This window comes from Pogoniulus pusillus, chromosome 11 (assembly GCF_015220805.1).
Source record: "Pogoniulus pusillus isolate bPogPus1 chromosome 11, bPogPus1.pri, whole genome shotgun sequence".
In the NCBI taxonomy this organism is placed as follows: Eukaryota; Metazoa; Chordata; class Aves; order Piciformes; family Lybiidae; genus Pogoniulus; species Pogoniulus pusillus.
The window spans coordinates 27041454-27183486 of record NC_087274.1 but is presented as its reverse complement, the minus strand read 5'-3'; the positions used below and the strand labels follow the sequence as shown (position 1 = coordinate 27183486).

Sequence of the window (142033 nt, the reverse complement as noted above, 5' to 3'; positions counted from 1 at the left end):
CAGACAACCAGCAACAGAACAAGGGGACACAGTCTCAAGTTGTGCTAGGGGAAGTATAGGCTGGGTGTTAGGAAGAAGTTCTTGATAGAGAGAGTGATTGGCATTGGAATGGGCTGCCCAGGGAGGTGGTGGAGTCACCATCCCTGGAAGTGTTCAGGAAAAGATTAGATGAGGCACTTAGTGCCATGGTCTAATTGGTTGGACAGGGCTGGGTGATAGGTTAGATTGGAGGTGTCTTCCAACCTGGTCGACTCTATGATTCTATGAAAGCTACATCATATAGAAACAGAAATATTCTTCAAGTCATCAAACAGACTTTCCACAATTAGAGTGATCTTCCTTCCAGACAGCATTCATGGCATGATGCTCATTTTACTGAGCACAATGTTTACTGAACATTATTAGTCAGGCTTCCATGAGACAGAAAACTTGGACTCTGCCCTATGCAATGAAAATAGTGTGAAGCATCACACTATGTTTGGATAATAAATGTACACAGACTCTGTGGTAAGATTCTGTGGCTGAACACCAAATCTCAACGAGATTCAGACACAGAGCTTTCAGGGACCTTTGTGCTGCAGCTCTCCTGCCTGTACAGGGCAGGCACCGTGCCTCTGCGGTTGAGAAGCACCAGGGCTGCACGATTGCTACAACATCATTCTTGCAAAACCAATCCCACAAACCAGATTGTCAGATACCAGCTGAGAAATTCATACTAGACCACACCCAGATAAACTCTGAAAGCATAAAAGTGCAATGAGAAGACAGCCCACAGCATGCCTTTAACTGCAAAAAGTCTTCAGTTGGCTCAATGGAAAACACAAAAGAACTGATGGCAGCAGCTCTACGTCACCTAAACTGAGATGTATGAGAATCATCACAGAATCCTAGAATAGTTTGGGTTAGAAGGGAGCTTAAAGATTGTCTACTTCCAACTCCCTGCCACAGGCAGGGACACCTCCTGCTAGCCCAGGTTACTCAAGGTCCTGTCTAGCCTGGCTTTGAACGCTGCCAGGGCTGGAGCCTGCACAGCTCAAGTACAGGCACTGTCTTACACTGTTCCCACAGCTCAGAAACTTGCACACAATGTTCCTAACACATTTTAAGCTCAGATGAATTCAAATCTCCTACTGACAGACACCTTTTCCTTCAAACCACTCAGGATAAGGATTAATCCACAAAGCACTGCAGAATTAACACCTCAAGTCCTCAGATCAGAATAACACAGAACTACAAATAATTTTGGACTAGGAGACAAACTCACAGGTACCATCATTTGAGGAAGGCTACCATGCTTCCAGTTCTAGACAGCTCACACAGTTGTGCTCTGTGGGGTCTCCAAGACATTGTGCATTGACATCTGATTGGCCTTACACACCAATCCTGGTGACAGCATAACAAGGCCCAAGAGAGTGCCATGTCTTGCACACAGAGCACATGTGGGGGTTTTCCAGAAGTATGATGGATATGACTTGGCTGGCTCTCAGCAAGTTTACCAGAATCACCTACCTGTAAAAGCAGGTTTCAGCTCAAAGTAGTCACTTCTCTTTCAGCATTAGTCAGACCAATGCACTTCCGAACACAAGCAGTTCAAGAAACATCCCACCTGGAATACTGTGCCCAGCTCTGGAGCTCCCAACACAAGAAGGGCATAGAATTGTTAGAGAAGGTCCAAAGAGGCCACGAAGATGATCGGAGGGCTTGAGAACCTCTGCTGTGAAGACAGGCTGAGAGAGTTGGGGTTGTTCAGCCTGGAGAAGAGAAGGCTCCAGAGAGACCTTAGAGCAGCCTTCCAGAATTTGAAGGGGGCTGCAAGAGAGCTGGAGAGGGACTTTGTACAAAGGCATGGAGTGACACGGCGAGGGGTAATGACTTCAAAACAAAAGAAGCACAATACAGATTAGACATCAAGAGAAAAAAATCTTCCCCGGGAGGGTGGCAAGGCACTGGAACAGGTTGCCCAGAGAAGCTGGGGAGGCTCCAAACCTGGTAGTGTTCAAAGCTAGGTTGGATGGGGCCTTGAGCAAGCTGCTCTAGTAGGTGCCCCTGTATATGGCAGGGTGGTTGGAACTAGATGATCTTTGAGGTCCCTCCCAACCCAAACCTTACTAGGATTCTATGACATAAAGACAAAACCAATAGCTATAGATTAGAGTGTTATGGCATTTTAAATATTAGAGTCCTTACACTCATGGAATTCAAGTGAGTAGAGCTGCACTTGGGTCCTCTTGCTCATCTGACTACAGAGCAGTAACAGTGTAAGCAGTTAAAACCCCAGGTACCCATATGAACACCTGTGCAGCTTGTTTATATGCACAAACATTTATTGTCCCCACCACCATAACCACTTGAACAACTGGTTCCTCTCACTAGCTCTAGATCCAATTCCAGTCATCATGTGCCATTAGGAATGCTCCTCTGTGCAAGCTGAACTGCTTCTGCACTTCTTCAGTGATTAGCTAGGCAAGTCTTGTATCAACTCAAATAACTATAACTAATCTGAACCAGAATTTATCCATCTAATCTTGCAGACAAACATCTTTGTATATACTTCATTTTGCTATGTCTCTAACAGGGTTTACTAAAGGAGAAAACCCACCAGCAAAACCAAACAGGAAGAAAACTCCAGTTTTACAGATGAATCCTTGACAAAGTTTTGGTTTTTTTTTTTTTATCATGATGGTACATCAGGACTGCTGCAACAGATAAAAAATGAGTCAAATTCCTTTAGATTGTGAAACCTCTAGTCCTAGTTGCCACGTCTGAAACAACCAAAGCAGCAGCGTGTATCAATAACTACAGCTCTCACATTGTGTTTATTTAGTAAATGTAATTATTTAGATTCCAACTTGCCCACATGGCTTCTCCTTAGAGTTCATGAAGTAAAGGACAAAAAGGCAGACATTGTGCATAATTCTGTACAAACACAGGAAGACATGTTTCCTGCCACAATGGGTTTACAGCGATTTAAAGCACAATGCAATAAGGGAGTGCAATAGGACATAGGAGGCTAATAAGGGAAGGACAGACAAAAATAACAGCACTTGCAAAATCTCACAGCACTCTCATGTTAATGCTCCTACTTGGGGCTGGTGAATGGGCTCTCTGGTACAAGTGTGCCTGGGTTCTTGCCCATGCTCCTTAAAGAAGTAAAGATTGGAGTTCAGATCGATAGCTGAAGTGGGTAATCTCCTTAGTGATGAGTACACACAGTATAGGCTACCTGCCTATCTATCATCACCAACACCATACTAAATTATTATCTTATGCTACAAGCAAAGGGAGGATGCATTTTGCCTGCAGCATTGTTTCATTTGGTTTTAAACTTAAACAGATAAACCCCACAATTTCAGTGGGCTAAAACACTTCCAGTTGTGAAACAAGAAGCTTTCAAGATTTGCTTTTGCCAAGCTGTGATCACATTCTGTTACTGCAAGGTTCCTGCTAACTTAATCCTTGGGCTGCACCCAATAATTATCAAATCTGTAGGAGCCTGTTGATCCCTCTGAAAACTAATTTGAGGAAGAAAATCCCAACCCCAAAACACCCGAGAGCAGAGGAAAAAAACCCCAAACATAACAACCCACACACCCTAGATCGGTTCATGGATCCAACTGGTAACTATCTTACCAATTCTGCAACCACAGGCCAGAACTAACACAAGCAAGAGTTTGGGGGAAGGTTTGCTTGAGGCATGATCTTATTTTAACCTAAATCAATCATGGCATAGAGGATGTTGCAGGCTTAACTGCAGACCAAACTTGTCATTCACAAACTGATCCTTCCAGAGCAGCAGAAACAAATTTTCAAGGGCATGCAAATACACCAGGTATGTATAGACTCTTGGCATATCTATGGCAATTTACTCCAACTGGAGTAAATTGCCACTGACTTCAAAGGAATTACAGATCTACCCTTTGGACATGTTTTTGGAGACTATTACTTCAGGCAACAAAAAAAAACCAAAAGCTCCTAAGCAGTTTAAAACATACAGCAATTAATTTCTCTCCTTCAAAACATCACAGACTATGTGTGGGATGCTGAAGTGAATTTGGATCTTACATATAATCAGAAGACCTATTGAGAGTGATTGAAGTAACTATGAAAAACATGAGGATGCAAATATAAATAAAGAGAAAAAGGAATATAAAAAAAGAAATACATTTTGGTGAACTTTCAGGGGTTTTTCAGTTGATATTTATGCTCTGTCCTCATTCATGGAATACATTCTTCAAGAGATACTAATTACAAAGATATTTCTGCTGGGAAAAAAAAACTAGTTTGTTAATTCCTCTGATTTCATATAAAAACAGAAGTCCTGTTGCTGCACATGATTGTTTCAGACATAAAAATGCCTGTCAGTGAAAATCTGAGCAAGGAGATCACAGCATTGCAAGCTTTGGCACTCTTCACCCCCCCAGCTCACAAATCAATATCACTTAACTTACCTGGTGTTCTATCTCATTTGCTGCACTTCACTGCTCATGAGATCAACCCTGCTTTATAATCTCGTTTTCCTACTGAGTCACTTGTGCTCATTTCACCATCGGGTTCACCTTAAGAGGAAGTTTTCCTTTTTGTCCTTTATCACATACAGATTTCCCTCAAAAAGTAATGTACACACAAGAGGAAAAGAGCTGCATTGGCATGGAAGGTCACTTATCCCAGGAAACTGGGACGGGGAATCCCAGAACACTTTGCACTACAGTTTTCACCTGGAGGCAAATCCCTCCATGGACAGGTTAGTTCTCAGCACAAGCAGGTCAGCTGGAAAATCAGATCAGGAAAGAAAAAGACCAATATAGCTCCTGACTCCTTAATCTTTCATGCATAAAGTACCTTTTTTTGGTCATCACAGTATTTTCTACTAATAAGTGCATACTAGAGTCATGCATTATGAGACATCACTTAATACCCATGTGTGCAAAGAGCCAGCATTTGATTATTTACAGTCTCATCAGATAAGAAATCCTCCGTTTTCCTTCTTCACATAAAGGGGTATTGTAGTTGCTGCAGACATATTACAAGTCCTTACTGGAAAAGGCAGGCTGCTACTAAAGCCATCTGGTTTATGAAAATAACATCATAGAGAGAAATTTAAATTTTGGAGGTTAGGGTGAAGCCAAAGTTTGCTCTGGCTTGAAAAGTAGTAAAGTCTCATAAACCAACGTGATCATCATGCAAATCAATGTAGAAGATTCACACCTCTAATGAAATAAATTAACAGCAAGACTATTGGCGAGAAGGTAGAGAGCAGTACCACTTTGGGTTTACTTGGTAGAAGAAAGCAGCAGTAAGAGATGAATGTTTTTCTAGTCATACTAGTTAGTTCCTGCCTCTCTAATTACATAGATCAAATTTACTTTCTACATATCACAGAATTCTACAATGGTTCAAGTTGGAAGAGACCTCAAAGACCATCCTAGTTGCAAACCCCCTGCCATCAGCAGGGGCACCTCCCACTAGACCTGCCTGCAGTTGAACACTGCCAGGCTTGGAGCCTCCACAACTTCTCTGGGCAACCTGTCCCAGTGCCTCACTACCATCACGAGGAAGAACTTCTTCCACATGTCTCATCTCAATCCAGCTTCTCCCAGTTTGAAGCCATTACTCCTCACCCTGTCACTCCTTGACCTTTGTATAAAATTCCTCTCCAGCTCTCCTGTAGCCCACTTCAAACACTGGGAAGCTGCTCTAAGGTCTCCCTGAAGCCTTCTCTTCTCCAGGCTTGCAAAACCCCCTGACTTTGGTATCAACACAGGTTCAAACAGTAGACACAAACCTAGCTGTTCAAGGTGTGCTAATTCTGCACACCTACAACAGTAAACCCCAAGTGATGTTCACATCCTAACGAGACTCAAATCCACAAGTAACAGAGTACCTAAAACTGGAGGAAACTGGTTAGCACTGATCTGGGACCCTAATTTTGACCTAGGTTTACGTGACCAGCCATGATCTCTTTACATTTGATGTTACTCATCAAGTATTTCTAATCTTTCATTCAACCCCTGCCATACCCTTTCACCAGATGAGGACAAGCACGCAGCACTTTTAATTCCAAATGCAGATGACACGTCTCTAGGGTTACAAGACTTTGTAAGATGCTTTCAAGAGCAACTTTTTCCTGCTTTCATCTCCATCATGAAGGAATCTGAAGTTAGACTGAGACTAATCCATGCAAGCCATAATTAAGCCCATATTGATTTCTTTCAGCATGACATGGAAAATAAAAGCACAGTGGTTTGTATCTTGTTTCTTCAGCTTTTACAACTGAAATTGTTATACAGGTCAACACCTTCTCTTACCCAATCCAGCACACCGAGGAACTGGAAAAGGATTACTGATGCAGCTCAAGCCTATGTAACAAAGTGAGTGAAGCTGCTATTTGACATTACCTTAGTATTTCAATTTCTTCTACAAGAAACAGTAATTTTGTACTTTTCCATACCACCTCACCTCTCCATATATACTGTACAATAAGATAACTGGAATGAGGGAAGGAGAAGATCAGTTGGAAGTCTGCCCTTCAGTCCCAGTTCTGAGGCCCTTTTAACAAAGAACATACCTCAGTAAAATACCTACTTCAAATACTAACTTTGCAAATGCCACTCTCTTGGAGTCTACTGGACACGTAAGGATAGAGCTGGGACAAGGATTCTATGGAATGATCCTGACAGAGTAAATCAGGTGTTCCCAGATAGCCAAAGCATGTGACAGAAAAAATGTGAAAACTACCCTATGCAGCACAGGAACTCAGACCTGGAAAAATAAGAGACTTTCTACTCATTCATCTGTGCAGTTTTATACTTTCAAAGCCAGGAATCACATTTTTCTGCATGCTTACACTGGCCCTGGCCAGCTGAAGGTAAAAAAAGGTAACGGTGTATTACCATTACTTTTGTAAGCTTCACATCAGGTAGAAATGATCTTCTTCACATTAACTACTGTGAAGACTTTCATTTAGTTCATTAAAATATCTTGTTTGGTCAGTTCTACCACTGTAATTTATTTTAAACATAGCGAAACCTTAACTAAAGAGGCAACCTGACATTAAGCAGCCACTTAAAAGCCTTTCCAGATTACCACTCTACTCTTTGTGGTCTGGGTTTGGGCACAGTAAAGTTTAGAGCCAGATTCCACTTTCCCTTAATTTCTCAAATCACTTTAATGCAAACTCCAAATTCAGGCAGCACCACCACAGACATGTTACCGTCAGTGAAACCAGCCAAAACATGTCCTCCAGTTTGAGGTGGTCTTTTCAGCTCAGGTTGGGAAACAGCCCAAAATTGTGCTCACTCTTCTGTTGGTTTGGGGTTTTTTTTGTTGGGATTTTTTTGGTTGTTTTGTTTGGTTGGTTTTTTTTAACTTCAAAGTCAAAAAGTTGATTTTCCTCTCTTGCTGCTTAAGGCAAATTTAACTGGATACACAAATGGCGCAAGTGCCAAACCCATTTAAGAGTTGGAGGAACTTGCAAAACATTCAGCGGCAGATTCTGTTGTTCTTACTCACTTTAAACAGCTCCAGCTAAACTAATGGGGACTTCTCAACACAATTAAGAAACGCAGGACCCAATCCAAAAAGAATAGGCACATTTCATAGCTGAAAAACATACTCTGCGCCGAGTAGAGTGGCAAGCTGGGGAGACCTTCAAGTGGCCATTTAATTCACAGTTACATGCATGAAAAAGCAAGAGGATCATCTCATTTCAGGACGTTTCTTAAACAGCAACCATGTGCTAACCTATACTTCATTATCTGTCCCAACTGTTTGCTAGTTGAAGAAGGAAATTTTAAGTGAAAGATGCTCTGGGGGAATCAAAAGGTTAAATCTCAATCTAATGGAAAATGGCACTTTTTAATACCAGGTGACTACAAAGTATCAGACTGCAAAATAGAGGTAGCGTTCAGCAGCTATGTTTATTCACAGACAGGAATTCCAGGCAGAGTGCAAGGTTCTTCCCGAGAAGGTGTATGTCACGTCGTCCTTTATGCCCATGTGCATATTTACTTATAATTAAACGGGGCACTAGTGATTAACGCTTTTCTTCACACATCCGGCACAAACACCGTCGGAATCGAGAGCCCCGAGGAGGAAAGGCTGTTGGTTGGTTTGTTTTTTTCAAGGGTTAAGCCACAAGGCAGTAACTCCGAATTCATCCCGCGGGAGCTGGGCAGGTGCCTGAGGGCACGGCCCGGGACTCACCGCCCGCCCCAGTGCTGCGGGGAGCGCTCCCGCCACCAGCCGCCAAGGGGTCGGTACCCCGGCCGGCCCCCCGTGCCCGGCAGCGTCTCTCCCCTCCCCTCCTCCATCACTTCCTCTCTCCCCTCCTCGCTGGCCCCTTTCCCCCTCAACTCGGACCCTTTTCCTGCCCACTCGGTACGTCCCCTGCACGTCTCGCCCTCTCGCTTCTCCTCCCCCCTCGTCTCTCTCCCCGCCTCGCCCCGCGGCTCTCACCCTCTCGGGCTTTCAGCAGCACCGTGTTGGCCACGATGTTCTCGATTTCCATGGTCGGGGGCTCCTTCCCCTCAGGGCAGCCGGAGTGGAGGCCGCCCCTACTGCCTCCTTCGCCCCCTCCTCCAGCCCCGCCACCGCCGCGACGCCAATCCTCGGCTCATCCGGCCCCGCAGGACCTCAGCGCTGCGCTCGCCTCTTCCCCATCACCCGCTGCTCGCCCCGGCACCGGCCTCCCCCTCCCCGAGGGCGGAGGCAAGCAGCAGGCAGCGGCTGCCCGCCCCGACCATGGCTTTACTCCGCCCGCCCCAACTAGCTCCGCCTCTGCTCTCCCGTGCCACCTCCCCCGTCCCCCTTCCCCGGAACGACAACTCCCGGCAGGAGCAGGGCGGCGTGCCCGGGGGAACGCTGGCGCTGCCGCGCTGTGCCCGCTGGGTTCCGTAGTGCGCTGGGGCCTCTCCCGGCTGCCTCCCGGCCCGGCCCGTAACGAGAGCAGAGAGCAGCTGCAAATCGCGCGATGGTTGGGTGAAGCTCTCGCGAGAGGTGCGGGGCAGCCGCTCCGCTCCGTGCCCTGCTCCGCTCCGCGCGTTTGGGGCCGGAGGGGCTCTGTGGCGCCTCGGTACCGGCCACAGGGGTAACTGGGAAGATTTTGCCCGTTTTGTTCGCCCTGTTTGCACCTCCAGGCCTGGTCCCACACGCTGAGTGAGTACTGATCCTCTCCTTCCCCACACGCACACACGCAGGCTGCCAGACCGAAAATGGGGAAGGCATCAAAGCGGAAGCGAAAGGTCTCAGCCGCCGCGACGGCTAAGGGCCCCGTGAAGTCGGCTATGGCTATGGTCAAGAGCAACCCCTTCGAGGTGAAAGTCAACAGGCAGAAGTTTGACATCTTGGGGAGGAAGACCAAGAATGACGTGGGGCTGCCTGGTGTCTCACGGTCCAAGGCTATCAAGAAGGTAAGAGGACCTGAAAAGCTGGGAGGAGGGATGGCATCTGCAGACGTACCCGTGGTGGTGATGAGGCCTGAGCCATCTCAGGCGAGCCGAGACCGAACCTGCCTTGTGCACAGGAGGAGCGGCTGGGCACCTCGTGTTGTGATGATGAAGAGATTGCTGAGTGTGTTTCCTTCCAGTGCCATTCACAGGGCTCAATAGTGCAGGTTTCCCTTATCCCGTGCGTGGGAATAGTTTATCTTCGAATTACCCGCGTCCAGAATACAAAGGAACATATTGTCGAGCAAATACTCGACCAGAGTGCAGGTAGTTGTGTTGGTCAGGTTTAGTTACGGGATGCTAAACTTCTTGATGGTGATGCAGGATTGCTGTAATAGTGAAGCTTGGAAGGGCTTTGAGATCGGAATGCAGTGAGAAATGTGTAGATACAAAGAAATTGTCGTTAGCATGGAAAACATGCAGATGATTTCTTGTGCACTGGGGAAATAGTTGGGTTGTAGAAGAGAGCTGGGGTGCAAAATAATGATCTATCCTCATTACCCTTGTATGAATGACCATATAACTTAAAAAGAGTGAATCTTTATATTCTATCTTTACTCTGGTTTAAAATTACCTCTTTTTCTCTCTCTGCTGACATCACCAGCTAAGCTACCTGACCAAAATCCATACTGCATAAGGGAGGATGTCGTGTCATATTGTGCATCTGGGATTCCAGCAACCTACTCTGTCCTTGGCTGAAGGACTGTCATTTTTTTGTGATCTGTCTCTTCAAACAAACAAGGAAAGAAATTAAAACCTCTGCAGATTCTGTTAACACTGAAAAAGCATGATTTGAAAGTTTGCCCTTGAGATTCTGACATATCACAGTCTATGGTCAAACAGAATTTGAAGCACTTACTGGAAGGAGAGGTTCTTAAAAACAGTGCAACAAAAAGGGATAATTTGAAGTATTGCAGGGGTTGTGAAGGGGATATGCATTAAATAAGTTTTTGTCAATAAAACTAGTCAAGGAGAGAGGACATCAGATAGTTGATTTAAAAAGTGCTTTTCCATATTCAAGGTGTTAAGAGATATTGAGGTTCATGCACAGTGTTTAAGCTTCATGGTAATCTGCATACTCTGTGCAAGAATTGTTTTATGTCCTAGATGACAACACCAAAAGAGGTTCAGAACTTAATGACTCCGATATGTTGTATGAGTTTCCCACCTCTTTTCTCCTGAGTTTTTCCTTCTCTCACATTGCATTCTGATACATTATGTTGCCAGGGTACCACGGAGCTTTTAATTTCCCTTGTATTTGAAGGTAGCTATTCTCTTTGGGTTGTAATTTGTTTTTTAATTCCTTCTAGCGTACCCAAACATTACTGAAAGAATATAAAGAAAGAGAAAAGGCAAATGTGTTTAAAGATAAACGTTTTGGTGAATATGACACCAAGATCAGTCCAGAGGAGAAGATGATGAGACGATTCACTTTGGAAAGACAGGTAAAATACAAGAATTTGAAAGAACAACCCACAAAACACAAAGAAAAATCCAGACCCAAAACATTTAAATTTGGGGCTTTCCCACTTAACAGAAGTGTTTGGATGGTAATGCTTTCTTTTTTCATTTATTTTATGTTTAGAACTTCATGAAAAAGCAGTGGTTTGTCAGAATCCAACAGTTTGGATGAGAACTCTTCTGTTTTTTCAAGACAGGTTTTTGAAGCAGAAATTTCTTTGCGTACTAATGTGCAAGAAAGCCAGTTTTAAGCAGATGGTTTTCTTGGTTTTCTTTGACTGCTCTGTTTTGGGAATTGAATTAGGAAAAGGCAATCACCATCAAGTATACTTTGATAGTCCAGTACAGCTATTGAACAGCAGCTGTTCTATTTGCTGCCCAGAGGCACTCTGTAGCTTGCTGTCACTCTGTAATGTGAAGTGTATGCGCAGTACAGTTCTTTCTGCCTCATTGTACTCAGTCTCCAGAACTGACTAGTGTAATAACATTTGCTTCTGTGAGTAGATTAAAGGCTGTTTCATTAGGCTTGAAATGTAGTAAAGAATTGATATAACTGATAAAACTTAACCTTCCTTGAGTTTTTGAAGTTGCTCTATTTGGACATAAATAGAAGAATAAGAGAGACATCATACTCCCTCACTTAAGATTTAATACAGTTGAATGCAAGTATTAGTCCAGTTGTGCTCTTACTACAGTTCTGACAGAACACTGGAATAATAGTCTCCTCAGCCAGCATTTAAAACACAGGGTTTAGCAATTTGTTGCCTGGGAAATGAAAAATCATCTGTTAATTGCTGTATTTCACTATTCTTAGCAAAATTATGGAAAGAAGAATATCTACAATCTCAACGAAGAGGAGGAATTGACACATTATGGCCAATCTTTGGCAGAAATTGAAAAGCTAAATGATATTGTTGATAGTGACAGTGACACAGAAGAAAGAGGAACACTGTCAGGTAAGACATGTCAGCTGGCATCCCACTGCTAGTTTTGTTGTTGGTGCATGTACATCACTTTTGCAGTACTGTCTTTCAGTCAGAAAAAAAAAACTATTATGGACTTGGTGGGATGTTAAGCCACATTTGATTACCTCTTAACCACACAAAAAGCAGCCCTCTGGATTTTAGCAGATGTTGAGATGGAACCACCTACCCGGCAAGCTTCTTTAATTTGTGGATTTTCAGCCTACCTGTGTTTTGGCAGGAATATGAGGTGTGAGTTTTCCAGTTGCTTTCTTGCACCTCTGCAAGCACTGGTTAAAAGACTGAAAAACCCTCCTGCCTCATACAAAATACTTGCCAGTGTAAATTATGTGTCTAGCACCAGTCTCTTTTGGTATTCCATATGGGACTAACTGCTCCCATTCTCACTGGCTGTCCCAGCCAGCAGCAGCACTCCAGCACTCACATATGGGTTTGAAAAGGATTCACAGTCTAGTTATTTGTTGTTTGTTTTTCTTCTAGCTGAATTAACTGCTACTCACTTTGGAGGGGGTGGAGGCCTCCTTCGTAAAAAAGTATCAAGTGTGCAGCAAGATGAAGAGGAGGAAAAACCTAAATCCAGGAAGGAACTCATAGAAGAGATGATAGCCAAATCTAAACAAGAAAAGGTAAGTTTTTAGCCCTGAAGTATTGATGAGTATGACTAAGAATTCCTGACAGCACAATAAAAAATAGTAGTGGCATAGAAAGCAAAAGAGATAGTTGTCTTAAGAGACGTGTCCAGACTCCTTGAATGAAGTCCATCTGGCTTTGTAGGCACTTCAGGATATACATTGAATATCTATCTGCTATTGTTGTGTATCCTCAAATCTCCCCTTCTGCTGACTCATAACTTGTTTTCTGTATGCTACAAACCCTTCTGCCACTCAGTGTAACTCTGTTCTTCTGCAAAGAATGTTTACACCTTTAAAATACTAGGTACTGAAGTTTATGCACTCTGGTTTTGTGCTGTAAATGCTGTCTCACAGTCATCTGAACCTAACTGCTGTGTTTGTTTCATTTTGTTGATTCACTTGTTAGCAAGAGAGGCAAAGTCGGAGAGAGAGTGCGTTAGAGCTCACGGAAAAGCTAGACAAGGACTGGAAGGAAATCCAAACCCTTATGGCCCGCAAACCCCCCAAGTCAGAGAGAAAGGACAAAGAAGTAGAAAAACCCAAGGTAAGATTTTGGTTAGATTTCTTTATTCTGATAACTCACGGTTTCGACCCACAGTGCCTAAAGTATTCATCACTTAACAAAATATGGTGTTGCCTGCTGTTCACATGGAAGGAATGCTACAGATTTAGGAGAGTTTGGTTAGTTGGAGGAATGTAGGAGTTTATATGATCTATCTGATTTTAATTGCCTGTTGCTTTTCATTACTCATCAAACGTGAGGGAGGTTGCAGGTTGAACAACGCTGTTTGGTACAGCTTATTTTTATGCTGAATAGATTTTCTTGAAGAACTAAAATTGCTGAGAATGTTGACTGATGTCTACAGCTACCTGAAGGGAGGCTGTAGCCAGGTGGGGTTTGTCTCTTCTGCCAGGCAACCAGCAAAAGAACAAGGGGACACAGTCTCAAGTTGTGCTGGGGGAGGTCTAGGCTGGATGTTAGGAGGAATTTCTTCACAGAGACAATGATTTGCCATTGGAATGGGCTGCCCAGGGAGGTGGTGGAGTTGCTGTCCCTGGAGGTGTTCAAGAAAAGACTGCATGAGGCACTTAGTGTTATGGTCTGGTTGATTGGACAGGGCTGGGTGCTAGGTTGAACTGGATGATCTTGGAAGTCTTTTTTAACCTGGTTGATTCTATGATTCTGTGACTTGGTTTGAATGCCTTTGCAGTGTTCCTTGGGTGAAACAGCTCTTTCCAACAAAGTGTTTGCCAGAATCACAGAATTGTGGGGGGTTGGAAGGGGCCTCTGGAGATCATCTAATCCAACTCCCCAGCTACAACAGGTTCTCCTAGATCAGGTTGCACAGCATTGTGTCCAAGGTGTTTTGGAATCTCTCCAGAGAAGAAAACTCCACAATCTCCCTAGGCAGCTTGCTCCAGGGTTCCAGCACCTCACAGGAAGGAATTTCCTATGTTCTAGTTTGTGCCTGTTGCTTCTTGTTCTGTCACTACCCACCACTGAAAAAAGTCTGGCCCCATCAGCTATTGATCAGGATTGAGAAGCAGTCTTTTCTTCTCCAAATTAAAGAGCCTCAGGTCTTTCAGGTTTCTTTGCTGTGAATTGGGTACAGTCTCTAGAAGAATAATCAAAATACTTACCTTTTGCATAAAACCCTTGTGGTCTCAAAGCCTTTTCTGTCAATTGGTATTTTATACCAAGGGAAAGAAACTTCTGAATCTGAGAATAGATACTGTGATGATTTACACTGTTTCTTCTCCTGTAGGAAGTTTGTATTATGTTGCAGAACACGGTGAATTTTCATTTATTCCTTGGCAGTGGAGCTCAGTTTTTGAAACACTGGGATAAAGAACTGAGCTTGGGTTAAATCTGCTCTCAGTTAATGAACACAATATACTGGGCCAAAAATTCGTATTTAGACGTATTGATTCTTCTTAGCTGTTAGTCTGGCAAAGGGGTGGCTGCAAAGCAGAGTAATAACACTTAAGATAATAAACAATTACATAAATATTTCTTTAGCCTGATGAATATGATATAATTGTTCGAGAACTTGGATTCGAGATGAAAGCAAAACCTTCAGAAAGGATGAAGACAGAAGAAGAATTGGCAAAAGAGGAGCAGGCACGACTCCAGAAGCTGGAGGTACACCATTTGTGGATTCAGATTGTTTTGTGGCTGTCTTTTGGGAGTGACCATTTATATTCATTGCTCAACGTTAAATTGAATGTGATGTTGCTAAACTGCAGTTAGTCAGGGGTGGAGGGGATTCAGGAAGTCTTCTGTTTGTGTTTTGTTTGCAGTCTGGTATTAGAGAGTGGCCAGCCTTAGTATGTGACTGTTGAACTTTAGGAAAAAGAGCTCGTGTTTCCTCAACAAATATGTGATATCCCTTCAAATTGCCATTAAATGTTTTCAATTATTCAGAGTTCAGAGGTGCTTCAAAGTCAGTAAGGGGAGCATCATGGCACAGCAATTGAATTAACACCCTGGCAAGTCTCTTACTGTTTTCTTCTAGTGCTGCAAGAGTCTTCCAGCGGCAGCATGTGTATGCCTTTGCTTTGCAGAGGAGTAGAATTCTCCTGGGAAATGTTGCATGCTCTGTTACATTGAGCTTACAGAAAACTTGAATAGTGTAGTAAATGTTTCTCTCCTCTTTTTGGTATATTGGGGGACATATTTAGGACCACAGGGATTTGGTACCTTCAGGTAACCTCAGAACAGCTCTGTAGCCAATAACAGAACAGAAAGAAGGATTGAATTTTTTTTTCTACTTCTCTCATCTTGTTTGGTGCACAGTCTTACCTGGTTGCCCAGGTAGAAATTCTTTTATAAATGGTTGATTCAGCTGTTGCACATTGGGCCTGTTTACAAACTTACTATGTCGTAACAGTGCTGTGGTACAGTTGTGTTTGCCAGAGACTTGTTACATGTATGGAAAGCACAAGCTCTGCAGAATCATAAAGCAATACAGAAGCTTGTATTTCCTGGGGATGATGCATTTTCTCATAGGCAAAGCAGAGACATTTTAAAAGGAGAGAACAAACCAATTCTGGCAAACCCAGTGTGCAAGCCTTGGAGACAAGCTCATGCAGCTGCCTATGTGCTCTTACCAGATGCACTCCCTACAAGAAATAAGGTGTCACCAGCTTTTGCCCAGAAGTTCTTGTGTCTCTGGCTTTTCTTCTCTACAATTTGAGTAATTCTAGTTAAGTTTATTGCCCTTTGCATTTTTGTTTGGTTGGGTTTGAGGTTTTTTTCTTAGCTACAGCTTCCACTCTGGTGTAGTTACCCAGCTGATCTAGATGACTCCAAGCTCTGTGTGGTGTTCCTTCTAAACCACAGGCAGATCGACTCCGTCGCATGCGTGGGATAGATGAGCAGGCGAATAAAAAGAAGCCCAACCACATCTCAGCTGATGATCTAGCTGATGGCTTTATCCTGGATAAAGATGACAGACATTTATTGTCTTACAAGGTAAGTTTTAACATTTCCACATTTTCAGAGTTGTGAAAAGAGGATAGGAAAATTAGTTTGGAAGTGAGCTCTGTGGAGACTTCTAATCCAGACTCCTGCTCTAAGCAGGGCCAGCTATGAAATCACCACTTTGCTCGAGGCTTTATCCAGTCTGTCCTTGGAAAATCTCCAAGAATAGAGGCTGCACCTCTCTGGGCAGCCTGTTCCACTGACTCTGCTTACCATGCAAAAGTTTCTCCTTATATCCAGTCTGAACACCTCTTGATTCTACTTGGGCCTGTTGCTTTTCATTCTCATGTCTCTGCTAGCAGGATGGAAAAATAAATATTGAAAATGATGAAGAAGAGGAAGAAAAAGATGAGGAGGAAGAAGAAGAAGAAGATGGGAAGGAAGATGAGAATGAAGGAGAAAGTGACGAAGAATCTGCTAATGAAGATGAGGAGGAGATTGATGCAGATAGCCACTCTGATCTTGAATCTGATCTTGAGAGTGAGGAAGAAGCTGCAGGAAATAAAGAGCAGAACAAACACAATACAAATGAAAATGAAGCACAGAATGTGAAGAAACTGGATCCAAAAATGAAAGCTGCCAAATCAGAGCTTCCCTATACATTTGCTGGTAAGCAAAGAACTTATCTAGAGATCCCTGATGTCTTCAGGGACAACCAGTCTCTTTCTTTGCCCTGTAGAATCTTGTGTATTCCTGTTCATACATGAAGTATGACTTCATAATTGTCTTCTACATTTTCAAGAGTAACCAGTAATTGCTGTTCTTGGTAATTTGCCCTAGTCATGCTCTGAGCAGTTGGAAGCAGATCTGTTTCAGCCCAGAGCTGTTTCTAGTCCTTAAGCAGACTTAGAATTGAAAGATCGACACTGGCCCACTGCTGAGGGCCACCAACATAATCCAGAGTGCTAATAATTTGCATAAGAGAAGCCAGAATAGTATAACTAACTGTACTTAAGGAGAAAAAGTTACTGTCTCTAGTTTTGGGGCTGACATTTTTGTCAGAGAAGGTGCCTGGAGACGCAGGATTCTGAGATTCAGTCCCTATGAGGTAACATTACAGGACTGCTAAATAGATGGTCCAAGTTTGGCTTCTTTTGTGTCCTTGCCTGGGAGGAAGGAGGAAGCACATTTCCATTAGTACACAAAGCATTCATTAATATTAAGTGTGTAATGCATCTAGCTGTTGTCCTGGTGTAGATTTCTCTAACAAAAGCATCTCTTGCAAGATTAAACAACCTTTCAAACAACTTCCTTAAGTGCTTGTGTTTTCCCATCAAAAGGAGATAACTTATTACCCAAAGACTTTTAAATTGCATTCAGGTTTTGCTTTGACCAGAAAGAACTTGTGTTAAAATAAACCCCCAAAAGCTCCCCAGTTAGAATGTTTTCTAGCATGTGAACCTTGCAAAATACCTTGCAAGTTTGAGGGGGGTTAATTTTTTGTTAGTGGCAAATTCTTTTCTTAACATCCTTCATATAAAGCTGGCTGTGTGTGAACTAAATGTGGAGCTGATTGTATCATGGTAAATTTATGGTCAAAGGTGTGCTTAAGTTTAATTCTGCTTTGTGTGTGTGTGTGTGAGCATGGTTTTGCTGAGCAAAATGAGGAGGAGTTGAATGTGAATAATTCCAAACCATTATGTTCTGACTTGTTCATGTGTATAATGTTCTGTATGAGCTGATACATCATTAGGGGTTAAAAGGTGATGATTTAGAAGCCGTGTGGACTTTTTTTTTCCTGAATGATTAAAACCTGCATATTGAAAATTTGTTAAATGTTCACTTGAACTAAACACATTGAGAATTTTGCCTGGATCCTTTCTGTTTTTACCTTGTAGTTCCTGAGTCCTATGAGACATTTAAGTCTTTATTGGCTGGAAGAACAATAGAGCAACAGCTTCTTATACTGGAGAGAATTCAGAAGTGCAATCATCCAAGCCTTGCAGTGGGAAACAAGGAAAAGTTGGAAGTATGGGGCTTTTGTTTTGGCTTGGTTTCAGTTTAAAATTAATTGGAATTCCAGAGTAAGTTTTATTAAGTACTCAGGAAGCAGTATAAAACATACATGCTTCTGCCTTGTGAGTAGAATTAATGTACCACTCTTCCTAACTATATCGATGTTATTTTCTGCTTTTTCTGTGCAATGAAGAAAAAAAAAACAAGTTTTAACATATTATGCTTCTTGCAGAAACTGTTTGGCTTCATTTTGGAGTATATTGGGAACTTAGCAACTCTGGATTTGCCAGAGCTCAGAACAATTGACAGACTGGTCGTGTAAGTAAGAAATCCTATGGACTTCTGCACCTTTATGATATAAAGAGAAAAGCTGCCTAGGATGAAGCATTTAGTTTGTTAGTTGTTTCAAACAGTTCCACAGGGATAGAAGGCAGATGGTAACTCTCCAGCTCTAGTGTTTTAACAGCTTCATAGAATGTTTGAACTACTAATAGTACCAAGACATTTTCAAAACCTCAATGTGTAATTTTTTATCTGCAAAAAGCTTTTCATGTGCAGTGGGTAAATAATATGCATCCAGACTTCTTTGTATGAAGTTATTTAGATTGCTGATTAAGCATTTTAAGCTTTGTAATGAGTGTAAAGTTCCTCTTATGGTCTTTGTGTTTTCCATGGGTTTCAGTTTTGTGAATTCATTCAGAGAACTAGCAGAAAATGAAATTTAAGAGGGTTCTAAATAAACACTTCATAGGAAGTTGTTGATTTGGCCTTGTAGTCTTCAAATGGTAGCCAGGTGGGGGGTGGCCTCTTCTCCCAGGCAACCAGCAATAGAACAAGGGGACACAGTCTCAAGTTGTGCCAGGGTAGGTATAGGCTGGATATTAGGAAGAAGTTCTTCACAGAGAGAGTGATTTCCCATTGGAATGGGCTGCCCAGGGAGGTGGTGGAGGCACCGTCCCTGGGAGTCTTCAAGAATAGACTGGATGAGGCACTTAGTGCCATGGTCTGGTTGACTGGTTAGGGCTGGGTGCTAGGTTGGACTGGATGATCTTGGAGGTCTCTTCCAACCTGGTTGATTCTATGATTCTATGAAATTTTGTTTGCTCACAGTGTCAGGATACCTTTGTTCCACCAAGAAGAAAAGGCACCATGAGGATTGCCCCCGTGGGCTCCTTTGCCAGTTGGATGGACAGACCCAGGGGGCTTCCTGTCTCCAGGAGCTCCAACATGGTTGTTTTGGGTTAATGGTTGGACTTGATGATCTTGGAGGTCTTTTCCAACCAAAACAATGCTATGATTCTGTGATTCTATGATTCTGTAAATACCTGTCATGCAGTTGTAGTGAGGAGAGAGCCAGATTTGCCTGAGCTATCTAGTGAAGGACAGGAGGCAGTAGCCACAGGCTGCTACAGGGGAAATTCCAATTAGATGTAAAACAAATCTTGACAGCAAAAGTGCCAAACAGTAAAACAAGTTTCCCAGAGAGGCTGTGGAATCTCTACCCCTGAAGACAGACAAAACTCAGTAAAGCCACAAGCAGCCTGATCCAGCTTTGAAATTTTGCATCAGATCTCCAGAGGTTCCTCCAAACAGCATTAGTTTGTGATTCCTGTCTTGACTTTACAGGTTAGACAGCTTTCTTTCAGCAAGTTATTTTCTGTCATTTTCAGCATATGTATTTGTCAAATGCTAAAGTACCTAAGTTACTTAAAAATCTGATGTGCAGCTTTAGCTTCCATTGCTGTATTGTGTTCATTGGCAAGAGCACTGACTTATTACCCATTCCTGCTTTGGCACATGCTCTGTGAAAAAGTAACAGCACGTTTTGATTGTTTTCTAAAGCTAGGATTTATCAGTATCACTGCAGAGATTTTTAACTGAAAATGCTAGAAGAACTCAGACTAAACAGATGCAGACTCCTGACTGCCTCTCCCTGTGCACAGACAGGAGGCTGACCTAACTTTGTGGATATTTTTTTTCCCTTGTTTAATGTAATAATTTTGCTCACCACACTGCTGCCTCATAAGTTGTTTAATGTTGTCCAAGAGTATGTGTATTAGTGGGCTGCCTAGCATGTACCAACATACCTCAGTAGAGTTAAGGAGGTTCAGAAGGATGTGTTTTAACCATAGCAGGTGGTTTGGGAGTGTATTTTTAAGGTTTCTATTGTTTTTCATTTAGAATTTAAAACCCACCAACTCAAAGATGATTTCACAAGCAAAACCCAGTGAAAAAGGCATGTCTCTAAAGTGTAATGTTACAAATGCTGGGTGGCTGGCTCTAAAAAAGAGTAATTTGTTTGGGGAAATTTGTTAATGCTGTGGTGTAGACAGAAGGCAGGAAATCTTCCTACAGCTGCTTAAAAATAAAGTTTTACTAATATCAGTGGTGCAATTTGATTATGACTTAACATTTCTTGTTAACAGGCCATTGTGCAATCTCTGCCAGATGTTTCCAGAGGCAGCCAGTGACCGTATGAGGTTCATCCTGCGAGATGCAGCTCATGATATGGAAGAAGTTGTTGAAGTCAAAGGCCGTGCAGCATTCCCAGGTTTAGACACGGTAACGAGAGCCTCCTGCTAGGACAGTCCCTTCTTTCCACTAGGACACAAAAGCCAGTAAATAAGAGATGACAGGAATTTTATATTTCATGGAATCTAGGGAATTATTAGCATCTAGGACTTGGTAGGTTTCTCAGTATTTAAATTGCCTCTCTGGAGGTAAGTTGTAACAAGATCCCTCACAACAAAAACAATACTGAGAAACAAATGATTCCCCCTAAGCAACGATACTCCCCTCAAGCAAACAATAGCCACCCACAAACAGCGACCCCCCCCAAGCAAACAGTAGCCACCTCCAGGCAAACAGTGCCCTCCCCCAAACAACTAACTGGCCCCAGGCACACCCCTTCTTCAAAATAGAAGAGTTAGTCTGTAATACCAATATGGAGAAAATATCTTTAAATTGCCACTTCAGTTTTCCTAGCAGAGAACTCTTTTGTTTCCTGGTGGAACTTAAATGGGTGCTTCTAGGAAGTGATACTGACAATTATGTTCTGAGTTTGTGTTAAGTGCAGATGTTTAAAAAGTGTTCCATGGAAGTGAACTATCTCCTAAGTTAACAAAATAACAATGAAATACTGTTACAACATTACAGCATTTCTTAGTACCTTATAATTGCTATATCACTAATAGAAATGCAAAATAAATAGTATTAATATGTAAAGAAACTTTATATTAGTAGTATTTCAAACTGTCACTGGCCATGCTAAATGTGAACAGAATCCACTTTCAGAGTGTAGACAGTTGGATGTTAGGGTCTTCAAGAATGGAGCACAGAGACAATGAGTATTTGGTTATTGTAGTAGAAAGACAAACCACGAGACAGTGATCCATGGGGAGCTACCTGTTTTCTCTCTCCAGGTTTGGTGAAGCTGTGCTGCCTAATGGAATAATTAGACCACTGAAAGAAAATAGACTGAAGGACTTGCTTAGAAAGCTTGGTTCTTACAGCTTGCAAAATATTTATGTTGAGTTCTTTTGAAGAGTCTTTATTCAGGATGTTTTGGATTTTGCAGGAAGTTAGAGCTTTTAACTTCTGTTTTTATTTTGTCATTGTCACTCATGACACCGATCACACTTCTGACTTTCATTCCTTCCAGTACACTTTTCCAGGTTTTCAGCCATCATTATTGTGTAGGGTGGAATTATATCACCTTCCTATTCCTGCAACACTTGTTTGAGCTGTATTTGTAGATCTGACTGTGCCTATGGTTAATCTAACCTGAAATTTGGACTGGGGTATTTAGTAACCAAAACAGTTCAGGAGAATCTTTGTTTACAGGAGAAACTTCATAGAGAGAAACAGGACTGAAGCAATAAAATTTCACTTCTGAACACAAGCAGTTCTATAAATGCCCCTGCTGGAGTCCTGCATCCAGCTCTGCAATCCCCATACAAGAAGGATATGGAACTGTTAGAGCAGGTTCAGAGGAGGCCACAAAAGTGATCCAAGAGCTAGAGCACCTCTGCTGTGAAGACAGCTGAGAGAGTTGGAGTTGTTCAGTGTGGAGAAGAGAAGGCTCTGGGGAGACCTCAGAGCAACCTTCCAGTCCCTTTCCCAAAGAGGGTCACAGGACAGTTGGAGAGGAACTTTTGACAAAAGGCATGGAGTGACAGGATATGGGGTGATGGCTTCAAAATGGAAGAAGCTAGGTGGAGATGAAACATGATAAAAAATCTTCCCTGTGACGGTAGTGAGGCCCAGAGAAACTCTGGAGGCTCCAGGCCTGGCAGTGTACAAAGCCAGGTTGCATGAGGCCTTGATCAAGCTGTTGTAGTAGGAGGTGTCCCTGCCCATGGAAGGGGCTTAGAACTCGATGATCTTTTGAAGTTCTTTCCAACCCAATCCATTCTAGGATTCCACATTTCTGTTTTTATATTACTACATGACAGTTGCTCATTCATCAGTTGCACATGTGCAAAGTCAAGATCCTGGGTATGTTGTCTTAACTCCCTTACTTTGCTCTGTTGTGTTTTTTCAGCTTATTTATTTGAAAATTATATCTTTGTTGTTTCCAACTTCTGACTTCTGGCATCCAGTTGTAACACCTGCTTTTATCTACATGAGTCAGCTACTTACTAAGGTATGTGTGCTGTTGTATTTCATCCTGGGACTTCAAATAGTTATGTTAGCATTAATGTGTATATTGGGAATGTACTGAGAAAGCAGCTTTGTGTTTGTGTATGGTCACAGGTTGGAAGAAAAAGCAAAGAGGAAAAAAAAGCTTTGCAGGGTACAGTCCAACTCACAAAACCAAATCCAATCTTTTTTTTCAGGCTGCACACAATATGGCCAATTACATAGGACTAATAGCACAGATGGAATACAGTCTGAAACCATTCATTACTGATTTCTCTTCCATGCATTGCATTTGTTCCTACTTCAGAAAGATACTTAATTAAAAGTTGGCAGTATTCGTTCTCCTTTAAATTGTGCCTACTGCAGTGCAGTTTGAATACCTCCTTATTTTTCTATCCAAATGCTCTCTTTATATATCTCTAAAGTCTGGAGCTAAGTTGTTATATTGTTGGCTGATGTCCAGATTCTTCTGAGGCTTAGGTTTCCCTGGTTCGTTTCTGCAGAACTTATTGTTTGTAACTTAGCACCTTCTAGTGGCTAAACCAGTTCTTACAGACTTCGTCTCAATTCCGCATCTACTCCTTAGAGAGGGCAAGGGAAAGCTGGTGTGGTTTTCATTTAAGCCCAGTGGGTGTCATTTTACAGACTTTAAATGTATACAACTTAGAGGACCTCTTAAAAAGCAGAAATATTAAGTCCTTGTGACATGCAGTCTTTTAATTCTGTATGTATTGTGCCTTTTCCTTTCAGTGTCGCATTACAACACTGCAAGACGTTATTAAAGGGTTATTTATATGCTGTTTGTTCCTGGAATATGTGTCTCTCTCCAAAAGATTTGTACCAGAACTCATCAATTTTCTTCTTGGAGTACTTCATATATCTTTACCCAAGAAACAAGCCCAGGGTGAGTTTGCTTATACTAAATGAGTAATAAATTTTGGTATGAGAATTTATCTTTTACCTTTCAATAAAAATCTTTTACACTGAATGTGTTGTTTTGAACAAAAGCCCCAAATCATACACAAGCCTCAAAGCCATACACAACCTTGATTTGAGGCATCTTGTTATGAACTAAGTCCTCTGGTGCTGTTGGCAGGAAGGAAAGAACTAAAGTTATTAAAGGAAATGAAGTCATGCTGCTTACATGACTTCAGTATTTTTGCAGTATTGTTCTAAACAGACTCTGTGACTGGACTGTGCTCTGAATTTCAGTTACTAGTGGATTCCCAGTGGGTTCTCTGTACCTTTACAGTGAAGCAGCAGCTGATGCTGCAAATACTATCTCTCTTCAGCTAACAACTGTCACTCAGATAAGTGAGAGAATTGTATCACAAAGTTGCTATTTTCTCTTTTTGTTTATTTGACATGAATTTGGTAGGCCAGATTAATGGGTGCTGTAATGTAACTCTGTAGATTTAGCAACTTGCACAGACAGCAGGGAGAACAAAAATGTCATTTCAATTCGATCTATATACTAGAAAATAATCTTATTTATCATAAAATCCTACAGTAGTTTGTGTTAGATTGGTCCTTCAATGTCTAGTAGCAACCCTCTCCCATGGGAAGGGACACCTACTAGACCAAGGCTTGTCCAACCTGCCTTTGCACACTTGCCAGTCTTGGAGCCTCCACAGCTTCTCTAGGCAACCTGTTCAGTGCCTCACCACCCTCTTGGGGAATAATTTATTCCTCATTTTCATCTAAATCAAGTTTGAAGCCATTGCCCCATGTGCTGTCACTTCATGCCTTTCTACAAAGCCCCTCTTCAGATCTTCTGTAGCTCACTTCAAATACTGGAGAGCTGTTCTTAGGTGTCCCTGGAGCCTTCTCTTAGCCAGTATGAACAACCCCAACTCTCAGCCTGGCTTCATAGGAGAGATGTTTCATTCTTCCTTTCTCTTTGGGATCTATTTCTAATTTTAAAGTTATTCTAGATCTGGGGCTTTTCAGTTGACAAGTTTAGTGACAAAACTTAGGAGGAGCTTTGTTAGAGTACAATAACTAATTCATGTGTTAGTATCTCTGTTAGGGTCACTCAGTGTCACTTAGCATGTGTGAGGAGACTTTTTGCAAGAAGCCTGTTCTCAAGAAAAAATATCCATGATTTGTTGGCAAACTCAGAGGACATCTGGGAATTTAGGAGCTACAAGCTACATGATAATATGCTCATCACCCTCAATAGTCTCTAGGTAGCCATTCTGGTGAGGAGAGTTCAGCTTCTGTTGCTGCAGTACCTCTTCAGTAGTACTGAGTGGTTGTCTTGTAGCTCCCCTTTTTTTTTTCCTCTAGGATTTTTATTCCTTTCCATGCTGTTTTTTTTTTCCTTTCCTTTTGAATTCTCAAGCTATTACTGATGCTTTCCTCAACACGCTCAGCACTGCAGTTTCACCTTTATTATATTGTGTGCCTGTACCCCACAGACTTTCTCCCAGCTGCCTCTCACAGCTTAGCAGTTCCCTCTGAAGTGTGAGCCAAGGTTACACAGCTGGGCTGCATCAGAGCAGAACACCAACAGCTGAACTCTTAGAAGGAGTTGGGAAGAGGTTACAGAGTGGGTGGGTTACATAGCTCTTAAAGTATTTTCTCTTTTGTGTACTCTTAGGAATGTTTGATCTACAGAGGTACAGTTAAAATCTGGGGTTCTGAAAAATCAGAAACTATTTAAAAATATTTAGTGTTAATCCACAATCAAGCCTTAATTTCCCCCTTCATTTTCTTTGTATTTATGTTTGCTTTTGCACCAGTTAGATTTGCACAGTGTTGGTTTCTTTTAGCAGCGAGGAAAAAGGCTCAGTAAAAGGCACATTAGAGCCACAGTCTTCTCTGAGATTTTTTCAGTCAATATTGATGTTCCAAAGTTCTCAAACTATCCAATCATGCTTTTAAATATTCCTGATAGAAGTATTGCTGATAAATGTGATGATTAGATTGTCAACACAGGATGTTTTAAAAACAGGCACACTTCCAGTTCTCTGGAATGTTGATATACAGTCACCAAAAAAATTCAAAATCAGCAAATAGAGCTCTTACTCATTTCATTTTATGATCTTGATCCATGAATTCCTGGCATGGAGATATTACATTGAGTACAACAAAAGGCTGAACTACAGTTAAAAAAGTTCTTTTGCATTACAAGGAGAAAGCTGAAGGTGGAGAAAGTGGGAAGGAGTTGTCACTGCTGACAAAAATAATGCATAAAAAGAGTTGGTGTTTTTTCTTCTGAATACTTGGAGCTGATCTCATTTAATGATTATTGTTCTTGTTTTACAGGCTATACTGTAGTGCATCCATTTACACCAGTGGGGAAGAATTTAGAACTGCTTTTGGTGTGTGACAAGAAGGATCTGGATAGTTGGCAGAAGCAAAATCTGCCATTGAGTATTGTGACTAAGTTAAAGGAAATGAGCAGAACAGAGACTAATCACATCAGGTACGTAGGAGATGTGAACAGGAGAAATACCAGATCATCTTTTGGGTCACCTCAGTGCCAGTGTACTTTAAGAGTAAAAATAAGAGCAATGAGTTGTTCTGCTTTATTTTCATGGTGCTTCTCTGTAGAGTAGCTCCATAATGGCTCTACTGTGACTAATCTTACCGAAAGGTTAGGGCAGGACCCTAGTTGAAGTGCTCAGCTCTCCCATTCCCTTTCCATACAGCTGTGAACTGAGGAGGAGGATGTAGAAACAGAGGAGGCGCTCAGTGCTAGGGACTGCCAAGCTCTTCAGAGGCGAATAACTCTATTTACTTGCAAAGACTGTGTTAGACAGTGTCACTTAAATAATAAAACACTGAAGTTGGGGATGACTCCCAATTAAACAAGTTCATTAACCATGTTCAGCCCCATTTTTCACCTTGCACATTTCACTGAAGTTTTAAAACTTCAGAACCAGGAAAGTTTTAGAATCAGTGTGAAAACTCCCTTTTCCACAAGAGTGGCAAAGACACAATAGTGGCTCATGCTCTGTGCTAACATAAAGATTTGTTGCTGATAGATTTCTTGGGTCTTTGCTGTGGAGAATGAAACTTTTAGTCTGATTTAACAAGTAGTAACAGTCTTGCAACTGGTTCTGTCAAGCAGTCTTAATAATACAGGCAGGTACTGCTCCCAAATTGACTTGACTAATTTGATTTGAAAAACCCCAGCAGTTTTTGCAAGTGAAATGGTTAATTCTTTTGTGCATTAACAGGTTATCATGTCTTGCCCTGTGCTTTGACCTGATTAAAAAGTGTGCAGTTCTGTATGAGTCTTTACCATCATTCCATGAAATAATGCATCCTGTCAGAATTCTCCTTACACAACATCTGCCAGCAAATGACTATCCTGAAAAAATGCAGGTATGTGTTTCTCAATCATGAAATAATTTATATGTTTCATCAATAAATTATGTGATCCTCACCTGTGCTTGAATGAAAAACAAATGGAAGCATCAGTGAGGTTTGTTTTTTTCAAGGTTCAGGCATTTACCTTCAAAAGTTATAGGGATGTTTCTGTGGCAAAACCCAAGAAGAGCAGAGAATGTATAGGAAAAGTACTTTTTCATTGTGTCTCTTTTCTTGCCCCTCTAATTGAAGAAGATAGCACTTGACTTGTAATAATGTGACATTCCATCACTGACTTAAATTATAAGTAGTCTGGTCACCTAGTTGCTCTTTTACTTTTGTAATGAATCTGTGAAACCTTGGTAAACAAATAAAGTACCTTACTTAAAACAGGGCAATTGTTTATTTTCTAGCAGTGAGGTTCAAATTTGTAATCTGTCTCTTCTAAAGCAGCAGAATTGTCCTCTCCTCAAAAATGCACCATGAAATATCCGTAGAAAACAGTATTTTGTAACAGGAATTGTGCAAAATAGCCAATATCTTTTGCATCAAAATGAACAATTGCTCTTGAAACTGCACTGAAAAGAGAGTTAAAAATGCTTTAGTCTTGCTTCTTCCTCTGTTAAGTGATACTATCTGCACACCTTTCTTAGTGTTCATGATACCACCTTAAAAGGCTTCCAGAAGTGTTTACAAATCACCCAGCCTGGAAGGCTCCCAGTGTTAGTAGTGTCCTAATAAACAGCAGGACATTGCTAATCCATTGCTATTTACCCAGGAAAAAGAACATCTGAGGAAAACATTACTGGGGGCTCAGTTGACAGTAGTTTGTGGATTGTGGTGTCTTTGATATGCTTTTGAAATTGTACTTTGATTGCATTTCCAGGAATGGTATCAGGGTGCTCTGAAAGAGATAGAGAACAAAGACAAACGCTATACCCCACTGATCTGTGAGAAAAAGAAGCCAGTGCCATTGAAACAGTATACACCTAGAATTGTGAAAGTGTAAGTAAAAGTAACACCTGAGGCAAAGGAAAAGTGTTTAAACACTGAGATTTTCAGCAAGCTGGAAGGATTTGGAAAACAGGATATCAGCTGTTTTTCTGCTAGATTTTTGTGCCCAAATCACAAGAAAGGAGCTACTTGGGTGGTAAGAATGGATGTTAGGAAGTTGTTCAGCATGAGGGTGGTGAGAGCCTGGAATGGGTTGCCCAGGGAGGAGGTGTTTCAGGACAGGCTGGATGAGGCTCTGAGCAACCTGATCTAGTGTAAAGTGTTCCTGCCCGTGGCAGGGAGGTTAGAACTGAATGATCCTTGTGATCCCTTCAATCTCTGACAGTTCTGTGATTCTATGACTCAGCACTTAACATTTTTTGTAGTTATTCCTTTGGAAATTCAAGTCATAAACCTCTGAATCTTATGGGGTGCATAAGAGTGCTGAGAAACAGCCTATGGACTATGACCTGTGCACTGTCCTTAGACCTTTATCCACCTGAAAACAAATCCATGTCTTTTCAAACCAACCCACAGAGCATCTGAAGAACTGCAGCTTGCAGCCACGATGGTGTGAAGTGAGCTTGCTTAGTCCATGTGTAAATGAGGACAGTTTGAAGCAGAAGCACTCAAGCTTTGAGATAACAATTTGTAAAAGCCTCTCTGTCAGGCAGCTTAACTGAGTAAAACCCTGAGTTGCATCACAGTCATATGCTGCCTGGACCTGGCTTCCCAGTCAGGATCTCACCTGGTACTGAACAAAGTCAGTTCTAGATTAATTACAGAGCAAGGCAGAATTTTAGCCACTCTGACACAAAAGAGTGCCAACGAGATTGGAGTTTTGTCCCACTTTCCTTGTCAGGGACTCACAAACATTACCTCCATGCTCGTTCAGTGCTTCTCAAAACGCTTCACAGATTGAGTCCTGCCCTTTTTACACACTGACAAGCGAGCAGAAAGCAGCAGTTAAGCACAGAGGAGCTCAGCCAGCACCCTTGGGTAATGTTAGAGCAATCATCAAGCCTAGTCCTACATAGCCGGGGGGCCACCAGGCCCCCCGGCCTTTTTGATCCCCTCCACCACTCACCCAGTGCACTCACCAGGGTGGGAGACTCACCGGTGGTGATGGGAGGAGGATCCTCTGCCCAGCTGGGCAAACTTGGAGCTACTGCTTCTTCTGGGGCCGATTATAAAGGGGAGTGAGCAGGGAGGGCAAAGTGGTCACACCTGGGGTGGGAGGAGACTGCAACAGCACCCAGGTGTTGTGAGTTTGGGAGAGAAAAGGGGGAAATGTGAGGTGGGAAAGGAGCAAAGATTATATTCTTCACAGCAAGAGTGATTGGCATTGGAATGGGCTGCCCAGGGAGGTGGTGGAGTGCCCCATCCCTGGAGGTGTTTAAGAGGAGGCTGGATGAGGCATTTAGTGCCATGGGTTAGTTAATTAGAAGGGTTGGACTCGATGATCCTAGAGGTCTTTTCCAACCTGGTTCATTCTGTGATTCTGTGAAATGAAAAAGGAGGAGAAATTCCAAGTAATAAAGCAAAGTTTATCTTGGAGAAAAAATAGCACTGGGAATCCACTTTTGCCCATATAATCAGTTGTAAATTAATAAATTTCAAGATGACAAGAGATTGTTGCTACTATCCTTTAAGCATAGTACTTGACCCATTCCTTTCTTTTCCCCCAACCAAGCAGCTTTCTACATCCTGACAGCAGCAATGACAAAACCCTTGAGGGATTTTTCCCTTTTTACAAAGTCTGCAATGAATTAAGTTCTAATAACACTGGTTTGGTTTTGTAGATAATAGACCAGTACTCTGATTCAGGAACAAAGCTGTCTGTTGGCTGCTGAGTTATTTGGCCATGTTGGTTATCTACAGGGGCAGAAATTGTCTACCTTCTTTATTGCAGTATTTGAAGAGGACAGATTTACTCTGCCACACACAGACTTTTTCTGTAAATTCATCTACAGAGGTCTGCAAAAATTTAAAGTACATCAGGAGATTCCATTTTTCTGCAGATACCTTTCTTTCTTCCTCTCCAGCCTTTTCAGTCAATTCCAAATGCAGGCTACATGTGGATGAATAAAATGTAAATATAGTCTGCTTGTCCTTTGCATGATCCTGACACACAGTTAGAGGCTCTGGTGAGTGGACTCCCTGTATACTCACTGGGCAGCTCCTTATTTTCCAAGGCAACCATAGAAATATGCAGGAATGAAAATACTGTGTTAGTGTTCATATAAAATAAACCCCCCAAAAGGTGATTTCTTAAGCTGTTCCGTGCTCACCCATTCTCATTTCAGTTTAGAGTTTGGGAGAATTCAGGGAAGCAGCAAGAAGGAGCAAGAAAGAAAGCAGCTGATTCGGAAGCATAAACGTGAACTTAAAGGAGCCATCCGTGAGATTCGGAAAGACAACCAGTTCCTGGCTAGAACACAGCTCGCAGAAGTCTTGGAAAGGTAACGTAGCCTCTGCTTCAGCACCACCTGGGGACTTGTCCTGCTCTGTGTTCCTTATTCCTAGTGGTCGTGGAGGTGTTGGGCAGAAGGTTGGATGAGCTTAGCAGTCTTTTCCAACCTTAAAGATTGTATTTGCTTCATGTTCCAACCTGGTTGATTCTATGATTCTATGATAAGACTGACAATAATGATAAACCATACAAAGCTTAAATAAGTAAAACTGGACAATTTAGGGGAACATCAAATGTATTCAATAGAGATGATTTCAAGTGTCTTCACAAAATCCTGGAATGCCAGGTTGGAAGGGACCCCATGGATCATCTGATCCCACCTTTCTAGGTGATAGTATAGTTGAAATGAGCTGGCCTAGCACCCTGTCAAGCTGAGTCTTGAAACTCTCCATTGTAGGGGAATCCACTGCTTTCCCTGGGAGATGATTCCAGTGTCCAGTTGTTCTCATTGCTTTCAGCTTAGCAGTTTAAATTTCTCAGGTTCAAGAATATGCAAAATGTTTTTATCTGAAGTATGTGTTGGTGAAATGTAAGAGTTGGAGGATTTTTACAAGTTAATAGCTATTGTTTAAATATACTTTCATGTTTTCCCTAATAGAATCTTTCTGATATGTTTCATTTGCTGATTATTTGCTTTACAGAGATGCAGCCAGAAAAAGAAAAGTGAAAGAGCTTCTTGGTAGCCTTGCTACACAGGAAGGCGAATGGAAAGCAATGAAGAGGAAAAAAAGGGAATAATTAATTGGGACTGCCTACAGCAGGAAACTTTGGTTTTAGTGCATTGTGAAGTTTCTTAATCACACAACTTTTGGAGAACTTTAATTGCATTCTTTGGATGCATTCCTTTGAAGGAGACAACATCAGCAGATCTACCTGGAAAAAGTCAACCTGCTTATTGGAAAAACCCAAGGGTTTTCATAAGGAAAATAAACCCAACACTTTTGTATGTGGTATACTTCTGTTTATTTTAAGAATCGAGAATATTTGGATCAACAATCAGAATTCTTAGCTGTATATGACTAGGTTTTAGTCTAACTTGAACTACAAACACACCCAAATGTACAGCAGAAGCCTTTTGGTGCCTCCTTATTGACATTGAATAGTTGCAAGTAGCTCTCATAGTGGCGATATATTTACAACTTAAGCAGTAGCATCTGTGGGTGTTGATTGACAGATGGCTGGGTATGAGCCAACAGCATCGTGGCCTGGATCAGCAATACTGTGACCAGCAGGACCAGGGAAGGGATTGTCCCCCTGTGTTCAGCACTTGTGAGGTCACACCTTGGGTACTAGTTTCAGCTCCACCGAAGCTGATTTATTGACTGAAGTTCCCTTATCTTGCTCTTCAGGTGCTGTCTCCACAGCCTGCTGTCCAGCTTCAAGCCCAGGGTGCTTGTTAGGGTTATTGACTTTGATGTGGGATGGATTCATCACCCCTTCCCTCAGCAAGAGTAGTTTAAAACTCTCCTTACCAGATTGGAAAGCTTCTGTCCAAAGATGTTCTTCCCCTTTTCTGAAAGGTGGACACCATCAGCCTCCAGCAGACCAGATTTCTGGAAGTAAGTTTTGTGGCCTAGGTAGCCAAAGCCCTGCCCATGACACCACTCCCTCAACCATTTATTTTCTTTATTGTGTCAGCCCTTTTAAACCCCTTCCCCTTAACCAGCAGGACTGATGAGCAGAAAACCTCTGCTCTTGTGTCCTTTACTGCTGCTTCCAGTGCCTGATAGTCCTTCTTTATGGTCTTCAGGTTGCTCCTTGCTATGTCCTTGCTGTCCACATGAAACGGCATCAGTGGATAATGGTGAGTGGGACACACAAGGTCAGGCAACCTCTCAATGTAACAGAAAGAGGCCCTGGTAAGCAGCACCCCTCTAGCTTGCTTGTTGGGACAGCAAAGGGATGCCTCTGTGCCACCCAGCATAGAGTTGCCCACTATCATCTGCCACTTAGTGGCTGCAGCAGTTACAGGACAGGGAGCAGATCTGGTTGCCTTGCTTTGTGGACCTGCCAGATGCAGGCTTCTTGTCCTCTGCCATCTACAGACCCATGAATGAGTTCCTCAGGGTCACATTGGGCTTTGATGGAAGTTTCTTCCTCTTGATAGCCCTAGTCCTTGCAGTTTGTCCTCACCCTTGCTGGCTCTCAATGTCTCTGGCTGTGCTGGTGGAGGAGTTGGGGCTGTTTGGCCACAGGCTGTGGGTTCAGTGCAGAGAACTAACTCAGACATGGTGTTGCTCACCTACTGTTCATGAAGAAAAGTGCTGTCAGTGAATCTGATTTAACAGCTGGACCTGATAGTTTGAAATCGGCTTGCAGTGTGTGGAATGTTTTGGTTGTCCTGTTTGGGATTTTAGCTGGCACATTAATCCTGATTAACAGTACATTTAGATAAGCTCCTCCAAATCTAATCAACTGGGGAATCCGTCACAGAGATGCCAGGGTTGACTGAAAGGACATCATCTGAGTACTAATAACTATAACTCCACACCATCAATGGGACAGCATTATCTTGAAGGGAGGCAGAAGCCCTTTCAACATCTGTATTAATTCTCTTTAAACGCTGTTGGCAGATCCTTACCTATTTAAGATCTGAAGATCTGTGCTTAGTCCACTTGTCTTGTAACTACAGAGTCAAATTTGGCAGCTTGGTCACCAGACAGGGCTGGACAAGAGCAACACTAGACAGTTCTATCCATATCAACTCTATTCATGTTCTCTGTGCTAAAAAAACTAGAGTATTTAAAGGGAGAAGTTTGGTTTAGGGACAGTTACATCTTTTGCAACTACCTTTGCCAGATACCAGGAAATACCCGTTTATCAAAGCCACCGCTAACTGCTGCTGTAACCTTGCTCGGTAGCAAGGACTAAAAGCACATCCCTCTCTTAATTGCAGCACGTGTGTTTTCCTGCAACGGTCTTGCGACACGAGAGGAGCGGCTGCGGTGTGAGGTGCGAGGTGCCCAGCCGGATCGTTAACGCTGTTCATTTGCGGGGGCCGAGGCTGCCTTCACAAAGCGCTTCCCTCAGCCTGGGGTTGCAGTCCCTCTCGGCCGCCGGCCTGGCCACTTTGCTCCTTGAGTCCTGCAGCGGAACGCTTGCTGGGCCGCTGCCATCCCCCCGCACAGGCGGGCGGGATCCCGCCTCGGCGGTGCCCGGTGCAGAGCCGCTGGAGCAGCCTCGTTGCCGGCCGGAAGAGGAAGGCCGCCGGGGCGCAGCGAAGGGCCGGGGAGGAGCCGCCGCCGCTCTCCCGCGGCATCCCCAAGGGAGGGATCTTGGCAGGCGGAGTGGACTCTCCCGCACACGCTGCGGGCCCGGCGCCCTGCGGGAGCGGTAAGTGGCGCGGAGCGGGGCAGGATCTGGCGGCGGGAGGGCGCCGGAGGAGCGGCGCGGAGCGGGGCCGGGCACGGCTCGCGTCGCCTCAGCGGGCTGGGGCCCTCGCGGGTCTGCCCGCGCGGCAGCGGCACGGAGGGGCCCGGCGGGACGGAGGGGCCCGGGGGGACGGAGGGGCCCGGCGGCACGGAGGGGCCCTGCCGCCGGCACCGCACCTCTGCGGGCCTGCCTCTGCCCGCTCGTCCGCCCCTCGGAAATCTGGCTGCGCTGGGGAGCGGAGTCGTTTTATTGCCCTCCCCACTGCAACTTCTGCTCTCGACCTGAATCGGGACTTTGCTAAGGGAGTCGGAGGAGGAGTCTCCAGGCTTACCAGGTAAAGCTGGGCCTGGGACGTTTCAGAAGGGAGAAGGAATGGTAAGAAAAGCCCAGAAGGATGCGATTCGTCCTGCTGGCCGACGGCAAATCTCGTGTTTGTGCGTGAGGGCAGGGCAAGCTTTGGGGCTGATCCCTTGCAGAAGCGCAGCACCGACCCCCAGCCTTGCCAGCCGGAGGTAGAGGGCAGAGGTGAGGAAAGACGGACGGGCATGGCTGGGGAGAGCCAAGGCCGAGCCGAGAGAGTGTCAGGGACACACAGGAATGTCCGGAGAAACAACTTCCCTAAACTGAAAATCTCCCCCCACCCCCCTTCTCAGCGTGTCTCAGAAATCGCATGCCGTGGTAGAGATGAGTGTTTTGGTTTTCTCTGAAGGGATGCCAGGCCCTGTGAAATGTTTGGTGGTTTCCTGCCTGGCAAGAAAAATATGGAGAGGTCTGAACAACAAAAGTGGATCACAAAGGCAGAACCTGGGATGTTGCGTAAGGGAAATGGCAGCCACATAGCCAAGAGTGGAGCTGAATGAAGGGTCAGTGCTGGCATCAGTAGGTTCAAGCCACACGCTGGCTGAACTGGCCATGAGGATGAGGCATCAAGGATATTACCCTGTGTAAATAACCCTGAACTCAAGTTCAGCTTGGCCATACAATTCAGTGGATGAATAAACAAAATGTGAGATAAAACGGGACAGAATCTGCCACAATGAACCCATCCCTCAACTGCTGGCTGGATAGACCTAGAGCCAGGGAGGGTTTGTCTAAAGGAATGGTTGTTTTGGCTCCAGATGCTCTTAAATTATTTGGGTAAACAAATAACTAAATCATTCTAGTGATGGTGACTAACCGTTTTAAATAAAAGGGTCTTGAACATTACCAAACAGCTCTCTTCACTTGCAGACTTAAGAGCATTATACCAACTTAATAAATGGCTTGCTGGTCCTCCCTTTTCTTGTTCAGCTTGTGGAAATAAACTGAATCCACAGGTAAAGAAATTTCACAATCATTTTTATTGCTGAGCATAACCAAGTGTTATGATCTTCCGTTAATGCAATATGGTGTTGCATGCACAAGTGCCTGTGTGTGTCATATGGATTAAGAATTGCTCAGTGGTTTCAATCCTGACTCACCAAAGTCAATGGATATTTTGATCTTGATTGTCTTTGGATCAAGTTCTGTCTCTTTGTTACTCTTCTAGAGCAGCAAACATGCAGGGATTTTTGCAGTAGAAGGGACTGCAAACTGGGTTGTGGCAGAGATATGCTGTCCAGAAAAGGGCGATGAAGCTGTTGAGAGGCCTGGAGCACAGCCCTGTGAGGAGAGGCTGAGGGAGCTGGGGTTGTTTAGCCTGCAGAAGAGGAGGCTCAAGGGTGATCCCATTGCTGATCCAAACTACCTGAAGGGAGGCTGTAGCCAGGTGGGGGTCAGTCTCTTCTCCCAGGCAACCAGCAACAGAACAAGGGGACACAGTCTCAAGTTGTGCCAGGGGAGGTCTAGTCTGGATGTTAGGAGGAAGTTCTTCACAGAGAGAGTGATTGGCATTGGAATGGGCTGCCCAGGGAGGTGGTGGAGGCACCGTCCCTGGAGGTCTTCAAGAAAAGCCTGGATGAGGCACTTGGTACCATGGTCTAGTTGATTGGACAGGGCTGGGTGCTAGGTTGGACTGAATGATCTTGGAGGTCTCTTCCAACCTGGTTGATTCTATGATACTAATGTTTTACAGAGCTGAAGTTTTCAGTATTGTGGCTTGTGTGTTACTCCTTGCACTGACTATCTGTTAGTGTTTTTTACAGGATATGGATTAACTTCTTTATTTATTAGATACTGGATGGCAGATGGCTTGCATCCTTGTTTAAGTCTTTAAGGCATATAATCAAAGTTGCTAGTTCTGATATTCTGACAAACTAAGACACTGCCTTAATCACTTGATGCCCAAACTCATAATCTGTCAATGGCTGTGGTCAACACTTGAAAGTCAAAATGATTTTTTAATTTTGTTTCTTGAGTTGCTTGGTTTGTCTTAAAGATAGAATTCCTGCAACAGTTAAGAATCTCTCTTTTTTTTCCCAGTTGTAATTACTTCAGTCATTTCTGGCATACATTGAAGGCACAAATAATCTTGAAGGCATAAATAATTTGTGGGTTACTTGTTTGTGGATATTCCAAACAAGTGTGCCCTTTCTTCTCTGTTTTACTGTAATGCTGAGTTGAAAACATTTGGGAAAGTTTTATCAGCATTGCTCACATGTTAACAAACCTTAAATACTTCTTAGTTCTGTGTTCTCTTTGGAATGCTCCTATTACCTTTGTAGCCTGTATTTGATGCAGGCAAACTTGATGCTGAGCCAAGACCAGAGAGTTGTGATTCTTGTTCATTCAAAAAACAGGTAGCTTAATATAGTCATAGTTTATAGTTATTTTGGGGAAAGCAAGAATGAATCTTACAATGAAATCCTAGAGTGGACTGGGAGGGCACTTCAAGATCATCTATTCCAACCCCCCTGACATGGGCAAGGACACTGGACTAGCTTGCTGAAGGCCCCACCCAGCCTGCCTTTGAACACTGCCAGTCTTGGAGCCTGCACGACTTCTCTGGGCAACCTGCTCCAGTGCCTCACCACCCTTACGGGGATGAATTTCTTCCTCATGTCTCATCTCAATCTGGCTTCTTCCAGTTTGAAGCCATCGCTCCTTCTTCTATCACTTATGTTCTTTCACTGTCTTTCATAAGGTACTGTTGTGAAAGGCCAGCAAAATGCTTCCTGCTGACTGTATCTAATTGTAACTTTTAGAAGGAGAGCAGCTGGGAAGATGGCCCAGCAAGTGAGAGACATCGGCAGCAGCTCCCTCAGTGGCACAGAAGAGCAGAACTGTGGCCGTGTTATCACCATTGTTTTCCTGGCACTCTTCATTGACTTGTTGGGGTTCGCTCTCATCTTGCCACTCTTTCCTTCCATCCTTGATTATTACAGCCAGACTGAGGTGAGTAGTGGAGAAAACTCAGCCTGCTGAAAATTGTAGGTGGAGACCTTGGGCAAGCAAATAGCTGTAGACAGAGTAATAATAATAGTAGCATCCAGCACATTTAAATGGGACATGGACTGAGCTTGCTTGTGAACCTGCAAGAGATTCTTTCCTCTTGCTTTTTCATTAAAATGATGGATCTATTCTGAGGCAAATTCAGGTGTCTCTTAGAGGCTAGTCCTTGTATTTAACAGTGTGTTTGTGCCTTCACTGGTGATACATAGTCCCCTTCCCACTGCACTCCAGCTGCAGCTGTAGGCTTTGTCTTTTTTACAGCCCTGTCTTTAACCATAACCATGGACTGATCTCCAGGAGTTTCTCCCACTTCCATTGTATTTCCTACAGCAAAGATCTTCCTCTTCTTTTCAAGGCCTTTTTCTTTTTCACAAGTTGTCCTTCTGTTTTCAGGAACCCACCACCTCTTCTTTCTAGACCTACAGACCCTGGTTATCCCAGTCTGAATAGTGTATGTGTCCCATGTTGCCTTCCTAGTTGAAGAATCCAAGACACACCACTGTTGTTTAATTCAAGTTTTAGCAAGTAGTAGGCCTGATGGTTTAAAAAGTTCAAATTCAGATATTCCTCCACCCTAATACATACACCAAATTGTCCTGCCTTGTCACCATTCACAGCTTGAGCTGGTTTTAGCCTATGACAGCTGATCGGCAAGGAAATTTTCCATTGGGGGGTGGAGGAGAGAAGGAATTATCTAACATTATCTCTAGTTCACTCAACTCTGGTGCTGTCTTTGAAAATGAACCAGAGATCCTGTCTTCCTGCTTTTATTTCTCATCTCTCTGTTTTGCAGGATGGATTCTATTTGTCCTTGCAACGTGGTGTGGACTGGTTTGCAGTGATGGTTGGAGTGCCTCCAGAGAGGAAATACAACAGTGTCTTGTTTGGAGGTATGAAAGCCAAACAACAAAAAAAAAGTGTTATATTCAAGTTATTTGCAGTGTTGATGTGAGGAATGATGAGAAAAATTACAAGAAATACAAAAAAGCATACTGGATTTGAATTAAAAACATACTAGATTTAAATAACACAGAGAATGTCTCTTACAGTAGGCTGCAAGTGATTTTGTTTTGCTTACACTGCTAGCATTACACTGCCTCATCTCTGTCGCTTGGAGACACCTAGACAGGCAGGAGGAAATGGCCAACAGGAATCTTGTGAAATCCTGTCCCTAGGAAGGAACAGTCCTTTTTTGCAGTGATGCAGACTGGCCACTGGCTGGTGGGGAGCAGCTCTGCTATGAAAGCCCTGGGGATCCTGCTGAGCAGCAAGATGAGCATGAGCCAGCCCTGGCAGCAAGGGTGCCAGCAGCACCTGGCTTGTGTGAACAGGAGCAGAGCTAGCAGGTTGAGGGAAGCAATTGTCTTACTCTACTCAGCACTTGTTAGACCACATCTAGAACACTGACATACAGTTTTGTACCCACCCACCCCTAGTATTCATACGTATCCATACATATCTGTAAACTGCAACAAGTTCAGCAGAGAAGCAGTGGAACAAGCTGCCCAGAGAGGTTTTGTGGTCTCTATCCTCAGAGCCTGTCAGACCCTAACTGAATGAAACCCTGAACAACCTGGTCTGACTTTAAACTGGCCCTATGAGCAGGCAGTTGGAGTAGGTGACCTCCAGAGGTCCCTTTTAACCTGAATTATCCTATGATCTTGCCCAATTTGTTCTACAGCTTGCTACAGAAATAGAGGCCTGCTGTTCCTTGTTGTCAGACTGTCACCTGAGGGTCAGGAGCCTGCTGTGTCAGACCCTGCACAGTCACAGAAATTACTGTCCCCTAACAATGGATCTGCACGTGATTGGAGACCAGTCAGTAGGAACCACTGGAATTAGAAGCTTGAGAGTTCAAGTCTTACCTCCCTGCTGGGCAGCTGTAGTGCAGCACTGCTTCTAAATCTCATTAGTCCTATTAAAAGCAGGAGAGCTGCTGACTTGCAGGGTCCAGAAGCATTTGCTGTCACTAAGACTCTGTGGTGAGTGAGCAGCACAGGGAGTAGTGCAGGAAATCCAGCAGCATGTATGTCACGTTGCACATCAGAGGCTCTTTTGGCCTCTTGTGCTTTAAGGAGTTGGGAGGAAACTGGGATTTCAGAGTGTGAAGCTGTGAGGGTATCTGGGTTAATTTCAGTTGGAAATGTCTAGACTCCCTCCTTCTGGTGAGCTGAGGCCTCCTCCAAAATAGGCAAGAGGCTTTGAAACGAGAAAAGGAGCAAAACATTAACATAATCTGCCAGTGTACAGATCTGTAAGATTTTTAGACAGTTTTTGAGTTCTCACAATCAGCTGTCCTCTGAAAGGTGTTAAGTATCAATATTCTGCCTCCTCAGAGCTGATGGAGGCAGAACATTTGGTCTCTCCTCTGCCTTTTAAAGCTTTGAAGGCTGAATGATCTGAGACACATAACCCAGTTTTTCCTTTGGAGAAAAACTGCGACAGCAAGGCCTTTTATTGTCTGCTTGTTGAGGGTGTAGAGCAAATTAATAAGTGTGTGAAGCTAGAAATGGCAGGAGAAAAGAGGAATTAAAGATCACAGAAGCTGGAGGCAGATCTCAAAAGTCTCTTGGAGTCTGTTAGATGACTCCTGCCTCTTAGGGTGCCTCACTAACAGCAGTGCTTATGTCCTTCTTTCCATGATAAGAGGGAAAGGAAAGCTAATTAAGTGTGACAGAACCAGGTTCAAACCATCAAAAAAATCTTAAAAGGGTTGTGACTATTAAAGACTGCATTATCTCTGCTTCAAAACCAGACAATGGATGTAGTCAGCTGGGGAAGCATTGGAGAACCAGCATGCCATTATAACCAGTGAGTTTCACCCCCTTCTCAGTAGTGAAGTGATCCAGTTTATTCCTGTGACTCTGGGCTGTGTATCTGGGCTGTATTTGCAGTCTCACTTAAAGAACAATGCTTGGAAGGTGGCTTAGTTTGAGAGATAAAGCTGTTGGTTACAGATGCTGTTTAACATATGATTGCATGCTTTTAAAGGACTTAAGAGAATGACAGGTCTGGGTCAGGTTGAGTGTCTTTGTGTGTAAGGTGAAGGCAGCAAAGTGTACTGATACATGTATTTGGTTGGGTTTTTTTTAGGTCTGATTGGCTCAATCTTTTCCATCCTCCAGTTTTTCTCCTCTCCCCTCACTGGTGCTGTGTCAGACCACTTGGGCAGAAGGCCTGTCATCTTGATGACAGTGGTATGTGTCTCCTACTGGTTTTAGTCAGCACATCCCAATACACACTGTGTATCACAGTGAAGGCACTGTGATCTTGTGATTAGCACAAACGGTTGGGGAACTGAACATTGTAGGTCTGCTTCATGTCAAGTCACTTGGCTGCACTTCCAAAAGCAAATGCTTAAGCTGAACTTCCCAGATCCAGAACTGTACAAGAAAGGCACGAAAATAGCTGTATTTTTCTGGGATTTTCCAAAATCCCTTTGCCTGTGTGCAGGAGTCTGACTTCAGATGCTTTGTTTACGAATGTTAAACATAATCCCTGTACAAGTTAGTTCCCCAAGCGTCTTATGAGTGCTGATCACTTCATGACCCATTTCACAGAGCCTGGGGGTTGTCAGGAGGTGCTGTATAGCACTGTGGGCTGTATTTCTTGTTAGCATGGATGTTCTCCAGAATGTTCTTTCTGTTGCTGGTGTGAGGCTCTAATTACAGAAGCTGTGCAGAGCAGCTGTGGAGGAACTCAGCTGCAAATGATAGACAGATACCTTGTCCTGTAGGCTTGTAGAGACTGGATTAAACAAACAAATGTGATGATTATTGTGATGGTGAAATGTAAGGGCTACAGGTGTGAAGTCTTCCAAGTGCAGTGGACTGCAGATGGGGTGGGCTTGCAAGAGGGGAATATGCAGAGCTAATACCAACTTTGTTTTGCTTTATCAGAAACTCTTTCTTGTTTCTACAGGTGGGTTTGATAACATCATATGCACTATGGGCTGTCTCTAGGACCTTTGGTGTTTTCCTCCTCTCCAGGATCGTGGGTGGAATAAGCAAAGGGAATGTCAGCCTCTGCACAGCTATAATTGCTGACCTGCACTCTCCAAAAGCACGGAGCAAGGGCATGGTGAGTTACACATGTGAGGGATATTTGGGGTTGCAGGGTAACCTTTAATTGATTCCAGGTGCTCAGAATATATTCCTCAGGTTTGCATTCACTGATCAGTTGAACACTTGAGTTTGTCCACTGCCTCCCTGCTGAGGAGATGCCAGGTAATTTTGTTGATGGGCTCTCGGGCTAGTCTTGTCAACGAGTTCCACCTGCCACAAAAAGCAGGTGGCCTAGTTGTTGAAAAACTACCTGTGTGCAAGTGTTAGACCTTACTCCTTCTACAAACTATAATCCTCATTACAACTGCTGAGAAATTCAAAGGTCTTATGGCCTAGCTTTGCATCTGGCAGCCAGTTAGAGGATAACCTGTCCTGCTCACCCTCCTTAACTTGGAAGCACAGCAGCACAGTACAGTCTGACTCCTGACTTCTGCAGTGCTGCATTGCCTTCAGTATCTTACCTCAGCAGGTAAAGGATGTGGCATGTGTCTGCCTGAGCAGCAACATGAACAGCTGCCTTGTCTTCTTCCAGAAGACACTGAGCCAGATGGAAGCATCCTGCAGGTTGAACTTTGCCTGTGGATTACCAGTTATAGCTTTTATCTTACAAAAAGCTCGAGGGCCCAAACTTCTCTCAACAGATTGTTATAAGCCACTATGTGGGACAGCTCCTTCTTGTGGGGGGAGAAGCTTTAGATTTCACAGTGGTAGCTAATGAATTTTCAAAGCAATTTGTTACAGTCCTGGTGAGCCAAAAGGTATTTTTATTTATGGAAAGTCATAGCCATACAGCACCAGTAGATAAACTGGGTCAGGGCCTAATTTTAGAGACTGAGAGCAAGTCCCTCGGTACAGCATGGTTCATATCCATATGGCTTATACTCTCTTCTTTTCCACACCAGAGCAGGCATTCTGCTTCCTGGCAAGAGTATAGCATAGAATCATAGAATCAGCCAGGTTGGAAGAGACCTCCAAGATCATCCAGTCCAACCTAGCACCCAGCCCTATCCAATCAACTAGACCATGGCACTAAGTGCCTCATCCAGTCTTTTCTTGAAGACCCCCAGGGACGGTGCCTCCAGCACCTCCCTGGGCAGCCCATTCCAATGGGAAATCACTCTCTCTGTGAAGAACTTCTTCCTAATATCCAGCCTATACCTCCCCTGGCACAACTTGAGACTGTGTCCCCTTGTTCTATTGCTGGTTACCTGGGAGAAGAGGCCACCCCCTACCTGGCTACAATGCCCCTTCAGGTAGTTGTAGACAGTAATAAGATCACCCCTGAGCCTCCTCTTCTCCAGGCTGCACACCCTCAGCTCCCTCAACCTCTCCTCATAGCATTTGTGCTCTAGGCCCCTCACCAGCTTTGTTGCCCTTCTCTGGACATGTTCCAGCACCTCAACATCTTTCTTGAATTGAGGGGCCCAGAACTGGACACAGTACTCAAGGTGTGGTCAGCATCTGGCTGATACTACCTCCAACCTGGGAGCCATTGCCTGGGAGAGTGCTAGCTGGGCAGGCTGAAACAGAACTGGAGGCTGTGAAGTGGTCTTTTTAGTTTAGTACTACAGATATAGTTAAATAGACTCAGGAAAGCAGAAAGATCAAGTCCTGGGATGACAGGGGTTTGGATCCAGCATGTGTGAATGTGTATCTTTCAATGTTTCAAAATCATTGAGAGGATGCTTTTAAGAAGGACATGAAAGGAGCCAGAGTAAAATGAGCCAGGTCCTGGTCTGGTTTATTCTTAAGCAGTCTCACTGAGATGTTGAGTCAGCTAGGGGCCCTTGTAAGCTTCCATCTGGTGTGTGCAGATTCTACCCCTTTTCCAATGTGCTGGTTTCATACTGAGATAATAAATCCCTTTTAGTGCCTGCACTAAATTCAGGTTCTTCTGGGAAGTCTCTCAGCCTATTTGCTCTGTAAGCCATAAATTCCTAAACAGAGGAAGCCATAGACACCATCCTGAATTCCTACTACACTGCTGTCCTCCTTGCTCCAGTTTTATACAACCAAAGTTTATTACGTGGCTGAAAGAGCTGCTGGCTGGGCAGTCCCTGAGGTGAGAATTGTTATTTATCTTCCCAGACTCCTTTCTCTCACAACCATATTGCAGTTTGTTCCTGCTCCTTTCCTACTGGACAGAACATCAGTTATTTGGAAGTAACAGGGCTCTAATTCTTAGTGCTTAATGATTAGGGTCTGTTTCTGGTTGCGTTCCTTTAGGGCAAATACCAGGAAATCCAAACTAGTTTATTGTTGAGCTACCTGTGCAAACAGGTGTCTAAACTACATGTCTGTGTTCCTTGTATCACTACAGGCAATGATTGGTGTAGCCTTCTCCCTTGGCTTCACCCTGGGTCCCATGATTGGAGCTTACCTAGCCATGGAGGCAGAGAAAGGAGAGGTCTTCTACCTCCGTTCAGCACTGTTAGCGCTCGTGTTTGCTGTGGCAGACTTGATTTTCATCTTCTTCCTCCTTCCAGAGACCCTTCCCAAAGAAAAACGGGTAAGTGGACTGTGCCTGTGAAGGAACAGCTCTGCTCCTTGCAAAAACAGGCTGTGAGAACTGATGGAACACTGGAAACAAGGGGCTGAGGCAGTTTCTCAGGAATTCAGCTTATTCCTGGGACTGGAGTTTGATTCATTCAAGCTGGTGTCAAGGGAGTTATGTGATGGTCCCACCTTCTAGCCTAGTGTAACATGAGAAAATCTTTGTAGTTGCTTTTGGTGTGCTAGGTGTGCATGTCTCAAAACCTAAGGGCGACCTGGGAGGATGAGGGTGATTTTTAAACTATGATCACAATAGGTCCCTAGGGAGGAATTTCAGCTAAGGGTAAGAGTACATGCACCAGAGGTGCCAGCGTCTGTTGGAAATGTTCTGAACCATTATCTTGTCTTTGATAATTTTGAAAACTTGAGAAGCTAATGGTTCTTCTTTCTGAGCTGTGCTGTCTTCACAAAATGCCTACAGTGATTGGATTCGTGGGGCCAGACATTTATGAGCAGTATGAGTTGTGTAATTGGACATGGTCCAAGGTCTGATTAAAAACCTCTTGGAACAGCCTCCTTCATGGTGTAGGAGAGACTGAATTCAGCCCAAGGTGCCTGGATGAAGCAAGTGAGGCTTTCAGCTGGATTGGATCCTTCCTGTCCCTTATCTCTAGGCAGTACTCAGCCGTTGGAGCATGCTTGGTCTCTGGATAGCCAAACCCTGTCTCTGCTGCAGGGAATTTTTCAGGAAACTTCTGTCTGCAGGGCAAAACTTTGGACCTTTGCAGAGTGTTTCCCAGCAGGTTGTGTCCTGTGTGAAATGGGTGGTTCATGTTGTTTTCCCAAGCACTGCAGCTATGTTGTTTTGTTTTTGACAGCTCTTCCATGTGTCATCTGTTCCCCTTTCCCTGTTTGGCTGTTTCTAATCATTCCAGATAAAATCCTGCCCTTGGCTGGAGCTGCATGCTGTGGTGTGGGGACAACATGATGTAGGGAAGTGCTGCAGAGCAAATCTGTGTTCTCTCAACAGCTCCACCATTGCTGTGGGGAGATGAATGGTTTCAGTGCCTTCTTGAACGTAAATGACTGAATACCTCCCTCTCCTTTATTATCCTTTTGAGACTTCTTCTGATAAGATGCTCTGTGTTAGCCAGACAGGACTGAGTTTTGATAAGAGATTGAGAGCACTGTTCCTGCTTTGTGGGGCTGTGTCTGTGCAGCAGCAGCAGATGTTGTGTGATGTGCATTAAGAGATGTCTCTGGGAGTCAGGTCTCAGCCATGCAAAATACAGAGGGTGTTTGGTTTGTCTGGTGTTGGAGCCTTCTGTGATGGGCGTCAGTGTTGGTGCTTTGTGCTGTCTCTTTTAAGCCTACATCTGGGCAGTGGCCCTGTGTGATTTGTGTGTTGTAGAGAATTTGCAGTTTCACTTTTTAGGTTGCTTTGCTCTTTTCTTGGGTAATTCCTTCCATTTTCTGAGTGGGAGAGGAGCAGTTTTCTTGGCCCATGCGTGGTAGAGGAGAGGCAGGTACGTTGGCTGGGACTTGGCTGGGCCAAGCTGGAGCAGGTGCTCCCAGAGTGCAGCAGTGGATGTGCCAGGAGGTCAAAGCTGTGAGAAGAGGGGAAATGATAACGATAGGCGGTAGCAGAATGTGCCAGTGGGATCAGACATCTGTTTCCTTGAAATACACTGTGTTCTCATCACATCCTGGTTTCTCTGTCAATCCTCTTCACAGGAGAGTTCAGGTGTTTCACATTCATTCATGTTGGAACTAACTTGTAGGAAGAGGAGTGGAACAGGGGGAACAAGGATCAGTTGGAAACTGGGTTAGAAGCCAAGTTGGATGGAACTTTGAGCTGCCTGGTCTAGTAGGAGATGTCCCTGATCATGGCAGGGAGTTGAACCTAAATGATCTTTAAGGTCCCTTCCAACCCAAACCATTCTAGGATTCTATGAGTTTTCATCCAAATAGAACTGAATTTTCACTATTCTTCCCTTTTTTTTCTTAGCTATTGCACAAGTTTATTTAGTGAAGATAATGTAGTGTTCACCTGTTGGAAGCCAAGACAGCTCCTGCTGTGACCTACTTAGGAGAAGGAAGTAACAGAAACCTCTCTAGTGGAATCTATCTGCTTTAAGAGCTTCTGAGTTAATTTTTAACCAAGCTAGTCATGGGCAAAGCTGCCTAGCTGGAGGGAGGATCTTAGCACATTTTTTCTGGTGTCCAGCTAATAAAGGAAATCTTCAGTGAGGGTGGGGAGACACTGGAAAAGGTTGCTCAGGGAGGTTGTGGATGCCCCTTCCCTGCAAGTGTCCATGGCCAGGTTGGATGTGGCCTTGGGCAGCCTGGTCTAGTGGAAAGTGTCCCTGTCCATGGCAGTGGGGTTGGAACTAGATGATCTTGAAGGTCCCTTCCAACCCAAACCATTCTCTGAGTGTCTGATGTAAGGACTGTAGGTAGGACTTTGCAGCATCAGTAGAAGATTTATGGAAAGAGCAAGGTTTGTGCTCTGTGCATTTTAAACAATGTCTGATTTGAAGGGTAAGGCTGCAGGTTGGAGGGCCCAGGCTGCATTCCTGAGTTGGACTTCAAGACATTTTACTTATTCTTAACAGAGACACCGTGAAAAATGTCTGCTCTTCAAGGTGACTTTTGCTGTGATTATGAAATAGAATTGAGCAGCTTTGGAATAATAAACCATAAGCATGGAAATTAAATACAAGTTAGAGGTTGCAGATTTTGAATCTGGGAAGAGTCTAAACTCTACACAGCTGGTGACGTGGAAATTGTCAGCTTATACTTTGAGTTTTGGAGGCAGTGAAACACCTTTGTCAGTTTTAGAACAAGGTTTTCATTCTAGATCAGTGGATGAAGACCCTTATGGTCACTTCTAGTCTCTTATTTCTAGGGTAAAGGTAAGATAAATTAGAGGGTAGTTATAGATAAAAATAAAGTAGAGGATATTTACATACACCTGGCTGTAGTCAGGTGGGGGTTGGTCTCTTCCCCCAGGAAAGACCCCCCAGGGGACAAAGTCTCAAGTTGTGCCAGGGGAAGTATAGGCTGGATGTTAGGAGGAAGTTCTTCACAGAGAGAGTGATTGGCATTGGAATGGGCTGCCCAGGGAGGTGGTGGAGTCACCATCCCTGGAGGTGTTCAGAAAAAGCCTGGATGAGGCACTTAGTGCCATGGCCTAGTTGATTGGACAGGGCTGGGTGCTAGGTTGGACTGGATGATGTTGGAGGTCTTTTCCAACCTGGTTGATTCTATGATTCTACATGCACACACCCCTATTTACTAAAAAAAATAAATGCATATATATATCATACACCAAGATTTTAAACATATAATCTATGTCCTTTAGACTAAGCTAAAATCAGCATTTTAGTCTAAGTAGCTTAGCACTCTGTCCGATGTGGATAATCATTCAAACCAGGTACATACTAGAGGGTTTTTTGTTACTGACACACATGCCTGCAGATAGTTGCTTGTTAGCAGTCTGTGCTGTAGTACAAACACCATCATGCCAAGAAATGCAGGAACTGAGGATCGCTACAAGCCAGCTTCAGGAAATCCTCTTAGAGACCTTTTAAAAGCGTGAGGAAACTTCTTGGGAGTGTGTTTACTCTCTGCAATGCGTGCAATGGAGAGGGAAAGAAATATCCCAGTTTATACCATGTGGGTCAGCAGTTTTATGGCTTCATAGAGAACCAGCCTGGTATATTGAACTGGGTGCTGCTGTGAGACTAACAGGCTCTAGGGCTCTGCTGTGGGATACTCTGACTGGCAAAACAAGACAGGAGTCATCTTAATGCCACGTTAAAGGTTGATTTGTTTACAGCTTTGTTAAATCCTCAGGTCATGTACTGAGATTAAATTCCACTGATAATCTGACCTTCAATCTCTGCCCTCAAGGAGGTAATATCTCCCCTCCTTCCCTCCCTCCCTTACTGGGAAGAAAAGGAAGCTCATCAGATAAAGCCTGTGCAGTGCTTTGAAGATGGGAAGTACTAAGTGTGATTATTCAGGATTCTTGAGTCTGTCTTATATCTTCCTGTGACTGTCATGTAAAGTGACAGCCTAAATTCTCCTCTTAAGGAATTGCTTCCTTAAGAATTCAGACATTGTTTCTTCTTCTGTATTTTCTTTGCTCTTCCATACCTTAGGCTAAAAAATAAACAAACTAAAATATTTAATTCTGTGTAGATGAAAGAACAAACATCTCCTCAGTGCCTCTTGATAAGGAGCAGGGAGAGTGCAACTAGCATGTTTGAGTACAAGGACCAGGACTGCTACCAAACAAATTTACCTCTTTCAAAAACCATGAAATGTGGCTGGGCCTAAGAACCTCTCTAAAAATGATTTTTTCCATTCCTTCCCCAGGAGATGTCAGTGGCTGGCTAAAAGAACACCAAGTGCCAAAACAGGCTGCTGTTTGATGTGCTGCACAAACTGTTCTCAGGCTTGTAGCATTCAAGCAAGTCCCCAGCTTCCCATGAGCTCGCAGGCAGATGTGCCATTGTCTTCCCTGTAAATGCTCACTGCACAGGAGGGGTGGTGCAAAAAGTGAACCAAATAAGACCAGCTTCAAGGCTGTGGAGAATGAAGCTTTTCTGCTTTTTGGGAACCCAAGGGAGAGTCTGTTTTCTGTCTTCAGTGAAAGGTGCTGTCAGTGCCCTACCTCCTAGTTACCATCTGGAGCCAGTTCTGTGTTCATAAAGTCTGGGGCTGTTCATGGGGGTCAGTCAAACCCCAGTGCCAGGTGCCTTGTTTTATCTCAGCTCATTTGCCTAGGTGTAGATGCACATTTGGCTGTTACTGACAATTCCTGGCAGTAGTTAATGACATCAGGTGTTTAACTAACTTCTTCCTTTCTCCAGGTCTCTTCTGTAGCGTCTGGATTTCAGGCAGCAGTTGACTTGCTCAGTCCTTTGGCTTTATTTCGGTTCTCTGCAGTCACCCGCGGAGAGGAATCCCCCTCAGAAGAGAGTAAGTGTTGGCTGGCTTTACATGGATACTGTGTGGCCTTTGTAGGTGGCTGTGGTTTCCACATGAAAACCCTACTCAAACCAGTTCAGAAGCAGCACTGTTCACTCAAACCCCTCCCTATTATCTTCTGAACAACTTAGGCAAGCTCCCTTGGGCGCTGGTCTTGCTATTCCCAAAAGAAGGTTTTAGAGGTTCTTGTTTTGAAGATTTCTGACCTGCTACTTGCTCTTTGCTTCAGGCTCAGGCTGCAGCATGGGGTAGTGAAATGATTTAAAGAGATTGATCAAGGCACAATGAGTAAGAGAGATGTGAGTTTGCTTATTGAAGCTGCAAATCAGGAAACTTCAGACTAGAATTTTATTTCTCAGATCAGATAGTGGAGCTCTAGGATTAAATAATGAAATTATTTAAGCCTTAGAATTTAAACTAGTGTGTGCTAGATGGACCAGCTTAGCCTTCAGTCCTCCTTGCTGCTGCTGCAGGAACAGAGGCACTTTGGAGAAAACCTGTTATTTTTCTGCAAAGGCAGGGTTTAGGTAAGGTCAATCCCATGTGTAGCTTAGAGAAGCAGATGCTGTGCTTTAGCCAGTATCATCCTGAGAGCAGTGTCAGGGTGTGAGACAGAATATAGGTATTGATTGAAATACATAAATCAATCAATCCCTGTGCAGTTGGAGGAGAGAGTGTGAGGCAGAAGGGCTGGATTGGATGAATGACAGCGGAGTGACCCACAGAGAAATTAGTCTTTTTGGCTCTCTTCCTGTCAGAAGGAAGATAGCAGGCAGAAGCAATTTGATCCATGTCTTGTATGGGCATTTAAAATGAGCATCTGAGCTGAGAACTTTTCCCTGTACAGGTGATAAATGTTGCTCTACTGTTACGTTCTCAAGCCCTGCTTTGAAAAACACCACAGCATTTCACTTGTTTTTTTGCTTAGATCTTCAGAATCTCAAAGTCTTGGGCCTGGTTTATTTCCTGTACCTTTTCCTCTTTTCTGGCTTGGAGTACACCCTGAGTTTTCTGACTCACCAGAGGCTACACTTCAGCAGGTATGGCACACCTAGAAAACAAATGTTATATGTTCTGTCTAGGGTATTTCCCAAACTCTTGATCTAAAGTGTGTTTGTTTGTTTTCAAGAGAGACTTTTTGGGGTTGTTGAAAACACTCAGAAAGCAACCACCACATTCAGTGGCGCCTGGGCTTTGAGGGAGCAGTGTAAGAAAATCTAGGGACACTGTTTATCATGAAAGGAATTGATCTGCAACTCCTCGTGGCTAGAGAAAAATCAATGCACAAGACGAAATGAAAGCTCCTCAGATACGTGTAACTGGGCTAGTTGTATTCATTAGAATAAAGCCTCTTCTTGCCCAGAAGAGTTCTTCAGTATCAGGACCAAGCTTGGAGCTCAGAATAGGCAGGGGATGGAGGTGTAGCTATGTGACTGCATTTGCTCGTTTCTGCATTGCATGTGGTGTACATCGTGGAGTTTGATCTCCTGTAGGCAAACACTGGAGAAGAAAGAGAGCAGAGCCCACTAGCAGCAGCTCAGCTGGAAATACTTTTCCTGCCAGCTCACAGGAAGATTTCCAGCCAGGAACGTGATCTTGCAGCTTGATTCCTTATGTGTATCCTTCCCCTTGAGTAATTCTCAGGGGTTTGTCTCTTCTTTCCTTGCCTGTCTTTCATTACAGTTTATGGCTTAACTGTGTCAAGGAGAGGTTTTCTGCAGTAAGAAGAGTATCCTCTCCCTTCTGCCAGGGAGATGAGGTGCATGACTTCATGCCAGCAGTGCAGGCTAGGTCACAAACAAGCTTTTAGATGAGAACATGGAAGTGTTAAAAAAAAGATTGGAGGAGGCACTTAGTGCCATGGTCTAATTGATTAGATAGGGCTGGGTGCTAAGTTGGACCTGGAAGTCTCTTCCAACCTGGTTGTTTCTATGATTCTAACATCCACATAACTTAGTAGATAAGAGAGGTGAAGGGAAATATGAAGAACTATAAAGGCTGAAGGGAGAGATGCTGCAAGCTTCCTGCTGTGGTACATGGTCACTACCATGTCAGTGCCCATGTTGTGCCTTGGTGACCTTAAATTCTGCATGAGCAGTGCTGGCAATGGTTTTGAGAAAGGAGAACCTTGGAAACCAGTAACTTGTGCATATGGCACAGGATAATTAACATGCTGACTTCTTGTGGGCCACCCAGGAAACAACTAAACTACATCACAGCAGTCTACAGATGACTGCAGCATTTGCCAGCAGCCTTCCCATCTCCATTCAGGACCTCAGAGGTTTCTCTCTCTTCTTGCTGGCTGCCTGCTCTGGAGGCTAATGGCAGCATGTTCAGAACTTTGCATTGCTCATAGGGACACCAAAAAGCATTTTCTGTCCCTTGTTTGAGGAAAGGCTCTGCACTGTGACTCCCAGGGTGGAATGCTCTGCGTGACTCCACGCTCTGTGTTTTTGCCTCCTTCTAGCATGCAGCAAGGCAAGATGTTTTTCTTTATTGGAATAACAATGGCTGTGATCCAGGGAGGCTATGCTCGACGAATCAAGCCAGGAAATGAAATCAGAACTGTAAAAAGGGTAAAAAAATACAAACTCTATTTTTCTTCCTCCCCCCCCAGATCTGAGATGATAATTTTCAGACTGCAGTGTGAGGCTTTAACTGTACTTTTCAAATTAAAAGGGATTTGTGTCTCATTAATCCAGACAGATGACTTCTCAAGACCAAGGTTGTTGGGCACTTGTGGGTCTAACTAAAGTTTGGAACATATGAGCCCTTTCTTAGCAGATCAGCTGCCATAGTATTGGAACTTTGGAGTTCTTCATGCATAGCTGTAGTAGGGAATGAGAACAGAGTGTCCATCTAGGTATAGTGCTGTGAACATTATGCTTTGTTTCAGTGATTTCTCTTGCAGTGCAGACATAAGACTGCTAAAGCTTCTTCAGAGCTTCTCTCTGACTCTGGCAAATTACCTTCAGGAGCATCATCAGTCTGGCCATGTCTGTGCTTGGCAGGCTTTCCATGGAGTATATTTCAGTTGTGGGCAGGGTGAAATTGATTCTTCCTCCAGTTTTGCACTATGCAGAAACCTGCTGGCCCTGGAGCACTCTTTGTGGGGATACATGTGGCTGGAGTGGCTTTTGTGGAAATTCCCCCTTTTTGCTGGAGTTATTCTGGCAATTTATGAATCTGGATCATATGGCAAATGTGGCCTCTCTTAGCACTGCGACTGCAGTAGCTCATTTACCACTGCATCTTCAACGTGAGGCATTTGGTGGGAGTGGATAAGCTCTTTTATGGAACAGCAGGTCTTCACTGCTCCAGCTTTTCTGCCAAAACTCTGTGCCAGGGACACATCACAGGGGACCTGAAGTCCAGGCTCTTGGAGGAGGTGAAGAGTGGTTTTTTTTCCTTTTTGCATTTTAGTTCCACCCCCATCTTCTCATCTTGGCTTCAGAAGTGTGGACTCCAAAAGCTAAAGATAAAAATCAGTCAATACCACTGAGAAACAGCAGATGAGCTGTATTCCTGTTGCATACAAGCTTTTTGGTCTCCTGTGCCAGCTCAGGATATAGAGTTAAAGCTAAATTTCTGTCCAGTTAACACGGAGCAAGATTAAAAAACATCACAAATAACTAGGGCATCATGTGAGAGAGAGAACTCTGCAGGAGAGAGCTTTTCCTCAGCTGTGGGAGTGGGAGGTGGGATGACTACAGCCTGCCTTACAGGTGACTCCGTGTGCTCTGTAATTATGTGCTGCTGGGAGCACAGAGAAGCAAACTGAGCCCATCCAGGTGAATTTGAGCTGTCTGGAGAGGAAAAAGGGGCTTGCAAGGAAATGGCAGGGCAGCTCCAGTGGGGCTTTACCAAGCAGGGCTTGGATGCGACCGTGTGACCGTGTGACTCTTTCCGTTCTGCAGGCCATTGTGTTGCTGATTCCAGCCTTCTTCCTGATTGGATGGGCTGCAAATGTGACCGTGCTGAGTGCTGGGCTGCTGCTGTACTCCTTTGGTGAGCTATCCCACATGCACTGCAAGCCAGGCACAAAGAAGTTTGCTTTATGTTTAATCACCTCCTTAAAAAAGATGCATTTGAATTTTAAACTTTAATGGAAAAATGATATTTCTGTTTGCAAAATGTGGAACAGTGTCTGGGGTTGTTTTTAGTGATACTGTTTGTATCACGGGATTGTGCCATGGTGATATTTGGGAACATCTCCAGTCCTTCTGTTGCTCTGTCTCACTGGGAAGCTCTCAAAGGTGTTTCAGTCACCTCTTAGTAGACCTAGAAGCAAAATCATCACTAAAGAGCTCAGGAGAAGAAGGCAGAGAGCATGTCTGTGCTTCACTGTGGCTGTGTTCTAAGGCCAAGAAGTTGAAGGCCAGACTGAGGGTGAATCCGGGCTGCCCCGAGCATTGTGGCATGCAGCTGAGCTGCTAGCACAGGGAGGGAGTACCACCCCCATCTCTTGTTCCTGATAGGTGCATTTGAAAGGTATTCCAAGTGTCTGTATAAATAATCTTCTGCCAACCTGTTACTCAGGGAAACAGTCATGAGTGAAGCTGGAGCCATCTGTAGTGCCTGTCTGAAAAGAGGTTTCAGCTATCCCCATGAAGAAGCTTCAGTTACTGCTAATTACAGAAGTCGAAGCCTTGGCGTTTGTGTGCTAGAGCTGAAGAGCAGACTCTAACCACCAAACACAGCTCTTCAGCAGCTGGCTTGCTGAGGGACACCTCTGTTCAACAGCTTTGAGAAGCTGCATCTTAGCTAAAGCTGACCTCACTTTGTAAGCTCACTGGGTGAGGAGCAGGGACTCCTTTGGTCTAACTGGGCTTCTAAGCAAGGAGGCTTACCTTCCTAAGCTCCACGTCTGGGTAGAGTATCCCAGCTCCTCCCCAGTTAAGCCCAGCAGAAACACCTCTGGAGGGGTCTTTTTCCCTCCTCATCTCTTCCTCTCTGCCCTGTGAGTTAAGGTGCCTGCAGTTAAGGCAACATCTATTGTTCCTGCTCTCCAGTAGTCCTCTCCTTCCCAGAAAACATTCTGCTCTGTCTGCTTAAAGCTCTTCCTTCCTGGCAGACCAGGCCTTTCTTTCAGTAAGAGGGCAGTGATTGCTGAACAGCTCTTGTCTTTTGTGTCCAAACATTCTATAACCTCCTCTTTTTGGACGTGGTTGCCTTACTTCCCAAGGCAGAGCATCACTGCCTCTCAGCCACGCGAAGCTATGGGGACAGAATGATGCTGTGTACAGGCACCTCATCTGTTGGACATCTGGGTGGTTCCCTTTCCCTGCTCCACCTGACAAGAGCACAGAGATTTGGAAAGCTCCCAGTTAGCTGATCTGACCTAGCCCCGCCTTTCCCGTGGGCTGCCTGATGTGAAACATCTGCTGCAGGCACTCCTGGCTCTGGGCTCTCGGTGCAGGTTGGCTTTGAGGGGGTGTTTACATTACTGAGCCGGACCAAACCTGATGATTCATTTCTGGTACAGTGCCCCAGAGCTCTGCCTGTTTCTCTGCAGCAGTTACAACCACTGCCACATTGTCTGCTCTCTTGTAACAGTTACGAGCTCCTTGCTGTTCACTGACAGGCCCTTTTGTGTGTTTTTCCAGCTGCAGCCATTGTGATCCCATGTTTGTCAGCAGTGGTGTCAGGCTATGGTGAGTCTCTTTCCTGCTTTGAGCAGCCCCTGGCCATGCAACTGACCTCTGTGTAGACTTGGCTCAAGTAAAGACCTGCCCTCAAGCTGAGTGATGCAGCAGCGGGAATGCTGGTAGCGTGTATCTGCCTTGGAGCTGAGTGGTGGAGCAGTGGCTCTGGCTGCTGCTTGGCTTTACAGAAAGCCTCTTTCCACTCTAATGCAGAACTGCCAAGTGCTCAAGGATCTGCTGCTGTATAGGTGTAGCCCTGAAGCTGTAACCACCCCTCCAGGATTGAGGCTAGAAAAGAGCCATTCCCAGGCCCTTGCTTGCTGCCAGAGATGCAGGGCTGCAGTCACCCTCTGAGGGCACCGTGCCTGGCTGTGGGGAGACAGACCAGCTGTGTTACACTGGAGGGGCTGCATCTTTAGCCCCTCCCGTTCTCTGAATGTCCTGCACAGAGGGGAAGCTGGGTGGGGCTGATGTGGAATTGGAATGCAAGATCCTGACTCTGGAATAGTCAGAAACATTCTGAACGGGAGCACAGGAGAACCCCAAACTGCTTCTGCAAACAGCACTCCATAATGGGTCACTGCAGGGCTAATCAGTGGCAGTGACCTGTTCAGAAGGACCAGCAGCCTCACACCCGAGTTTTGTTCTGTGCAGCACAGCTGGGTCCAGTGGCATGGGGAAACTCGGAGCAACCTTATTGCTGGTTATGAGGAAGAGTAGGCAAAGAATATCACTGGTGAAGGCCATAGCCAATACTGAGCAAGAAATGGCCTGGTTCCTTTGAAAGAGACACCAGCCATAGCTGCCAGCAGTCACATCATTCCTTCCTCATTAGGAGAGACCTTCTAGCAGGCCTTCTGAACCCTGCCAGGTTTGTGGCACTGGTTGCTCTGTAATGCAGGCATAGTTGTGTTGCCAGCTGAGGATAACACAGTTGGTGCTACAGCACTGCTTGAGTTGGCTCTCAGCACTGCAGTGCTGAGGCCCAGAAGCAAGTTTTGTCTCCTTAATGCCCCTCTACTATTGCTCTGCTTGAAGTTACCTTGTGTGCTAAACTCTTCACTCTGCTATGTCATGTGGCTCTCTGCCCGGACAGGCTCTGCCAGCCAGAAAGGACGTGTGATGGGCATCCTGCGGAGCCTGGGCGCCCTGGCCAGAGCCCTGGGACCCATCCTGTCAGCTACAGGTCGGTGCAGCCTCCTCTTCCTCCCTCTGCCACCACAGCATCACTCTGGGCCCTACAGGCCAGGGGAGAAGGCAGTCAGAAAACTGTCTTTATGGAGGTAGGGACCCCTGAGAGCTGCAGCAGGGGCAGGACATGATCCTGCATAGCACCAGCAAAAGCCTCATGGTGAGTTAAAAAAAATTCCTAGACTCAGAGGTGAACAAGACAGCAGCTGCTGCCTGATGCCAGCCCCACCTGTAGCTGTGCAGGTAGAGGAGCACCACAGAGGCTCTGTCCCCAGCATGCAGAGGGAGCCATTGCTGAGCTTGTTTCAGCTGTTTTAGCCAGTGACTCCCTGCTGAGGGCCAGCTGGCATAGGGTAGCAGCAGTCAGGGAAATCAGGTTTCCTGTGCTGTTGCCACATCTCAGGAAGCAGCATCCCAATGATACAGATGCAGCAGGCCCAGGCCATCACGTGCACTGACAAACTTTCCAGCATTAAAAGCACTGTAAGCTACAGGCTAAAGCGTCCACACTGCTCCTGCCCCAGTACTGAGGGCAAGGCAGTGCCTCGTGGCTCAGGCAAGGCCTTGGCTATGCCTCAGGAGCACAGGTATGCCCTGTACCCAGTTCAGTCCCCCAAGGTCACTGCAGGATAAGGGGGCAGAATTGTGAGAAGCAGCCACTTACGTTAGGGTTGAACAAAGCCAGGATCTGGCTCGCCCCACGCAGCCATGTGCCAAGGGCAGTCCTGGAGGAGGTGCTGGGACAGAGAGTTAAGCAGTTGCTTGTACGGCTGGAGGAGAGAACGGGGCCTTCCTCATTGCTGTACTGGTAGGAATGAAAATACTCCATTACAAACCACAACTCCTCACCTGCTCTTTGCTTGCAGAGACCCAGCACTGCCCTTAGCCACCTCCTTTGTGTGACTCATGTGCCAGCAGAAAGGTTCTCCACCTGAAGCAGGCAGCTGTTCAGCACCGGAGCTTTGAAGGCCAGGTCAGAGGGGCAGGCAGCTACTAACCAGCACAAACTTTCCTTTGCAGTTTACTGGCTGGCAGGAGCAGAGGTTTGCTTCACACTCTGTGGCACTTTGTTCCTCATCCCCTTGGTTTTGCTTCGCTCTATCAAGCAGCCAACAAAGGAGGAGTAAGCAGCGACCATGGCATCAATCACCAGTTTCCAGGGACCTCTACAAGACCCAACTCTGCTGATAAAACAGGAAGACAAGGAAGGGGACATGCAACCATCTGCAGCGACAATCCCCGTGGGTTCCTTGCAGCCCTCCACGAGCAGGTCTGTTAAAATAACCGCCCAGCCAGCCTGGCTAGCACTGCAGACAGAAGAAACTCATGGAACAGGTGAGTGAAGCACTGAGGTCATGAGCCAAGCAGAGACTGGTGTGACAGCAGCACAGTGAGATCGCAGTGCACCCTGCACCACAGAGCTCTTCTCTGCTCCTTTCTATCCATCACCAGCACAAGCAAGACCAAAGCCTCTGCCCCAACCCCTGCCCAGGGACTTGTGTGTCTGGGTTTGGCCAGCAGAGAACAAACCCACAGCTGTCAGATCTTCACAAAGCTCTGGGCCTGCTAAAAGCTGTACCAACCACCTGCCTTAAAACAAACAGCAAAATCAGAAGCCAGGAGCAAGGGTCCAGACTTGGAGTGGTTCTGATGCCTGGTTGGGTGTGGGACTGGGTGATGGTTTCTGATGCCCAAGCCCTGCTCTTCTGACCTTACAAATAAACGGCTACTGTACACTGCTCCAGCCTCTCCCCATCTCACCCCAACAGCCCCTGTCTGGCTAAGCCAAAGGGGGGTCCAGAGCTCCAGCCAAGGTGCTAAAGGCCTCTTCCAAGGACCCTCAGTGGGCCAGGAACCCATCAGTGCTGACTCCCAGGCCGGGCTGCTGTAGGTGAAGGGGTGAATGGGAGAAGGATTCCTCCAACAGGATCTGCCCACTGCTCTGCTGGGGTACTCTTGGAAGGCCACCCCACAGTTGCCCATTTGAGTGGTGCCTGAGAATACATTAAAGCCATCATTAATCAGCACATTAATCATTAAAGGAAAGTGAAGCTAATTAAATTCAGCAGCCTCCAGCTGCAGAATAAAACAGTCTGAGTTTTGAAGGCAGAGCATGAGCTCTTTTTTTAAAGAGTTTTATTTGTGAGTAGAACTTAATGATACAAGAAAGAAAGAACCCCCCAGGACGTTCCCGTGCCCCGGAGCGCGTAACCATAGGTGACTACATTTGATACTGTGTGATACAAAGGGTTAAAAGAACAAACTACAAAATTAGAAATCAAAGAGTCGTTGCATATGCGGCCAGGAGAAATGAGGGACTCCAGGAAAGAACTGAAACAGAGCAATTAAGTCGTTGCATTACGACCCTGCGATAAACACGAGTGAGCGAAACGAGTATGGTAAGTTCCTAGTGTGCAGAGGACACGAAGGTTAAAGTAGAAGCCGAAAGCCGTCGGTGCCATGCAGCCCTGGCGCAGCATCGCTGGCGAGGGGCTCCTGCTGCTGCTGCACCTACAGCAGCTGGCCCTCCACTCCTCACCACAGCGGTCGCCACCTCAAAACCTCACAGCTCCAGTTCTCCTTCAGCTGTCTCCCCTTCGCCGCCTGAAACCAGCCTGAGGTCTCAGCACCTCCCAGCCTAACGCAGGCCTTCTTCATCCATAGCCGTGTCCAACCACCCAGCCTGCCTCTCCTGCGATGCTCTCTGCTGCATGAATGTAAGGCATTAGTAGTTTCCTGCTATTTTACCAACTGCAATGTTTAATGTTGTCCTAAAAGGTTACATCCAGACCCTGTTTTGTTACAGACATTGGGAGTGAAGGTGCTTCCCCCTCCCACACAGGGGTGTCAAGGTTTGCTGCTGCTAAACCCAGAAACAGTTACCAATTCCCTGCCCTTGGCCAGGGGCATTGCCCAGCATCTGGAGGATTCCTGCAAGCTTCACCTAGCTGACCTTGAGCTACTTAGACAATTAGTGACAGACAGAAGCATGGCAAGAACTGGGAAACAGTGAATTTGGGGGGAAAGTGATTTTCTTTACCATGCTACATATTAAACACTTAGAGCAAACTGTGAGAGTACACCTGGGAGGCTCCTGGGGGGTCGGTACATTGCTGCTGGCAACCACACCAAAGGGTTAAAGAACTGCCAGCTTTTTAAGTGAAAGCAATGAACAGAACCCCAGGTTAATGCTCAGTGTAATGCACTTACATTTTCATCCTGGGAAGGAACAAAGCCAAAAGGCTGCAGAGCTGGTTCATGGGCAGCAGGTTGGCACCTGCACTCCAGGGCCCTTTAAAAGGATGAAAACCCCTCTTGCTAAGGTCCAAGATACAGCTGCCCCTGCTCCCCACCTCCAGCTGCACAGCTTCTGGAGGACGTTCAAGGGTCCCTTGTTAACCTTTTCTAACAGCCTGGCTCTTCTAACCTGCCTGGCTCTTGGGGACTCAAGGCTAGAAGGCAGACTTCCTTCAAGCTGTACTCACTAGGAAAAAGAAAAGATTGGGCTCTGCAACACACACCATGAGCGGACACACCACAGCCACTTCAGTCCCAGACAGCAAAGATGATTTCATGAGCCAGTTAGGAAATCAAAAGTGAAAACACCTCCACTTTGTTACCACAGTCAGAGGGGAGGAGGAGGGGAAGGAGCAGGTAGCCTCAAAGCTTGACCAGCACACCATCTGTGACCACAAGCTTGTGGAACCCTACGCTCCAGTTCAGGAATACCTCCCCCCTGAGAACACCACTGCCAAAACATCCTCTCCAGAAATCAAGAGTTAAGAAGGAATTTACTTGGGACCTGGAACGGCGTTGGCAAACCCTTCCTGTGGGAAGCAAGCTGTGGTTGGTTCTGAACTGTGACATTAACTCTTTAGTAAAGCAGTGCAGGCTTGAAATTAAAAAACAGTGATTCCAGGCCTTGCCTGTGGAAGCCACTGACACTGGATCACAACTGAGGGATCGGATCTGTGGCAGCTGCTGGACACACAGGATTAGCACCTCTTTGGACATTAGTTTCTGGTTATACCCTTAAACAATCAAGCCATGAGCTGAGGGGCTGGTTGGATTACTTGTTGCATTCATTTACATGGTAAGACAAGACACTCAGTACGACCTGGTACATTCTAGTGGTTAATGGGTTTGAAAACATGACAGTGTTTCTGCTGTGTGTTTGGCCTTTAGGAGTCACTCTTCTTTTTGCTCTTCTTCAGGAAGGAAGGAGTGCGAAACTTCTTTTTCTTTTTGGATGGGGACTTCCCTGGAGATTCATCACTACCTGCATCAGCTGCTGTCCCCTCCTCAGCTGTCGGGGTTGCTGGCTCCTCAGCAGGGTGAGGCTGGGGTTCCTTGTTTTCCACTGCAGGTGCTTCTGTTTGGCTTTTGGACACATCTTCATCACATCTCCCTTCCTCTTTTCCTAAGGGAGGGAAGCTGAGTGCTTCTGAAGGCTCATCAGGGGTGAGATCTGGGAGGGTTTGCTTGAAAGTTGCAGCATCACTGTCATCTTTGTAGGTCTGGTCCTGCTGTGTCTCTGGTGGGCAGGAGACAATGACATAGTTAGTTCAGGTAAGTGTCCCTGCATAGAGCAAAGGCAGTGGATGGAGAGCACTCTAGAAAAGCTAAAACGTTGCCTGCGCAGGGAAGCCTTTGTTATAGGCTGTGCTCTGGCTCTGGGCACGGAAATAGAAGTAGCACATCCCAAAGTCAGGGTTGTTTTCAATTCCAGCTCCTTCCCACAGAAGAGATAAAGCTGAATTCCACCATGTGGGTGTAACCAAGCAAGGAGGGAACTGCTCAGACTTCCCCCATGTTTTAGAACGTTTACAAGCATCAGGAGGTTTTAGTACAGGAATTAAACCCACGGCTTTTCACTGCCATGGAAGAGAGTAAAACAAAATTCCTTCTCTTGGTTCTTTTTCCTTTTGGAGAGACAAAGCTGCTGCTTTGCAGTGATCCACTGCAGGCACATTTGGTAATTTCTGACCTGTGGGCATGCCCTTTTCTCCAATCATCACGCTGCGTGGGCTGCCATCATCCCTCCATGAGATGTAACAGATGATCTCCTATCACAAAGGCTTCGCTTCTTTTGCAAGGTATGAGTATCTAGTATGGATTCCCAGAAGTCAAATCCACATAGTCCATCACATCCCATGAGCTCAGCAGGTTATCTGACCCAGCCTTCGGGTTTCAAATGTATGTGATGTCTAAGAGGAAAACTCACCTGTGTCAAGGAGCATCCAAAATCTAGTGACAGCTCTATGGCCAAGGATGCTCCCTCAGCTCGAACCCCTCCCTCACCCACCACTGTGCTTTACAGCTGTTCCGTTTATAGCTCCTCTTTGTCTGTGCTTAACAACCAGCATTTTTAAAGCTCCCTGCAGCGTCCAGCCCTGCAGAGCAGCAGAGAAGTTTTTTCCCCGTTGATGTTACATAAGGAGGAACCCAGAACAAAATCCAGGCCAGGCAGGCACAAAAGAACAGTGACTTTTTTTCCCTCCCTTATAAAATCTTGTTCATCTTAATTTAAAAAGACTGAAGGCTTCCACAAGAATTTACAGAGTAGTGGACCCTGGCCCACCTGGCCCATGGCAATGACAGTAGGTGCTCTTGGTGTCTGCCAGATGGGATGAATAATCCTCTATACCTTTCAGAGGGCTCTGCTCTGTGGATACCTGCTAGCAAAGCAGCACACGTTGCCTAGAGCACCATAAGCTTCTAATAGGTTAAAGAAACAAACCCAACTAGTATTCAGTGCCAAACACTCAGAAAGCAGGAGTTAGCAGTTTAAAAGTTATAATGCAGGCAGGATTTCAAACAGAGGCAAAGAGAGAAAGCAGTTCTGCCCCTTCAAAGTGGCCTCCTGAAGCTCTGCTGCAACCTGGTTGTGTATGAGACAGATCATGACAGGTCCACCTACAGCACTACCACCACATTCTGTACGGATTTGGTTTCCCTTCTCAGGAATTCACTGAAAGCTTTGCTGAGCTCTTTTCTCCCTGCTTCCCAGTGATAGGACATGAGGGAATGGTTCTGAGCTGCACTGGGAGAGCTCTAGAGCGGACATCAGGAGACGTTTCCTTCCTGAGAGGGTGGTCAAACACGAACAGGCTTCCCAGAGAGGCAGCTGACATCTCAAACGTGTCAGTGTTTAAGAGGCATCTGGACAATGCCTTTCACAATGTGCTCTCACTTCTGGTCAGCTCAGGCAGCTGGAGAGATGGTCACTGTGTCCCTCCCATCTGGAATGGTCTGTTCATCAGAGGCCCAGTTGTGAGCCCAGGCACCTTGCTGGGTTGCCAGTCAGGGCTGTTGGTTTAAACACTGGGGAAGTATAACCAGGTCTGCTTGCTTATTCATCCATCCAGGACTGCCACTCCCCAGTGTGCCTTTCCCATCATCTTCACTGAAGAGAGTAGCATGATGCTGGGATCAGACATCTCCACACCTAGCCTGCTAAGGGCAACATTTTAACCAGAATTAAGGACACTTAGAGGTTCCACACTCAATAAAGCAAGAAGAGGATATAAACTCCTCCTCTTCTACTTGATGGATTTCAGTTACCTAACCAGGAATGTTTAAAAATACATCTTGCAGCAGAGCACTTTTGCAGTGCAAGAACTCAGCAGTGTCTGCAGCTTTGCTGCTCTTTCATACCCACAGTGGCACAGGAGTTTGAGAACATTAACCCTTGGTGAGAGGCTGCAGCTCACATGATTTATGAAAAGAAAGGTTTATGGTGGTTGATTGTTTTTTTTTCCAACAGAAACGTGGACAAACATACAACCTAGGCTGTAAATGAGACTAACACAAAATCCTTTTCTGACTTCAGCTACACTTACATAGAAACAAGAAGGAGGAAAGGTTGAGCAGCAGCTGCAGAGAGAACGTTGCCGTTCAACATTCCACTGCTGCCAGCCCAAGGCATACTGCTGTGAACTTCCAGGTACTCTCTGAAATAAACTTGGTGTGTTTGTGCTGCAAAGCCTACACAGCTAGCAGAGTTTGAGGAACACAGTTCTCAGCTGTAAAGAATTTTAGAGCTTTACCAGTTAGGGTCTGTGTTGTAATTGGACTTCCAGACCTATGACACAGACACGCTGACTTCAGGATAGAACAGGACATACAAACGGAAGGGGCCAAAAGTCCTTACTGAAGTATAATCTGATGTAGCCCTGCAGATCTAGCTGGGACAGTTGTGGAAGTTGCTGCCACCAAGTACGTGCTGTCATTCCTTGGCTGAGGATTGGATTTCCCCACAGCTCCTGTGTAACATTAGTAGTTCCACTTCACTCCTGTGCAGAAGTCTGCTGGGTAAGTTTAAATCAATACCAGTGGTGAAGACTTTTGCACTGGAATAGACTGGGAACTTGCATCATTTAAAGCAGTGAACTGTTGGGGCAGGAACTTCCAGATCTGTTTCAGCTGTATCTGAAAGGCAACCTCAGACTATTCCCTTTTCAAGTGAGGGGTCAGACACATGGATATGGAAACACAGAACGTCACTGTCACAGTGTCTTTCCAAAGGGGAGTGCGTTTTAACACAAGGTCTGCAACTGCCTGGAGTTTAATGAAATCAAGAACCAAAGAAAATCAGCATCTCAACTGAAGAAGCTGGCTTGAAAAAAAGGGGGTAAAAGCAAACCCAGCAGAAACACCTTAGTAAACAAAGATGCAAAAGTGAAGCAAAGCACATAAGCAGGTCAGAGTATGGAATGATACTTACTATGGCAACAGGTACTCTTTAGCATATCCATCTCCTGTTTGTAACGCAGCCACAAGAAGAAAAAAGCACAAGTAGAGAATCTATGCATTCATCACAGCCATTGTGTTACGTTAGAAGAATGGTTGCAGCCATTCTTGTAGAGAACAGAATGAGATGTAGTGAATGGAGACTAACAGACGAGTGATATATCCAAGGGACAGGGGCAGGGAAACGAGACAAAAATTGGATTACACCTCTTCGAGGTCAGCATCTTCTTTCAATGAGGCAATGGTAGACTTTGCCAGCCCTGCTCTTGTTGTAGTTAAAGCTGCTCCAGAGAGTGAGCAAATGATGATACTTAGATTCAAATGATCTGGCAAAATATTTACTGGGGTGTAATCCAAGGACAATAATGTGCAAGAAATGTGCAGTGGGTGAGCGTGATTTACCAGAGCATGTACATCTGTGCCTGCTTCGCCACCAGACACCAGTGCAGAAGGGCAAAAAAATGTACAGAAGGGTAAATCAGCTGAGAAACACCGGGAGATGAGAGGGCAGGTCTGAGGAGATGGGTGTTGGCCATTACATAAATGCACACTTCTTCATTATTGTCAATACGACTCCTCTTGCACTCATAGGTCAGTGAAGTATATTTTAGGTAGTATGAAAAGAAAGTACAAGAAGTAAGTTACCTTTCTTAGCCACTAGCTCATACACTGGATGTGTCAGTCACTAATGATGTGGTTACTGCTTGCCCCTGGCCCCCACGCCCCAAGAACATACCTTCCTCTAGCTTAATCGGCGTGCTGGGAGGAGTGCGAGCTGCAGCAGGGTCGAGGGGACTTCTCTCTTTCTGTTGCCTGCCATCTTCTGAAGGTTCTGCAGGTGCAGACAAATTACAATTAAAAAAAGCAGACAAAACCTTTCAGCCTGTGAGAAAACACAGAGAGAGTCTCTTCTGCTGCATGCCCAGGAGATACAAACCCATTTTCCTGAATCAAAACTCTGCCAGGATATTAAATCCCAAAACAAGCAAAAGAAAATTAAGTAATAGTTTGATGATAAAGCTGTGCAGGTCACAGTTGTGACACCTTTGGTGCATGCTTGGTTGGTTTTGTTTGGTTTGTTTTTTCCCCCAAGACAGCAGGAATAGTGTAATTGTTTATTAATTGGTTTAATCGCACTGGTTTTAAACGCACTTGTGAGGAAGTACCCCGAGGAGACTACAAACAAGCATGGGGCAGGGAGGAAATGTTACGAGGCTACCCAAGATAAAGCTCTTTTGCTTGCTTTGTGCTGCTGGAACTCAAGAGTACACAAAATTGCATCCCAAAAGAAGAGAAAACTGCACAGATAATCAGAGGAACATGCAGCAATTAAATGATTCCAAACAGATTTCACAGTGGTTGGTGTGTTTGTTATTAGTAGGGAGAGTCTCCCCTTGCTTCCAGGGTGAAACAGCCCTCGATCCAAGGAAAACATGGATGCAGTACAGCCCTGATCAGGAGCAGTGTCACAGCCTTGTTCTGAACACAATTACAGGTGAAATCAGTCCCAGAGATGAGAGTCAATGGTAAGAATCTCCAAATGGTGCAGATCAAGAGGCTGCTCCTTAGATCACAAGCCCAGCTGTACCATGTTAGCAATACCTGAGGCCTCAGCCAAAAGGTCTGGATTGGACCTCAAAGCTTTGACCACTGCAGTGTGAAATTCCTTATGGAAGGACTTCTGCCCATCTGGCTCTTCTTGGTTAAGGTGGGTGATGACTTGCTGCGTGGTCTGACAAACCCGTGCAGCAGCAAACTGCGTGTTAACTAAAGATACAGACAGTGAGGAGACGTCACCAGCCTGTACAGTCTGTGGCTGCTCCTTGGAAGGGTTTTGAGCTGCCTTTCAAATCCAGAAACTTATCTGAGGTGTTTTGCTGACTGGAGGTCTGATTCCTAGGCAGTGCACTTTGCTGCCCAGCTGCTGTCTGGCTTGGTAAGGCAGCCTTTCAGACACAGTTACACAGCCCACTGCTGCCTAACTGGACACAGGCAGTCCACAGGGGCTGCTGCTCTGACCAAAAAGCAGGAGCAGGGAGCACACACATCCCCCACAGCCCACTGCTGCCTAACTGGACACAGGCAGTCAGGGGCTGCCGCTCTGTCTGAGCAGGGAGCACATACACCACAACAGCAGCAGCGCTTCCGCACACCGAATCACTCAGATTCAAAGCCCAACAACTGGTGAGTGTCATAAACATCACCCCCACAAACTGCACAGCAGGGTAAGCATTTCAGGTGCAGCAACATGCCTTTATACACCACCATTCTCTCATGCTTCCATGACAACTTAGAAGGTCTGCTTTGAGGCATGTCCCCAAGCTGTGCCATTTCTAAGTAGCAATCTTCCCCTTTCAATGGATTTCTCAAATCCACCAATTACCCCAAGTTCAATACCTGCACTTTTTCTGCTACAAGCAACACCACTTTCTTACCCTGGTATCTCCAGCACCAAGGGAAAGGTAAGCAGAACAAGCTGCAATACTTTGCAGTACCGACAATCTTTCTGACTGAAGTTTCAAGCTTTCAGCTGTCTAGCAGGAGCAGCAAGTGGCCATGCCCAGCACCCCAGGCTGCCTACTAGGCATATTTTCACAGTGAGAGCCAGGCCTTCTACAGAATGCTCCATTCACACTTAGATCTCTCTCTGTCCATCTCCAATGTGCTTTTAAAGTTCCTAATTCACACTGATAAAACTGAAACACAGAAAAGCTGAATCGTTTATCTGTGGCCTTTGCAGGTAGCCCACCTTCCAGTTCCCAATAAACCTGCCCTCTGAGGAGCAGCCACCCAGAGAAACCAACCTTCTGGTCCCTTCTGCTTTCTTTCTACCTCCTTGCGGTACTCTTCCAGCTCTCGGTCGGTGAGCTTGTTGAAGGGGTTTGGCCCCGTGGTGCTGACGATGACTTTTGGTTGATATTCCTTCTCAATGATTGCCTTGGACGCAGTCACCAGCTCTCCCTGACAAGGGAAAAGACAACACATCTGCAATTGAGCAGTAACTGCAGAACCTAACTGCTGCAGAGGCTACAAAGCAACCAAAAACAGAACAGGAAAATAACCTGGGAAATGCTCCATGGCTTTACTTTTACATCAAAAAAAAAAAGGATCTAGTAGAGGTTTCTTTTCTTTTTAATACAAAACCAGTTTAAATCAGCAGCAGGTGAACAGAAAGGAGAAAGCAGGGCTCATTAATTACTCTTAGAGACACATCAGTGTTTCCACCAGGGAATATCCACCATGAAGCAGTAAATCAAACAGCAGGCAAGTGCTCCAAGCTGTGTCAGATGGGCAGGCACAGAGGTATTCAGTTTCTCTTTCTCCCCACAAAAGAAACAGGATACCAGGCTCAACTGCAGGGCACCCTGGAACAAGGAGCTGTACAAGTTCACAGGGCATTTTAGCTTGTGGTTTGTTTTGGGGTTGTTTCATTTCTAACAAGTTCTAGCAGCTACTACATGTAACAGATGTTATAATAAGAGGTTATCTTGTGTTCTCTGTACAGCAGAGTAAGATCATCAGAAGCAGTTTAACCTTAACTGAAGGTGCACTCCATTTCTCTACAAGTTGGCACATGGACAGCTCTAACATTTGCCACACGCACACAACTGAGCCCCAAAACCCAGCAATTGTAAATAGAGAAAGTTCCAGTGCAAAAGCAGCTGCATTAGAGATTCTCTAACACTAGGGTTTTGATTTTGTCTTCCTTAATCATGCAGCACAGACTGAAGTCACCTTGTGTGGTCTTGGACACAGAAGATGCCTGCCTGGGCAGCTGCCCTGCCTTTCAAGTTGTTTAACTATTTGTTTTCTTCACTGGATGCAGAGAACTCCACTGACACTAGTTTGGAAATGACCTGTGTGTGGTCTGTGCCTTGGGTTATTGACTGACCCAAGCCACCATCACGTTCAAATGTTACTTGTACTAGTTTGGATGCTAAGAGCTCCCTTGGAATAGCTGCCAGCACCAAAAAGGCCAAGAGCAGTTCAGGTATTCCTGAAAGCCTCATGAGAGATCTCCAAAAGTCTGTTCTAGAGCAAGCCAGAGAGGTAGGAGGTTGTCTAGAGCCATCCTAGGAGGGTGGTTTGTTAGAATCTATGCTGCTCTTCAGAAAGCAAAGCCCAGACAGAAGTACTGAGGAGCAGCAAAAGCAAGTCTCCACTGTGAGATCCTGGAAGGAACTTCAGGAGAGAAGCTTCTCTAAACATTCTAGATCACCTGCATTTCCCTATAAGCTGAGAGGAACTCTTGTCTCAGATGCAGAATGTCCACTGAATGTCAAAAGCCTTTTCTCAACCATTTCCACAAAGCACCAGAACTAATACCAGAAAAGCCTTCATGTGGTAGCCAGAGCTCTTCTTACAGGGCCGTGCAGCAAAACCCCTCACAGAAACACCAACATCTGTACAAATACGTAGTGCTCTGTAGAAAATGTAGGACACAGCCAGAACTGCAGGTCCCAGCTGTAACTGACTTCTCAGAACATGGGCAAAGCAAGTGACAAGGCAAAATGGAGCACCACCTGCTGCAGCCACAGGCACAGATGACTCAAAGCATCTCATGCATACTGTACACAAACAGGAGTCGCTTCACCCAGAAGCGTGCATTAGTGTTTGATGTAGACCTCAAAGTGCACTGAAAACAGAAGACATCTGCAGTGCTTCTGCAGTCAGATAGAACCATTTAACTGCAACTGAGTGCCAAGGAATTTGTCAGCTGAGACCTTGTCATTATCTGGTACCTACAAGTCTTGAAGCCCATGATGTATAGATCTTCTGAGAGTTTCACGTGAGGTTTACATGGGCATCATAAAAAGGACACAGAACTGTTGGAGTGAGTCCAGAAGAGAGCTACAAGGATGATCACAAGGAGCACCTCTGCTATGAAGATAAGCTGAGGGAGCTGGGGTTGTTCAGCCTGGAGAAGAGAAGACTCGAGGGGCACCTTAGAGCTGCCTTCCAATACCTGAAGAACTACAGGAACACTGCAGAAGAACTTTTCATAAAGGTGTCTAGAGACAGGACAAGGGGGAATGGTTTGAAGCTGAGAGATAGCAGGGCCAGACTGGATCTTAGGAAGTTCTTCAGTATGAAGGTGGTGAGACTCTGGAATAGGCTGCCCAGGGAGGTTGTGGCTGCTTCCTCCCTGGGGGTGTTCATAGAATCATAGAATCATAGAATCAACCAGGTTAGAAGAGACCTCCAAGATCATCCAGTCCAACCTATCACCCAGCCCTAACCAATCAACTAGACCATGGCACCAAGTGCCTCATCCAGTCTTTTCTTGAAGACCCCCAAGGACGGTGCCTTCACCACCTCCCTGGGCAGCCCATTCCAATGCCAATCATTCTCTCTGTGAAGAACTTCTTCCTAATATCCAGCCTATACCTACCCTGGCACAACTTGAGACTGTGTCCCCTTGTTCTATTGCTGGTTGCCTGGGAGAAGAGGCCACCCCCCACCTGGCTACAATGCCCCTTCAGGCAGTTGTTCATTGCCAGGTTGGATGAGACCTTGAGCAGTTGAGCCATGCCCATGGAGTGGAGGTTGCAGTAGATGATCTCTGAGGCTCCTTCCTACCTGAGCCACGCTATGATTCTATGGTAAGATCCCTTGGTTCCACAATACAAGAATGATTATTGTCATTATCTTGCTAGAAAATCTCTGGTGGTTTTTGTTGTTGTTTAGTTCGTTTTGGGTTTTGTGGGAGTTTAGTTGTTGTTTGGGAGGGGAGATTTGTTGTGGATTTGGTTGGCTGTTTTTTTTCCCTCCCAGCAGGAAATTCCGAAGCATTCAGGTCACAACTGACACCAGGACAATAAAGACTCAGAAAGAAGCCATTAATACTGTGATCTAATTTCACACAGGACTTTGAGAGGGAAGCACTTTCATGAAATTACAAAAAGGAAACGTTTGGACAACTAAACCCTAACATCACACTGCAATGCAAAAATGATATAACCAACAGACCTCCTGCTGGCTTCTTGCCACCTACAAAAACACATGCAAAATATTTCACTGGCTCTACAGAAAGATGATGCCATCATTCAGAAACCACACCTGAGAGAGATCTTGCACATCACTGATGAAAGAAACTGCCTGTGTTGTGATAACCAAGGCTGACATCTCATTTTTCACTTTGAAGGTATTCAGCAGAGAATTAAAGGCATGCAGTGGCTAAAAGAAATCTGTTTTCTTTTTCATCTCAAATCTGGAAATAGTACTTTGTTCTATTTTTCTTTTCAGAATATGCATAAACCCAACTGCAATCTGCAAAGCATCACTATCAAATTCCCAGTATGATACAACTACCTGTAATACAGACTGGCTCACTGCACTACAAAGTGTTGTAAAGTCACGAGATGTGCAACAATGATGTCATTTGAACCAGATGATTCTTGAGGTCACTTCCAACCTGGCATTCTCTGATTCAGAGTATTTTGGTTCTTGATTCAAGAGCTGTTCTGATCGTGAGATGTTAGGCACAGCAAAGATCTTTTAGGTTGACCCCGGGAGCAGAAGAGACAGTGATGCTTCTTCACACACTGTGCTCCCATGTCAGATCACTTCTAAGAACCTCCTTCAACACTTCGGAGAGGAAGGCAACTGAGGACAGATTTGCCTACAGTGTGCAAACTGCTCCTGGTCACTCAGCCTCGGGACTGCTCACCCCAAGCAGACACACACCTCTGGAACTGAGCCTGCATTTAAAGGGTATTTTGTAAGCACAAGCATGGGGACATAGTTGAAAGCAAATAGATGCTGGGAGCGTGAGGACTGCTCAGCAACCCTTGGAGACAACCAGGGGAAATTTAAAGGACACGAGCCACCTAGCAAGGCAGGATCAAAAGGTGACAGTGTTTGTCAGCACGACACACTGAGCATGTGGATATCTTCGGAATTACACTGATGTTACCAGGCTAAGATTACCTCTGCATGGATCTCAAATTAAGAGTGTTTGGCGCTAGCAGCATGCCAAAGAAACCCACTATACGCAGAACCTGATCAGCACCTTAACACTACAGGTGTCTCCTCACCAGCTTCTACAGAAAACACAAAGATTAAAATCCTTCAAAGACACCTTAAAAGCTAACAGATAAAATAAAAGCTGGCAGGGTGAAGCAGCTGCTGGCACAGTTGCACATAGGTAATTTGGAGATCCATCTATTTTTTTTTCTTTTCTTAGCTAACAGAGGGAAAAGGTGAGGGTAAGGAAGAGGCAAAAGGCAGGGTGAACAACAGTATTGAGAGCAGTAGGACAGGGCAGTACCTTTCTAACAGAGAGAGATTTAGCTGGACTAAAGGCCTGCTCTGTGGGATCGAGCCCTTCAATAGATTCCGTACAGTCTGAGAGGGGAGCATCCTGCAACAGTAAATTGAGTAAACAGAGCAAACCAAGCCCACGCTTGAAAACATCAACCCAAAGCATTGTGACACTCGGTGACAGCATGCAGAGGAACAGTAACTGGTCTATAAAATTGCAAATGGCAATGAACTGACATGCACACAACATGGCACCCCAGATGAATAATGCTATGGTCGTGGTAAGACTTGCCAGAGTGTTTTAAATAGATCAAGAAATACTTATCTGGGGCAGTTAAAGCACTTGAATACATGGTCACTGCCATACAGTATAACTGTACAGCTCTAATTCTTACTTTACTTCATGACTAATAGAGTCTTTTGTGTAAGCAGACAGACCACTGTTAAGTTTCATTGATGCACAACAGCTTTCTTTCTTTTTTTGCCAAACTGCTCTTCAAATAAAGTATTATGAAGCACAATAAAACATTTAACACACAACACTACTGCCCCATCGTGAGCCTGCTGTGCCCACTATTAATACTTCAAGATACAGAAACTTGGAAACCAAACAAAAAGTTATCATAAAGCCCCATTAGTTTGGAACAAGAATCTAGCCCAGCCTTCTGAACTTCATGCATGAACATTCAGCAAAAGAAAACAAAACCCAAGAAGCATCCCCTACAGACATGCTTGGACTACACAGCTCAAGCCTCTCAAGTTCTGACCCTGAGCACTCTTGCAAAGACAATGGTGTTACCTCTAAGACTTACCTTATAAACTGTTACTCTCTGCCAATTAAAGAATAATGTTATAGGGATATATTAGGTGAAAGCAGAGGATATGGCAGGTTAACTTTAAGCTAACAGCTTTAGGCATTTTATACTCTCACCTGTACAAGACTCCTGTCCACAACTACCCCAGAAAGAACCTGTGATTGAGGGCCAGCAGTTTTAATATCTTGTAGATTTTGCTCTCGGATCTGTAAAGGAAAGCAGCAGAGCACAGTCACATGAACAGCAGAGAGAAGTCAGGCACAAGCTGTGTTTGAAAAAGGGCTCCAGCCATCCACAGCACCTTGGCACTACTCACTGATACTGCACTGCTTCCTGCTCAACTTACTGTACAAAATGCACTTCTTGCATCCAGTCAGGACTATTTCCCAGGGACATATAAACATTTTTCTGTACATAAAGGGATGCTCTGCAGTACTCAAAACCAACGTTTCTTTGCATTCTAAGTCCCTTCCAGTTCTTTCCATAGAGAAGACTGGAACAGAAGGTGGCTCTTTAGCTGCAGGTATTATCTATGTACATCACTGTCCTACAGAATTTGTAACTGTTGACTCAGAATTTACTTCTAAAACATTCTGGCTCTTGTTCCAAGACCAGTGAAGGAAGCCATGCATCACAAAGACCTCTGCTTTACATTTAAGAGGACATTCAACCTCCACAAAAACGGATGGATGCAGGTATACAAACACAGCTATTACTGATGCTTGCCATTTCAGCACTACGAAAATCCTGCATCACTCTATTTGCTTTTTGTTTACTGCCCTTCTCCTTATCAGGAGAATAAAAAGGTTGAAGTTTTACTTCTCTCAGTCACTTCTTCCAAGTTTCTTACAAAACAATGTTTGTGTTTCAAACAGCAAGAGACTGCTTGGCCATTTCACCAGATTTCTCATTTCAAGTGATTATTCTTTTACTGTGCTGAGTCAGGAAAAGCAAAAGCTCTGTCACCCTTCTATTTCAGAGTGGATCAGTTCTCCTGCTAGGACTCCTGCACACACACTGCTAAGTGTTGAGTTCCACATGGCCATCAGTTACAAAGAGCAAAACAAGCCAGAGGAAGTTAAGTACTAACAGCATACTAGTACGTAGTCTGTACTTTAAAAGAAATAAAGTGAATGAACCCCAAATGCATTCAATACTTTCCTGTTGGTCAGCTGGTGACAAGAAAATCTGAAACTCAAAGACTGGAAAATTTAACTGCTAGCTCAACTCAAAATGGTCATGAAGTTCCAAAGACACATTGTAATACAATAAAACAATGAAGAGTGATCCATAGGCTTGTCTAGACCAGCGTTTCCACTGGTAAAATCAAATCAGGAACACAGATAACTAATGCAAAAACCATGATCTAAGGGAATAGAATTAATACCAGAACTCAGTGGAGGTCAAGCAGCTGCAAGTAACAGTATCAAAAGATAGAACAATGGAAGTGCTGTTAAGGGGGACAGTAATGCTGTCTTTTTCCAGGATGAGTTCAGAACACTTAGCAATTGCTTTCAGTATCTAGGTATAAAGAGTGACAATGACATAGACAACTGAAATGTAATGCTGACTAAACCCAAGAAGTTATCTTACTGCTATTACAAACCTTGTTCCTCATTTCTTGGACCTCCTTTGGATTGGTGTTCAACGGAACAAAGAGGTTGGGGACAGCAGAGGTGGCAGTTCTATGTCCATCCTCTTTAGTCCACTGCAACAGCAAGAACAGTTGAAGAGTCACAATTGCGGTAATGGCTGCAGACAGTCAGAGAAGCAAATTCACATAACAGTTGATCATGCATTATACATAGCAGAGAACTGAACCAATGATTGTGGTGTTCTAGTCCTTCCTAAGGCTATTCCAGTTGCTTCTTTTTCAGTAATATGTACCTTGAGATCAATTTCTAAATAGCAGAACCATTCCATTAAGTCAAGCTAGTGACAACAACGACAACTATAGAGCCAGTTGACTTCCAATTGCTACAGCTCTGTGAGTTCAGAGGTGATGAAGCCTTAAAGGTTTTCTGTGCACTGACAACTGCAGTGTTGCCTGTTTCTAAAAACTGTCTGCTTCTCACTTTATGAAGAGACATATGAACAGAGGAGGAAATCTTCAATATAATTAATTACTGTTAAGGATATTGCTATCAGAAATGTCCCAATGAGCTTCTCCTTGTTTAAAAAGGACCCTGCTCCTCCAAACAGCAGCACAGCCAAGATCTAAGACATGAGCTCTAAGCCCCTGCTACTGTCCTTCTCTCTTTCTGCTCAACAGCACAAGAGGGACAGAGATCATTGATTCAATCCTCCGATAGTCAACAAACATCGAAGCAAACTCAAAGCATAAGATGACAGAAGTATGAAAAGCAATGTGATGTCACTAACCAGGTTTAGTGAATGATTCTGTACTGTGAAGCAAGAGTGGGCATCACCAAAGTTTTGCATTAAAACAAACTACTTCAGCAAAATGCTCAGCGTCCAGAATTAGTTTCTGCACAAATAAACAGCTGTATCAGCACAGCGACCTAGAGGAACAGTTTGGTGATGTCGAATATTTTATAACTCATAGCTCAAGAGGTTACAAAAATATCCCAAACACAAACTGGAAGCGCTTCATGGGTTCTTCAGAGAAGGTTGCTTTATTTGGTCAGTGCATTTAATATGGGGCTCTTTTCTATCTGATGCACAACTAACTCTTCTTCTTGACGTGTGGATCGCATGCCACGTGCTGATCTCCAATCACTCTTACATAGCAAATGCACTGAACAGTAAAGCAGACCTGTTTGGAGAGCAAATGCTATGCAGGTTTTCCTGAGTAACTTCAAGAAACAATAAGGTAGCCAGGAACTGTCAAACTTGGAAAAGCAACGCAATCTTAACATGTTTTGCAACTGTAAAGGAAAAAATGGAATGAACATGGAGCTGTGAAATACTCACTGATGATTATCTTCTCAGATAAAAACTACTCCAGCTTTTATTAAAGATAGTTTTTAGTCAAAACATGTAGAGAAACAACCTCAACATAACAAGCTACTTTTTCTTTAGGTTAATAACAAGCATTAGGAAAAAAAAAAAAGGTCAAATACACAAACCTGTGATACTGTACCAGAGTTTCTACTGCTTCAGTATTTCATTGAACAAGCCTACTTTCTGAGCAGGAGTTCTGCTTCAATCGTTCACTGAGTGTTTCAAATAGAGAATACTACCTACTTGGGGAGTCGAGCTTGAAAAGCAAGCACTGCTTCAGACATAGGCACAGCTTGAAGCTTTCTTCCCACCAAAGCAAAACTATAGTGATAAAGCATTGATAGTACAAACAATATACTTCTGGATTCATTTTTTAAACCCAAAAGAACACCACAGAGAAAAATACCACAGAAATCCTATGTTTTGTTTGGTTTGGTTTTTTGAGGTTTTGTTGGTTTGTTTTCAAGGAACTTCTATGCAGATTCCTACAGTGGTTTGGGTTGGAAGGCACCTTGAAGATCACGTAGTTCCCACCCCCCTGCCATGGGCAGGGACACCTTCCACTAGAGCAGGTTGCTCATGGTCCCATCCAACCTAGCCTTGAAGACTACCAGGCATGGGGCCTCCACAAGGTCTCTGGGCAACCTGTGTTCAGTGCCTCACCACCCTCACAGGGAAGAATTTCTTCATGTCAGCACTGCATGTTTTAGCACACACATTGCCTGAGCAATCATTCCATAGAAGTACTCAGCACAGAGAGAACTCTGAGTCTGTTCAGAGGTGAAGCAAAATTTTGCAGGGGTAAGTGAACAAAGAGGTGGTCTGGAAAAACACCCAGTGTATTTTTTCTCCTTTTCAAGAGGACTAATTTTACTTTAAGACTCTTCTGTGACCATACTATTATGTAGATAGTATGCTACATAAATACTACTGAACCACTACAGTTCAGCTTGAAGTCAACCACCACAAAAGGTCATAAGCGTGCAAATCCCTGCCTGCAGTTGAGATGCTCTGCATACACCCAAGAAAATAACCCACCAGTTACACACCAACAGCTACTGATGCCCATTTGAAAGCATCTGATACTTTTGCTTTTCAATTCACATATTTTTTTTCAGTGCAAAATTGAACTGTAAGCAGCATTGATAAACAAAGGAAAAAAAGCACCGGTTGCAGAATCTATCGATTAGTGCCTGCTGATGGCCTGAGCTGCACTTTAGTCATGCCGCACCCAGCTGGTACTTTAGGAAAGACTTTCCATTTATGGCCATCTACTTACATGCAACACTACATGCAGAAGGCAGCTGGTTGTCAACACTTAGAGGCTTTGGGGTAGACAAAAGCATAGTAAACAGGACAGGAAGAGGAGCTGAGAAACTAAGGCAAGAAAAACTGCTTAAGGAAATAAACAAACCAAAAAATAATCAAAGACTTAAAATACTCCTGAAATCAGTTCTACCCTCCCATACCCAGGGTCAAGAATGGCTTGCAAATTAAGCTGGTGTGTGTAAGAGAGGGTAGAAACCTGGTCATTTTTGTATATCCTTGTACAAAAATGTTTTTATATACAGTTGTACAAAAATCCATGGAAGAGTTAGTTTGCTTTTTGTTTTAACTGAGATGCTTTCATGCAGATAGAATTAGTATTTCCCTAAGACTGTTACCCTTAATTAAAGCGTTTAAATGCAGAACCTATTCAGTCACAACTATGATTCAGTCTGGTCATTAGCTTGAAAAGCCCAAAGAACACTAAAGGCTCCAGTCTTAAGCAGTTTTAAGCATTAACAAGTGAGATAATTTTTACCACTCAATTCTCATCAAAGCCAAATTAAGTGGTTAGTGAAAGCACATTGAGGGTTTTTATGTAAGAAGGAAGAAAAAGAAGGAGGGGGAGCAGTTAATGTTTTTCTTCCCAAAGCCTCTAAGTGCCAGCCACCCCAAGTTGCTCTACATCATCTAACTATGAACAGTAAGGTAGGCACAGACCAAGCAGTTGGTAATACAGCTTGGCACGCAGACACCGGACGAGAGAGACTGCAGCAAGGGTTTCACGTGATCGTGTGTAATGTTCGTCCACACCTTAGTCTTCGACTTGGGGCTGCTGCCGTTCTGCCCTTCTTCAGAAGCATCATCCCCTCGGCCAGAGTTCAGCCACCTTGTCTTCTCTCGCTGCTGTTTCTGAAAACTGTGTCTGAGGGGGGAGCAAGTGCCTGACTCGCCATCGCTAGCGAAGGAGTACCCTGTGACACTAGCTGGGATCTCAACGTCGCTGTACTTTTTAGACTTCTCTCTCAGAGCAGGGCATCGGTAGGGGTAGCCGGTTCTGTATCCCTGCACAAGCAGAGCACCACAATTAGTCTTCCATGTCTCCAAGGTTTAGGACAGCAACTCCATTTTGGGTTCACTGATACCCCTTACTTGACAAAAAGCATCCCACAACACAGTCTTTTTATCACCTGCTGTTCCCCTGTTATGGTGGACAAATCATGGAATGGTTTGGGTTCAAAGGGACCCATAAAGGTCATCTAGTCCAAACCCTCTGCAGTAAGCAGGGACATCCCCAAAACCAGCAGGCTGTTCAGAGCCCCAGCAAAGCCCATCAAATGATCAAAGTGCATCTGGAGTAATTACCTTCTGTCTAATGAATGTTAACTACCCAACAATAACCTGTGGCTATTAGTAATGGTAAGTTTGTCTTTGGAGCCCTTCTAGGTTCTAGTAGAGTCTCACACTGCACCTCATATCTCATTAACATTGTTTTACACATTTGGGGCTGGGATGGGGAGGACACAGACTAAGGAGTGGCCAGCATCGCATTACTCTGGTTTGGAAGTGTCAGATCACCCAAGAATCTCAATGACAACTACCAGATGATGAATATAAACACAAAGCTGCTGAAGGCACAAAGGACACCAGAAGTTTTCTGGGATACTTTTCATATTGCCCCCCACCCCGAGGGCCCTTGAATCCTAGGGACAAGAACAAGCTGCAGGCTGTATAAACTCCCCCAGCTGCATGCAGTCTGCTCTTTGCTAGTGCTTCTTATTGCAGCTTTTCAAGGGTTTTACACACTGTCAGAGGAAGCAGTTAGTCAAAAACGTCTGCCTTACCAGGTTATCAAGCATTCGCATAAGAGCTTCAAACTCCTGTTCACCAATCTGCCACTTTGGGTGGGACACAGTACCCTCACCTGCTGGAGATTCAGGGGAACGAGACTTGGCTTTATACTTCCCAGGGTCTAAAAGCACTAAATTGTCAGGTCCACCTGCACTGGCCAGCGTGCGCACCTTAAAAACAGCAAAAGCAGCTTCAGGTTTCTTGAGAATGAAAAACAACCTAAAAACTCCTACAAACTGACATCAGAAAAAACAAACATATGCACACAGAGAAAATCTACTGCACTTTAAGGCTAAATAAATTCATGCACTCTTGTATAAAAGCTGTTTGAAGGCTTTGAAGATGTCTCTGTTTTAATGGGCAGCGTATGTCAAACTGATGATGCCAACAGAGTGTTTGAATATGGGTGTTTAAGTCAACGTTTTGGGTGTCCTCACACAATACAGTGATTTCATAAATCACCATCACAGAACGTCAGAGGCTGGAAAGGACCTCAAAAGATCACAGGACGTTAGAGGTTAGAAGGGACCCAAGGATATCATCTAGTCCAACCCCCTCCATGGTAGTTTCTATCATCAAGAGTTTAACCAGGAAGATGTACAACTATTAACTCGCTGGAAGGTTAATAGTGCAGTCTGTGTTATTTATCATGTATCATACTAAAGCTCTTACTTGAATCTCACAGGCAAGCACTAGGTTATGGATATAGTAGAAAGCCTCCTCAACAGTCTCTCCGACTGATACCAAGCCATGGTTTCTGAGAATAAGGACCTATAAAGATATTCCAAATAAAGTTAACAGCAGCAAGGCAAGTATTCTCTTGCTCTTGCCTAAAGAGCACACCTCCACCACCCTCACACATTTTAATTCTAGATATCAACACCAACCTTGCTTTTAGGCCCCAAGTTTTTCTGAATAACCACCTTCTCTTCATCATCCACTAAAATCCCATGGTAGTCGTGGTAAGCTACTTCCCCCAGGGAAAGTGCTTCAGGGGAAATTGGCAACAGACCACATTTCATTGCAGAAACCTAAGGAATATTAAAAGTAACTTAGTTTGTTGCAACAGACAAAAAAAAACACATAAGTACAATTAAGATATTTATTTTCCTGTGGGTGATGAGGCTCAAAGAAGGGAATTAAGCCCGTTTGGCGGCCACTCACAAGTGGTATTTCCCCAGGGCTCAGACCTGGGGTCATTCCTCTTTATTAATGACCTTTGCAAGGGGATTGAAGGTAGCCTCTGCAAGTTTGCAGATGACACCAAGTTGAGAGGCAGTGCTGATCTGATTGAGGGTAGGACAGAGGGACTCGGAGAGGCTGGATCAATGGGATGAGGTCCAACAAGGCCAAGTGCCAGGTCCTGCACTTGGATGACAACAATCCCATGAATGCTCCAGGCTTGGGGCAGAATGACTGGAAACTACCTGATGGAAAAGGGCCTGGAGGTGTTGATAAACAGCTGGCTGAAGATGAGCCAGCATGTGCCCAGGTGTCTTTGATGGCACAGGACACATGAATACAAAGTATCTGCTTTCCCCTTACAGAGCTCAATTTACCGTCTCACCGCTCAGTAACAGCCAAGTAAGCAACACCTACTTGATTCAAACAGAACCACATAGGCAAAGGCAGACTTCGAGGTTTAGTGCCCTTCCAAAAGGAAGGAAATCTACGACTGAGGAAGACCTTTTTACTTGGCAGCTGGGTGGGAGAAGGAGGAGAGCTGAGAGTGTGCTTACCGCTGCTCCTGCCGGCGTGTGAATGTGGACAATGCACTTCACGTCCGGCCGCGCCGCGTAAATGGCTGAGTGCAAAGTAAAGCCGGCTTGGTTCACTCCCAGGTTAGTGCTTCCACGATCAACTACATCTCCCTGGATATTGATTTTAACCTGGCAACGAGAAGAATTACTTTCATAAAAGCATCCAGACTACCAAAAATCCATTTTAATTCAGCATCTCGCAACTGAAGCTCTAAACCTGTATTTCTTTCAGTATTTTATTTAAACAAGTGTCAAGATGTGCACAATAGGGCTGTAGGAAGGTGAGCAGGGCATAAGCTTGAAATGAAGTCAGCTGAAAGGGACAGCAGGAACTCCTGGATATGACACAAGTCACAGCCTGTAAGAAGCTGACACAAGTTACAGACAAATGTGACAAATGGCTGCCTCCCAGAGGTTATGGTGGAGTTAAGTACGGAACTTGCAAACACAGACACCAGAAGTACTAATGTCTTTTGGGGAGCAGCTTCTTGCAAGACCAGCACTTTTAACCACAGCACTGATACCATTCAAGGTTGAGACTGTTCAGATGATACTATAAATAGCAAATTTGAGTACAGACATAGCAAAACTGGAATAAAAGGGGAAAACTAATTAGGTATGAGTTGATTATTGCATGAGAAAACAAGACTGGAGAAAATGGAGTTTCAAAGTGGAGAATGGAAGAAGCAGCATGGGAGAAATGAAGACAAAAGGGCACTGAAGGGCCAGTTATGAAAGCAGACTGCTGCCTTATCTCTATAGTCTCTCTTATTAAATCCTGCTACTAGCTATTTCCTGTGTGAACATGCTCTCCACTCTGCATGCACATTCTGCTACCTTCCTACAACCTTAACTCAAGGCACTCACGTTCCTGATGGAGAGATAAAAGCAGTACACCTTCAGAAGTAACACACACCAAACAAAACACAAAACACCCCCAGCAGCATGGCCCTTAACCTCTTCTAAAGATCTTGTAGTAGCAAGAAAGGGCAGGTCACAGTTTTCTCTATTCCTTTTCCTAGAGCTTTTTTACAGATGGTTAAGGTGAAGCTATGCAAGAGAGAGTAAACTTTACAGATAGCTGAGGAGGAGTATTGCAACCTTAAGGTGTCAGGTTTGAAATGTTACTACTCTGCACACACTTACCTCACCTTTCTGCTGGAGGTTGCTTACCCTACAGTAACCAGGTAGAAAGCACAGCATGTAAGTTTCTGGTTTGTGTCAGTGAGAGCCACCCACACGAACTCAAGCTACCTTCAGCAGCAGTGCAGACTAGACTGAAGAAAAATACTCCAGATGCTTCTCACAGCTAAGCAAGTTGCATCTTCAGCTGCAACTATGAGATCTCAGAAACATGAATTTATTGATGCCCTCAGCTACTTAGATCATTAAATGATATTAGCTAAATCAGACACCTGATGCTGTCCTGAAATTGTGATTGCTTTGCATTACGACGTATGAAAGACTGTTTGCCTCAACTAGCCTGGCTCCACAGCCAGCAGCTCTCAAGGGCACGATGTGATCGGCTGTCCCAGCCAGCTGGCTCCTCCTTACAACCAGATCAACCAGAGGATACTTACTGGTGGAATCTCAGAGACACCTCGGCTGTACCAAACCCAGCCCTGTTCAATAAAACTCTTCTAAACAGAACAAAAGATTCTCTAGGACATAATTTAAGCAGAGGCACATAAAGCAGATTCATATTTGACAGCTTACCAGACTAGAAGCAGTAACTTCACTATAGAGGAGTCCAAAAGGTACGATGAGGAAGTGCTCCTGCTCAGAATTTACTCTGGCCTAAGGGTAAAAGAAGAGTACAAGTTATTACAACTATTTTATGAAAGAATACAGGAAGCCCCAAATCCATGGAAGTTACTTTTACTTGTTACATGTTACATGCCTGTAACATGCAACATGACATCCTGCATGCTATGACTGATTATCAACACACAGCACAGTTAGCTAACTCGTGGTGACAAAAAACCCAGATGCCAGAGTAGTTTGCATTAGTGGAAGGGAGTAAAACCTTAGATCCTGTGCTAATGAAAACGCAGCTACTGTGGATAAAAGGAGTGATACTGAGAGAAATATGGGGGGAAGAAGTTTGAGTTTGGAAGAGTGAGATTATACTGCAACTGGATTTCTACCCTAGTAAAGCAAAGCATGAAAAAGAAGTAGGAGCTTGGCCCCCAGATCTAAAATTTTGATGCTGAGGAAGGGTTTCACTGCTGGTGAAACTGTGAGACATTTGTGAGCAGTGTGCAGCCCACTTGAAGGTTCTCTACCAAGTACTCTGACCCTCACTTCTGGTTTTACTCTTTTGTCCAGTTTTCACAATCAGGCCATCAGAACACAAAACCAACTCTAGCTTCAAGCACTCACATCTTGGGATGCATCTGCCTGAAGTCTGTTCAACGTGAAGTACAGCACAGCTAAGTAGTTTAGGTGTCTGTCAGTGGAGAACCAAAAGACTTCAACTGTTACACTGAACATGGGACACTGGTTTGCCACAAGTCCATCCAGTGTTGTGTTCGGGTTTTTTTCATGTTTTTGTCATTTTATTTATTTACAAGGTTTGTATTTCCCCGAGATGCAGCTACTTCATGCTCCCTCGTGTCCTCTACTTGCAACAGTAAGTACACACATATTTCAATATAGTTCTACTGCAGGGAAGAAAAAAAAAATCATCTAAACTATGTAGTTGATTAGCCATCTGAAAGCTTCCAGCACCAACTTACCTTCCTTTATAACCAGCTGCTAACATGCTGTAGTATAAGAGACTTAAACTGAACCTGTTTGCTGAAGTCAAGCTATACTTTTATGATTCACCAAAACAGCTCTTCATTACAGAAATGGAAATGATGAGGAAAACCTTCTACTTAATTATGCAAGACAAAGAACAGTCACTGTTCTAAAAGCACCTTGCTTGAGGATTAGATTCAACAAACAGCTCATGCCCTCAAAGCAAACCAAGGCTTGGTGAAGGATGTGCACCTTCTGTAAAGCTCTCATCTCAAATTCTGCCTAAGCCTGGAGGCACCCAAGTTTACTCTACGTTATTGTACTTGACATGAAAGCTCTCAATGCTCTGTAATTCTGCTTCTGCACAAGGAGTGCAGCAGTCTGAACCATTCCACATCACAGCAGCTGTCAGGGATTGGTAAGGATCCAGAAAAGCAAAGACAGTCCACCCAGCTCACTAATATGCCCAGACTGGCATACACTCTCGTATCCTCACACTTCCTTTCTCCTCGAACAGGAGTCCCTCACAGTCCTTCCAGAAGGCTGCCATTTCTCTTCTTTTATTCAAGAAGTTACCTGCCTGGTCAATGTGGGGCAGGTTGTGGATGTAGTCTACCTGCACTTCAGCAAAGCCACCAGTAAGTTTGCAGAGGACACCAAGCTAGGAGCAGGTGTCAATTTGTGGGAGGGTAGGAGAGCCCTGCAGAGGGACCAGGACAGGCTGGATGGGTGGGCAGAGGACAATGGGATGAGATTTAAAGAGGCCAAGTGCAGGGTTCAGCACTTTGGCCACAACAACCCCAAGCAGTGGTACAGGCTGGCGACAGAGTGGCTGGAGAGCAACCAGGAAGAAAGGGACCTGGGGATGCTGGTAGATAGCAGCTGAACATGAGCCAGCAGTGTGCCCAAGTGGCCAGAAGAGCCAATAGCATCCTGGCCTGGATCAGGAACAGTCCAGAGAAGGGCGACAAAGCTGGTGAGAGGCCTGGAGCACAGCCCTTTGAGGAGAGGCTGAGGGAGCTGGGGGTGTGCAGCCTGGAGGAGGCTCAGGGGGGACCTGCTGTCTACAACTACTTGAAGGGAGGCTGTAGCCAGGTGGGGGTCAGTCTCTTCTGCCAGGCAACTAGCAAAAGAACAAGGGGACACAGTCTCAAGTTGTGCTGGGGGAGGTCTAGGCTGGATGTTAGGAGGAAGTTGTTGCCAGAGAGAGTGATTGCCATTGGAATGGGCTGCCCAGGGAGGTGGTGGAGTCACCATCCCTGGAGGTGTTCAAGAAAAGGCTGGATGAGGCACTTAGTGCCATGGTCTGGTTGACTGGATGGGGCTGGGTGACAGGTTGGACTGGTTGATCTAGGAGGTCTCTTCCAACCTGCTTGATTCTATGATTCTGTAAGTGCACTGGCAGCTTTGCACTTGAATGCAGTCACCTAGCAATTGCACTCACAAATGACTGCAAGCCTGCAGTCAACCTCCAGCTCTGCATGCAGCAGTAGGCACTCACTGCATTCCAGAGGACAGCCTTACTACCACACTGCTACTTAATGTATAGGCAAATGGAACAAACTCAGGCCTGGTTTGTAAATATACAACCACTTTGCTCTGTATCAGCTTCTGAAGGTTAATCACACCTATTAAACATCTTTCAGAGTGCTATTCACTGGAGTAGTTTGTAAAAGATGGGTGAACTACAACTTGTGATTGCTACTGCCAAATCATTAACCAAGAGCTTACCAGTACTACTTCTTCACCCTCCAGAGTGTCTTAAGACCCTTTCAGAAGCTCATAGTCCAAGTGCTTTGACTATCTTCCACCTCAACTGGTGTCACCACGATCTGATCTTCCCATGCTCACCTCCTACCTTAAGAAAGCAAACTTGAGGCTTTCCACCTCAACCACATGTCCTTGCCTTCACCACTTCCCTAGGCACACCACCCCTCAGTTATGTCCCCTTCACAAACAACAAATAAAATATGTCCTGCCCCTTTTGTAAAGGGGCAAGAAAGAAAAACTGAGTGGCAGCAGAGAGTTGTTTACAAGAACCATCATGGTGTGTATGTTCCCTCACTCTAGGAACCAAGCAACCTAACCAACACTGCCTTCATCCTGTGCCCACCCACACCATTCATGGCCTTCAGCTCAGAAGGATACCTTGAAATCTCAAAAAGCAGTAATAAAAAAATCCTATTTCATTCAGGATGCAACTAGAAGAAATGAAAATACATAAAGGACAACCTCTACTATGTAGACAAAAACAATTCAGCTCTGTTAGGAAGACAATTGACTGGGCTGCACACCACAGCTGTGACTTTACTCATGAGGCTCATGTTGATCATTCTTCTGGCATATAAAACCTCCTTGATCTGACCTCCTTGTCATTATTTTTATGGATGCCAGCGATTATTCAGTCACAAGGAAAATTGCTGGCACGCTGCATTAAGCTAAGTAGTTTGCTCATGTTCAGAACACTATGGCTTCTTTGTCAAAAAGGTTGGTACCTTGAACTGGAAAAATTCAACTGAGTGACTAATAAGGTATTTTAGTATTTAGCAGGAAAACTAAGACATGGCTTGCAGAATAATACATACAATTAATTAAAGCATTTAAGATACTTGGAGACTTAAGTATTTCATGAGTCTTAATTTCATCATATGAACTTTCATGCACACTCTCTTAAGACTCTATTCAGACTATGGTAGCTGACATGCAAGCTGTTCTAGTTCTTACTCTGGAGATGCAATGACAAATCCCTTCACTATTATCCTGCTCTCAATACCACTTTGCTCCTCTTCGACACAAAGAGACAATGACAGATGGGGGAGGGAAGCAGCTCTCTTGTATGTTAAAACAATTAGTTCAGTTTTCTGTTGATTCAACACTCACTGTTATATGATTGTAAATAAGCTGAGACCAGCCAAAGAGATCTGCTAATCTGTAGAAGGCCGCCAATTTACATCGTAGCAACTTCTCCCCTTTTTCATAAGCAATGGAATCTGATCCTCTCAGATCATTCACTGGTGTCACCATGCCAAGGCCTGAAAAGGAGAAGGGGTAAAATAACAGCAGGAGAGTCGTGTTCAACATCAGCTACAATCTGATAAGGTGCACCACTACTACAGTGATTTTTCTTACTGGATTATATCAACATCTTAACCTAAGAGATGGAGAATAAGCTTTAATTACTGTAACATTCTAATTTGTATCATACAAACACAATGACAGGCTTAGACAAAGTGATTTATCTTTGGTAAACTGAGCACTGGTTTCCTTCCTTAGTACTCATCAGTTCTTAGGTGACAGTGCAATCCTCAGTGGGTTTTTTTTCTCTCTCAAGCTAATGATTGTCTGCAAAATACCATTTCACTGTTAACAGAAAAACATAATCCCAAATATTCCACTTTTACAGATATGATTTACTATGTCTGAAAAGGAGTCCTGCACATCTAAGAAGATGCACAAAGGTTCACTCATTTAAGGAAAATTAGGAACAAGGAAGAAGAGATGGTAAATAACAAATACTGCAGCTCTAGTCACAGAGCAATTAGAAATGTGGTGAAAATGAACTGTGACAAAGGAGAAGCAGGCTTTATTTTGGAGACTGTTTATTACAAGTACTATTTTAGAGCACAGTCAAGGAGTTCTGCTATCTTAACACAAAACCTGCATGCACATGCATTCACACATTTTAGGGAGTTGCTTCCTTGGTTTGTTTGCTGATGGATTTTGTCTGTAGCCTTACTTCACAGGAAAAAATTGTATCAGTATTCCTATGGCAAAAAAAATTAGTTTCCAAAGGTCTTCACTGTTACTAGTCTGCTAATGAGTGTTTAATTTTCCTGCAGACAATCAATGGGGTAAACATTAGCAATATTTAAATCCTCCAATTTTTCCACTAGTGCTGGCTTCTCAATTAAGGCACCATACTTGAAATCTGCTTCTGATATCAATTAGACACACGAACCAGACCGCATAGCACTATGGCATTTAGAAACTAACCAATTCATTTTGTACTTGCAATGTTTCTGTGAGCAGAACAGCATTTGAACCTCGGAGCACTCTTCATTTCACTCACACTGTCTCCATCTTAAGCCTTTCAGAAAGAAGGATCCAACCATTCCAAACAAAGGTGCACTCACTCATGTTTAATGCAGCCATTCCGCCTTGTGGTGCCGCAGGGTAGACATTGGGTACGTTTGTGGTCATGAAATCTGCAATCTGCTGTAGAGCCAATAAACCTGTTGGGTTCTTCCCCTTCTTAAATTGTTCCTGGATCATAGATTCCAGTTCTTCACAAAAAGCCTAGCAAGAGAACATTGTAAAGCACATTGTAAAGCGCATTCCAATCAACTTTGGTCTTCCATCCAGAGCTTTATTTTAGCACTTGCATGGAAAGATCCCACACTGCCACTGAAAGAGCTCAGGGCAGAATTCCTGCATGCACACAGACAATCGGAAAAGTTGCTCTCTGGAGCTCCAATGATATGAGTCACTTATTTTCTTCTGAGTGGAAACTGCAGCATTCTCTCTTCAACTAACACTAAAGCGCACTGAACCTATGGGTTTCTGAAGGAGCAGGATGTACAATCAGCATGAGCACACATGATAAAAGGAAAAGCAGCAGAAGCAGAATAGAGAAGGAAAACTGTCAGTGTGGCTCACAGGGAACTGTGAGCCAGGAAAGCCTCCAGGAACACAGGAAAGAATAACCACTGAGTTTTAAAAATGTATTTAAACAAAGGGCTGGTTACTTTTTTCCTGGTAGCTTTTATTTCCTTTGGTTTGCATTTTGGGCTTTTTTGGGTGAGCTTTCTTTTCTTTTCTTTTGGGCATTTCTGTTTGGTTGGGTTTTGTTTTATTGTTTTGTTTTCTTTGCCCCTTCAGTTGTGCCTTAAAATCTCCTATCAGTTATTGCAAAAAGAAATGTTAATTTGTGGATTTTTTCCCCCAAGGGAAGCATCTTTAATATTAAAAATCAATCATTCATAGTTTATTATTGTGCACCCTTTCAGAAAGAGATACAATATTTAATACAGCAGAATCAAGCATGAAAAACTGAGCACAGGGCAGACCTGCCTTGTGCACACATCTCCTAGAAGCATTACTTAGATTAAATAAACACTGATTGTAAAAAAGAAGTGAAATAGGCAGACAGAAAACATGAAACAATGTTGACCATTACACAGAGGATTCTGAAAGCAAGAATGGAGGAGCAGTCCCTTGAGTAGACAAAAATTTAACCATATACTGGGAGGAAATATTAGGATTTTAGAGTTACAAAAGTAATTCTTATCACAGTCAGGATACTTTAGAACAGAAGTAAACAAAGCCAAAAATAAAATCAAATGTATCTCAGATGTCACCAAATTCTCCAATTCTACAGAGGTATTAAAATTAGAAGTAATGCAATGGATGCATTTTCTTTTCTTACTGGGCTTTGAAGAATCATGGAGACCCTCTTCTTCTGTTCCATCATGTTAAAATCCTGGCGGAGGTCAGGTGCCATGTTCCTCTCTCTCAAGTATTCTGGATTATTTTCATCAACTCGATCAAAGTACCTCTCTTTATGAGGGGCTGTTGTTGGAGGTGGTGAAGTCACCACCCCCACACCAGAATCACCATTCATAGCACAGCTTTACAGAACCTATGAAGAGAGGGCAGAAAAGAGGAATAAATAAATCAAGCAAGGAAGTAGTTAAGGATGTTGTAAATGTGTCTTTCTGAGGCAACAGCTCAAATCCATCTGGAATTAACCTGGCTTCCCAAACCCCCAGATTGTGTTTGTGCAATTGAACAGAGCTATTTTAGATGAGAGAAAGATTTTCAAATACAAAATTATCTATGAAAAAATTAAGTGTGTCCTGCATGCTACATGCTATACAAAACTAATTCTGTTTCCATTTCAACTACTTCCTGTTCTTTAAGCTGCCTACACAGCTTCGGTTTCAGAAGCATGGAAGTACTCCAAACCTTCTCATAGACAGGGACAGAGAAGTTCAAGACAGACGAGGTCTATACTCAGTGGTTTTGGTTAGTGTTGTATCTGAAAGTTAAAACAGGCATTAGCAAGATGAACCTTGCATGAATCAGAATTTAAATCCTCACCAAAAATGAGGCTGTTACACACGTTCATCAGGATGAAGAACCAACCCCACATTTCCGAAGACACAACTCACAACTGCTGCCTCTGCAACCCAAGATGTGCATTTGACAAGCCTATTTATTTTAAGTTCATTCCCCAACACACACAGCACTGCATTAGCATGTGGGGTTTGCAATTAGGAAAGCACACACACAAACAGCCCCCACCCACCGGCCAGGGCTGGCTCACTTCTACATGTTGTAATCTGCAACTGCATCTCTCTATTAGAAAGGCTGGAAACTCAGCTGGTGTTGCTCATACTCACATCCTTCTTTCCCTCAGAAGAATCCCTCTGTGTAACATTATCCCACTTTTCTGGGCACAGTATTACAACCTTTATTCCAAAATTCTTTTTAGACAATGTTTTTAAGTCTTCCACTAACAATCAATCAGCTCAACAAAGTCAACTTTGCAACACCTTGAGGCTCAAGCCTCCAACTGCTGATGATCTGACATGACAACCAAATGAGGTTTATTCGGGAAAGCTAATTTACATATTGCACCCCATTAAACACGAGATGTACTTCGCTGGAATAAGAATACTGACTTCTGACTGCTTTGCTAGTTCAAACTGCAATTACCAGTTTCATAGCTCAGGTTTGTAAACCTCCCAAATAAGGGGCATTTTCCCCCTAAGGTCTAGAAATTAACAGGTTTATCACTGTAATAGTAACTGTTTATTTTAATGGACTGTCAGCTACTGGTGATAGGAGGTATTGATTTCTGAATTAGGAAGAGTTTTTTAATGAGTTTCCTTAGAATACCCATTGGGAGTAAAGTGTGATGAGCTCTCCAGAAGAGCTGCAGTTTTATAGATACCAATAAATGCAGCAGAGGAATCTAAGAGTTCAGCTGAACACACACTGGGGAATGGCCAATGGTTCCATAAACTACAACATCACAACAAGCTGCCCAGGTAGGAAAAGAAGAAAAAAATTAACATCACCTTTACTCCCACAGTTCCTCAGCACAATCCTTTCCCAATGCAGTGCAGTGCAGCCCTTAAGTGAGATAAGCTGTACTATCAAAGGCCTTTCTGCCCTGATAAGTGTTTTTGTGAGTGAGCCTGTCCAACACAACTGTGCCAGCAAAAGCCACACCCCTAACTGAAAAAGCTCTGGCTGGAAAACAGAAGTGCATGAAAAAACTGAGCTGGTGAGGAGGTGGGGAGGAAGCAGAACATCCACCCACAGAAAATAAGGATCAATTATCACCTGGCAGCTAAACAAGCCCTGGTTATAGATGTGCACTCTCACCATGTCACTCAATATTCTGCTATCACAGAAATAATTCAGGTTAGAAAAGCCCCTCAGGATCACCAAGTCCAACTGATATCCCTACTCTACAAAGTGCACCCTAAACCATATCCCCAAGGACCACATCTAAACGACTTCTAAACACATCCAAGGTTGGTGATTCCACCACCTGCCTGGGCAGCCCATTCCATACTTGCTGTATTTTTTCCAATTCTGCTTTACTTCAGAATAACATTTGCCAAACCTGCTCCATAAAAACTGTACCTCTGTCACCAGGGGAATTATTTATGAATTGCACTACAGTTTGCATCTTTTGCAAGGAGAACATTTTGGCTCCAACGGCACTGGATTTATTCTTGCCATTACAAATGTTTCCCACTGAACTTTTAAAAGGAAAAGCTGGCACTATCTCAGGAAGTCTGAGAACAAAGACAGTAAATCATGATTGTGCTGCTTACTAGACAGCACACTCAACATCACAGTTATATTCTTTTTTAGTAAATGTTCTTTGCCCATTCATCTTCAGACTTTCCTCTGCTCTTTGTTTTCAAACAGGAAGAGACTGTTTCATGAACAAGAAGAGTTCTTTATCTGCTACTGAATGCAGGCACCATCATCTTACTTATTAACAGAGATGATGCAAGGTAAGTAGTGGACTCCAAATATTTCCATCAGCTGAAGACACAGCATTACTTGGCAACTGGAGCTCATCATCAGCATTTCTTATTTCCAGCCACCATGGTGGTTATCACAAACTGTGGTCTTCAGATAAATTGATTTTATGAGGCTGCTCCAACATTGAGATTGAAACCTTCACATTGAACCTACAATTAAAGAGCTCCCAAAACAAGTCCTCATAATTACATCACCAAATAAAAATACCCCAAATTCCACAGAAGTTGATTTGCTTTCAATTTTATTAAAAAAAAAGGCAAACCATTGAATTTCAATTCAAATTAACTTTGAGTAGAAACAAAAAAAATAAGTAATTAATACCATCACCAAACTCAATTTAATGCAGTTAATGCATGGGAGTACAACCGGAGGCAAAACTACTGAGTAACAACAAAACAAGATTACAACTGAAGTGAGGAGCCATCAGAGATCACTGTGATGGAATTGCAAAGACCTGTGGTGAGTCCATGTACTGTAATCAGAAGATAATATCAAGTAGCAAAACTATCTCCCCAACTTTGGAAAAACAACCCCATTGCTAAAATATTCTTTCTGATTCTCACATATGCCCTTCAAGAAAAGCCAGGAAATATCAGTGGGCAAGGAGAGGCTACAATTAGAATCATAGAATGCTCTAGGTTGGAAGGGACCTCAAGGATCATCCAGCTCCAACCCCCTTGCCCTAGGCAGGGACACCTCCCACTAGAGCAGGTCGCTCAAGGCCTTATCCAACCTGGCCTTAAACACCTCCAGGGAGGAAGGAGCCACAACCTTCCTGGGCAACCTGTGCCAGTGTCTCACCACCCTCACTGTAAAGAACTTCCTCCTAACATCCAGGCTAAATCTGCCCTCTGCCAGTTTAAACCCATTACTCCTCATCCTGTCATTACAAGACCTTGTAAATAGTCCCTCCCCAGCCTTCCTGGGAATATGTAAAGGGTGAGTGCCAGGAGGATGGAGCCAGGCTCTGCTGGGTGATGTGTGCTGACAAGACAAGGGACAATGTGTGGAAGCTGAGGCACAGGAAGTTTCATGTAAACACGGGGAGGAATTTTTTTCACTGTGAGGGTGACAGAACTGTGGAAGAGGCTGCCCACGGGGGTTGTGGAGTCTCCCTCTCTGGATACAGTCAAAACCCGCCTGGACACCTGGTATAGGTGATCTTGTTCTGGCAGGCCGTTGGACTGGATGAGCTTTTGAGGTCCCTTCCAGCCCCTGACATTATGTGATACAAAAATAATCCAGAGAATAGAAGACTAACTTGTAGAGATGAACATCCTGACCAGAAAGGTTAACTGGTCACAGAGGGCACAGCTTATCAGTCCTGCTAACAGAAGTATGGAGAGATTTAACGCTTGGGACTGAACTCCTGACACGTGTACCCTTGGATGGAGGTGGAAGCTTCCTAACCATACACAGGCAATGCCAAGTCAATTGCTTTGTTTTGCAAACCTTTAAAAAACAGAAGTTTTAATCCAACTTCCAGAACACCTTCTACTCTCTGTCTGCAGTGAGATCAGAATCTTCTCTGCCTCAGACATCTGAGCCTGCCCTCAGTTCACCGGCTTTGGGAAATCTAAGTTCCCATATGCAGAGGTTCACAGACTGCATCAAGTTGGAAGGGTCAGCAGATACACCCGCAACTAGATCAGGCTGCCCAGGGCCACATCAAATCTGATCTTCAATGTCTCCAGGGACAAGGCTTCAACCACATTTCTGAGCAACCTGTTCCAGTATTTCATCCCTCTCATTGTGAAGAGCTTCTTCCACACAACATGCTCAACATGCTCAATAAGCTCATGCTATCTGCAGCTTCCAAAGTACCTCTGGTATACTACAGCACTTGGGGAGTTTTATTCTTGTCATGTTTTTTTTTAAACAACAAATAGCAAATTACTGAGCTGGTAGGTTGGTGACAGCTGAAGACAATGTCAGTCAGATAGTGCAAGTACTCAGAGACAGTACCAAACGTGCAATTAGGATCAATTTTCCCCTCAGGTCAGGTTGGATGTCTATTTTTTCATGATCTGCTGCACATGAAGTGCATCTATTCAGACAGACCTTACCTGACAAAGTTCAGTGACACAAACCACACAAGTTCCCAGCTTGTCTCACTGCCTTCTTAGATGCATTCGGTAGTTTAGTTCACTGCAACTGAACTGCTTGGGTTATTAATCTGTTTTGAAGTGAAGCCTGTCAACCTGGGGAAGGAAAAAGGCTGCACTAGAGAGGTGGTCTCTCAATGCCTTTTTGATGAAACTAACATTTGTTGAGCAGAAAATACTGGAGGTATTTTCTCCAACATGATTTATTGCTACACCCCATTTGCTCACTCACTGCAGTCAGGCAGACTCAGCTACACAGATCACTTGGAACTATACAAAGATGAGTCAAGTCACTGATGTTCATCTTCTGATTGCGCAAAGAGAATCTGAGGCCAAGAAAATATAAAATTCAAATACTTTATTCAATCATTTTTTCATCATTAGTATTCATGGATGATGGCAGCAGTGTCAGAAAACAAATGCACATTTATCTTTCCTATTAGGGTCATGAGTCCCTACAAATAAAGAGGTTTAACCCAAATACTGCTTATTTTTAGGTTTCTGTGAACCCACATGCACTTCCCAAGCCTCACACCAATAAGCCAGTGCCCTCAGATTTTTCATCACAGGTCAAATCAGATCACCAGCTTTCCAGGGGCAGGGCCCCAGCTTTATCTAGCAAGTACTTAGAAAGCCTGACACAAACTGATCAGTATGCCTGACCCAAAAATGAACACTGGCCCTAAACCTAAGTTAATTGCAACACCACATCTGTGGAAAACACAAGTGAACGTGCCAGCTTTTCAAAGAGAGAAGCAAAATGAGATGTTTCATTTACCTGTACAACAAAGCAGGTAAGAAAACTGTCATGCTTTTCACATACACCTATTTGAAACCAGACATTCCTAGGAAACAACAATGCCACAGAAGCCCCCAGTTCTTGGCAGTACTCCCTCCACAGAGTCCCTTGGAAGGAAAGCCATCTGCTTACACAGAGGTGACACTTATCCAAGAAGAATCTAATGCTGCTTCACAGAAGAGCAGTGGTTGCAGCAGTGGCTTTAAACAGATGTGAGAATTAGGTCAGGACCAATGATCAAGGACAAGGTTTTACCACTGTCCATCACAATCTTGGGGATGCTTGGAAATATAGCAGGTCAAGAGGAAGAGCACAGAGCACAGGCTCTCCCACAGCACTGGAGAGGCTGTAACACAGATTCAGATCTGTGGAGCTTATAAGCAACTTGTAGCAGTAGGTTGAGGGGGTGATGGTTTCCAACTGGAAGAAGCTGGATTTAGATGAGACATGAGGAAGAATTTCTTCTTTGTGAGGGTGGTGAGGCACTGAACAGGTTGCCCAGAGAAGCTGTGAAGGCTCCAAGCCTGGCAGTGTTCAAAGGCAGGGTGAATGGAGCCTTATGCAAGCTGCTCTAGTAGGAGGTGTCTCTACCCACAGCAAGGGTTTGGAACTAGATGATCTTCCAACCCACACCATTCTAGGATTCTACCTGCCAGAAGGCAGAATACTCCAGAGATTACTTGAATGCAAGACACAGTATGAGTTGCAAGTTATCTGAAGGAATGCCACACACATGGTCTAGGTGCAAAAAGAGGAGACAAGAAAGAGAAGCTTTCTTCTTCCCCCAAGATTTTCTTTTTGACCTCAAGGTTCAGCCAAATACACAAAATGAACAAGGCCTCTCCACTATGCAATAGAACCACAGGAGCATTGTTTCACCATTCCTATTAAGCTGTATAGGAAATATTTTTTTCATGGCACTACCTACCCAGTGCTACCTTTCTTCTGGACAGTCTAAAATTAGACATGAACCTTTATTAAAATGTTTGTTCAGGTTTTCAAAAGGATTATGCCAGATCAGTGTCAAGGAAAAAAACCAAGCAAGCAAGCAAAAAGACCTCACCCACACACCCAGTGCTATCACAGACAGAAATAAAACACCTCAGTGCTCTCTGCCTAACAAAAGCTCCTACGAAGGACAGAAGAAATTCAGGCTCATTTTGGACAGGAATGTGGACACTTCCCTGATAGTTTAAAAATGCAAGAAATGTCAGCAACTCCCAAGTCCTCATATCTAAAATATTAGTATTAGTATAGTGATGCATAAAGGATGGACTGAGCTGCAGCAACACACAGGCGAGGCGGCCCCATCTTGGCCTGGATCCAGTTATTTTCCTGTAGGACTGAATAGCGAGGGATGAGGTTTCTGAAACCCGCTGGCGATGAACAAAACAATGGCATTTAACCCTTTGGATCCCTCTGCAAAAAGAGCTTCTTCCAAAACAGCTGGATTACATTGTGTGTCTTTACTTACTAACCAGAGAGAGAAAGGTGGCCAGAGTCTTTTCCCCTCAGTTACACACAGCTAGTAAAACCACTGTCCTGGACTCGTTAAAGCCACAGTTTGACTTTGTGCAAGTGTGAGAGCTGTTTTATTGGCCTGGTTGAAGTTTTTTTCCAGTTCATTCATGTTAAACACTGAAAATATCTCTCAGTCTAGGATGAAGACTGTTGACTGTCATTCTGGAGCAGATGACACCTCGGGATAAACACTTAAACTGATACACAGTATCAACAGTATCAACAAGGTTGGAAAAGACCTCACAGATCATCAAGTCCAACCCTTTACCACAGAGCTCAAGGCTAGACCATGGCACCAAGTGCCACATCCAATCCTGCCTTGAACAGCTCCAGGGACGGCGACTCCACCACCTCCCCGGGCAGCCCATTCCAGTGTCCAATGACTCTCTCAGGGAAGAACTTTCTCCTCACCTCCAGCCTAAATTTCCCCTGAGGCTGTGTCCTCTCATTCTGGTGCTGGCCATCTGAGAGAAGAGAGCAACCTCCTCCTGGCCACAACCTCCCCTCAAGTAGTTGTAGACAACAATAAGGTCACCCCTGAGCCTCCTCTTCTCCAGGCTAAACAATCCCAGCTCCACAAACAGCCAAAGACAAGGTCATTTTTAGTTGAAGTATAATGGCACTGACAATGTTAGAGCAAATCTAAAGGTGTTCTAAGGGTTCAAATCATCAACAGAGATGATGACAGGATGTAAAGGATGACTCCCCGCTTCACAGCCTCAGTAAATGAACCTCACAGAAGAATAACAGTGAAGGTGGCTTGAGTCCCTTTGAATTGCCTCTAGACATGCATGAACAATGACACTGAGGTACTGCTGCTCAGCCTCACCTCCACTGTGGAAAAGACCTCACCCTAAAGAAAACCAATTCCATTTACTGTTCATGAACTGGGATGTTTAAAGAAGGGAGTAGCAAAAGATTCTCTAGGAGTTTTAACCACATCTAAATGTAGAGGGCAAACTTACTCAAGTTCAAGAAACAGAAGAGATTTTTTTAATCAAGCAAGGCTACTGACAAACTGGAATTTAAAAAATCAAGCACATGAGTTACCAGATTCTGTTTTACAGTTTATCCTGCTTCTATCAACAGAGCCTGGGGATTTACAGGAGAGTTACACAAAAAGGGCTGCAAAACTGAAACCCTCCCAGTTCCTCATTCATCAGAAATTATTAAACTTTAATAACAGCTCTCACCTAAGCTCTTCCACATCCTGAGTTGAAGACAAGGGCAAACTAAAAGTGCATAAGCCTATCAGTTTTGCTTTCCAGTCTAAACCACACAGCATGTTCCACACATATTCCAACATGAAGCAATGTCACTGATGTTAGACTATACTCACTGTCTGCTTTTGGCACGCTCAGACATGCCACTCACTAACTCTTGTGGCCGTGTTCTGAGCTCAAGCTGCAACGTACATGGTCTTGAAAAACATCCTTCCTGCCTGTCCACCAACAGCAACCATTACCTTGCAGAGAACCTGACATATACACATATTCCCTTTTAACATATTTTTTTCTAAGAGTCACTATCAGAGGCACACTGCAACTTTCTTCTTGTATACAACATCCCCTTTTTGGTGATGGATTTATCAGGTAATGATATCATAAGTATGCTTAAGTATGCTCTAGCAGAGTTTGTTGCCACTCAATTATGCAGTAAGCCCAAATAATAAAATCTAAGAACCATGTGTATTTTTTTATACTTTCCAGGAAATGCTGATGTTAGAAGCAATTAGTATAGCTGCTCTAAAAGATTACAAAATCACAAAAAGAAGGATAGAGAGACTAAGTAACAGAATGTGCTACTACTTGGAAACAGAACTACAACATCAAGTTCATGTTTCTGGATGAATTTGTGATTAATGCTCCTCTGCCTTTGGAGATCCTGCAGAAAATGTTCCAATAGAAAGAATCCTGCCTTCTTCAGAGACTGGTTGGTTGAGACTTTTGAGATCGAAACAAGCTGAATAGTCATGACTAGATGCATGGATTGAGACATTATTTTCCAGCAGAGAATCCAAGTAACTCTGAAGTTACTACAGCAGTTAGACAGTGTGCATGCATTATGCTGGAAGCAGCAAGTTTGATGTGTCAGCATCACAAATGCTGTGGATGAGTGTTACATGTTTGAGCCAGAATCTAAATACATAAATGAGATGGAGGCTAATATAAAGACTGGAGATTTCCAGTAGGCTTGAATCGGGCAGAGTAAGGCAGCAGAGCTGCTAAATTTCTCTTCAGTTTCTCATTCACATTCAGATGAGGTTCTTCTAGGTGGCATCCCCCAGTTCTTTAATAGCACTTGCCAGTTTTGGTGGAGGAGGAAGGGATGAACAGAAATTCAGATAAATTATGAGACCAATTTAAGCTCTTGACAGAGCAGAAAGGCAGAATTTTCAAAGCCTGTATGCAAGAGGAAACAAATCTCTTTGGAGAATGCAAGCCTAAGGGTTCACTTTGACATACACTTTCCATATGAAATTTGAAAATTGCAGTTGCATATAAAACCAGCTTTGAAATGTGACCCTCACATGTGTCATCATCCTGTTTCCAAGTCAGAGAACAAATAATCAAGCTTACTCAAATTAAAACTCCAACTCCTCTACATGGTGGTTATGCAGGCATTTTTCAGTTCTTCAGGTAGATGAAGGATTTTATGAAGATAAAATGGTTTACCCCATCCTTTACCCACCCTACACTGAGAATTTCTGGGCAGTGTTTAAAATACATGCCCTGTCTAAAGGACATTAACACTACCTTGACATAAGTCTTAGAAGCAACAGCAGGACAAAGTTCATCCTCTTGCAGTTACCAAATCCAAGAGCATTCTCTTTTCCTTCTCCAAATGCTCTTGATGACTTAAATCTGTAACTCAAGACATATAAACTATGGATAAGAGTCTCACTGGGACTCCCTTTCCTGCATTAGATGGTTGGCTGTTCCCCATTAGGAAACAGGGCGTCAAGAAATGCTCATGGACTCTAGGCTAGGAGCAATTCACCTCTGTATTTTGTTTTCCCAGGAGTGTGAATGCAGTCCCCAGCCCACAATTATGCAGCCCTGTTTCCTACTTCTGGGGTAACCTCATGGGTCATGTACACCCACACGGCAACAGATGAAACACCATGAGAAAACCACCCTCCTGACCACGCTGTCTTCCCTGTCAGACAAGTGTTGCACAACTGAGCATGGATGCATAAATCAACATGATACAAAGCCAGGCATGATCTTCCAAGCTGAAGTTCTCATTGTTTCCACCTGACAGTGGCAAAATGCTGCTATTTACAGAGGGTTTCAGAAACAGAGCTTTGACAGGTATCAAGAGAATGGGGCTAGGCTCTTCTCAGTAGTGTCTTGTAAAAAGGCTAAGGAACAGCAGGTACAAATTAGCCTGTAAGAGAAACTTTACTTTGAGGGTGGTGGAACACTGGCCCAGGCTGCCCACAGAGACTGTGGAGTCTCCTTCTATGGAGGCATTTAAAGCCTGCCTGGACATGTTTTTGTGCAACCTGATCTAGGAGAACCTGCTTCAGCAAGGGAGTTGGACTAGATGATCTCCAGAGGTCACTTCCAACCCCCACCCTTCTGTGATTCTGCACTTACAGAATTCATGTCCCATTATGAAACAGAAAAAGCTCCTGGCCTGCAGACACCCCATGCTTCCAGATGAAATAGAACAATATCTATCTATAAAGACTATCATCTTTAGGCATGGATTATTTTAGTTGACAAATATTTGGAGGTTGACAGTAAAAACCCACAACGTTTCTACACATCTGTAGATGTGTAGAAGAGCTTTACTGATTGCCTAAAATCCACTCCATTGTAATAGTGCCTTGGTTACTGATTTTTACTGGGATCCCTAGCCGAGCAACCTCTCTTCAATACATGAGCAAAATATCCTCTATTGAAGCAACTTCTCTTCTACACATGAACAACACATTAAGACAATGCCCTTTATGTTTCACCACTATCACTACCAATAGCCAAGAAATTGTTTCCATGCCTAGCAGTAACCAGAACCTCTTTCCTCAATGTGTTCCAACAATCACATCTAGTCAACACGGGGTTTATAATCACAGAAACAGAAATGTAAGTTAAAACAATTGCCACTAAGGATATAGAGATGTGTCAAGGCTGTAGGAGTCAGACAAAGATCCTGAGTAATCCACACAGCACTGTCAAAATACTTTTATTCTTGAACAAAGCTGTAAAGTCTCTTTCTAGAACCCTGCTGCCACTATTTTATTGCTGAAATATCTATGTGCAGTCCTTTCAAGCTCATTGCCAGGCTACTGGCATTAGAAAGAGCAGAACACAGTGCCATGCACACAGCACACAAAGCCAGTGCTCTAAGCCCAGCTCCCGCAGCTATTTCCCAAGCCACATGCAGTTAGACACATGCTGGCAGTTTCTGCCCTTGTGAAGTCCAACTGATCACAACAAAACCTCAGACGTTGGTAAGCAGCTCTCTAAAGAGATGGGCACAACTGCATGGAAGGAAAACAGTAATCACTTCTATCAGAGCTGTGCTGTGGTATTTGTTTTTACAACAGAATTGTTCTGTACTTAGAAACTACTACACCAAACATCTGCCTCCCTATTTTGTAAACACAACACACTCTCAGGAGTACAGCATCACCCTCTGCCCTGATGGCTATTTCCACAAAAGGTCTTGCTCTTATGGGAACTCAAAAGGATCTAACACATCCACATAGTTCAGTGCATGAGGCCACAAGCAATTCCCATTTTAGTGGACATGTCTAGTAACAAAGCATCCAACAAAGCTTATTAAAACCAACAGAAACCCCACTAAAATGTGTTCATAGAATCACAGAACAGTTTGGGTTGGAAGATACCTTCAAAATCATCTAGTTCCAATCCCCTGCCAGAAGCAGCGACAACTTCTACCAGAGCAGCTGGTTCAAGGCCCCATCCAACCTGGCTCTAAGGGTTGGAGCCTCCACAATTTCTCTGGGCAATCTGTTCCAGTGTCTCATCACCCTCTTGGGGTATAATTTCTTCTTCATGTCTCATTTCAAACCAGTTTATTCTAGTTTGTGACCATCACCCCTTGTCCTGTCACTCCATACCTTTGTACACCAAAGACCCTCTTAGGCTCTTCTGCAGCCTCTGTCAAATCCTAGAAGGCTGTTCTGAAGCCTCTCCAGAGCCTTCTCTTCTCCAGGCTGGCCAACCCAAACTCTCTCAGCCTATCTTGAGAGCAGAGGTGATCCAGCTCTCAGCTCATCTTCATGGCCCACTCTCTATTCTACAGGGCCAGATGACAAATGCCATTTACCACACTGAACACAACTGGCTTTTTGGTAATAATTTCTATTACTTCTGTCCTGCCAAGGCAACAGAATTCTCTATTTCATCTGACATCTCTTCAGTTAGTATGACAAATCATGTATAGTCCAGGTGAAACACATTTTAAGAACAGATGTCAAGATAATCAATCAGGGTTTTTTACTGGATATTGATGGATTATTTCCAAATATCAGTGTTCCTAAATACAACCTCCTCACTGTATGAGCTTTCAGAAGATGTCTGCTGTGTCCTCCACTCTTTGGAGACTATTGCCAAACAGTTTCAGACTTTGGAGTTTTTCTTTTATTACATGAACCTGTGACAAGTTCACACCTGTTTAAGAGTAGTAAAACAGAATGGCTCAGTAATAAAGTGGATTAAATGCAATGTAGTCACTATTACAGTATCACCAAGGTTGGAAGAGACCTCATAGATCATCAAGTCCAACCCTTTACCACAGAGCAGTGAACAGTTCTGCAAACTTTCAAGCATTAACTATAATTTATCAGCTTTCAAAATTGTAACTGTCAAGCACTTTCTCCAAAAATTCCATTTTGGGATGCAAGAGCTAACATTAAACAACACATGCAAAGTGCCATTCAAGTCACTGATGACATGCCCATGTAATTACTTACTGTTCACATTAATCATTACATGTGAACACCGCAATTCAAAGGAGTAAGATCTAGTTCTCATTCTCCTGCATTAGTTCTGAAAGCCCCAAATGATGTTACACTTGTGAAATGAGAAAACAAATCTAATTTAAGCACACAGATAGGCACAGATGGGCACTGCTTTGGCAATTAGTTATACCTAAAATCAACAGGAAATTTAACTAAGAGCTGAAGGGAAGTCAATAATACACATTAAGCAGAGTCAGGAAGGAACCTGTCAAACACCATTAGATTTCAATCCTGTCCTAACCAAACTACTTTCCATGTTTGAACTTCCTCCCAAAAAATGAAGTGTCCTAGATGAACCTTTAGAAAGAATAAGTAATGCAGAGTAAGAGCCAAAGAAAAACAGCAGATATTGTATTTCTGCCTGTTTCTTTGTATAAAAAGCCATACCCAGTAAGGTAACTACTGCTGTAAATGAAACAATTGCACAAATGAGCATTCACAAGCTCCCTCCTGGCTCTGAAATACCTCAGAAGGAATTAAAGCATGATTTAACATGTCGTAACGATTGAAGAAAGTGGAGAAATATCATAACCTCAGGCAACACTAATTCCCCAATTTGCTAGTTAGTGTCTTTCTGTCAGGAAGAAGGCAGTAGAATCCTTTTCTTTGTCAAGTCTCCTTTAAAACCAGAAATCCATTATGCAGAGATAGGAGAGCATCTCTCAGAGCAAACACAAAAATGATGTTTCCTTGAAAAAAAAAAAACAAATTCCAAGCTTATTAAGAGTCTTCAGGCAACAGAGAGGAAGAGCAAGGCAACAGACAACATGGTCAACAGGGCTTTCACCACATTGATCCTTCAGCTTGCACCAGGAGAATTCAGAGAGAAATAGGAAGATCATTGCACATGTTGTGGGCAGCTTCCCTCAGTGCCACAGGACAGCACGAGAAGAAAACAATACAGGGCTCAGCACTACATCTGTTGAATGATTCTGTTGGTTTGTAAAACATAATGTATATCCACTAGTTAAGGGACAAGAGTACTGAAACCTTCCTACCTGTCTGACATGTATTATCCCTTGATCTAAGTATTTCTGTAGCTCAGAATGCAACTGGTCTGTTTGTCCAAGAAACAAACCACTTACATACCTACTGGTCTCTGGAGAGCATCTGGGCAAACTCCTACATCACCTTGGGCTAACAAGACAGGAGTCACGGGAACAAGCCACCATTCTGGGTCAAGGAGTTCAGATCTCAAGGTACTGTGGAAAGCTCCGTGTTACATCCCCTCCCCCTACTTACATAAGCTAACCAGCTCCATCTTAAACAGTCTTATTCCACTACTCCTAAGGGAAGGCTGTTGCAGACTTCTATGCCTCCGTTGCTTAGGAACCATCTTTTCCAGTTTCCAGACTAGGTTTATTCTTGGATAGTTCACATGCAGTTGTTCTCATATCTCAAGCTTCAGAAACTCTTTTCACCCACCTGTGTTGTTTCCCCCATATTTTTAAGAGCAACTTCTCCCATGCTTTGTTTTCCAAGATCAAACAGGACACCGAGTCCTCTTTCCAGAGTAAATCCCCCATTCTCTTGCTCTAGGAGTCAGTTCTGGCACCTCTTCAAGTGCAAATGCCCTTCTGACTTGATTGCAGGTGACAGACTCTAGATACAGTATTCCAGAGAAGCTATCCTTAGTACTAGAAAACATCAAGATCACTTTCCTACTTTAAAGGAAAATATTAATAGGGCAACAAGAGCATGCTTGTTATCCTCACACCTTCCATGGTTGCTGACTTCAACAGGCTAGTCAGCCTGAAGTGGTTTTCTGCGTTTCTAGTGGTGACACTGGGCATCTGAGAAAACGTGAGTTTGGTATAAGAAGTGGGAATGCATCAATCTTTTTAATGACAATCAGCTTGAAACTGATCCTGGACAAATTCCACTGCTAACATACTTTCTATTCAAAGTTCTGGTCACCCAGTTCTATGCATCCTCAACACAGCCTCTCACTAAATCAGTGCTCACAGAAACATCACTCTAGCTTTTACATGGACTCACACAACACACTATGTGACTCCTAAGTGAAGAGCCCAGCTCTAACCACATATCCTCTCCAAGATGTCAAGTATCTCATAAAAAGGGTCATTAGATTTCTCTGACCACGTCGTCTCTGTCAAGAGCCAGCAGTGTGCCCAGGTGGCCAAGAGAGCCAGTGGCATCCTGGCCTGCATCAGGAATGGTGTGGTCAGCAGGAGCAGGGAGGTCATTCTGCCCCTGTACTCTGCACTGGTTAGACCACACCTTGAGTACTGTGTTCAGTTCTGGGCCCCCCAGTTTAGGAGGGACATTGAGATGCTTGAGCGTGTCCAGAGAAGGGCGACGAGGCTGGGGAGAGGCCTTGAGCACAGCCCTACGAGGAGAGGCTGAGGGAGCTGGGATTGGTTAGCCTGGAGAAGAGGAGGCTCAGGGGAGACCTTATTGCTGTCTACAACTACCTGAGGGGTGGTTGTGGCCAGGAGGAGGTTGCTCTCTTCTCTCAGGTGGCCAGCACCAGAACGAGAGGACACAGCCTCAGGCTGCGCCAGGGGAGATTTAGGCTGGAGGTGAGGAGAAAGTTCTTCCCTGAGAGAGTCATTGGACACTGGAATGGGCTGCCCGGGGAGGTGGTGGAGTCGCCGTCCCTGGGGCACTTCAAGGCAAGGTTGGACGTAGCACTTGGTGCCATGGTCTAGCCTTGAGCTCTGTGGTAAAGGGTTGGACTTGATGATCTGTGAGGTCTCTTCCAACCCTGATGATACTGTGTGATACTTCACACTCCATTTTCCTGCTACATAAAATAGCTTCTCTTTCAAATTTAAACAAATCCCTGAATATTAAGGTCACACTAATGATGCAATAACTATCCCAAGCCACCTTTTGCTCTGAACATAGATGATTACTGTTCACCAGCCACCCAGCACCCTTTTGCCTTGATTATTTTGTATCAACTCTTGCAACCAAACCTGCAGTCACACAGACTACCTACTTCAAAATTCCAGAGTAAGTAACACTTAGTCCCACTGACCTGCACCCTATTAGATTTGATCTTTACGGAAACCATTTTTATAACCTCAGTTCAGTAAGTTCAAAATTGATGTCATTGAAAATTGAGGCAAACTCTTCATGCAGTCTTTCATTTGTATGTAAATTATTTTTAGTCTTGTTTCATTGCATACATGCTTCCTGACAAGACAGCTGATAAATCTTGTTCAGGTTTTCTGCTTACTCCTGATGCTCTCCTTCAGTTTACTTTTAACATTGCTAGATCTTATATATCACTTTTTTTCCCTTACATGACAAAATAATCAGTTTGCTAAAAGCACAAGTGTTTTATACAGTTGCCAGAATTATCTGCATTTATTGCTATATCCAAAGTTGAGTTATGCCAGTAGTGAAAGCACCTCATTAAATGAGCCCTGAATGTTGCTGTAAAACAGCAACTGCAAGAACATTTGGATGCTGAACTAAGTCACAGCCTTTGCCGCTCAAATGTTCACTTCCACAGTTGCAACAACTAACAGCTTTTCACGACAGACATAGTTTGTTATTTTCTTGGTTTAGTTGGACCTTGGTTTAGTTGCTTCTTTTCCCTCTAAATGATGCACGCCTGAAACACGAGTAAAAATCTGTAAGGAGTAAATACGCCACAGAGTCTCCCCAGAGACAGAAAAGGAGCAAGCAAGTTAAAGGCTGCTTAACTCCAGCTCCAACTTTAGCTCAGATGTTACATCCGAATGTAAACCAAAGACAAGACAAAAACCTGTATCACCACTATTTCAGTTCAAGAACACACTGCACAGCTATCATAAAACTTAGCTGAAGGGAAAAGCGTCTACAGAAACAAGGTTCAAATTTAGGATTACTATAGCAACAGAGAGGAGGGAGGTGAAAATTACTAAATTACTCTCTGAGATTATCCAATACTTGAAAGAATAAATTTAGACTTCATTTTCAGTCAAATGAAGTGAATTTATCCTGTACAGTAATGATTATCATACTGAATTAAGGATTAAATTAAACAAGCAAAAACTGTAGTACAAGAAGTAAAGTAGCAAACACAAAATTTCAGACTGAATGACCTCACGTTTTCCTTCTACCATTAAGTATTTGGTATCACAACAGCTCTTCAAGCCAGTTACTAGTAACAGAGTAATATTATAAAGGTGTCTAGTCCTGATTAAAGGTCTGCAAAGAGGAGATGGCATTTGAAATCTGCCTCAACTAAGTGACTCCAGCAGCTGTGTTACTGGAAATGTGTGGTAACATGCACCCCTTTGACTTGGAGGTGCAACAAATGCCTGAAAATGTACTTCAGTTCTTACAGAACCAATCTATTCCTACTGACCACAGTACTAGCAATGCCCTGAAAAGCAGGAAATGTAGGAAAAAAATTAAACTCTTGAAAAAAGGTTACATTATTGAAAACTAACCCATTCTATCTTCTCATTATGCAATATTTAGAATTCTTTGCATTTTGGGGTTGTTTTAATTCATGTTTGACAATCATTTGTGTCATGGACACTAATCCAGCATGGATAAAATCATACTTCTGTTAAAGACTGAAAAAGAGCAAGAAAACCAGGCTCAGTCTTCTGGAGAGACCAGCCATTCCAGCACTTCACCTTACTCACATTAGGCAGGATCCCAGAGTCAGGAAACATGTGGCTGAAATAAAAAATGCAGCTATAAGGGTTTACTTTTGACATTGAGAGCTTTGCTGGAGGCATGGAGGGGTGTCTCCCTACTTCACTGGCAAGTATTGACCCATAAAGTCTCAAAGCTTCAGGCAACTTTTCCACCAGCCAGAACGTTCAATTAATAAGGCTGCCCTCATAATTTGCAAGACTGCTTAAGTCCAGCTTTTCTGGCTGACATTCAGGTTTTAACCATGCTTCCCAGCCTTCTGTTCACCACTTCTGGCTTTCCTTGACCAACTGCCAAAATGCTCTTTATTTTCTGGTGGCTGGGCAGGCCAGAGGACAGACTCAGAGACTACCTTCTTCTTCAATTTGTGCAGCAAACTGTTCGCTCTGTTTTCCGCTCTTGGCTCCTTCTCAAGTTGCTGCAGTGGGGGAAAACTGAAAGACACTGGAAGAAGTATAATTCCACAGCTGTGAAGCCAAGGTAGAAGTATCTGAACTGGAGGTTCCTTGTCCTTAAATCAGCATCATGATTAACAAACTAGAACTGCACCAGTGTCCCAGATCAACACTACAGCAGCTCCACAAGCAGACATCCCACCTGTCAGAAACCTTCTCCTATGCTGCAATCACAAACATCCTCTCCTTACCTGGGAGAGGCAACAGCAATGATCCTCTTAACTCAGCAGCACCAAGATTAGCATAGGTTCTAAAGGAGATGGGAAGTGGGAAAACCACCCAGGCTGGCTCTCAGTTACATGCAGCAGCAGACAACAACAGGAGAGGCTTTCAAGTGCAAGGCATGGAAATCCACCACCTTCCCTTGACACATCAAAGATGCAATAGCTTTCCCCGATATTAAGCACATCTCCCTCTCCATCTAAACTAGCTACAGTCCACTTCCTTTAGGAAAACTGTAAAGAATGTACAAAGTTTTTACCTTAATTCCTGGATAAGATTCAGCTCAGATGTACAGCCAAGCTCTAGGATCATTATTAATTTAGATACTAAAATTAATTTAGTACTGTACCACAAACATTCTACATAACCAAAGGGATTTTTACTGTATACTTCTGGCCACAAGCACCTCATGAAAAATAATTTACAGAAGCAAACACCTCCTTCCTAATATCTTCATCCTGAGTTCACCCATAAAAGGCATAAAACTGTTCTGAAAAGCTTCCAAGTTATTAGTTATAACTAAAACTACCAGAATTTATTAGATGGTGAATTTTCATATATATTTTACTTTAAGTGCAATAGGGAAGAGAAAAAAAAAGCTTAAAGACCCACACACTTTGCTATATATACTACAGGCTTAAAATTATATCCACAGTAAGGAAAGAAGATTTACTTTGGAATCAAAATAGAATCCTGGGGTTTACAATGAATTTGTTATTCAAATCATATGGAAACTTGAAGTGACATTGAAAAAGAAAGCAACACTTTAGCTGGATAAAATTTCACCTGACAACCATTAAAAGCTTCTCAGTAACTGAAAGCACCTAGAGAAAGACAACAGAACTACTGAAATAGAATTTCCTACCAATTCATGTCCCTTGCACTTCACTATTTAACCTTTTTCACCCCAAGTCTTCATCATCCTCTCTAAATACCACGAGTCCCATCCTTACTCCTCCCTTCACCCAAGCACTGGTCTAGCTAGGTTGGCCATGCAAAAGGCAAACTATACTTGACTGGTCAGAGCTACCCACAGAGTGACTGGCAGGCAAGTGTGCGACACCTACATGGATAGATGCTTCCCTGAAAAAAAATCAGGAGCCATGACCCCTTTTGTGCAGACAGCTTTGGCCACCAGACTGTCTCAATGCTGGCAGAAGCTCTGTATGTTTGAAGTCACCATTTTCTTGTTAAATTTAGCTTATAGGTTTAGAAGTTGGAGAGAAAAATGAGTCCCTCTAATCCTGCAATACTTCAAGACAACTATGCTAAGCTGTGTTAAAGACTTTTTGGTGAAAAACCCTCAAGAACCTGCATCTCTCCACAAACACACCATAGCAACGACAGATTTTGCTGGACTTTAGGATGCAATGGATGTTTCACATCCATACGTGCTTTACAGGCTTCCAGCAACAACACCTAAATAAACTGTTTCATCTAATAAGTTTGCCCTGTCCATGGCTTCCACAGACACAACCCAGGAACATTTACTTTATGGTTTATAGCATATAAACACAAAAATCCAAACCAATAAACATCACCAACCCCCCTCCCCCTGCAACAACCAAACCAACCAAACCCCAAACTGGACCACATAAGAGAATCAACACGGGTCAAGGTTTTTCCCCAGACACTGCCTGGTTTAATCTGCCATTAGCTGTAATCCAGCTGCAATAGCGTATCAGGGCTTTCTAGATGGAGATAGGAAGCAGAAAAAGCACACCAACAAGAACAACCTGCAAGTCAAATTACAGTTTTTGGTCCAAAATTGTTTTTCATGCTTACTGATCCCAACCAAAAATCTAAAAAGACCTTGGATATAATTTGACTTCCCCCTAATCTTTGGTGCATGAATGTGGCACAACTTAACCTTTATCTACTCATTTGATGTGAAAGTATCAAAGATACCATAAATTGTTACTGATTAACTGCCTTTACCTCTGTTTCCATGGCCCCTTTTCAGCAATTCAATTAGGTGTATGGACGGAAAAAATCTCAGAGCTCTAAAATATTTTACTCCCTGTCTTTTCAGATTTCATGAGTCAAGTTCTGAAAACAGTATGTAACATATGGTGTAAAAAAACTCCAATAAAGTTAAAAAGATAATTAGTGAATTAGAAATGCAAAGGAGCACTTGATGAGTCTGAAGAGCACAGACACTAAAGTCCTCAGCTTGTGCTTTCACGTACACTGATTTTCAATGGATCTGCAGGGAAAATAACTCCAACAAGTGATAGTGAAAAACTCTTCTGATGTCCAGCTTGCTAATGTTATTCATCTTTCACTGACTTTCATCCAACAGAGCAGGCAGAGATCATTTCTCAAAATTCAATCTAGTAAGCAAGGTCAAAAGGAGGAAGTAGGTGTTGAAGAAATTGCTACTCCTGTTTGACTGCACCTCCAAAGACACTTTTGGTTTCTTCTGAATGGTCAAAGAATCAATGCAGCAAAGCCAGCAAGCACACATGCTGGTCAGACAGCTTGAATGGTGGTATAAAAATCCCCCTCTACACTGCAACTGAAATTGCCCTGAAATGAAGAACAGTGAAGACCAAAATTCCCCAAAAGACCAGCAATACTTGAAGTTTATTCAAGACCAAGACTGTTGGTTAGAAAGTTAAGCTGGAGCCCTCACCACAAATCACATTACCTCAGCTTACACTTGACTTGAAATGCAGTTCTAGAAAGGGTATTTCCTGGAGTCTTTGCCCTTACAACTACTGACCAGTAACACTTCTGAGCTAACAAGTCCACAGTAAACAACATCCTCTGACTGGTGAGGAAAGAAAGCACACCTGGCTTCAATTTGACTGAAGATTATCAGCATTACTCCCAATAAACAACAGGTGCTCGGTGAAACAGTCACAGATATTACCACAACATTACTTTGGATGTTCCATCAATTACTGCAGAACTCTGCCATTGTACACACAAAGTGATAGGAAAAGTAACCACAGGAAAGGGTAATTTTAACAAAAATGATCACAGATCAAAAGATCTGCACAGCCAGTACTTTTTAAGCATTACTGCTTCTGATGAAAAGAAGCTTTCCTCTGGAAATAAACTGGGTTACATGATTCACGCTTCCCACCTTTCTTTACCGACAGCTTTATACAGCCACTACCCACAGCCCTACCAAAAAGGAGTATTTCTGATGAGAAAGACTATAGAAGTAGTAAGACTTTTTCCCTGGAGGAGGATAAATAAATTATATGAATGAAAACTGCAAAATTCAAAGTAAAAATAAAAGTTCCCAGATTAAGATACCTGCTTCTGAATCTGTTAATATAGAAGATGCATAACTTAAAAGAAGTAGTTTAGGTTCTACAGCAGATGTCCAAACGACCTGCCAACAGAATCAGCAGGTCAAAATTAGACTCAAATCTGCTCATAATCACTTTTTACATACAAAGCACCTATCTATGTGTTGAAGAGACATCTAGTTACAGCATGAATGACTAGCACAGAGCTATTTCAAGGATTACTGCCATGCAGGATGGTGCAAAAGTAAATTTCAATTTAAAACCGGCCAAAAAATCATAAATTGGGCATTTTATTTTACTTGCTGTCCTCGTGCTTCAGTTTTTCTTGCTGCACAACAAAAGCAACACTCCTCTGATAAGCTCTGTCTCAGAAAAGTGGTGGGCAAGTTCTGTTACTATGATTTTTTCCCTCAAAGCAGGACTGGCTCATTTACATAGCAACAGTTTGGGATTTGCAAATTACTCACTATTCACCACTACTAAGGTCTTCAATAATTAAAGAAATTATTTGTACAACTTTGAGAAGTAGTGGCTACAAGAGTTACTGGCTAGCCCCTCAGAAAGCACTCATCACACAGAAGCTGTATGCTTACCACCAATTAACACACCAAACATCCTTCTTCTAGGCTGAAACTTCCCTAGTAATATTTTACGATATTTATTAAGAAAATTCAGCTTTCTCCTCCTATTTATCACAGAGCCTTGAATGAGGAAAGTTGTTAAAAGTACCTCATGCTGAGAAGCTACCCCCCCACAAACCAACACTTTAATGAGGCAGAAGCAGCTTTATCCTTACTCCTGTGAAAGTCTCCCAGTGCTTATATGGGTTTGTCCACAATCTCAAGTGATCCAATTCTGTACATGCAAAATAACATACTGTTGGTAGATCTCAAAGCATGAGAAGAGTTGAGTCATTTTCTGTTGGAGACATCTAAGCCAAACTGTCACAGAGAAATACTGATTCAGTAAATGACCTTCTTCACAGCATTACTGACCCATACCCTAATCAACTTACTGGCACAACACGCTAGCAGAAGCGCTTGTTTCCAATGAAGCGCAAACATCCAGATTTCTCACACCATTTTATAACAGCCAACCTTAAAAAGGAAAGGTTTCAGGCAACACAACAATTTTTGGCTGAAGAGCAGTATTCTCAGTGTGGAATCTCGGACAGAAACCAGAACTCCAATAAAACCAGCAGATGCTTAAAGGTTCAAACATACTATTGCACATGTTACTACCTTGCTGCAGTAGAGATGTGAAAACTTGCAACTGTCTCTTCCTCAAAACTCTCCAAAGAAAACCTGCACGATGAAAATATGGTCGCTGAGGCAAACTGCAGAGAACATTATGTCCACGTAGGACTATTTTTTACATGATCATATCCAATCTGCTTACTGAATATAAAGAAAAAGCAAAGCCACCCGCTCCAGAAGCCCAGCACATAGTTGTTTTTTTCCTCAGTTATTATACAACAGCTCTGAGTGTTTCCTTACTGAGACAGAATTGCTACATCGATCAGCTTAGTAAAGAAAAATCAAAGCCTGCTTCAGAAATAGTTTATTTTTAAAATAAACCCTTTTGCTCTATAAAAAAAGGAATGCGTTTGCAGCAGCTACAACCTGCCGAGTACTTTCTGTCAGCACATTCAGTCACGTTGCAAGAACCCAGAACCATAAACAGCTTATGTACATGGAGGTACCTGTAGCTTTCTGCAAAGCACAAAGAAATTATCTACCAGTAACTGCAGGGTGAGAATTCAGAAGCTGAAAGTGAACTGAAAACATATTGTACAAAGCTCTGTATAAAGACACAAGTCACGAAGCAAGAAAACAGAATACTTTTGGTACAGGATAATACAGCAACTTTCCAAAAAGAGAATAAAACAGCCAGCATCTCATAAAAGATTTGAAGCCGGTGCTACTCCCAGTCTCCTATCTCCACACAGTCACAGATATTTTTCCAGCTTGACTGCATTTCCCCCCTTCCTAATTACTAGCTTTAACTAACGTAACAGAGAGTAAGAATCAACCTTAAAAACAATAGCGCAGGAATTATGTGCAGAAAGACCTCTGACGTTTTCTATCTCGAATTACTAAAATATAGATGCCCCCTTCCAGCAGAGGAAACAAAACAGCTGCCCATCTGCTGCTGCTGCACCCCGCCAATCACCGGCACCGCACAAACGCATCGCATCTCCTCCTTCATTCCTACGGCCTCTGCGGACCGCGATTTGGACACTCCAATGCCCGCATTTCACCAGGCATCGCCAGCGGGTCACTTCGTAGGCTGCAAGGGGCAGGTGAAGCAGAAGGGAGATGGGGGAAGAGGCAGCAGGCGCAGCGCTGAGGGGCAACGGAGATTCAAACGCCGAGCGGCCGTTTCCTGCGACGGCACCAGAGCAGAGGCAACCTACCTCGCTCGCCGCCGTGGGCACGGCAGGGGGGACTAAGGCTCCCGAGACAGGGCCGGCAGAAACCTGCCCTTCCAACCTCAACCTCCACCGCCCCAGCGCACTCGGCAGCTGGAGACCTCCTCATTCTGCCCCTCCTCACTCTAGACACCCCAAATCCTGCCTCCCCGCCCCAGCCCCTCACCGCAGGCACCCTGCGAGCAGCTGGCAGCTGGCTTTTTCCACACATACACACCCCCCCCCACCCGCCCGCCGCTGGTTTGCAGGGCAGTACCAACCGCCCCCTGCTCCTCTCCTCTCTGCCGCCCCAAGCTAAACAAGCTGGTTCCAGGCTCCGAGCCCCAGCCTCGTCTCGCCACCTCCCCCTCCCTGCAGCGTCTGCGCCCCTCCGCAGCGCGCCTCCCCCTCACAGCCTGCCCGCCGCCAACGGCTGCGCCCCCGCCCGCTACCTCCTCCTGCCTCGCCGCGGACCGTTAACAGTTGCGCCCCTCTGCAACCCCCACCCTCGCGCCGCCGCCGGCCGCGTCCCTTCCCCACCCCCGCAGCTCGCCCCGGTGGTGCTCACCCGCGAACAGATGAGAAGGAAAGGCAAGAAGGAATAGGAAGGGGGCCGCTGCTGACGGTGCCCCTGACGAGGCTGACTCCGCGGCCGCTGGCCCCAACTCCGCCTCCCGCCGCTCGCCTCCGCTCCCTCCTCCCCCACCGCACCGAGCGGGCCCGGCCCCCGCCCGACAGGGTGCGGCTTCCCCAGGCCGCAGGGCAGTAACGACGCCGCCGATTGGAGGGCGCACACTCGGCGACTAAGCGGCTCTGCTATTGGTGCGCAGGCGGGCCGGAGGCGCCCGGGCTGGGCGGCGGGGAGCGGGGCCGGCGGCGCTGCTTCGGCCCGGGGCGGGCGGCACCGGCTGGGACTGCTTGCACGCTGCCCGAGCGGCGGGGCGCAGGCTGGGAAGACGCCGCCGCGGCCCAGCAAAGGAACGTCTTGTGGAGCTGGATCCGTTTCGAGAGGGGCAGTGCGCCGCCTGGGAAGCTTATCTCGCCGCAGGCTAAGAGATAGGGGCGGCAATCTAGTAATTGCCAAGGAAGCGTTACGGAGAAGGGCGACGGCAGCGACCATATCTAATCGCTGGAAGCTCATAGAAAGTCAGGGTTGATCCAGAAATGGAGAGTGGTAGGAGAGCAGTCAAGCCTGAGACCTGCGTTGGTGCGGGTGGCAGACATCGCTCTAAACCAAGGGTGTTTTAAGTCACTCAAGGAGCCTGCAGATGTTAAATTCCAGTCTAAAGAGAAGTGCTTGCTGGGGCAGATGTAGATATATGTACACACATAGCTTGTAGGTAGAGGATGTTTGATTAGACCGCTTTAGGTCTGGTGGGGCCTGGCAACCCCCCAGCACTTTGTTAGTCGCAATAAAGCACCTGCTGCGCAGTGAACCTGCTCTGCTGTTACCCATCTGCGGTTTTGTCTGCACCGAAGCCCTGCAGAACCAGGTGCCTGCGTGGCCATACAAGATAGCAGACAGCTGTGCTTGCTCAAAGTCTGCTCAGCATGGTCTGGTCCACCCGCCTCCACCCTGTCTTCCCCTTGGCTTGCAGGTGTTTCTCATCATCTCTCATCAAACCTCTCTTTAATTCTGGCACCTGACTCCCCTTTCCTCACCATGGCATTCAACATTCTTCTCATCTGGTGAACGGGAGAAATGGACACAGGTTAAAACTGACTCAGCACAGATACGCTGCTGTTTGAAAAGGAAGGCTCCTCTCCAGCTCAGTGCATGGCTGGAAGACTGGCAGTGCCAAGGAGGAGTGGGATGTTGAGAACAGCAGCAGTGCCCAGGGAGTGGGGGAGGGCAGGGTGATGGCTTAAAGTGCTCACGTAAGTCCCAGGTGCGGTAGCACAAGCAGCTTAGGCGGATCAGAGGATGCCTTTTGCCATCGCACTCTCTCGGTAAAACACTGCAGAGAAGTGCTGCTCCTTTACCTCGCTCCTGCTCTCTGACCTGCCCAAGGTCACAGGTTTATACTGTCTCCTTGGAGCCATTCCCCTGCCCCTTGGAAAAAACGAAGATGAGAGGGGGGGGGTCGAGGCCAGCTCTGCTGAATCAGCCCACTCAGCCAACTCATTCTGCAGCCCGAGACTGGTAACAGCTGATGCATGAGTTGTTTCTGGCCTGAGCAGATTCCTGAGGTGCCCCTACCCAGCTGCAGGAAGAGCAGGAAGGTAGGGTTACTCGGGCAGAACCAGAAGGGAGGGCACACATATACCAAAGCAGTTGGCTGTGCTGCAGAAATACAGCACTGAAGACAATCCCAGAAAGCAGTTCTGCACTAAGACAGGAAGAGTATTTTTATGCAGCGGACCTCTTCACCTGGCATTAGTACTCCTTGCTAAACTGTTTACAGCTACCTTGAGAAGCACAGTACTGGGCTGATGTCACAAATCAACTATCAGGAGATATTTTCTGTTTCATGGCATGCACTCGTTCCACAGAAGCAGATCCAGATCAGTTTTCTTACCTATAAAGTGGTAAATAGTAGTATCAATCCAGATCTTTCCCTCTTGGCCTGCCAGAACCACACTGTCATGCCAGTCTGTTGCTTCCCTGCTGGGATCGCTCATTTTCATCTCACACACATTTTACTCCACTTCTCGAACAGAAGTCTGGTTCCTCTAACTAAAACAATGTCAGAATGTGAAGTTTCAGCTGCATTTCCCAGGGGTATTAGTACTGAAACTTCCTTGTCAGATGCCAGCAAAGCAAAATATCTTGAATTTGATTATTGAACTTAAATGCCTTTTTAAAATGATGTCACAGGTTATCCTAATGCCAGCTTTAAGAGTATCTCATGGGTGAACTGTACTGCTCAGTGTAGGTAAGGTTATATCAAAACTACCATTAGCTTTCTTAGTCCCAGCTGCAGTCATCACAGGAGTGAGCTGCTTTCTTGAACGTTACCCATTTATGTAAGGAAGGTAAACAGTATGCAAGAGCAAGCTTTAGTATGTAAATATGACAAACATTTGGTGCAACAGCTACATGGAGGGGAAAAAACTATTCTGGTCTACTTTCATTTTCCTGCACAAGCAAACAAAGCCCCATCTGAGCTTTGTTTGAGCTGGAAAAGATGAAAATGAAGAGAGCTGAAGCAGCAGGTGGGGAAAGGGCAGAGCAGCTGCAAGAGGCTGAGACTAAAGGTTGCCAGGTTTTAGACAACATGTGAAACCAAGAAGCCTCTTTGGCTTTAGATTTGAAAAATACTGACTTTATGCTTTGTAGGGAGATATTTATACATCACTGAGATTCAACAGAAACTGAGCTTCATGGTTTGAGCTGGCTGACAACAGTTTTAGTGAAACACAACCAAAAGTAACCAAAGGTACCCAAAGAAACTCAAGCAACCAACTTTCTCTGTTAAGCTTACAGCCCTGTTTGTGGAAGTTTGGGTTTACTTCTCCAACATCCTTTTCTAAGCAAAGCTGATTCTTTTCACTGCAGCATTTATAATTACCTGAGCATCACATGCCTTCTAGATGCATGTTCTCTGCAAGCTGATTCTATACTCATTCCAGTGTTACTGAAGCTTCTGAGATGGTTTTTAGCTGCTCTAATGGCATTCTCATCCCCAGCAGCAGAAGAAAGAAAAGTGCCACTAACAGAACTTTGGAGCTAATTGTAGAACCTAAACCAGATCCAGGAGAAGAATACAAAGAAAGGGAAAAGAAAGGGAGAAGAAGATACCAGAGCAAATGCAAAGGAATGAGCAGGGCTGAAAGCATAAGAAAAAAAAATAAGGTATTCAATGTTTTAATCACTATTATATACAGGAGAAAAGTAATCTTGGGAGAAGCTTTTTGATATTCAAATAGCAAGCTTTGAAACCACATTCCATTTTTACAAGGTCCATTTTTAGTGGTACTCCAATGGGTAGGGTGAAGCTGGCATTCACTTGGAAAAATAAATAATCAGGAAGCTTATCAGTGTCCAAATTAAAGCACAGGGTAAGCACTGAGGCCTTAGACAGCATGTGAGGCCACACCTGGCACATCTTCCCCTTGTTCATCCTCTAATAAAACTCTTCCATCCATTTCCACAGCCTTTTTTGTTTTGCTGTGCTGCTGTGGCAGCTTCACTGCCCTTCAGACCAGATGCACACCACCATCCAGACACAGACTTCAAAGCACATCAGCCTCCCAGTACAAGCACCAGCTCTGCCAAGATGGCACACAGGAGTTAGTATGAAGGGCTGGTAAAAGGCACCAAAAGTGGCAGCTCACAGAAGGGTCAGATGCTTTTCCCTGGTTTGAGATGTTCAGAGATCAAATTCTGCACTTCAGTTCCTCTCACTTCTGTGCACACCAGCTCTGGGAGAGATGTGTAAGTTACTTTAGAAATAGTTCTTTGCTGTCTTTAAGATTACACACCCACTGGGCCCATGCCACGGACCTAAGAGGTTGGGTTACCCACTTCTCATGATTGGATGCTGTAAGGAAGGAGGTAACAGGTGAGCAGTGGTCATGCCCCTCCTATAGCTGAGGCAGAGGAATTAAAGTCCTGATGGATAGATTCTGGGGTTGGCTATGCACAAGACTGACTACTAAGCCCACAGAACATCATCACTTCAGTTCATCCATCTTTCGAGTGAGCTCAAATGCTATTTCCCCTACAAGTTTCAAGCAGCATTTGTAATTTTTACTATAAATACTCAGTGCATCAAAAGAACTATGAGCTCTCCTGAGAGGCTGTAATGGTCCTCTCATACCCTCCCACTGCTAGGGAAAAAATCCTTCTTGACTTGAAGGAGTTGCCTACTAAGATTGAAACTATTGCAACATTGTGTGATTTGCCTGCTGCTACGTGAAGGATTTAATGCTCAGAACAATTCTGTAATGTTCCATAATGTAGATAATTTGGGTGGTGCTCAGGTGTCCATTATGTAAATTCTACCTCAAAGTGTATCTCCAAGAATAATGTAAACAGAGGAATATAAATTTCAATTAACTTCAATGTCATCAAGGTTAAAAGACTTTCCCATGAGTAAGTAATAAGGCCATGAAGATGATCAGAGGGCTGGAGCACCTCTGCTCTGAAGACAGGCTAAGAGAGTTGGGATTGTTCAGCCTGGAGAAGAAAAGGCTCTGGGAAGACCTTAGAGCAGCCATACAGGATTTGAAGGAGGCCACAGGAGAGGGACTTTGTACAGAGGCATGGAGTGACAAGATGAGGGTTAACGACTTCAAAGCAGAAAAAAATGGATTGAAATGAGACATGAGGAGGCAACTCTTCTCCATGAGGACAGTGCAGCACTTGAACAGGATGCCCAGAACAGCTGTGGAGACTCTGAGCCTGGCAGTGTTCAAAGGCTGGTTGGATGGGGCCTTGTACATGCTGGTCTGGCAGGAAGTGTCTCTACCCATGGCAGAAGGTTTGGAACTAAGTGATCTTGAAGGTGTTTTCCAACTGAATAACACGACTGCTTACATGAGAAAGAGGAGCTAGAAGGCATCTGAAGATTCAGAGATCTCGCCCATCAAGTTTCCATCTGAAATCAAGCTTTAATCTCCAGCTTCTATCCTAGGTCACTTGGGATTTATGTCTATTCAAATGAGGTATATGCACACACTTAGCAGCTGCGTTCGTTTCCTGGAACCCTGCACGGCAGAGGCTGACCAGCAGATGTCTCCAGATCCAAAATAATCACCTTAAAGCGTCAGAAATCCTGACAAACCCTTTCAGACTTCCAGAAGCATGGAAGCACCAGGGGCTGTGAATAATGAAGTACTAGGGAATACTTAACATGTTTTAGCACCAGGCTTGGTAGCGTTAGGGAATGGTTGGACTCGATAATCTGAAAGGTCTTTTCCAACTCAAACAATTCTGTGTAAGCCAAGAGGCTGGAAGCCTGCTATGCTTGTACTGACCTACCGGTTACTGTGGCATTGCTGAGCAGGAGGGCCATGAGGTGCTGGGAAATGGGAAGGTCCTCTTTCCTCCAGTAGAGAACACCACTGGAGACTTGGCTTTCTTGCTCAGATATTCCTGTTCCTCCAAGCTGCTCTTTGTATTACAGCCATGCTTGCATTTTGCACCCAAAGGTAAAGTGAACGCTTCAGTCCTCAGCCCTGCACTCAGGAATTGCTGCAAGAAATGGGGAAAAACAAAGTGGTAATTTCCACCCCCAGCCAAACTGAGGAGCAGAACAGGAAATTTCTGAGTGTTGCTTGCATCAAGATTTGATTATCTGGAGGACTGAAAACTATTTCTTCTAACTTCAGAGTTAGAAGGATTAAGCACAATTTAACATAACTACAGACAAAAGCCTTACGACACACCCCTGAAGCTCAAGACAGCTGCACAACATTCAGTGAACAGGCATTGAAAGTTTATCCACTTCAGAAATATAGACATTTTTATATATAAAAAGGCAGTTACCATGAAAAGGTACAGATTTGCAAAGACAGTGTTCTCTTTTACATCTACTGGGTTACAGAAGGATTTGTAGTTGAAAAATTTGAAGAGCTTATGGTTGCAAAAGTAAAATTGAATACTTAAGAAGAGCCCCAAAGGTGAGCATATTGTCAGATACTGAGAAAGATGCTCATGGCACATGGAATCAACTACTCCTAGAGGAAAATCCACTTTGTAAACACTGTGTAAACACTGCCAGAAACTAGAACTTGCTCTGATCTATCTATATGCCTGAATATCTCTTAAGTGCTTTGTTGGCCATCTTTACAGAGTGGATCAGATCAGGGTAGTGAACCAGAGGGAGAGTGATTTAAAACCAAAGGAATGAGAAAACATCCAATACTCAAAAGAATCTGAAATTCAGGTACTGCATATTCTTTATGCACATAAATTAGATTAGACCTGGGAAAGAAATTCTCCCCCATGAGGATGGTGAGGCACTGGAACAGGTTGCCCAGAGAAGCTGTGGAGGCTTCAAGCCTGGCAGTGTTCAAAGGCAGGTTAGATGGGGCCTTGTGCAAGGTGGTCTAGCAGGAGGTGTCCCTGCCCACGGCAGAAGCATTGGGAATTGGTCCTTTCCAGACAAAACCATTCCAGGATTCTACAAAATCTATTGCAGCAGGAACAGAGATTAAAAGGCTAATATTGTACATGGCTGTGCCTCTTGCCAAGGACAGCAGCAGTTTATTACTTCAGCTCCTATGTATGGTCCTAATATCACATCTCTTTATTAAGGAAAATCCCTTAGGGATCATATATTGGTTTATTATTTCCAGAAACAGAAAAGTTCTTCTTCTAAAATAGCTTTAAGTTTTTTAAGTTGCATCTGTCTAACTGCAACAAGATTAAAACTGCCATGTATGAACTTGGAAAAGGTACAGGAAAAATGTGAAGTTTGTGGATACAGATTCAGACTGACAGAAACTAGATACCTTCTCCTGCTTCCAGCAGTGACAACATTATTTTAGTTATTAAAAGTCATGTAAACGTTATTAGAGTATGAGACCATTTTAACAGTACTTTTGAATCAACCATGTTACTTAAGGGATCATTAAAATAGGTTTCTCTTCTTTATTCATTTTGGCAAGAATATCAAGCCCTTGATTTTAGGATATCTGTCCTCAAAATAATAAGGTATGAATGTTACCAGCACCATGCTAATGCTCATCATGAACAGTGCTGACAGGATGCTAAAACCAGATTTAATTTGCATGCAGCTACCAACTGAGGAGCTATTTAAATAATGGACAAATTCCTGATTATCTAAACAAGCAGACTAGGGCAGGTGTCCTGCCCTGGAACAGATGTGATGAGCTGACAGCTTGATCCTAGGAGAGTGACCAGAGAAATTCTTGGGGTGATGGCAGCACCATGCTCACAGTTTCAGGGCTTTGCTTATATTTTGTTTTAAAGAACCTTTGATCGCAGCAACGCAAGAGAAAACTGCTAGGCAGAACTGGGGGTATTTAAAAGACTCCCTCCTTTCCCTCTTCATCTTAGAATCACACAATCAATCAATGCCCATGACAAATACAAGTGGCTCCAATCCCTCCAGTGGGGCTCCCACGAAAGCCAAATCTCTATTGTTCAAAGTCTATCTGAAGTGAACAATATGAAGTGATGTCAGATGCCATAAACACATCAGCTGATAGGACTCTGGGACTGGCTACTGCAGACACTGCAGTCACAAGTCATCTTTACGCCTGAGCTTACTCAAAAGGCATGTTTTATGATCCTCTTTACCTATAATAAACCAAAGTATTTGCACAAAGTCTTCATGATTTATATGTCAACCATGCAAGTGATACAAAACCTCTTAGCTGAGCACCAGTGCTGACTTCAGGAGTAGTGCCTTCAAGTCAGTTTTAGTATTCCCTGTCACAAGTGAATGCTGAGACACTGTCACAAGTTTGCCTTTTCTGTACTGGTTGTTTTCAGGTCACCTCTTAGTTCGTGTCTGTCTTCCACATTCCAAGAAGGTAATAGCAGCAGTTTTAAGGAAGGTGGAGGTCTCATGGACAGCTTTCACAGCATCATCAGTTCAGATCTTTTAAAAAGAAAAGACCATCAAATCCACCAGCGTGGATTGTAAGGTCCTACCAAGCATTCACTCAATGGACTTTCCACACAAGTCTCATCAGAAGAAATGACCAAAACAGACTCAGTTTCTGCGTGCAAACAGGAGGATCTCCAACAACGGGAAGAGCCCAGGCTGAATCCAAGGGCATGAGGGAACCCATTTGTTCTAAGCCAGTGCATTACACCAGTCACGTCACCTCGGTGTGGAGTAGCCATAAGGACACCGAAGCATCAGACTGTCATGACCAGGTAAGACACGAGTGCTGTAGTATTCAACCAAACTTCCCATGTTCAAAAACATAACATCTGAATCCAGGTAAAACTTGCAGTCCTGTCGCAGAACAAGAACATGTGTCACCATTGGCAGGAATTTACCCAGTTCAGTGTTAAAAAAACAGATCCCCAAACATCACCACCAGAAAGGAGAAGTTCTTCCAAACAAGCTACTGCTTTGCTAATCAGTCACAGAAATAACTCCAAATTAAACTCAGGAGTTTAAGATTCTTTCCTTTAGGATGTGACTGGAGCTGAAATTTAGATGTGAACACACAGTGCAGCTACTGACCTTTTCAAAGATCCTGTAGTTCCTCACTTTTTCTGCAGTTTCATCCCATACAACCAATACCTTGAAGAAGAAAAATGCAACATTTTCAGTCTGTGCTCACAAGCTCTGAGTTAGTATTGAAGAGTCTGTTACAACCCAGTCTAAAAAGACAAGAAATCTTTGGAGTTATGATAGTGATTGTCTCAGATTTTCTTGCTTTAAGAGCATATTTCAATTAAATAATAATAGCAAAGATAAAGTAACTCTAAAACAAAAAGGTTTTTGTAGGAGTGGATGCAACAACTGCAAGTTACCTTTCCCGACTTAGTAGATGAGTTCCTAATGCAGTACAAGCCATTCTGTGGTTGTCCCCGAGGGCTATTAGCTTTAAATGTCCTAAAAATAAAACAGCAGTTACAAGGATGAGCATTTTCTGACTTGCCTAGATCCTTAGAATTCTTAGTACAGCTCTCTGTTTCAGTTGCCATTCATAGTACATCACAGCTGAAAGAATTTCACCCTACTAACATCTGAACCACTAAGCACAGAAATCTGGCTTCTTGTTCCACCCAGCATCCTGGCAGAACAACCTTCTCCAGATGGAGCAAACACATTCTGCAAGTAGCATTAATTCCAACTGCTACATGAGCATAGATTGGGCATTAGAAGAAGCTTCTTCCCCAAATGAGTTCTCAAGCCCTGAAACAGACTCCTCAGGGAGGCGGTTGAACCCTGGAGGTGTTTCAAAGATGCAATGTTGAGGGCCATGGTTTAGCACCAGCCTTGGTAGAAGTAGAGAGTGGTTAGACTGGGTGATCTTAAAGGTGATTGTATGAGCACTAAGCTAACTTCTCTAAAGGATTTTAAACATTTCTATTGTGTTTTGAAACACAATACCTAGCAAAATCATCTTCGGGTGCAGATTTTTGTAGGACTTCTAAGCAACTATTTTAAAGTCCCATCCTACCTTTCAACTTCAAAGGATTCAGAGGTGTTAAGGAATATTGAAGCAGGCAGTCCAACCTGTAAAAATGATGCAAAAAATAAATCACCACCTAAAAAGTGCTACCAAGTCATTAGGTAAGTGAACTACAGCCACCAGTAGATGAGATTATCAATGGTGTTTTACTTTAGACTTCATCCTCCTTTACATCCAGTATTAAAATACAGAATTTATTAAGGCATTTCTTAAAGCCAAATCCAACAGATAAATAATGAAAAAAAATCCCACAGCTCAGTGCTTTCAGAAAGTTGAGGTTTTTGTCCCCTGAAATAATGCATTCTTAATGCTCCTCAAAGTGTAACAGAAGCAAGAAAAAAAGAAGTACTCTTTGAGCACAGATCATCTTCTTGCTCTTACTTTTTCATACTCGTCATCAGAATCATCATCAGGTTGTTTTGGCTTGGAGGGTAGTGCTGGTTTCTCAAATGAGAAGCTTCTAAAACTCTGTCCATCTGGTGGTGATCTCCTGTCAGAAAGAGAACAAAAACTGAAGGACATCTCCTCAGGGAGATAGCAAATATACAAAACCCACTGAAGGGATAATACAACTAGAACTACAGAACAAGTTTCAGTTTCGCCCCCACATCACAGATGAATTTTGGTTTGAAGAGACTTCCAGAGATCATTTAGTCCAAGATCCCGCACAAAGCAGCTAGATCAGGTAGCTCAGGAAGTCATGTCCAGTCAAGTTATGAGTACCTCCAAGGATTCTGTTTCTACAGCCACCTTTTCTAGTGTTTCCTCATCCATGTGGTGTAAAGCTTCTCCTAACATTAGCTGACATTTCCCAAGTTGTGACTTCTGCCTGTTCCTTCTTATCCTATCTCAAGTCTTGCTCTCTCTTCTCCATACCCTCCCCTGCAATAGTTGTAGACTGAGGACAAGAGGAGTGAGCAGTGCAAGGAACAGAAACAGATGCTGATGTGAAATCTTAGGAATCTGACAGAGTTAGCTAACACAGTTGTGGAATTTCATACTTACTGTAACTGAGGATATGACCTCTCTGGTCTGATTTTGATTGCAGGAGGCTGGTGGCTTGGCACAGGTGGTTTTGGGAGCACTGGTGGCACAAACAGTCCAGGTTTACCAGGTTCTCTTGGCACTCTGGGCTCTACTGTTTTTTCAGTCAGTTGTGACAGCTTGGGTTTATTGCTTGGTACTGGAGGAGGAGTCCGTGGTGAAAGGTTTAAGGTTTTTAGCTTCTCGCATCCTTCTGGAGTAGGAAGGACTTGAGCTAGAGGCAGAGGCCCTGGAGGCAACGAGCAAGATTCTTTGGTGCATGCAGGCTTTTTGAAGAGAGGAGGCACAGGGGGCAGCTGTTCACTGGGTCTCCGGCTGGGGGATGGCGTCTTTAGGTGAGGCTCAGCTCGGCACTGCAGCTGTGGCTCCAGGGCATGTAAGGGATCCTCCACTTTGATCTCAGGCAAGCTTCTTTTAGGAGGAGGTGGTGGCACCACCGGCACAGAAGGTTTGCCAGTGAAGGAGTTTGCCCTGGATTCTGAGTAAGGGACTTTTCTGATGTGAGGAACTGGTGGAGGTGGGTAGGCTGGAGGCAGGACCATATCTGCAGAAGAGAACATCCAGAACACATGACACACTGAGGGGAAATCTATTACATCAGAGGGCTTTGCACATTTATCTTCTGACACTCCATCAGCATTTGGTCTGAGTGTACCTAAGATGCTGGGTAAGCATTTAACTTCCAGCACAATTCTGAATGTAATAAAATCCTGCACTTTTCACTCAGACATGCCTTATGCTGACCTAGCAAAGAGTTTTCTGTTTGTTAAAAATAAAGAGGGTACACTAAAAGCATTGACCCTGCTCCAGACTGATCACCAGACACAGGTGATTCCAGGGCAGGAAGACATGTGCTTAGAGGCATGCAATGCTTCTGATAAATTGTTGCTGCTGTTAGTAAGAACTTTTGACCCTAAATACCTCTCAAGATTAGACACTGTGCATTACTTCAGTCGTTTTACCACCTACAGTGCTTTAGATACAGCCAAGCCAAAATGATAATCTAGCATTCTAACATGAATCTTGCCTTCCCTGAGAGCCTGCTGAAGGAAAGAAAGCAATCCCATACCATCTTTCACTATATCAGAGGTATCTGGCTGCAGGTAAGACTCATCCTCTTCTTCCTGGTCATAATCTGCAGATCACAAAAAATATATATATATCTGTCAGATTCTGATAAGTACTCTTGGAACCAAGAGAGAGTATTGAGTATCTACTGCTTTTTAATAAACAGGTATTTGTCAGTTGCACCTAAGAAGAGGTGAAGAAATAATCAAGTTTTGGTCCGCCTCTCTGCTGTTTAGATCTGGAGTTTGCTTACATTTTGATGTCAGTGAAGAAAGCCATCACTACTCACATCAGTGGGAGATGAACTACACTGCACATTAAATTCTAGCCATCTTTCAAGTTATATCTTTCTGATGACACTTCCCAGTGTCATAGCCTTCCTGAGAAAACTTCCAGTCAGCTGCAGAGACAGCTACAGAGATGCACTGGCAAAAACAGTTAGGAAAAACAAATCATCTCCCAAACCTAATCTTAAACTTAACCTAATCTTAGTATAGAAACACGTAAGAATTTTGCAATACAGAAGTCTTGTGACTACAAAACAATTCACTCTTTTGCCTTGCTCTGGCAACAACAACAAAACCGCACCACAATGTGGTTTTGATGCAGCCTTTAAAGTCAGAATCATCCAGGTATGAAAAAAATGCTCCTTCTAGGCAGTGATTTCTCCTGTATGGGAAGAGCCTAGAGGACAATAGGCAGCACTTCCCCAGAGGAATGCATTTAAAAAGAGTAATTGGTAAAAATCAGTTAGCTCCTCTAGTTTTCCTAATTTGCACTCTGCCAGGCTTCCTAGCACAATTGCTATGGCATCCCTTCCACAAACACAGAAGGGTCTGCACCACAGCCCTACGTGCAATGCTGATGAGGGTTTCCTCTCTTTTGCAGCAACTGAACCGGATTTCCTAGATCTTCACAGAGGTTTGTGTCCTAGCCAGGAGAAACAGCCCAGCACTTCCTCTCAGCAAAAGGAGAGCAGCAGCTCCAGTCAGCCCTGCACTCAGACATCTGAGAGGGCGGTGGGAAAAGGCCTGGTGAAGGAACTCCGCCGAACCTTGAGGCAAGGCTCCTCAGGCTGGATTGTACTAACACATCTCTTGATGTGTGAAGCAGACTCCTTGTAAGATTTTACTAACACATCTGTTTATGTGTGAAACAGACACCTCCTTTAAAGATCTGAATGTCTTTAGGTACCATTTATTTTAACTAATGGTTTAGGACACAGATTATCTGCTCCTGCTTCAAAATTACAGCTACACACTTTGTAAAAAAAAAAAATCAAATGAATAGCTACAAATTTCATCAGTTTCCTGAAGCCCTGGGGAATAAATCCTGCAGAATTCAGAAGCAGCACATAAGCAAATCAATCTCATTTGTAAGTGTCTGAGTTTGTCACCTTCATTTTCTCCTGAATGCTGAGAATACTTGATGTCAATGGGACGTTCTACTGAGCCATAGAAACTGTCTGCATCAGAGCCAGAGTCACTGCAAAAGAAAAGTCAGAAAGCTTCTGCATCACTGTGTGGGTATCAGGACAGTGGAGAGGTCTGTTACAGGGCTGCAGCACTGCAAAGGAACGTTGGAGAAGCAGAAGCAATCTATTCTCGTTTCCCAGCTGACAGCCAGATATGTAGCTGCTTTGTTTTTAAATGTCAGCTTTGTGTAAAACAATATTCTTTCAGTAAAAGATTTGTCTTGGTATTCTCTATGTAGTATGGAAAGCCTTTCATGCTTGGCCTTTACTAGTACCTGGTTTTATTTAATATTAAATTACTTCTAGGTGCAAAGATACTAAAAACCAGTGCCAAGAACTAGTGAAAGAGGGATAGAAAGTAAATAATGATTAAGGAGTTATACCTGAATTCTGTTATTGTTTCTTTCTTCTCATGGTAGTGATCAATTTCCCTCCTCAAGGACAGCATCCAATTCTAAATTAGAGTAAAAGTACAACATTCAACACATCCACTTTTAAATCGTTCATTAAAGATGCACATTATCTGTCCTCTGTAACAACAGAGCAACTGTGCAAGCAACCTACACTGAAGCAGTATTTATCCCTGACTTGAGGGTGTAAACTTACCAGTCAAATGTCTGACTAAAATGCTGCAAGAACAAAATCCAACACTACAACTTTCAGGTTGAAAATTTCAAGCTGTCACTTCCAAAGGCAGCTACTTTTTCAGCGTATGTTTACGGGTGATGGATTTCACTGAACATCATCTCTACTTTATCAAAAGTTTAACATACAAACATTTGTTCCCTGGCTAAAAATTCAGAACAAAATCCATGCCATCAGGTATGTCACTTAGAGCCATTCCCTAAATCAGATCTTGAACTAATGCTAACTTAATAGCTGGAACTAAAGACACGATTTTCAGAGAAGCCCAAATTCCAGTGACAGCTGCGTGTCCAGTTCATTTAGATACCAGGCAAGTCCAAGAGTCACTTTCTGCTTCAAGGAGAGCTAAACTGATGAAGGTTACCTTTCGTTCATCTTCAGAAGAAGCTGAGAAAAACCACGTCCTGTGCTTCTTGCTAATGTGAACTAACTTGAAAGGAAACACATTGCTTGATGTTGTCTCCTCAGCTGCCCGCATAACCCTGAGAAACAGAACCTCCAGTAGGTAAAAACCTTCAGCTGATGAGGTTAGTTCTGCTGTGTAAGACACAAAGCTCTGCTAGAAAGCAGTTCTACTGACCAGTTTTGCACTAGAAAAACAGTCCCCAGGCCCAGGAAAATGGCACAACCCCCTGTGTGCATCTGTAGTACTTCTCCATTCAGGTGGCAGAAGGCACAATGCAAGAGTGCAGACAGGAAATGAAGCACTAGTTAAAGCAGCAGCCAGACTTAGATCTTTTGATCAGTCCCATAGTTTTGATGAATTGCATTCAATCCATCTCTCTGCATATGCAATGTCTGCATGAAGTCAGTAGCTAGTGTAAGCCCACTGAATTTTGGCAGCTTTACTGGCTAAATGACAAAAGGCAAAGCCTACACAATTTGATAGGTATACATCTCCTGGGATCTGAGATCAGTGCTTAACCCAAACAACACATGTAGCTCTTGGAAAAGAAAACCATGCCCCCCTGCATTAAGGAAAGGGAGCTTGGGGGTTACAAGTTCTGTGGCACTCACCTGTTGTAACCATTCAAAGAAAAGGCTCCCTGTGGAGATGCAGATGTGCTGCTCTTAAAGTAGTAAATACATCCCTCATGGATAATCACAAATCTCAATGGCCCTAAAAAGAGAGATGTGAGCAAATATAAATCCAAAGGCAGTACATTAACTAGAGCCTCTTAACTTGGATAGAATTATTTAAGCTTATAGTAATCCTACTGATCATGAGTAAAGAGCACAAATTAGCTAAGTGACAGCCTGTTGGTAAGTCGCAGGGTAAAGCTGTCCATTCACAGTTGCAGGACTACAGGTAGTATCTGCAGCCCTTATTTGAGAGGCAGCTGATGTAGTGACTTCAGCAGAAGCTGAAGAGGCTGTAGGTCTGACCTCCACTGGAGTCCCTTTCTAGAAGAATAAGCTGATGTAAGAATGCAACCTAAAACAAACAGCAGGAAGGCAGGCACAGGCTACAGATACTATTTATGTGCATCCCAAACCCATGATGGTATCTCCCTCTCTTCTTTCATCTCAAGCACATAAAGCTGCTGATGAAATGAAGTTTTATTTTCTTTTTTTCAAGGGAGTCAACACTCCTTCCTTTATCAAAGGCTGCAGTCTCTGTCCTTAACTATATAAGCACAGTTTATTTATTCACAGGGAGAGCAAATGAATAGCACATAAATAAACTCTGAATCTTAAGTTCTGATTCCAGAAGGAATTACTGCTTTTTAAGCACAGCCTAACGTTGGCAGTGAGCAAATTTCCATTTCACAACAGCAGGAGGAGATGGAACTATTTTTCCAGTACATAATACCCAGCTGAGGGGAAAAAAAGAAAGAGTACTAATTTCTTTTAGAAAAGAATATTTCAAACTGATACATATCCCAGGAATCTCTTTGTCCTGATAAATCTTAGTTGTGAAGGAGTTGGTGAGAGTTTTAACCAAGCAGAAGAAAATCAACAACAAGATTTCTATCCAAGACTTACAGTTCCAAAGCAATTGAAGGGAATTCTTTCATGCAGTACAATTGCAAAGCAGTACAGATCAAAACGAAGAACAGCCTCGTGAAATAGTCTAACGTCAAAGCTGTTAACGGCCCCAAAGGTAAGCATCTGAAACACTTCAGTTAGTTAATACCTCATTCAACTTACACTTCAGAATCTGCAGCTGGGTGCCTCCTTTTTTATGAAGATACCCTGATTTGGTCACTCCTCCAGGCATTGTCAAAAGGTTTTGTGCTCCAATTGCCTTCATTGGGACTGGCCAGACCTGCTCCTGCGAGGCCATCATCCTGCAGTTCAGAAGAGCTGAAGTTTACAACTTAAGGGTTTTTGTCAAAGAAAGCAGTACCCAGAAACAAAGCTTGTTTCCTTAACCAAGTTTCCAAACGACTAACATGGTTCAGCAGGCAAGTATGTAACACAGACAGATATTCAGAGATTCCAGGAAGTTTGTAACACATAAAAAACCATGGTGCAAAAAGTCCCCATTTATTTTTATACAGCTCTCCAAAGTGACTGACAGCTGCTGAAACGATGGAAGAGTGCTCAGCAAATGTTGTTCAAGTGTTTGTATTTTAAAATGCCCCAGATAATACTGTGCGACTTAGCCAGGCTGGTGAGGAGAAGGGAGAAGCTGCTGATTTCCTAAGTTCTATGCTGCATGCATCCATGCAGTGCAGTTTCCTCTATGATGAGGGATCAGCAGTCCTAATTAGTAGCTCAGTATCCAGTGCTACTTGCTCCTTATGTGTATGTGATGTAGTCCAAATGAAAGCTTCACCCATCTAACACTGGGTGTCATACCTGACAGCATCCTGGGCACGTGGAGTGCAGCCCAGATTGCTGCAAGCTTCCATTTCATTTCTGTATCAACTACTCCTGTCATGCTCCACCAAGCACTCTTTCTGCTGTCATCTCAAACAGGCTATCCAAAAATTTAACTTCTTTAGTAGCTTTTTCTGTCTGATGTGTTACTGTGAGACCTTCCTTTCTTCAGCTCCTAACAAAGCTAGGAAAAAAAATTCTACTGGGAGAAGAAATCAAGTATGAACTGAAGAAGTTTGATCAAGACAGAAAAGGGGCCAGGTAGGTGTAGGGCTAGAGATCTCTCTGAGTGAAAGGCAAACTAATGAGGTTCCAGTTAATTAGTTCTCATACAGGAATAATAGTTTAGATCTGACAGGTCTTTAGGGCAGGAATGAAGTCTAATAGATCCTGTTTGCTTTTCCTTTCCTCCTAAGGGCCATAAAGGAGTCAGTAGTATAGCTCAGAGCAGGAATCCCAGAGCATAGAGCACAATATGTCTACTACTGGTGTTTCCAGCCTGAGAGGCAAATTAGAAGTACTGGAAGTAACATGGAAGTGACAGAGTTTAGTTGAAGGATGAATTGCAACAGTGGAGTAAATATCCATTGTAGGAAACTCAGAAATGAAAGTCAGCTGATGTTCCAGTGGAGGAGTTTAGGATTTTATTAATTGATGGCCTTTTGCTGATAATGCACGTGTGGGGAAGGGTGGAAATTGTTGGCAATTTCCATCATGAGAGTTTAAACTCAAATCCTCTAGGCAGCCTAGAAAACTTAATCACAAAAATTATGTGTTTGTCCCCAGTGCTGTAACACAGGCACAAGCAGAGAAGAGGATCAAAGGCCCTGGAAAGGTTCTTAGAAGACAGCACAAGGCACCACAGTTTCCCAGTTTTCCTCCAGGACCTTCCTGTTCCCCAAAAGGTAAACGACATTTGTTTCATTCAGCTGTATCCTTCCTTCTGCTATTTCCTCTCTGTTCCTATTATGTGATTGAGATCTTTCCAAGCAGAGTTGTTCCTTCCTCTTCCCCCTGCTCCACAATGAAATCTCTAGCAGCAGCAATGTGCTAACAGACCCACGAAGGCGCTACACACAAATATTTAAAGCCTGTCAGTTTGTTGTTTTTTTGAAGATAGCAGAAGTTGACAAACACATCCCTCAAAAATTCCTTCCACATGATTTCTCCACATCTTGCAGTGAAGCTGAAGTGAGGGAAATGGAAAGCGTTACCCAGCTGGCTGCTGATACAAAACCAGGCTGCAAGTGAAGCCATCACTGCTAAGAGTGACTTCCTTGAAATGAGGAACCAAAGGCAAGGCCAAGGCTACATTTTTCTTTTAAGAACAGGCACATCAACATTCAAACATCACAAATTAAGTCACTTCAGTCTGTTTCTAGTTACATTCAAGTAAAAAGATGAAGCAAAAATAAGAGCTTTTTTTCAGACAAATATACTCTGCTGTTGCTCTTCTTGCACTAACTGTAACCTAGCCTCAATGCCATCCAACAGCTTCAGGTTCACCGTGGGGCTGCAAGTCCCATCTTGCTTTCACCATAAAGAACAGAGCTTAAGCACCTAGGCTTCAGGGTGAAACTGTTCCAGCGTGATGTACTTAGGTTGAAAACGGATCAGAAGAGGCAGAGTTAAGTGTCTTGGAGAGGCTATCCAAAACAATCGGTGAGCTGAGATTTCTAGGAAGCCAATGGCAAACACTGGGCACAAGGATCTGCTACCTTAAGCAAATACAGAAAACAAATGTTTGACTAGGTCATGTTGGCCTCCTCTAAAGGAGTAGACAAGTTAGACTGCTCACTGAAGTGTACCTGGATTTCCCCCTCCACCTGAAATGCCAGAACATCAAGCAAACATAAAGCAACAACCAACTCAAGGAGGGGAAAAACAAATAAAATCCAGTTCTACACTGCATTAACTACAGGATTTAAGTGAGGGGAAAACACAGCAGTGTGTCAAGTTCTGCTTCCTCTATTCACAATCATTTCTTACTTTTGACTACTCACTATAAAACAGTCCTGAGAACAGAGACCAAACCTCAGGACTTCCCTATCCCAGCTGAGTAATCAAATGGAGATGTATTTGAACTCTATGGCCAAGCACACAGAACTGAGTTCACCTAATACAGCATGCTACATAAAGGCTTTCAATAGATTAAGAGACTACTATATCTATTTTCTGGATCTCTTTGTGGCTTACAGCACTTCCCATTACATCTGTAGGCTCTTCAAGCACTTTCATTTGCAGACTCATAGGGAGGATTTTGGTATTCTGAATTGAAATGTCTGGGTTAGGTCTCTAAGATCCATTTAAGTACTCTGAGTCTAGTCCCAAGCAGATTTTTCTTCCTTTTTTTTTGACAGTACAAAGCAGCTGTAGGACACTAGATATCATGCATTAAGCTGCTGGGAGAAAGCTGTCAGGATGAGATAACCACAGAAGCTTTATTGCAGGGGTGGGTGGAAGGAAAAAATGGATGCTCCTAAAGATTTTTCTGATCTTGGCATCTGTAACAAGGCTCACTGAAATAGTTCCTTCCACTCTTGATACTCCTCTTCTGAATTTTTCAGTACCTTCCATGCTGCTCCATTACCAGGTACACACAATGGGAAGCACTTAAGGCCCTATAGTCTGTAAGCTCCATGATCATCAAGAACAGAAAGGATTTCCAATCATTTCTTGTGCAGCAACATTCCCAGGCTACGAGCCAAAGATCTCACTACTCCTCCTCACCCCAGGTACATCAGTAGAGTCTCTTCTGTGGACCTGACAATGAAGTCAACAGATAAGGCAGACTATGTGCAATCAGAGCCCAACCATCCTTTCTTTCTGACACTGTTACAAACAGAAGGTAACAGTACTCCAGAATCTCCTAGTAAGATCTACACACTCCAGCCTTCTTTCCACTCACTGATGATGAGCAAGATGCATGTTTTTAAATGAAGTTTTCCACCATGGTCCAATCCCCAGTCTAAGTGGCTACTGAATCAATCTCCTCCCTAACTGCAACAGCAATGAACCAAACCCTCTGAAGCAGAAGATGCTGGCAGCGGACAGCAAAAGCTTTGCACTGTGTTGTTTCTCAGATGATCCCCATGATAATGCCATGCCTGTGGAGGAGGTGTTGGGCCTTATGGTGTAAGAACAGAAATGGTGGACCAGAACTTTATCAGATTTACTTCACCATACAGCAGTGCTTTTGGAAAGACAGAAGAGTACAGTTGGCACTCTCAAGCACAACACAGCTGTCACTGCTTCACATCTACAAACTGGTCCACAGACTGAAAACCAAACCTATTTGCAGTGTATCTCTGATCACAGAATCATAGAATCAGTCAGGGTTGGAAGGGACCACAAGGATTATCTAGTTCCAACCCCCCTGCCATGGGCAGGGACACCCTACCCTAGGTCAGGCTGGCCAGAGCCTCATCCAGCCTGGCCTTAAACACTTAAACATAGGTTTTCACGGAGAGATTGGTCAGGGACTGGAATGGGCTGCCCAGGGAGATGGTAGAGTCACCCACCCTGGATGTGTTTAAGGGTCGTTTGGATGTGGTACTTGGGGATATGGTTTAAGGTGAATCTTGTAGAGTGATGTATCAATAAAGTCAGTCCCAGGCTATCATGAGTGTTAGTTTCCCCGCTACGATACCATTACAACGAGCTGGGGTTTAAGTGCCATGAAAGTCACAACAGCATGGAAAAAAGTGAAATTGCACACTTCATCACATAAGCCAGGTACTGCCAATCTGATGCTGAAGTTTCTTCTGAATCATCACAATGCATTTACCAGCCTCACATTTTGAAGGGAATGCAGATTTATGGGGGTGTGTAGTATGCAAATGTCTGCATCTGAAATAATTTTAAGCTATCCCCTCAGTTAGCACAGAAAGACTATAGCTAGACTGAAGGCTAGGACATAACTTTACAGGCTGAAAGTCCATCTACAAGTAGAAATAAAATTCTGCCACATTAAAGGTCTGGATTACATTACAGAACATTTACTCCTTTTGGCCTTATGAGCTACTGGCCTTCAGCCCAATTAAATCAAGCACAAGCTGATTCAGCTACGGATTGCATCCTGGGAGACCCAGGAGTCCTCAAGTTCTTGCTTAACTTCAGCAGGACATATGGCAGATGTGATCAGTATCTTGCAGCACATAGGCATGAAAACACATTACCCTCAACTCTGAAACTACAGCTGCCAGGAGTTGTATTGAAATTTCTCCCTTGTTCTAACAATATCGATGGTCTGTCCTGGAGCCCAGTTTGGTCATGCTGAAAACAAATGAAAAACAGCTTCCAGAGCTGCAGTGCAAAAACTAAACCCAGTCAGAATTTGTAACAGCTATCTCTGTGCCAACTATGTCCAAGAACATTTTCAACTCCCTAATGCCTCAGAACATCTGATCTTTAAATCCTGTTCTGAAAGTAAAACCTAGTGAAGTGAGATGCTAGTTTCATTCTGAATGCAAGCTTCGTGTAAGCTTACAGATATAACACAGCTTACAGAAAAAATGCATTCCTCATATGACAGAGAGGCAGACTGAAGTTTCAGTCTCTACAAAAGGCTTAACCCACACTGAGGCAGAGATACATACAGCAGAACTGTACAATAAAAGCTGCCCTAGCGTGCTCCCAGCAGTTCTGGACAGAAGCTGGTTCTCCAACTCAGTCATCTAAACATTGCCCATCTGCTCTTAGCACTGCTTTCTACAAAAATTCCAAGTCGCTTTCCCATTCATTAACCATGCCCAGTACTTCCAAAATACTCTTCCACATCTCCCTCAGCTTTTTGGTTACCCATTCCATTTCTCCAACACTTCTAACAGCCCCTTTCACAATAGCTTTCCAGATAGATTAACAGCACAGTGCAAACACTGTGAAGTCAAATACAAGACACAGGGAATGGAGAACTAAGCCTGCCTGAGAAACATTCTTGTGTTTGCTTAGCTTAACTTGCTTCAACTTGTTTGTCTTTTCTGGAACATATTTTCCATCAACACTCTCTTCAGCTCCTCCCCCTTCCACTTTTTTTTTTTACCCTTGAATTTTCTGCAAGAGTTAAAAGTATTTTGCCCCACACACTATATTCTACTCAGATTTAGTCTGCTCTCTACCAAAAAGAGAGAAGATGACAGAAAGCAGCCGGAGAGTCGCACTGACCTGGTGCCCGACCGACACATGGTTCTTCTGCTGACAGTCTCACCAAATGATTGTTTCCTTTGTGTGGACAAAGCCATCAGTAACTTGTGAGCCCTCTCAGGCATGACAGAAGCATCTCTGCACTCCTCGCTTTCTCGCGTGTTTCCAGGGCGAAGGAGGCTGCTGTACGCCCGGCACACAAAAGGCAAAGCGAGCCTGCCCCAACCGCTTGTGCATCTGCGCTGCTCTGCGGCCAGGAGGGACGCCCAGGCAGTGACTTGTTTCCTCTGCTACTTCCTGTCCCCCCGGTGCTAGTGGGCAGCACTATCTCTGTCAGATTTCCCAACGTCCCGGAGAGCCTCTAAATCCAACCCTGCGCAACTCAGGCTCCGCCAACAGCGAGCCCGAGAGCAGCGGGGATTTTCCAGCGCTCCCTGCTCACCTTGCAGCCCTTTCTGCCCGCAGTGCGCTCAGCCTCCCGCGCCGGGAGGGGCACAGCTCAGAAACGCTGCCTGCGGTCAGGTACCTGCCACTGCACCACACAACTATGGTAAGTATTTCACCACCACTGTTTTCTCCCCCACAGCTGGGTTGTCCTTCCCTCGACAGTGCCAGAAATGAAAATACAGCTCTTTGGAAAGGTTATACAGCAATAGGTGCTTCAGAGCAAGTCTTGCCTGTACGTTGATGCTGCTCATATCACAGGAGACAACAAAATTAGAACCCAAGGGGCTTACAAGGCAGGGACAATGCTACAGGACAACTATCACCAACTGATGAGAAATAAAAGCCACTGGATTTCACTTTTTTTTTTTTTCATCTGGAGCTCTTAGAACGTTCGAGTATTTCACTGTTTTTGTCTGGAATTAAACAACACTTCAGGCTAGAAAGTTCCAAGTAAGACACAGCCAACCAGCAAGCTTAGGAATGATGGACAAAACCTACAAGGATGCCAAGTAAAGCTTATTCGTGTGCTTTAGGAGAAAGGGACACAAATCTGTAGTCCAAAACAGAAGGAAGAAGTTTCTATAAGATGTGTTTTGCTGTTGGTGGGTTTGTTGTTTGCTTGTCTGTTTGGGGAGATTGTTTGGGGTTTTAATATATTTTGTAAACTATCCAACAGCCAAAGCACTGAAGAAAGTTACATTTTAGATACTGGCCATGGCTGCCTTGGCTAGAAAAGCACTTCTCAGATGTCACCACTGGGCAATCCGCTTGCACTCTCTCCACAGCCACATGGTATATATAGGAGAAATAAACAACAAACATCACACAGCTGTTGTTGGCTAAAAGGATCAACTCAAAATCCTGATAGTCTTTAATAAGAATCCTAGAATGGGTTGGGTTGGAAGGGACCTTCAAGATGATCTACAGTTCCAACTCCCTTGCCATGGACAGAGCCACCTCCTACTAGAGCAGCTTGCTGAAGGCCCCATCCAACCTGCTTCTGAACATTGCCAAGTTTGGAGCCTCCATGGCTTCTCTGGGCAACCTGTTCCAGTGTCTCACCACCCTTATGGCGAAGAGGTTCTTTTTCATGTCACATCTAAATCAAGCTCCTCACAGACTGAAGCCATTACCCCTCACCCTGTCCTTCCATGCCTTTGGCAAAAGTCCCTCTCCAGCTCTCCTGGAGGGCTCCTTCAAATAATAGAAAGCTGCTAATAAGAAGACAACTAACACCCTGTTCTCTCAGTGGCTTAACTACCAGATTTTTCACACAGCCAATATGCAAAGAAGACTACATCCCAGCAGTCTCTGAATTAAATTCACTTGCTTTATCTGCTCCAATATCAGTTACCAATTTAGACTCTGAGCATTAACATGCAGTGCTTTAAAGCAATCTTTCCTCCCCCAGTTCTCTCCTATCTTGTAATACACCCTCTTGCAAGCTTGCATCACCATCTTGGCAATCTTCCTTTCTACCTCAGTAAAAAAAGCTATAACGAAAATGACAGAATTTGGGTATATGCAACACTGGAAAAAAAAATCAGTTCCTTTTTCCATTTTCTAGTCTGCCACACCTAAGCCTTGGTTTTCAGCTTGAAACTGCACAACCCTAATACCCTACTCTTTGGCCTCAACAGTCTCCTTTTAATTACACCTCATTAATCCAACATGTGCTCCTGAAGTACTGATTTTCCACTCTAACCCTTCTGATGCTGTCCTCACTCTTTCTTCCCTTAAGCATTCAAAAATACAGGATTTTTCATGTTAAGTTCCAAGATCCTCTTCTGATTTCTCTGGTGATTTCCAACACTATCAAGATGGTCACAGTTAGAACAGAAGCCATACCACACATGCCCACACACAAGCTGGTGTTCCACTGAGGCACAAAGGGAAAAAAAAAAACGTTTCACAGTTTTGGCAAAAGAAAAATTCAGCTTCAATTTCTAGACCAAACATTAATCAGAAGGGTTGTGCTTCAAAATTGCAGATCTGGAGTCTGAAGAGACAAGAAATCTTTAATGGTTTTCATCAACATTTCTGTCAGGGAAGTGCAAGAGGATTAAGCATCTCTTTCCTCACAACACAGAATTCTGTCCTGGCTTATGGTTTTCAGACCACTAATCTTCATTTGTTTCCACAAAATCAGTGGCAAGAAGCAGCTTAGGAACATGCTAGCCTAGGGAGAATTTCATTCAAAAAGGAGTTGCTTAATTTCTTTAACTGCCATTTCACTCAGAGAGCCTTAAATGGAAGAACCAAAGCATAAGCAATGAGCATTTGGACTTCTTTCCAGCAGGGCCACTGTCTGAGGAAGTCAGCCTGTCATGTCTGCTGTTGTTAGGATCTGCTCTTGTTTGCAGTCAGAAGCAGTCTTACTTACCTCTAGTTACAGGAAAGCAAAAGCCATACATTGAGCACTGCGGATTCTGCTGTAGTAAAAACTCATTAGTCTAGCTGAAGGGGTGAGTTGTCTCTGCAGCAAGAGAGCTTCCTCTTGCTGACCAGTTGACAGGAAATTGCAAAAACTGACTTTAAATAAAAGCAGCATGAGAAGAGCCCAGCAACAGGCAAGGCAGAACAGTTAACAAAGCAACAAACCAAATAATGAAAAAAGTAGCATGGAACCCACTGTCCTTCAGCTGCAGCAGCCTAGTTGCACTCAGAATAACCCTGACAGTGGTACCAGTACAGGTTGGGGCTGCCCTGATACAAAGCAGTTCCATGGAGAAAGCCCTTGGAGTCCTGCTGGACGGCAAGTTCTGCATGGGCCAGCCATGTGCCCTTGAGGCCAAGAGAGACAGTGGCATCCTGGGGTGCATCAGGAAAAGTGTGTCCAGCAGGTCTAGGGAGGTTCTTATCCTTCTCTTCTCTGTCATGATGAGACCACACCTGGAATACTGTGTCCAGTTCTGAACCTTCCAGTTTAAGAGAGACAGGGACCTGCTGGATAAGAGCCACGAGGATGACTGGGGGACTTGAGCATTTCCCTTACAAAGACAGACTGAGAGCCCTGGGGCTGTTTAGTGTGGAAAAAACTGAGAGGGGATCTGATCAATGTATACAAATACCTCAGGGGTGGGTGTCAAGTGGCTGGGGCCAATCTCTTCGCTGGTCAGCAGCAATAAAACAAGGAGCAAGAGCTACAAAATGCAACATAGGTTTCAGTTCAACATGAGAAGAAACTTCTTTACAATGACAGAGCACTGGAACAGGCTGCCCAGAGAGGTTGTGGAGTCTCCTTCTCTGGAGACTTTCAAGGTTCCTCTGTCCATACATTCCTGCAGTGTAGCAAGGCACTGCAGACAGCCACATTCTGTTCAAGTTCACTGTCTTTGATAAGCTTAAAGTGGGACTAGATTATTGTTTTATTAAATCTACCAAACTACTTCAGTCCCAGGTTTCTAGATCACAGTGGAAACAAATCCACTGTACTGCTGCAGCTGCAGATTGTGTCAATTACTCAACTGAATCCTTCACCTACTAGGGAAGGCAGTTCTGTTAAAATATTAACAACCATGCACTCAGGGTTACTTCTGCTGGGTGACCTGCAGAATGAAAGCAAACAAACAAAAAACAGCAAAGGCAATAAATGAGGCCAGAACTTCCAAAAATCTTCTTTTGATGCCAAAAGAATCCCTGTTCTTCAAACTTCTGCTAGCACTCCTTCATTCAGCTTACTGAGAAGCTGAAGAAGTTTTAATAGTGTTTTTACTTAATTAAATATATGTGGAAAGGTACCTTGAAGTCTTGATAATCTATATTCAATTTAAAACTGAGAAACTCTTCAGGTCAAAAAGCTTCTGAGTTTCTATTTACACTCCACAGCTTTTAAGCTGAAAACATTTATGGATGTACTAAACTCCATCAAAGCCAGCCAGCATTGGTCTGCAATAGATAAGCCATACTTGATAGAAAGAGTTTATCAATTTTAAATCAGAGTTACAACTTTTCTTGGTTGTTTCACCAAACAGCTTGGTACAAGTCCTAGGAGATGATACAATGGCTTTGGTTTGTGGATATGGTTCATGTCACACATTGCTCAAAGATCTATAGACCACAGTATTTGCAGTGTAGGCATAGCTTGTAAAGAAAACCAAGCTAGATCATGCAGCTGGAGAGGAACCTTCTGCAAAACACAAGGACATCATTATTTAACAGATTCTCTTACAGCAGCTAGCCTTGAAAAATAACCTCTGACTTCACACTGATGTAGGTAAAGATGGAATTCAAATCATCACAGCTATCCTAGCATCATTTTCTCTATTGGCAATTTTATCACGAGTAGCTTTTAAAGGTAAGTTTAAAGGATTTCTGCTGCCTCAAGTCTTTGTCAGACCACGGCAGTAACATTTGGTGTAAGTAACACTCTAAACAGGAGGTGTGCTAGTTTGAGCCTAGTTGGGATATTTTGGTGAGTAGAATTAGATGATAGGCTGTGAAAATGAAACAATGGTGATGTCTACTTCACTCATAGGCTTGCTTAGATGTATAGAAGCAAGAACACAAACATAGATAACACAGTGGCTGTGTGTCTCTGGCTGCCTGCACTTTTCTCCCTAACCTGCTGTCTATGTGACTAATCCTTCTGCTCCCTAACCCCCCTGGCCAATTCTCCAAATTCACCTTGAATGTAAGGCAAAGTCTGGGATAAGGTAGAGGGGTGGAAAGGGGGTGGAAAGGTGGTTGGGAGCCCCTCCTGGGGACTGTGGTTTCTGGGAGGGGTGTTGTGTTTCTATATTTCTTTCTAACTCGTCTATTTCTGTCTATAGCTGTACAGATTGTAAACATCTGCTTGTATATTGTGCTAAGCTGTAACTATACAGCTTCATTCTAATTTCCAGCTTGGCAGAGTCTAGCCTGGGTGATTTCATAAGAGTGGGGGGGCAGGTAACACCCAGTCTCTCACAGGAGGCAAGTTCTTAAACATGCTCTTTTCAGTAAGTTTGAAGACACATTAGGCTTTTGTTCTCCTTCACTATTCAAACCAGGTGGACAGGTTCCTTGCTCCTTTGAACTCACCTATATGCAAGGTCCTTGTAAAGAAGCCTGCAAATGCAGCTGTTGTGACTGACTGATGGTTTTGATCGGTGCTTGTAGAACAACTGAAACTAAGCAAGAGTGAAAAAAAAACCAATTACATGACTGAGCAGAAGCAGAAATGTGATTGACCCAGTCTTGCACACAGCTGCAAAGGAAGCTTCCCCAAACACATGCAGACACCTCAAGTGGGACCTTCCACAAGTAACTGATTTCTTTGGCAGAAGTTTTTGGTTCTATGACACTGCTATTGAAACAGCCTCACTGTTAGGCTGCTTTGTGATGAACAGCAGACAGCTCTGTCACTGATGTCCTCCTAACTGATAACTTAAGAAGCTTCTTGGACTACAAAGTCATTTCTGCTTAGATGTCAAACACCTTGAAGTATCTATGATAGCAGATCACTGGACTTCAGTGAAAGGAACATCTAAATACAGGCTTTTAGAAATTTACAAGGGGGACTGAACTATGCAGTAATGAATATAAAGCTCATTTAGGCAGCAGATATCTTGCCATAAAAAGTTAAATCTCCTGTTAGGAAATATTTTTTGTACTTTCTCAGAATTTTAATTAAATCAATTTAAATAACATCAATAGCCCAGGAGGAAAAAAAAAGGAAGAAAAGTAGAAAACCCACTCTAGAGACCTATACTCATGTAAACCATTTTCTGCCTTTTTTGGGATACTATACCATTTTGGCAAAATTTAGATGAGGCATGAGGAAGAAATTCTTCCCCATGAGGTTGATGAGGCACTGGGACAGGCTGCCCAGAGAAGCTGTGGAGGCTCCAAGCCCATCAGTGTTCAAAGGCAGGTTGGATGGGGCCTTGAGCAACATGGTTCAGCAGGAGGTGTCCCTGCCCATGGCAAGAGAGGTGGAACAAGATTATCTTGAAGGCCCTTTCCATCCAAACCTTTCTAGGATTCTATGAATGCATACAACACCCATCAGTTCATTATATACTGTGCTTGCACAAAACCTTGGTCCAAGACAACTATTGCCAGCTAAGGAGAATATTTGATGCAAGTAGAAAATTTCCTGTATATAAGCAATTAAAAAACATTCCTGCAGCAGAATATTGCAAAAAACAAAACCACATAAAGCTTAGGAAGTCCTCTTTAAGGTGTCTCAGTAAAAAAATGCAATGAGTAAATTTATAAACTCTGTTTCTGGCCCCAGTAAGAGCCTAGTAGTTGAATACTGCAGGAATTCAGCAAGCCTTGGTTGAGGGGAAGAATTTGGTCAGGCCATCTGTAAGCCCCTCAAGCTTGCATTTACCTCTCCTGGTGGACTGCAGTAACCTTCTGCTTAAGGTTGCATACCTCTGCAGGCAAAAGGCTGCACCAAGAAGGAAGTTCAACTTCTATCAGACCCTGAGAAGACAAAAGGAAACGAACACTTCCTATCTTTGTTTGGAAAGACAAAGTGCAACCGCAAAGATTCATTTTGCTGCTGCACGACACAGTAGATGGTGCTGGTTTCTTAGTAGTGACACAGCGAAGCATCTCAGAGTTTGCTCTTCTTATACTTGGAAAATCTGACTAGGAAGCAGAGTCTCAAAATAAGCTCATAACCATGTAAGTGTAATTTATAGAACTAGAAGGCCCAGCTGGCAGCATTGCTCATGGGCAGTCCCCACCTCCAACACTGCGCTCAAGCCCTCACGCGAGTTGGTGCACCAGAACCAGCCCAGTTGGCTCTTCCCTTTTCAATCACGATAGGAACTTCTCTAAAAGATGTTGTAAGGCCTCAGTATTTTGCCACTCCCACCTCCAGCCACACGAAACACTAAATCCAAGAGCCTGAAACAGGTAGGAGCATGGATTACAGCAATGAGGATTTACAGCTACTGCATATTTCATCGGTTAGGTAACCCCTGCTTACATTTTCTTGGACATATACATGGAGTGGAAAGAAGAATTTCTGCAAGCTTGTGCTTGCTTTTTACAAAAGCTGAATTTAATTGTAACCACCAGGTCATGCATAGCTGGGATTGTAGGGCAAGATTTTAAAATTAAAACAAATGTACACTGAGAGGCTGTACCAGAAAGAGAGCAATAAACAAGCAGTTTTCATTTGGAAGGTATGAGAGGGAGCAGTCACAGAATCATAGAATCCTAGAATGGCTTAGGTCAGAAGAGAACTTCAAGATCACCCCGTTCCCATCCCCTGACATGGCAGGGACACCTCCTACCAGACCAGCTTGCTCAAGGCCCCATCCAACCTGGCTTTGAACCCTGTCAGGCTTGCAGCCTCCACAGCTGCTCTGGGCCACCCATTCTGTCGCTAGGTGTCGCTGTTTGCATGCTGACTGCTGCTGAAGTTGAGGAAAAGGACTTACGGAATCCAATATAGATTGTAAAATGTAAGCCGTTTAATACAAAAATCAGAACGCTTTTATACTATATCAGAAGGCTGTTATAGGATTACATCAGAATTACATGTTAATTTCTAATTGGTCCATACTACACATTGCTACATATTTTGTGGTTAAGGCATATTCGTTAATGAGTACAAAGGCATATTGAATATTGAATAAACAAAGGCATATTGAATAAACAAAGGCAGCACTCAGTATGACTAGCTAGGGAGGCATCGTCCTTGTAGGCCAGGATACAGCTAATTCTAAAATATATCTACGACTATTTTATTACTATGTTTCTTCTACACAGCTGCACAACAAGGACACAACATCTTTACCCGCTTTGTTCAAGTCGCTTACATATTGATTGCAAAGCAACAGCTCCTACAAAGTTTCCCACACCATTCCAGCACCTCAGCACCCTAATGGGGAAGAATTTCTTCCTCATGTCTCATCTAAATCCAGCTTCTTCCAGTCTGAAGCCAGCACCCCTTTTCCTGCCAATCCATGCCTTGGTAAAAA

The 142033-nt window shown here is 43.9% G+C and overlaps 5 protein-coding genes and 1 long non-coding RNA gene across 19 annotated transcripts in view; 2 read left to right on the top strand and 4 right to left on the bottom strand.

Annotated features, from left to right (window-relative positions):
• The window catches only part of GRK4 (G protein-coupled receptor kinase 4), a 41222-nt gene extending 32552 nt beyond the window's left edge, over window positions 1-8670 (bottom strand). Inside the window, exon 1 of the mRNA XM_064151599.1 lies at window positions 8455-8670. Within this exon, the coding sequence (XP_064007669.1) occupies window positions 8455-8506 (52 nt within the window). The 5' untranslated portion in view covers window positions 8507-8670. The remainder of the gene's footprint in view (window positions 1-8454) is intronic.
• A 299-nt stretch (window positions 8671-8969) lies between these two features.
• On the top strand, window positions 8970-31337 carry NOP14 (NOP14 nucleolar protein). Of its 2 annotated transcripts, none has more exons than XM_064151582.1 (18): window positions 8970-9407; window positions 10754-10888; window positions 11719-11860; window positions 12368-12513; window positions 12926-13063; window positions 14540-14662; window positions 15863-15994; window positions 16303-16612; window positions 17842-17972; window positions 18192-18277; window positions 20386-20521; window positions 22503-22604; window positions 23351-23504; window positions 25871-26030; window positions 26788-26935; window positions 27807-27925; window positions 30220-30375; window positions 31028-31337. In XM_064151582.1, the coding sequence occupies exons 1-18, from the start codon at window positions 9210-9212 to the stop codon at window positions 31122-31124; spliced, it is 2613 nt and encodes an 870-aa protein (XP_064007652.1). In that variant the 5' UTR covers window positions 8970-9209; the 3' UTR covers window positions 31125-31337. The 2 variants fall into 2 exon arrangements, with proteins under 2 accessions (XP_064007652.1, XP_064007653.1); XM_064151583.1 differs by having other exon boundaries at window positions 8971-9407; window positions 16306-16612.
• LOC135179598 (uncharacterized) lies at window positions 15424-27810 on the bottom strand. Of its 2 annotated transcripts, XR_010304048.1 has the most exons (3): window positions 27695-27810; window positions 16217-16298; window positions 15424-15958 (listed from the first exon to the last, which is right to left on the bottom strand). It is a non-coding gene; the product is annotated as an uncharacterized LOC135179598 (long non-coding RNA). The 2 variants fall into 2 exon arrangements; XR_010304049.1 differs by lacking the exons at window positions 15424-15958; window positions 16217-16298 and adding an exon at window positions 20107-20560.
• A 1951-nt stretch (window positions 31338-33288) lies between the features above and the next one.
• Window positions 33289-57623, top strand: MFSD10 (major facilitator superfamily domain containing 10). 4 transcript variants are annotated; one of them, XM_064151595.1, is made up of 13 exons: window positions 33305-33719; window positions 36881-37070; window positions 37921-38017; window positions 40221-40324; window positions 41049-41207; window positions 43512-43700; window positions 48565-48673; window positions 49611-49722; window positions 51150-51258; window positions 52600-52690; window positions 54289-54336; window positions 55424-55513; window positions 56539-57623. In XM_064151595.1, exons 2-13 carry the CDS (start codon window positions 36900-36902, stop codon window positions 56643-56645), a joined length of 1386 nt encoding a protein of 461 aa, XP_064007665.1. In that variant the 5' UTR covers window positions 33305-33719; window positions 36881-36899; the 3' UTR covers window positions 56646-57623. The 4 variants fall into 4 exon arrangements, with proteins under 4 accessions (XP_064007667.1, XP_064007668.1, XP_064007665.1 ...); XM_064151596.1 differs by lacking the exon at window positions 33305-33719 and adding an exon at window positions 34019-34092; XM_064151597.1 differs by lacking the exons at window positions 54289-54336; window positions 55424-55513; window positions 56539-57623 and adding an exon at window positions 53161-54093 and having other exon boundaries at window positions 33289-33719.
• ADD1 (adducin 1) lies at window positions 57617-112094 on the bottom strand. 9 transcript variants are annotated; one of them, XM_064151590.1, is made up of 18 exons: window positions 111960-112094; window positions 87357-87569; window positions 86065-86227; window positions 84812-84963; window positions 80906-80986; window positions 79169-79318; window positions 78317-78460; window positions 78102-78200; window positions 77423-77599; window positions 76299-76643; window positions 72955-73056; window positions 71465-71554; window positions 71346-71363; window positions 70541-70633; window positions 66075-66231; window positions 64007-64102; window positions 63245-63278; window positions 59962-60052 (listed from the first exon to the last, which is right to left on the bottom strand). In XM_064151590.1, coding segments are annotated over exons 2-18 (2097 nt in total). In that variant the 5' UTR covers window positions 87552-87569; window positions 111960-112094; the 3' UTR covers window positions 59962-60051. The 9 variants fall into 9 exon arrangements, with proteins under 9 accessions (XP_064007654.1, XP_064007657.1, XP_064007656.1 ...); XM_064151584.1 differs by lacking the exon at window positions 63245-63278 and having other exon boundaries at window positions 57617-60052; window positions 111960-112091; XM_064151587.1 differs by lacking the exon at window positions 63245-63278 and having other exon boundaries at window positions 57617-60052; window positions 76392-76643; window positions 111960-112090.
• Window positions 112095-117752: 5658 nt separating this feature from the next.
• On the bottom strand, window positions 117753-133808 carry SH3BP2 (SH3 domain binding protein 2). The gene is made up of 13 exons (XM_064151581.1): window positions 133683-133808; window positions 127845-127984; window positions 126711-126813; window positions 126058-126175; window positions 125432-125502; window positions 124971-125059; window positions 123576-123641; window positions 122468-123050; window positions 121844-121952; window positions 121451-121506; window positions 120798-120879; window positions 120505-120564; window positions 117753-120270 (listed from the first exon to the last, which is right to left on the bottom strand). Exons 1-13 carry the CDS (start codon window positions 133784-133786, stop codon window positions 120133-120135), a joined length of 1719 nt encoding a protein of 572 aa, XP_064007651.1. The 5' UTR covers window positions 133787-133808; the 3' UTR covers window positions 117753-120132.
• Between the last annotated feature and the right edge of the window lie 8225 nt (window positions 133809-142033).

Coding starts and splice junctions, on each gene's coding strand:
- NOP14 (XM_064151582.1), top strand. CDS start 9,210: ATGGGGAAGGCATCAAAGCGGAAGCGAAAGGTCTCAGCCGCCGCGACG. Junction 17,973..18,191: donor GAAACAAGGAAAAGTTGGAA/GTATGGGGCTTT, acceptor TGCTTCTTGCAG/AAACTGTTTGGCTTCATTTT. Junction 26,031..26,787: donor ACAGAGACTAATCACATCAG/GTACGTAGGAGA, acceptor GTGCATTAACAG/GTTATCATGTCTTGCCCTGT.
- MFSD10 (XM_064151595.1), top strand. CDS start 36,900: ATGGCCCAGCAAGTGAGAGACATCGGCAGCAGCTCCCTCAGTGGCACA. Junction 52,691..54,288: donor GCTGCTGCTGTACTCCTTTG/GTGAGCTATCCC, acceptor GTGTTTTTCCAG/CTGCAGCCATTGTGATCCCA. Junction 54,337..55,423: donor AGCAGTGGTGTCAGGCTATG/GTGAGTCTCTTT, acceptor CTGCCCGGACAG/GCTCTGCCAGCCAGAAAGGA.
- ADD1 (XM_064151584.1), bottom strand. CDS start 87,551: ATGAATGGTGATTCTGGTGTGGGGGTGGTGACTTCACCACCTCCAACA. Junction 80,987..84,811: donor TTATTTACAATCATATAACA/GTGAGTGTTGAA, acceptor TTTTACCCTTAG/GCCAGAGTAAATTCTGAGCA. Junction 66,232..70,540: donor AATCTCTCTCTGTTAGAAAG/GTACTGCCCTGT, acceptor TTCCCTTGTCAG/GGAGAGCTGGTGACTGCGTC.
- SH3BP2 (XM_064151581.1), bottom strand. CDS start 133,786: ATGCCTGAGAGGGCTCACAAGTTACTGATGGCTTTGTCCACACAAAGG. Junction 126,176..126,710: donor TCTTTGAATGGTTACAACAG/GTGAGTGCCACA, acceptor TCTGTTTCTCAG/GGTTATGCGGGCAGCTGAGG. Junction 123,051..123,575: donor CTCTGATATAGTGAAAGATG/GTATGGGATTGC, acceptor TCTCTTCTGCAG/ATATGGTCCTGCCTCCAGCC.